This window comes from Pteropus medius, unplaced genomic scaffold (genome assembly GCF_902729225.1).
Source record: "Pteropus medius unplaced genomic scaffold, Ma_sr-lr_union100, whole genome shotgun sequence".
Taxonomy (NCBI): Eukaryota; Metazoa; Chordata; class Mammalia; order Chiroptera; family Pteropodidae; genus Pteropus; species Pteropus medius.
In genome coordinates, this window is record NW_024351730.1 from 16,582,638 (window position 1) to 16,726,816 (window position 144,179).

At 30.6% G+C, this 144,179-nt stretch overlaps 1 protein-coding gene and 2 pseudogenes across 1 annotated transcript; 1 reads left to right on the plus strand and 2 right to left on the minus strand.

Annotated features, from left to right (window-relative positions):
* Positions 1-13,341: 13,341 nt before the first annotated feature.
* On the minus strand, positions 13,342-105,593 carry TECRL (trans-2,3-enoyl-CoA reductase like). The gene is made up of 12 exons (XM_039844955.1): positions 105,264-105,593; positions 74,899-74,950; positions 48,302-48,346; positions 45,104-45,207; positions 37,665-37,780; positions 33,263-33,368; positions 31,971-32,043; positions 31,187-31,230; positions 23,731-23,788; positions 14,922-15,007; positions 14,348-14,393; positions 13,342-13,504 (listed from the first exon to the last, which is right to left on the minus strand). Exons 1-12 carry the CDS (start codon positions 105,495-105,497, stop codon positions 13,377-13,379), a joined length of 1,092 nt encoding a protein of 363 aa, XP_039700889.1. The 5' UTR covers positions 105,498-105,593; the 3' UTR covers positions 13,342-13,376.
* LOC120588502 (uncharacterized) lies at positions 104,696-104,814 on the plus strand (annotated as a pseudogene).
* A 22,291-nt stretch (positions 105,594-127,884) lies between the features above and the next one.
* On the minus strand, positions 127,885-128,003 carry LOC120588527 (uncharacterized; annotated as a pseudogene).
* Between the last annotated feature and the right edge of the window lie 16,176 nt (positions 128,004-144,179).

Consider the following 144,179-nt stretch of genomic DNA (forward strand, 5'->3'; position numbering starts at 1 on the left):
AGTTAAAGGGAAAGATTAAAGTTTACTGGGCTAAAGCCCTGGGATTTTGTCAATTGTCCAACTCAAGTGGGGATGAAAGGAAAAATAACTAGGATTATTGAATGCTTATTATGTGACAGGTGCATTATATATATCTGGAAACTGGGTGCCAATCTGTAGTTGGCTGCAAATTCTTCTTCCTTTATAGGAGAAAAATGATCCCCTGTTTTGAGTGCACAGTGAACCTCCTTGTATTGCTTAAGAGCATGTATTATATGGCATTTGGCTAGCCTTACCAGTATATCTGTCCCCTGCAGTGAGAGAACAGGATCTTCATCTGTATCCAGAGAGGTGTGTTCAGTCCATCACCCTGAGTTGGCTATCAGTAGGTGCGTGCTGGTATGGGAGACTTGTACACACTACAGACACCGATATCATTGTATCTCTTCTCCTTTCTGTGAGTAAGCAATGTTTTACCAGTTATTTATGGGTTGGCTCTTCCTTGGCTACTTCCAACCCATAGAAAATGATGTGAATCCATGTCTGTGAGCTCCTCCTTCTAGTGGTTGGCATTGTTATGATTTTTGCTACCCCTCCATACAATAGGAATTCTAACCCAGGACTGGTAGCTAGATCTTTCTGCTCTGTTTTATGTCTGTTAGATCTAGTTGGTTTATTGTGTTGTTCAAGTCCTCTGTTCCTTTACTTATCTCATGTCTGGTTGTTCTATTCATTATTAAAAATAGGATATTGTGGTATCCAACTATTATTGTAGAAATGCATATTTCTCCTTCCAAATATGTAAATGTTTACCTTATATATTTTGATGATTTCTTATTGGTGACACAAATGTTCATAATTTTTATATCTTCTTGACATATTTAACGTTTCCTTAATAAATAATGTCTTTTTTGGTCTCGTTAAATTTTTGATCTAAAGTTTATTTTGTCTTAATAAAGCCATACCTATTCTCTTTTGGTTACTATTTGCATAGAATATCATTTTTTAACCTTTTACTTTCAACCTCTTTGTGTCTTAAGATCTAAAGTATATAGTTGAATCATGTTTTGTTTTTTGTTTTTTTTAATGTGTGTTCTACCAACTATAACTATAATCTAGTTATAGTTAAATTAATTACTGATGAATAGAGGCTTCTGCTGTTATTTTGCTATTTGTTATTTTCTGTATGCCTTGTAGCATTTTTGTTTGTTTGTTTTGTCTCTCATTTCCTGTATTACTGTCTCTTTTGTGTTTAGCTGATTTTTTTTCTAGTGAAAGTTTGAAATCTTTTCCCATATAATTCTTTTGCATATATTTTATAACTATTTCTTTTCTCATTATAATGAAGATTACATTTAATGTTGTAACAACATACACTCTGATTTGAATTTATACCAGTTTAATTTCAATAACGAACTACTGATTTACGGCTCCATCCCGACTGTTTTTGTTAATGATGTCAAAAAATTACATATTTGCATATTGTCTGCCCCGAATCATAAAGGAATAATTTTAATGCATTAGTCTCTTAAATTATTTAGAAAAGAAAATGAGGAATTACAAGCCAAAGTTACAAAATACTAGCTTTTAGACTAATAGTTTTTTAATGTGTTAGTTTCTTAACTCATGTAGAAAACAAAAATTAGTTATAACCCATTGTTATAATAATGCTAGCTCTTATAATTTCCCATGTATTTACCTTTACTGAGATTTTTATTTTTTTATATGGCTTTTGAGTTACTGTTTAGTATTCTTTCACTACAACCTGCAGAAATACCTTTAGAACTCTTTTTAGGACAGGCCTTGTGATAATAAACTCCCTCAGGTTTTATTTATCTAGGAATGTCCAAATTTCTCCTCTATTTGTAAAGGGCAGTTTTGGTAGACATAAGATTCTTTTTTGGCAGTTTTTTGTTTTGTTTGTTTGTTTTTCTTGTAGCATTTGAATATATTGCCTCACAGCCTTCTGGCTTCCAAAGTTTCTGATAGGATATCATTATTGAGGATCCTTTGTCTGTGATAATTCACCTGTCTTTTGCTGTTTTAAAGATTCTCTCTTTGCCTTTGTTTTTCCACAGTTGAGTATAATATGTCTTGATGAGAGTTTCTTTGAAGTCATCCCGGAGAGGGAGAGGAATGGTGACTGCGCAGAAGTGTAGTTAGCATTTTCCCTTGGCTCTTCCTCAAATGACGCAATGAAGAATCACAAGTCATTGAGATATAATAGTTTTATTAAAAATTTATTTTAGAAAGACAAAGAATGCCCCAAGGAGACACATGGAGAAAGACAAAGTATGCCCCAAGGAGGCATATCTTCCCAGTGCTGTAACCCACATGAAAAGGCCACAAAAAAGAGCCCAGAAGGGCAAAAAGAACTCAGAAGTGGGAATGTCTATATTATATATGGGCCATGATGGGTGGTTCCAAAGGCTTTCCTAGGTGATTTGCAAGTCATTTTGATTGACACCTAGCTGCTATATAACTCTTTGCCTAGTGTGCATGTGCATATGCAGAATACAATGTTATAATTAGATTAATGAATTTCCAGACATAAACATAGTATTATAATGAAGCTTAAATTGTAGGCAAATTAGGGTACCTTCTGCGCAGGTGTCTGTAGCCAGATTAAACAAGCTATAGATTATGGCCTTCCTGTCCTTTGTCTCTGGAGATGCAGGAGGGATTCTCTAATACCCAATAGGGTGTTCTTTGAGCGGTCTCTAGATTGGGCCCCTATTCTTTTGTTCCCCCTGTCACTCACGTCTGACTAGCTACCTAGCAATCCTACATGGATTTTATTGAACTTCTTGGTGTTTATATTCAGGTCTTTCATCATATTTAAATTTATATTAAATGGTACTGCTTTTTCAATTGCATTTTTTGATAATCCATAAGACATTATATTTTCATTTATCTCATAAATGTTCTCTTGATTTTTAAAATAGTTTTCTTGTACTTCACAGAAACCATGTGATTCAGTGAACTGAAATGAGAACTAATCAGTCTGGGACTATATAGCTTCTAATATACACTTATTTTGCCAGTAAAGCTATATGTGAACTCTACATTTCCACCGTCATCCTTTGGGGAAATCATAATTAACACTTCTATGAAATAGAAATGTCAAAAGGACTCAGAAAAATACACCATGCAACTAAAGCTCCAAAAATGAAGTATGTTATTTTAATCCGGATAGGCCAGAAACATTCATAGATTCATTTAATTTTGCAATTTCATATCCTTGGTTTCTGAAGGTAAATGTCAAAATGGCAATTTTATTGAAGTTTAATTTTTATTTAATACCGGCTAGACTTTTATTCAACATCATAAACATTTATTAGTATTTTGGCAATTTTAGCAACCTGCCTAGTATTTCACCAGCCTGTTAGTTTGTTTAATTCATAAAGAACCCCATAAATGACTCTTCTCTTTTGTATATTTTCTTTCTCTTGATGCTATATTTTTTTCTGTGTTATAAATTGTCTGTAGACTATGTATGACAACAAAACATTTTAATGCTTTGAGAAATAAAATTGTATTTCCATTTTTGAAACATTTCTGAAAAATAATGTTCTCAGTTCTTCTCAAGGGCAAAATTCTTATTATCATGTTTTATAATACACCATTAATAAATAATAGTGTAGAAACAATATGATCATCTACTATATTCTCTTTAGCAATGCCAAAATTTAAGATTTTTTCTCACATGATATAATGTTTTTATGGTCCTCACAACATAAAACTGCTTATTTTGCTAGCATTTCCCAACAGCCAGTCGCACATGTTCAGATTTAGTGTTCTTTCATGAATTGAGTTCAAGTAAATGGAAATGATTATTTTTTCTAAATACTTGCTGATTAATAGTCTAGTTGTCAGTCTTTTAAAACCAGACTTTTCCCCATGTGGTTGCCAGAAAAAAAAAATTATCTTAATTATACTATTGTAGATCAGAAAGCAATTTTAAATTAGCAACTCTGGATTCAACATTCCTAATTGACAGAGAAAAAGAGAAAATAAAAGCCCTAACTGTGAACTCTTACAGGTATGTCATCTGTAGATTGAACTCCTGGAGTGTCTTTAAATCATTGCTCATTACTGCAGATACAAGAATGATTAAGGCTTTATTGTTGCCTTCAAAAATGCATAAAATATACTGTCTACTAAGTCAGGAAGATTATATGTACATGTAATATGATAAAATGTATGTAAACTACTATACAAGAGTATATTTGAGTATAATAGAGTATAATAATTATATTTGGGAGCCCAAAAGAAATGACAGCCAGAACCTGCCAGAAGAGAGGAGAAAAAGAAAAAGTCAGGTTATAGAAAGTTTTATAGAGAAGTCATCAGTTCAGTTTATCTTTAAAGATGACTTCATAGCTTTATGGTTTTGCTTGTTTTCATATAAACATGTATGTGCATGCACACACACACACACACACACACACACACACTATAATGAAGATGAAGGCTGGTAAAAGAAACATGATGAAAAAAAGATGAAGGCTGGATTAAATACCTATCCTGAAGAGACATTTTGAGTATTAAAATTTGGCCCCTAATTGTTCTGTTCAGTTGGCTCAGAGCTACGTACTGCCAGAAGGCAGAACATTATTTTCACTTACATTTAATTTAACTTTAAATTCACCTGTTAACTGAGTTGTAAGTGCTTAATATATAGTGTCAAGTAATTATAATCAGGGACTTAACATTTAAAAGTATATGTACCTATATATCTCTAATTAATCACAGGTGTGGTGAATCAGTTGGCAGCAAGAAACGGCTATTTAAAACAAAATATGTAAAATAGTAAAATAACTAAAAGAATAACTTGCTTTCGACACAAATAAACTAAAAAGTCCTCCTGTTATATCTGTTCTCACTTGTTATTGGAGAGGATAACCAAGCATATGATGGCTGGGAGATGATCCTTCCAGTAGAATTTCAGTGTATTAGTTCAGGCTGCCATAACAAAATAACATATACTGGCTGCCTTAGAAAAAAAAACACAAATTTCTTTCTCATAGTTCTGGAGGGTGGAAGTCAGAGATCAGAGTGCCAGCATAGTCAGGTTATAAAGAGGGCCTTCTTGCAGACTGCCAACTTGTCCATGTATCCTCATATGGTAGAAAACGATAAGAGAGCTCTCTGGAGTGTCCTTAATAAGAGCACTAATTTCATTCATGAGGGCTCCACCCCATGATCTAATCACCTCCCAAAGGTCACACTTCCTGATACTATCACATTGGGAGTTAGGATTTCAACATATGGATTTTGGAGGGACACAAATAGTCTATAACATTCACCTGGATTAAAATTATTAGAATTAGGTATGTTTTGAAAATTTCCTATTTGTATAAAAATTTATTATATACCTGATATTAGAGTCTAAATTTTATAAGAACTTTACTTGTAACATGTTTTTTATTAATAAAATTTATTTGTGATTACGTCTTATTTTGTATTATTTATATGAATTCTAAATTTTATATGTATATATACATATATATATGGTAAATATTTTTCAAAGATGCTAATTCCAAATTTAAAAAAATAAAAAGTATTTCTATCTAGAAATTAGAGATAAAGAAAAAATCCATAGGTTTTCATGGTAAAATAATAATACTTCTCGAGTATAGAGCTCTAAATCAGTTATAAATGCTAAAAGAATATGTTCCCATTACACACACACACAAGCACACACAAGCACACATGCAGAAACTTTTATTTTTATACATTGAAATCGTAGTTAATTTTTGGTTTTAATCTGTGAGCCTCCACATGAAAGACAGATTACTTTTTACATCATACGGGGAATGTTTTAAGAAGTTCCCGGCTCAGGAAAGATAATATTGCTGTAATGGCCATTGTGTATATGCTGCTTGGCCTCAAGATCACTGAATTCCTGACAGCCCAGTAGGGCCCCAAAATGACAAAAACAAACAAACAAACAAACAAACAAAAACCCCTAATATTTAATTTTCAGTTATAAATCGTGTTGTAGAATTTAGCACAGTAAGTGACTTATGTCCTAGACTCATTGTAATAAATGAATAAGACAAACTAAAATCATATGAATATATTTCTTTAAATTTTGATAATCAAATTTTTACATATGAATTAATATCTAAATAGGTTTATGTTCTTTCATAGTTCTGTGCTGGCAAGTCTCTCTTAGACTTTAGGGAGGATTAGGATTTTTAATCCCCTTGCCTGTAAGAATTGTAAATTTTTCAATTCTTCCATTAAAAGTAATAAACTCAAGATAAAGCACTTCACACATTTGAATGACAAACTCCAAACGTAAAGCCTACTATGTTGTCAATGAAGAGAAAAACAATCTCATCAATATTCTTTGTTTAAATTTTATTTCTTGACTCTTGTTCACTTTATTCTGTACTTTGAAGTTCATATTGTTATTTAGGGAAAGGTTTTCTATTCCACTGGTGATATTTTGAATAGCTAACACAAGTCTTTAATAAATTTCCCTGTCCAAATCATTTCTTATTTGGTGTTACTTCAAAAATTCTTCTATTTCATCTATTATATTGTGCTAACCAAATTGTCCTGCCCTACTGTGTAACTTTTCTTCATATCCAAAACAAAGGTCATATTTCAAATGATCTTTGTGTCCCCTTTCATTTCTATTGATAAAACCATCGAAGATTAGCATTATAATTTTAACTATACAACAAAAAATTAAAATGTTATCTTATTTGATCTCCATGATTGTTTAAAGCATAAATTACTGTGCTCTTGTATAGGTAAAGAAAATGAGCCTTATAGATATTACCCAAATAAAGCCATGTGTTGAAAAGCTAAATGTAGACTTCATAAGAGATAGTTTTGGAGATATTTGGGTGCATGATAAGAACAATAGCATTTCCTACTAAAATTTGAACTTTTTTCAGTAACATATACAAATGTCCACTAATATGCGCAAATAAGACAATGTTAATTTTGTAATGATACATATTAATAATGTATTATACACTTTAAAATACACATAGAACTAAAATTCATGAAAATATAGTAAGTTTGCATAAAATGTCCATACATTATAAAATTCACATTTTTTAAAAGCACATAGAGAATTTACCAAATTAGATCACATGCTATTTCATAAGTCTCAACAAATTGCAAACATAAAATACAAAGAATAAAAAGAAAAAAGAAAAAGGAATTTAAATTTAGAATATGTTTTCTGAACACGTGGAATTAAGCTAGATTAAACAAAATATATCTATAAAACAAACCCAAATTCTTAGGAATTATAAACTTACTTTTAAATAATCCATGAGTCAAACAAGAAATATAAATAAATTGTAATATATTTTTTATTAAATGTAAAATAATGAATGCTTGACATATCAAATCTTTTGAGATACATCAAAAGCTTGGTATGGTGGAACATTTCTTATAAAATTAAACACGTTGAAAATCAATTATTTGAACTCTGTTCAGAGGAAGCTAGAAATAAGAACAGCAAGTAAAATCTAAAGAAAAAAGAAGAGAAAAAAATATGACCATTACAGAAATGGAGAATTCATTTGAGAAAATTCAATACTCCTTTTCATAATAATCTAGGAAACTAGGAATAGAAGAATTATTCCATAATCTGACAAGGATATTTATAAAAACCTAAGAGAAACATTATAATTGATGAAAACTTTTCTCTTAAATAAGATGAGAAAGAATGTTCTCTCATTATTTTATAAATATTGTAGTAATAATGTATATCTATATCCACATATATATACATATGTACATACATATAATCACTGAAAATGAAAAAATATGAATAATTTGCACATTACACAATAATATGCCTAGAAAATCCAAAATAACCTTCAGAAAACTATATGAAAAATAAATATAGAAAGTTATTTAAGTTAATAAAATTTTTTAAAAAATTTCTGACAAGCAGAAGACTGAAAAGAAACTAAATGGTATAATTTAAAATATGATAAAAATATGTTAAAATAAGTCTAATAAAATATGTGAAGACCTTCAACATGGAAATCTAAACAACTATATTGATAAAAGAAAAAGTCTAAATAAATGGAAAGATTGTTCATTATAAGACCCAATATTGCAAAGATCAAAGATTAAAGATCTTCTTTAATTAATCTATAGATTCACTATAATTCTCATTTAAACTCCAAGACATTTGTTTTTTAACTTACAAAATCTAAAATTTCAATAAAAATACAATGGCCCAAATGTAACTAAAGCAATCTTGAAGGTAAACGAAAATAAAGTAGAAGTATGAGTTCTACCAAGAAACATTACTAAATTAAGGCAAAGGAAAATCAATGCAAGGTTAAATCCAAACCAAAACAAACAAACAAAAAATACCAACAAAAGTCTGACCAATAGAATGGAATTGTAAATCCCTAAAATAGAATCCCACATATACAGTCATCTGATTTATGATGCTATCTAGTGCAATGGACAATATTTTTCTCTATAAATAGTCTAGGACATTGGCTATCTATACAATAACAAATATATCTTGGCTTTTATATTCCTCTGTACTTATAAACATAAATTTCAGATAGATTGCAGATCTAAATATATAAGATAAATATTAAAATTCTTAGTAGAAAACATAGGTGAACGTGTTTGTGACAGAGTAGGTAAAGACGATTTTGACACAAAAAACAGTAATTATAAAAGAGAAACTATTAAGTAGACAATATTAATATTAATAATTACTATTAATCAAAATATGCCTTAAGGGACATGGAGACCAACTCATAGAACAGAATAATTTTCTATTTTGATAGATCCTTAGAGAAATAGATGAAGTAGATGATAGAGTTAGAGAGTAGATAGATGGATATAAAACAAGGAATTCACAACTTGAATACATAAATATTTCTTACATATCAATAAGGAAGAAAACTCAACATCTTTTTGGATAAAAGACAAACAACAATTCACAAAAAGAGAATACCCACATAACTATTAAACCACTTCATTAGCCATCAGGAAAATGTAAATTAAATACTCAGTGATATATCAGTATATATACAAACAATACAAAATGGAAAATACATGTTGGAAGAACTGACAATTTTCTTGTCTCAGAGTCTTATATACATCAATTACATATGTCTACAATGTTCTAACTGCAACCTTTCACCTGGCTAAATACTCTACACATGTCAACTGAAAGTTCATCCCCTTAGGGATGAAATCCATGATTATACCATGTACCTTATTTTGCCCCTCACATTGCTATTTACTCTGTCATAGCACACAGTTCATTTCCTTATTGAATTGGTCACACTCTAATATTACTCTGCCACTCACTTATTTAATTGTTGCATTCTCATTTTCAACCTCAAATAAAAAGTTCCAAGAAAGAAGAAACCTTGTTTACATTGTTCAGGAGAGCTAGACCCAAACACTAAATTTCAGATGCCAAACACTGATAAATATTTTAATAAATTAGTGGAAATTATGTTATATAAAACTAAATACTAGTTATATAATTCAAACATAAATTTTAAAATATGTTATTTTAGGAGCAATGAGAACTGACAATTATTTTGATTTACAGCAATTTTTTCTAAGAATATATAGGCAAAGAATATTAAAGATTACCTCAAACACCTTATTTTACAGATAAGAAAATTCATATCTAAACAGATAAATTTAGCCAGTGTCAGATATTTTAAAATAATAATTTCTAAGTGACTTATTTTTAAATTCTATAAACTTTCTAAAGTAAAAGTACTTAGATTAAAAAAATTCTTATTGGGATTATATACTCTATTATATTCTCTGTTGAACAATTCCCTCTACTTTGGAGATTCTGCCAGAAATTATGAAAGAGCTTTTGGAAAATAAACTATTTGTTAAATGGATAAGAGATAGGATATTATTAACAGAAAAAAAATGAATTGTAAATAAAAATTTATCAAAGAAATAACATTGATTTCCAGGCCAGTAAAACAATGGGATAGATAGGAAATTGTTTTGTGATTAGTGTGAACATTTCTTATATTTGATATAAATAATAAAATTTTCCAGGTACAAATATTATAGGATTTCATTTCTCCAAGAGTCAAATAATATGAAAATATGTCTTTTGTATTCTCAAGAAAATAAATCTGGAATGATTATAAATTTTTTTAAAAAATTTTTATTCAAGTATAATTAACATACAATATTATATTAGTTTTAGGTGTATAACATAGTGATTTGACATTTATATACTTTATGATATGATCAACATAATAAGTCTAGTAAGAATTTGTCTTTGTAAAAAGTTATTACAGTATTAATGACTATATTCCCTGTGCTCTACATTACATTCCACAGCTTATTTATTTTATAACTGGAACTTTGTTTTTCTTATTCCCCTTCACCTTTTTCACAAATTTTCCCCACCCACCTCGCTTCTGGCAACGAGCAAATTGTTCTCTGTATCTATGAGTCTGTTTCTGTTTTGTTTGTTAATTTGTTTTACTTTTTAGATTCCACATATAAATGAAATTATACACTATTTTTTGTATTTCTCTGTCTAACGTATTTCATTAGACATAATACCCTGGGTTTCATTTTTTAAAATATTTGTGAGCATTTTTTCCTTTCATGTTTTAATCAGCATTATCAAACTACAGTTAAAAAACAAAGTCCCTTTCTAGCAGGGAATTTCTGCCTCTGGAAATGCTTTTGTACATTTCCACAACTAAACCTTCTCTGAAGGAAGGCTAATTATAGGCTTCAATATGCACCTGGGTGAAAATTAACTTTTAAGCAGCCTTTAAAATAAATGGTTTTTAATTATTATCATTATGCAAAAACTACATAAATGCCTTTAATTGTACTTATAAAGTAACATTTGCTATAATCACCTCTAATATCCAGGAGCAACCACAGGGTTTTCTTTTTTTTCTTATTAAAATAAAAATAGAAGGAACTCTCATTATTGATTCACTGGTCATTTTATTTTATTTTACAAGCACAGATATTATAATTGAAATATATCAATGGCTAAAATTTAACATGTATTGAATACTAGTTACTTAAAATTGAACTTAAAATAGCTTGAAAATATGTTTCATTACTGGAAGAAGATTAAATGTCAAGATACAAGCTATTCAAACTATAATGTTGAATTTTATAATTTCATTAGGCTTAGACATTGGGCATAATGCTTTTATAGAAAAGTAAGATTGGACATACACATTTTAAAAGTGAGAATGTTTTATTTATTTAAAAATTATTTGATGCTACTATATTTTTATTCTCTTTTAAGAAATAATATTACTTGAAATTGCTATGTGTGTGTCTGCATATGAGTCAGAGAACAAATTTTGTTTTCACAAAAATTTACTAAAAGATAAAATGCACTACAGGTCTATTTTTCACTTGAACTTAGCCAAACAATTTTTAGAAAACACTTGCAAACAAACCAAAAACACCTTTAAAAGTAGTAGCTTGAGGTAGAAATGACGAAAGGGTTGGAAAAGAAAGAGGCAGTATCCTGTGATAATATAAGGTGGCATGGCAGCTGATTCGACTTTTGTTTTTCTTTTGATATTTTTTCTCCTTCTCCAGCTACTTTTAATAAGAAATGTGTGAAAGATAATGATATATTTTACAAATATTGTTTGCAAATTTTTATTTTGGGATAGAAAATATATTATTCCAGACAATTATTAAAAAAAAAAAATAGCTATTAGGATAATGATTAGATTCAATTAAACTCTAAGGTTTCTTTTTAATATTAAATGTAATCACAAATCTAGTAACAAAAATTCTGATGTTAATTTATTGACTCAAATATGCTTAATTATGTTTATAAAATTTAAATATCTAAATTATTGACTATCTTTCTTAGCAAACTTAATGGAAAGTGCAAAGCTATGGCTTGGTAGGTATCATAATAATCATTACATTAAAGGATTTGGAGGTAAAAGCTGAGATGTGCGATTATATCTTTGCACTCTGCTTCAGATTATTTCTAGCCTTTGTTTGGAATAGAATTTGTATCCCATTTGTCCTTGATACATCAAACAACTAGTCCTGCATAGAAGTGTAAACTTCCTGGGTTGGCATCAGTCAGAATCTAGTTAAGAAAACAGAAACTACTCTTTGTCTTTCAACAAAGGGATATTAATCACAGATTGATAAAATTAGGTATATGTGGTTTAATGTATTAGTACTTCCTTTAGACTTTTGCATGATTCCATGCTATTTTGCTGAATGGATATTAAGGAGTTAAAGTTAGTTGTTTTCTTCCCCTGAGATATTTTAAAACTATTTTGGGGGGAATGATAACAATGCTTTTAAAGGGCTGTTTTTGTTATTTCTTGAATAATTAACTACATACATTAATAATAAACACCCACAGAATGCATATAGACCTACCTTCACCAAGGATATTTTGTCAAGTATGTATATAATCTAAGAGCTTTAATGAAGATATTTTCTTATGCATATATCTATATCTATCTACATCTACATCTACATATTTGAGAATTGGAAAGTGTTTAGAAATTAACCAGTCTAAAGAATCCTAATTTAACAATGATGAAAGTGAGAGTTTCTTTTATATATTTAACTGTGTACTTGAAATTTGTAATTTTAGTCATTTCTTTATCAAAATATACATACGTATTCACATACGCACTCTCACACACAGGCTTTGAGAGGACGTAGGAATTTAATGTAAAACTAAAGCAAAAAATCTTTTCACTCTAAATCTCAAAAATCCCCAATGCACTCTCTCTTCATCATCACATATAATCCATTTAAAATGTATATATTCCAATATATATTACGTATAAATAGGATATATAAAAATATAAATACGCATTATATATATTTTCAAGTGATTTAATAAATAATGCCTGGAAAATATTTTAATTGTTATACTTTCAGATTGATATCATACAATATCTGTATTAAAAAGGAATAAGTTACATGACTAATTACAAATATTTCATTTTTAATATAGGTAGAATTTTCACAAGAAATTGAATTCTATATTTACTTTAGAATTCATACATTTTAATTGTCTTAAGTGAATAGTGTATAAGATTTAATAAAGTAAGAAAGTCTTATTTAAGGATTAATCTGTTGCAAATATACTGATGCTATTTTCCATTAAGTATATCTACTTTTTCTACTTTTCATTTGCCTCCAGTTTATTATTCCAAATTTAGCTAGATTCTACTATTTTTTATTTTTACTCAGTAAAAATATTCTTTATGAATTTAAATGTGAATTTATAATAGTCAACCATCTTTGACCAAGTCCGAATTATTGAGTTTATGTGTGTATATATATATATATATATGTATATATGTGTATATATATATATATATATATATACATATATATATAGAGAGAGAGATGAGATCATTTATTTTTTCTTACAATATGAATGGAATCATTGCTGATTTCCTACGCATATAAGAATTAAATTTCTTCAGATAAATCTTATGTTTCTTTTGTGCCCACAAAGACATCTGGATACTCATCAGAAGTGTAAAAATTCCAACTAGAAGAAAAAAGAAATAATTATCTTTTTTTTTCTTGTTTCTGTGATGGATATAGCAAGTTATATTAGAAAAAAAATTATCATACACAACTTAAAATATTTCTCAAGTGTTACATAGCTTTCTATAAATTTTCACTCATATTCACTGCCTAGAATAACATATGTTTAATCAATATTTGTTGGTTGAATAAACATAGAAAGTATATAGCAGAGATCAAAATAAATCACATATTTTATATGCTGTTGCCACAAAATACTCCCAAGGATTTTTTTTTTATCTCTTTGCATTTTCAGGAATAGTTTTCATATGCATTTAACATACCTGTATACACATGCACACAAATACATATGACAAACCACATTAATTATGATTCAAATTTTTTGTACAGTGGAAGAAAGAATGGATGTAATGGACATAATATCCTTTTTAACACATGGAGTTCATTGTAATTTAATTTCCTTGCATGTGTTAAAATGCCCAGCATTCAAAATGATACTCTCATACTCCCAACCTTCCCTTCACAGACATTCATGGACACTCGAAGACACAGTACATTCATATGTCTGTGCACATGCACAAGAGAGAGTTTTAAGTGAAATTCATTATCACCACTACTACTTTTTAACTACATTTCCTAGCTTGGATTAGGCCACGATTACATAGAGGTACGTGATAAATAATGTTCCATTATATTTTAAAATTGCTTAAAAATCCAAAAAATAAAAAAAATAAAAGTGTAAAAACCTTTTGCACTTGCCATGCTTTAGTACTATAGCAACTTGTTCTCAGGAATCACTTCTAATGATACGCTTACTTCAATTATCCATAAACCTGGGTCTTACCTGGCAGTGTTTGTGTCATGACTGTAAAACTAATCCATGATCCAATCTGTTAGATTAAAACATAAATTAACAAATATCTATGGGTAATCTTGTAATTTGTTAATCTGTGCCATTAAAAGGATAAATGGAAGCTTAAAACACAGTAGACAAATTATAGCTGGAAACAAATTTCCCTAAAATAATAATTTCATTGTTAAATATGATAAAGTTATAAACAATCCTATAAAACAGTATCATGAGAACATGGAAGACATTGTTTCAAAAATGATGGTAAACTATAAAATCCTAAAACATCTCAAGACATTTTATATGAAAATTGTAAATTTTTATTTAAATATAAATATATACATAAGTATTCTTTTTTCTAAGAAAAAATGTGTTTGAAATGTTCCAATTTCCTATGCCTATAACTTGAATTGAAGTCTATATCATAATTTATATCTCTCTTTATGCTTTATCTATGGCTAAAACTTATATATAATCTATTAAGCTATGATACATATAAATACATAAATGCATGCATTTAGTATATTATCAAATAGAGCTATTTTATTTACCTATATAGATAGCATACCTCATAGGTGTAGTTAGGACATGAAACTAGGAAAAACATCCATGTGAAGGGATTATAATTTGGACTTGGAAAACAGGCATTTGTTCCTTTTAGAAAAGAGTAAAATGTCAGTGATGCTACATATTGCAAATTTAACCATATATTTATTATATAATTTTAAACTTCCTAGATCAACTATATACCACATGAAATGTCATCATATATTTATAGAAACCTATTTCACAAGTTATTTAGAAGAGAATCATTTTTAAATATTTGACCTTTTGACTCAAATAGAATGCCTGTCATTTTCTGACCATGGCTATAGCTAAGTTGTTGTAAAATTACAGAATACACCATGATAATCAATTCTTTAAGAATTTAAATGAAAAAAATGTATAAATATTACTTTGCATATCATAATAGTTGCAGCAGTATTTCATGCTGAGATTAATATATGTATTTTAACAATTGCACGCCTCTTTCTATGCTCCTTTAGTGTCAAAAAAGATAATTTAGGTTGAGATTACTGAATACCTCAAAACTCCCTTTCTATTAAATTAGTGAAAATTTGAAGGGAATTTTATAAGGATATAACTTACTGGAGAAAAGTATGAAAATCTCTCATGAGGGGATATCAGTAAATATCAGTATAGTTAATATTTAGAAATACCACATAAATTATTTCTATTCAGCAATCAGGATTGCTATTTACAGCTCTCATTATACTTAGCATATTGTCACTTGATTTTTGTTAGTTACTTTTTGCCTTTCAAACTTTTTCAAGAAACATTTTAGATAACAAATTTATAATGATTTCAAGTTGAACTTTGAGCTGTGACATTTGTAAAAGTAAATGTAAAATATAAAATTACTGTTTATTCTCCATAGCAAGATTTAATTAGATAATATATAAACTAATCTCTTCTAGTTATAATTCTAAAGTCATAAGGAAATGTCACTGTTTTCAAAATTGTGACTATTGTTGAAATATCAAAGTAAAATATATATTAGGTTCTGGGCAGATTTCATGTACTGCTTATTTCAAGATAAGGAAAAATATGTTTGCCATTTAATATTATAGATTTTCTTGGTAATATTTATGTAAACACCTTTATGTAATGCCTATACAGCCTATAAAAGAAAGAAAATTGAGGAAACTATCAATGTTATAGTAACTGAATTTCAAGGGTGGAAGATGCATACAGATAATCTAGATTAAACCCTCTACTTTATGACTGTTCCAGCCCTGAACATAGTGGATGATCAGGGATCCACAAATACATATTTCTTCCAGATGTAATGTGTAGATTAAAAAACCAATGTGTCTTGTGACACAGACAAAAACATATTTATATAGATATTGTCTCAAGTGTACATAGGTGCTGTTAATTGTAGTAACAGGTAAATTTAAGTATTACCAATTTATATTTACATTCCCATGATATGTTTTTTCAATCTATACTTACTATTTATAATAGAGCTTCTATTAAATAAAAGTCTGAAGACTTTTTACATTGCAATGTCGCATAACTTAAATTCTTCAGGCATAACGAGTTTATTCCATGACTGCAGAGAATATTGCTGACAGAGAATCTTCAACTCTTGGCACCACCTATGACTCTTGCCTGGCTGAAAGGAGCATACTCACCCAAGGTCACGCTCACTTTTTGGTATAGTCTTAATCCAGTATTTGATCAATTTGGCAAATTGATGTCTCAATTCAGAAAATATTGATATTTCGTACCAGCTTTATAATGTTCCATACATTCATCTGAGACTCTCTATATTGGTACTATATTGCTTTCAATTTCCTGCCCGAACATTTATTTCTTCCCACTTATAAAATAAAATCACTTCCTTACAAACCTCTAGAATGATAATCTCCATCTCATCATCTTCATCCCAGAATATTAAACCTACAGTAATCGGCACCAGGAGTGGCCCCCAAAGCAGACATTGGAATAACATTTTAGAAATGAATGACCTACGGAAGAGCTTGCAATGAGTACCCCATTATTGATGATAGGTGCAGAACAGATAGCTGCCGGTACAAGGTAGCTGTGCAAGTGTAAAACTGTTTACCAGTGGTGAACTGGTATGGTATAGTGGTGGGGGGAATGCTTTATTTGGTCCAATGGAATTAAGTGATGATTACTATCAACATTCTTGACAAAGGTATCTAAAACTGAAACTGATAATTGACATTTAAGGCAACTGTGAAAACTAGAGAATCTCTTCGGTAGCAATCAAAGAGGTTGTAATCTTTTGTAATGAGAGAAATAGACAGAAAAAGCTGACAACCAGGCCCAGGAAATATTTGCAAGAGTAGTCAAGCTCCAAAGAATATATAAGGCTAATCCAAAGTAGACCCTCTAAGCCAAGGTCATTGTCCACAAAATCTTGGAATATATAGATTTTTGTTAACTCTTTGAGCCTATAGAAGGGGCTTACTCCTCCCTATTAAAAGTTTGCATACCCCCTTGCTTAAAGGTAATACAGAGGCCACTATATTGCAAGAAAATTCCCCCTAGGTCTTCCTCATTTCCCCTTTTAACTTCTATGCTATAGCAAGGATTGTGTCATACTATAACCTACCTGAGGTTATTCTGGGCCTCATAAGAAAAAAAAAAAGAATTGTGTCCCAATGGAGTTTTAGGACCCAGGCAGCATGAACCAGCGAATTATTAGAATACACATGTGACTGGATTCTGAGGGTGTTTGATAAGAGGGGCAAAAAAAATAAAATTGGATAAGGGTAGGTTTGTGCTGTCGGAGCATTATCCTGGGGTATAGGATTTAATGCCCTGCTAAGATGGTACAAACACACTAACATGCACCTGGAAGCATGAACAAAGCAATAGCCCACAGTAAGTGAGGAAGAAATGTTATAATTCCCATGGCAGGCAGAGAAAGAAGGTGTTTGACTTAGAATAGTGGAGATTCTAGAGTAGATAGTCTAAATAAGGCTGAAAAGGAAAGTTCCCTTTTCATGGGAGGAAAATTTTTTCCCATGTTCCATATCCCCATAATCTTTCTCATGTTCTGTGGAAGGACCTTGATGATACACTATTTTCCAAAGCTATAAGGAATGTGTTAATGAAAAGGCACCACCATCACTAAGATTAGCATTGGCTTGCTATAGTTCCAGGCTGACTGAAAATGATGTCATCGTAGAACTGAGACGACTAGTTTAAAGGATTTAAAGGATCCCATCATTCCCAAGTCAAAGCAGTTCTAGTTCCAGAATGAGTGATAAGTTCAGAAGAGGCTTGATCCACAAAAAGTTATGGCTAGTTAAAAGAGCACAATGTTCCTGGAGGCTAGATAGATGGATACTAGACAAAGCTATTTCTGTATTTAGACAAACAAAATAATTTAGAATAGTCCAAAAGACTTGAGACAGCTAGTTCAATATAAAAATCAATATTCTTTTCCCAGTTCTTGGACTTGAACCAGTTGTAAGACACTAAACTCTAATAGACAAACAGTCTAGGACCTCAGGAAGAAAGACCCTGCAACATCAGAACGAGTATACATAATAATGATTCTCACATTACATCACTGAAATAACTTCACTAAATGATCTATGTTCATTTGTTTGGGTAACTGTACACTAGTGAAAATGGAATATCCCTCCATTTCCAGGGCTGTTAGCACAATGGGTCCACAGGATCAAAGTGATCATTTCCCCAGACACTGAATGAATATTTGGAGCACACATACTTTGTAATTTGCACGGCCCTCACACTGATTTCTTGGCCTTTGGGGCATGAGCTATTGCAGTGAGTAAAACCAAGTGGAAGCCTCTGAAATTGCTCCCATTTTTATGTAAATATAAAAAAAAATGTTTTATGCCAGCAGGAGATTAGTGCCATATTTAAGATATAAAGTATACTTGGGTGATATTCTCCATTATATAACCATTTAATTACTTTTTCTAGGCCTGTAAAAGCAATATGTATTTTAGAGGATGACAGTGGAGTGCTGTGAAATTAATCAAACATTATCCACCTTTGCAATTGAATACCAGATAAGGTGTATTTGCTAAAGCAGATTAACCTTGTCTTGTGTTTATAGATATGCCACTGAGTTGACAAATATTTTTGTTGTTGTTGTTGTTTTGTTTGGTTGGTTAGTTGTTGTTTTTTTTTTCCCCATCTCTAGTAGAAAAGGGGATCAGAATAGTTTACTTTTAAAAAAATGGACAATAGTATACATTTTCAATCTTTTTCTAAGATGATATTAATATTCCCACCTTCTGTCATAAAATAGCTTAAGGTGACCCATACGAGTTAGACATCTCACTGAAAATCCACTCTTGCTGGATGAGTAAGAAGTGACTAGAATGTTGGAGACCTTATTAAGACATGTGTGGTTCCCAGGAGGTATGCAGGGGGAGACAAATTAACACCAAAAAGTTTTAGAAGCCTATCATCAGTAAGATGTTTAGAGGTCAAATAATTGTGAGTCATCCCCTTCAAAAGCAGAGAAAATATATTACAATTTGTACCTCCCACCATTAAGAAGGAAACAAAATGCCTGTAGGCCTCTTCTATTAGAAAGGTACTATATTATTCACCAGGGAAATCTGCTTTGAACTATACACCATGTTGCACAAAAAGCAACAGTAGTTTAGTAGAGCTCAAGGCAGAAAATTGCAGCAGGCTCAAGTAAGTGTTAGTGCAAGCAATCCTGCACTTGGGCTTTATAATCAGGTAGACTCTCTATATGAAATCTATTAATGGTGGGGAAAAATAATGTGTGGGACTTATAGCAATGAGATAATCACAATGCTGAACCCTGGTATTCTGGAGCAAGGTCATGCCATTCGTAGTGGAGAATTATAGTTATTTGAAAAAATAGTCCTGGAATGCTATTGAATCCTAGTAAAGATTAAGATCCCACACCAGGGACACCGTTGGTCCATATGGTCCTAAGAATACATCATAAGCTGAGTCATAGGTTGAGTGAGACCAGCAATAATTCATTGCAAGATGAATGTGGTATATTCAGAGTGAAACATTAGGACAATAGAGTACAAGCAAGCTGCATTGGCAGGTATTCTGGACACAATATTATCCACCATTGTCAAACTAATGTGTTCCTTTCAACTCACACATATGGCCACTTTAGGTATACTGTAAGACAAGCTGAAAAAATGAGGATGAGACTGAGCTTGTTTGGTTCAGGGATGAGTTGTCCGGTACATGAGTGTAAGCTGAAAATGCATAGCAGCTGCATTATAGTCACATTCAGGGGTCATCTTAAAAAGTGAAGAGTTGAGATTCTCCCAATGGACAGAATTTCTAGAGTTGAAAGAATATTCAAGGCTACAATATACACTGAATTGCATGCATTGTCATATGAAAAAAACAAGACAAGAATGTCTGTCAATATAAGTGTGGACATGAAGTGTGAAGATCTTTATATCACATGTTAATAGCCAACAGGGAGCACGTATGATGAAAGAAACAATAAACAACAGGTAGAAAAGATAACTCAGCCAGTTAATGTCAGCCGACATCTGTAATGGACTACTCTGTTGCTGGTAAATGGATGCATGAGTGGAGCATGGCGGCAGGGGGGAAAGCTATGCTTGGGCTCCATACCTTGGGCTCCCACTTACCAGAGTAGATCTAGCAACTACTGCTGCCAAGTATCCAACAGTGAAACCATAATAAGACACCATTCTTCACAGTGATGGACTAGGTAATTTATTGGACCCCATCTATTCTGAAAGCGGGTAGCAATTCATATGTGCAAGAAATGACACACACTCTGGGAATGGTTTTTCCTATCTTTCCTTTAGGTCCTGAGTCATTCCTATTATATGAAGGTGAATACAATATTTGATGAATTAACACGTATCCTTCATAACATCCTATTAGTTCAAGGGATCCACTTTCAAAGAGAAAGTACAAGAATGGGTTCATAACCATAGGAACTTCTCATATGAAATCCAATATCATCAAGAAATTGCCAATCTGATGGATTGAGAGACTGGTCTGATGAAGGCACAGCTAAGATGCTGACTTAGAGACAAGATATACCTTTAAATCAAATATAAACCTTATCTTATAGTTGAATGGGGATCTTCCTGTGACCCATGACAAGAACATCCCTCATCTGTAAAGAAGGATCTTAAAGCGTGAAGACCTTAGTATTGCGAGTACAGAAGCACTATTGTTGGCAATGTAATCAACCTTAATCATAAAGAGGAGGTACATCTGCTGTTATACAGTAGGATCAGGAGAGTATATTTTGCCTGTCATACTTGCACACCTCTTGGTATTCTGATGACCCATGGAAATCTATGTCCTGATAAGAACGTAGAGACATAATCTCAGATCTTCAAGATGAGGGTCTACATTATGCTAACAGCTAATCCCTGAGATGTTAAATGTGCCAGTTGAAGGTAAAAGGAATCTAGGAGTTTCTGGAGGAGGAAAATGGTGCAAATTAGTTATACCAAGACCATATGCAGTGGTGAAGACTGTGTAATTTCCCACTAACATGTCTCTTTTAAATTTCCCCTGGAAAGAAAAGCCCACTAATATCCTGGTCGGGTTGCTCTTAAGAAGTATACAAAGAAGTAGATCTGTGAAGTAAAAGAGGGGACTGTGATGGATGCTGTGATACGTTGCCAAAATCCCCATCAGGAATGCTGAATTTCTTCCATAACTGCTGGAGGTGCTGGTAACTGAAAGCTTTCAATGGTTAGATCCTCTGAAAGGATGGCCTTGATTAAAGATAGCTGCCTTATTCTAGGTCATTCGCCCTTCCCAGTGAGATCCAAATACAGTTTACCTTTTCTATAACTACTCCAGCTTTGGAAAACTCTACAGGGTTATCCTAGCCTCAGGTCTGTCTATAGAATTGACTGAGACCATCATTAAGACAGCATCAAAGCTCATTCTCCTATTGAGCACAATTCTCTTTCCTTCCCTTTTTATTCATACTTTGTAATAAGGCCCTTTTAAACTTATTCTATATCAAACCATGTCTTCTGGGGAACGCATTTTGTGACATCCTGTTTAACAATCAATATTAAATGGTCCACCTATACATAATTCATGCCTAAAGCAAACCTAAGAGATAGATATTAATAAAAGCTTCAGTTAATATGTAAGTGGGGAAATAAAAATCCAAGGTCAGCAGAGACCCATTTGGAGCTGACACAGGAACTCATAGTTAGATAATGATTTTATGTAAAGAAAAAGAATGTTTTGAGTGTGTAGATATCTAGAGTTCATGATCAAAACATGAAAATCTACCCTGCGAAAATGTCTGAGAGTCAATACATTAGGGCATTGAATATGGAGAACTGAAATGAAATAATTTGAAAGTAATGAAGCCAGAGGTTTTTATATCAGAAGGCATTGCTTCCAAAAGAGGGGATACTAATATAGGAAGGATGAGAGATAATGAAGGTGCAGACGTGTAGTTAGCGTTTTCCTTCTGTTCTTCCTCAAGTGAAACAGTGAAGAATCGCAGGTCATTGAGATTTTGAAAGATTTATTAAAAGTATATTTTAGAATGACAATGCCCCAAGGAGACACATAGAGAAAGACCAAGCATGCCCCAAGGAGGTACATGGTCCCAGTGCAGTAACCAACACAAAGGAGACACAAAAAGGGCCCAGAAGGGCAAAAAAATGACCCAGAAGTGATAATGTCTGCCTTATATTTGGGCCATGATGGGTGATTCCAAAGGCATTTCTAGGTGATTGGTAAGTGAGGGCATTTTGATTGATATCTGGCTGCTATATAACTCTTTGCCTAGTGCGCATGTGCATACCCAGAATTCTGCTATCATTGGGGTGTTCTTTGGGTGGTATCTAAGCTGGGCCCCTATTCCTTTGTTTCCCTGTCGCTCATGTCTGACAGGCTATCTAGCATTATATAGTTTTAAATACCCATATATATAATTATATAACTTATGGTCATTGATACTCAAAAAGTTAAGTAGTTATCAGAATATTATTTAATGTTATAGTAAGAAACATTATTATATTAAGCATTTTTCATGTTTGAAAACATTCTACTGTAATAAATTTCATTTGTAATTCTATATATTTTATTATATAGAAAAATATTTCTGAAAAGTGGTTCATATACCTCACCAGCCTGCCAGAAATTTGCAAAGCAAAAATATAATGTTAAGAAATTCAGGTAGACATTAAAACACACTTGAAAAGACACATATGCCTTTATATTTTCAGCTGAGTTAATAACATGAAGTCCAAGTGTTGACTATTACTTTTTTTGAAATGTACAATTAAATTATGTATTGTGTACAATAAACAGTTCTAAATTTTTGCCTATAATTGAACCTGAATGGAAAGAATTACCAAAATACCTTTAAGTGATATAAACTCTAAATGTTTTCAACTATTTTTAGCTAACTATCAAATTTCAAGTGTTCTCCCAGCATTGCTTATATCAACCATCATGCAAATTAGATCAAGTTTGAGCCCTAACCTAAGTAAAATCTAAGTAATCTGAATATTCAGTGGATCTCATACTGCTTTATGCCTCAATCATGTGTTTGATTTTTTACATTTTTAAGTAAGATTGTTGTTTGGGGAGAGTGCGTGGGAGGAGTGTGGATGTGCACACGCACACTTCATTTTAGAAAAACCACTATTAGGAAATATGATTTTGTTCAAATATTTGGAAAATTTAGGTATTAAAAGATAGATTGGTGCATACTATCTTAAATGTTTCCAATTATTGCTATTTCCCTTTTTAAAAATTGTTGATTTTAAGACTTTTACAAATAATAACATAATCTACTCTAAAGAAGATCAAAAATAAAAGGGACTTACCTGTGTGATTGGGATGAGCCAACACTACATTGATGAAATGATTTCCAGCTTCACAGATCTGAAAAACATTTTATATATTTTTAGTATGATGTACCTGTATCTCTTTAAAAATGTATTCTGTAGATATATAAATATCCCTGTAATATATTAATCCTTAAGATTCAATAGAAATATTATTACTATAATTGTAAGGAGAGGAAATTTGATATTATCACAATAAAATAAGTTGTTTGTGGGCATATATAGAATCAGAATAATGAGTCACATTGAGTTAGAAATTCTGAAGATATTCTTGACCCCATTTAATAACTGGGTTCAAAGTGACTGATTAGACAGGTTGTGCTCATTATCTGCTTTGTACTTGTTATAGTGGGTAAATTTTTATGTCATAAAGAGGTAAGTCACGATGCTAAAAATAAACTTGGCATAAGTTTACATAGATTTACATATTCTAAATGTATTGACGCAGAAGCACCCCCTCTACTGTAAGGTTGGTAGTTTGATTCCTAGCCAGTTTCAGCTCAATTTAGAAAATCAATTTTAAATATTACTATCCCACAAAGACATTTGCTGCTTGTCTGTCACCTGACCCCTTGTTAATGTATACGCTACTAGTTGTCCCTGTTAATAGGCTGCTATGACCCGCTAAGAAGCTCCAGCCTTACCAACACCTCCTGAGGCTAATGCTCCCAATTTGCAACATATAATTTTGGAAGATAAGACCCTTTTCTTTGTCTGCCACATATACATTATTCTAATTAACACAAAGTATGCATTCGACATATAAAGACAGTGTTATTAATAACAAGTTATGTTATCCAAAATCTTTGTTTAGAGTTGTTCAATTTTTAACCATAATATATCCCATAAATTCAGTGCCCTTTTAACTCAGTGCCTTTAATGCTATCGATCTCTTAAAATACATCTGATTTTGTTCTTTTTATTTCAGCAATTTTTGAATGCACTTCTTCACATATAACAATATTTCTATAATTGTAGAAGAAATTATTTATATACAGATATGGTTAAAGTTCCCTCTTTTGGTTGGATGGACTCGTGTTCTAATCCTGAATCTTTCACTTTCTCTTTGTTAGAAATTAAGTAATTTAGATATTTGAAATTCCATTTTTTCACCTAAATGTAAATATTAATTCCTGTCTCATAAGTATTTTATAATGATAAATAAAATCAAGTACTGTCATTAATTTCTCAATTAAATTATTATAATTTTTGTTAACAGTGTAATCAATAAAATCTCCAGAAAACTACTCTACACAAATCTCACTTCTCTAAATTTCTATCTCACACATTGTGAACACTACAAACCACTTAATTACAAAACTGCTTTATTTATCAAGAACAAGATGGTTTAGATTTAAAAAGCCACTAGGCTTTGAATGTCCTTGATACTACAAACTGTAGAATAAAAATTGTAAGATGGTAAATTTTATGTTATTTGTTTTCTATCACAATTAAAAATTTTTTAATTGCTAGGTATGTTTTTAAATGAGAATAAACTTTAGAATGATAAATGATGAAAATTCAAATAGACTTTACATTTTGATACATAGATGTGGCTTAAAGTAAATTAAAATGTTCACGTGCTTTTTCAAATAATCCGTTGAGTAATTTGACTACTTGTTGCTTCACATTAGCATTTATTTGAATAATAATAACAGGGTGTTTATGATTCAGTAATCCATTCTGTATTCTTCAGAGTAATCATTATATGGATAAACATGAAATATGAAATTGTCAGATAATATAATTGAATCACAAAGTTTACATGTGAATAGCACTGTTTTCTTGAATGTTTTGATTTAGAAAGTTAATAAAAATATTTTTACTTTTTTCAGCATTCTCTATGCCGTCTCTGACATTTACATTTATTTTTTCAGTACTACTAAATATTTAACAATATAGAGTGTGGAGATGTCAAATTAATAGTTCACAAAAGACTTTAGTTAATATATTAGAGGTGATGTGTCATATATCACATTGTGTTCTACAACTTTTTTTCTGAAAATATCTTCCATTAAATCCCAGTATACACAGATTAAAAGATATGATTGGATAAGAATACATAAAATTTTTGCATTAAAGATGTTTATTGTTTATTACTAGGTACTATGCCTATAGTATGTTGCTATTGTGACAAAGATGCCAATGACCAATAACCAAAATAAAGAGTTAGAGGGAGGGTTATTGCAGATATCCACTTTTATATAATTTATATAATTTTCTTTCTTCCAAGCTTCATCAAATTAAGCTTACTCTACTTTAAATAAATGAAAATGAAGTTTTCATAGAACAAAATCCAAACACCCTAATATAGAATTTGTAGCTATCAACTAGTCAGGCTCTGCCATTCTGTCTTAGTGAAGTCTTTTTTGATTTTCACAGGTAAAACAAGTAATCTTTATTCTATAATCTCATAACATATTGATAAGAATGAGAAATATCTATTATATTCCTCTATATATCTGGTCCTCTCACAGTTTTATATGTATTATTATTAATTATTGGCAGAGCTAATATTTTATAATTTTATTATTTGAGCAATATGATAATCATTTTATTAATTTATTTTAAATACTATATAATCAGCTAAAATATTTCTAAAACTTGTCATCTGGTTTGTTTTGAGTTTCAGTTATTTTTATTTTTTTTCTATTTATAATGATAATAATAGTTATTATAACTTTTGTTTCATTTATTTTACCCGAATCAATATTTCAAGAATAAGGAAAATCCTGGCCAAAGACATGAATACAGAAGGTTTTACTTGTATCAGCTATTCTGGGTATTAGGAAGTTATGTTCTATCTTAAGGGATAAGACATATTCACAAAGAATGGTACACTAGTTGATCATTTAAGCCAATATTATACTATCTCAACATTCAGAAATCTTATAACTTATGATTCATGACTATGCTCCTAAAATTATAGAACTTTATTCTAATTCTTAATGTCTACTCATTTATTATAAAACTCATTTATATGCATTTCTATTAAAATAATGATAACATGCATTGTGTTTCAGAAGAAACATGTTCAGTATGTTAACTAAAGGTTTAAAAATACATTTTTTCATTAAGACTTAATTTTTTAGATCAGTTTAAAGTTTACAGCAAAATTGATGGAAAGGTAGAGAGATTTCCAACATACTCCCTACCACCATACCTGCACAGCCTCTCCCATTATCAGTATGCCCTACCAGAGTGCTTCCTGTTCATCTTTCTCCCTCCAACTCTTGGCAATCACTGATATTTTTTACTGTCTCCACAGTTCTGCCTTTTCCAGAATGTGATATATTTGGAATTATACAAGATGTAGCCTTTTTCACGTTGATCCATTTTACTTATTAATATACATTTAAGGTTCTTCTATGTGTTTTCATGGACTGATAGCTCATTTCTCTTTATCATTTAATGTTATTTAACTGTCAAGTTGTAATGTAGATTATTTACTCATTCACCTACAAGGGCATCTTGGTTGTTTCCAAGATTTAACAGTTATGAATAAGGTTGCTATAAATATCCATGTGCAAGGTTTTGTGTAGACATGTTTTTAACTCCTTTGGGTAAAAATCAAGGAGTGTGATTACTGCATCATATAATAAGAATGTATTTAGTTTTGCAAGAAATTGGCAAACTTCTTTTAAACTGGCTATTCCATTGTGCATTTCCACTAGCAATAAACCAGAGTTCCTACTGCTCCACATTCTCTCCAGCATTTGATGTTGTCAGTGTTCTGGATTTGGCATTCTGATAGATATACATTGGTATCTCATCATTATTTTAATTTCATTTACCTGTTCTATGCCCAAGGTCCTTCTCAGCTAAATGTTACAAGAAAAGTTGTGACTACTTGATGAGCGTTTAATTTATTACTTCTCTAAGAATATTTGCATTTTAATAAAAAACTTGATCTAAATGAGTGGATAACTAATGTTGAGACTGAAAACACAGAGTTAAAACCAGGGAGAAGAGTTATTTTCAGTCCTTTGCAAATATATATTATTGTCTTTTCCTCCCATTTCCTACATTATTGAGAAGACAGTAAGAAAGACAAGAAAAAAAATCATTTTTCTCGTGAAATTTTCAATATACATAGTTTAGCAAAAACCATAATTGCTTCTAGAGAATAAATATAAAGTTGAGAAGAAAAGTGGATAAGGGAAACCAAATTATCTTTTCAAAATAATAAAATATTAAAAATTACAAAATATATTTTGTTTTGCAATTATGATTTTGGTATTTTTATGTGTTGCTTTGTTGGAAGAGTAGGGGTCAGAGGATGAAGAGGGGTCATAGAAATATGAAGAGGCTGGATTATAGTGTGTCTTCACAATATTTATAGCAGAAAGGCAAAGTTATATCTAAAAGTTGTAAGGAAAGACATTCTGATGTCTTTATCAATATTTGGTTATACTTCTTTGTTTTTTTTTCCTTATAAACTTTGTGATACTAGAACATATTTGAAAAAACCAAGTTGTGTTGAAAATCAGAAAGACTTTACACGAAAGGAGAGGTAATAAAATACTTGTCAGAATAAATATAGCATAAACATGGCAAAACTCAAAGATTTTCCACAACACACTATTACCTAACTTGTAATACATTAGGTATGCATTGTAAAGTGTGTGTTTTTGCTTACAATATATATTGTTTAGTATATTAGGAAACTCAGAATATCAATAGAAAGAAAACAGAGGAAGCAGAAGAATTTTAATTGCTAATGATTAGTCAATTGGATGATTCACACATTAGTAATGAAAAATTAACTATAATCATATTTAACACGGTTCTAATATATCATCTTCCTACCAGGTGATAATCTGGCTCTACATAACAACAGAAGTTAACCAACTTTTTTTTTTTTTTTGAGATTAGTCAAAAATTGTGAAAATGGGAATGATACTCCTTCCAACTTTATGTTCCTTAATGGAAGGCAGAGATGCTTCATGAAGTGGTGGTTTTTGTGTAGCTTTCTTTTTTTTAGTTTAAAACCTAACAAAGTACTAATCATAAATTAAGGGGGGGCGGAAACCAGAATGCTTTGGTTAGAGTCTCAGCTGAGTGCATTTTATGTGTTTCACCAAAACACTCAAATCTAAGTTTGAAATATTTAGTTACCACTTCATTCAAGTTAGAGAAACTCGGACCCATTGAGTCTGGTGGTTAGATTAAATGCCCTTTGTACAACAAAATTGTGCCAAATTACTCCAAACATATTTGCCTCCTCAAAGTGTTTTTAATGCACCTATCACTTAGAAGTGATAAGAAAACATAAGGGCAATTGTGTTATTTAATACTCTATATTTTATCATTTAACAAGGTTTTCTAAAGTTGGTTTTATTTTATGGTCCACATTTATATGAAATTATACACACACACACACACACACACACAATTATAATTCTCTCTTCTGTTTCCTCTGTTTTCTTTCTATTGCTATTCTGAGTTTCCTAATACACTAAACAAAATATATTGTAAGCAGAAAAAAGACACTTTATGATGCATACCTAATGTATTAGAAAGTTAGGTGATAATACCTTGTAAAAAATCTTTTGAGTTTTGCTGTGTTTACACTGCATTCTGAGAAGTATTTTATCACCTCTTCTTTTGTGTAAAATCTTTCTGACTTTCAACACAATTTGGTTTCCACACTATATATACGTAGATAGATATATATGTATATGAAAGATGCTGACTGAATTGTTAACTATGATTTCCTCTAGGAATGGAATTTTGCATTATTTAATATTTCTTGGCATTTCTATATATTATTTTTCTAATGGAAAAATTAAATAAAGGTATTTTCATTATGGGAGAACAAACCAGTGCATTCTTTGAGGCCTACTGTATATGCACATTCTCTGGGAAGCTCTTTGACTCATTCTTCATCCCACACCCTGATTAGAATGAAAACCTCACGCCTTTATAGCTCTTGGCATAGCGCTGTCTTTACCATTCTCTTAAGCCTCTGTTTTATTTATTTATTTTTCCTTCAGTAATTGCTGAGTAAAATCAATTTTAAATGAAAGAAACCATTTTTTTTCTTATGTTAAGAGTACATAAATCAATAAATGAAGAACAGGAAATTTTGTGAACATAACATTTTGTTAGCAGAAAACTAGCATTTGCAATTAGACATTTCTAGTTGAATTTTACATTATACAATTACATTCACAATGATATGATAATCTTGTATTAGAATTAAAATCAATTCCTAAAACATACCTTAATATCATATTTTGTTTATGAAAATTGTGTCTTATCTACATTGATCATTATTAAGAAATTACAGGGTTAACAGATGTTTTTAATTGATCACAATTTCCAATTTTAAGAGTCACACTGGTCCATCTGTCTCATTTTCAAATTTCTACTTGTGATGGAAATCAATTACATTCAAAATTTTTACTATTAAATAAGGTTTTCCCGTATACTCAATACAATCTATAATTAAAAGTACAGGTTTTTTTTTGGTCTTAATTTAAGTTTATGATTGTAACAGACAATATTATATACTCAGAAATGTGGAATTAAAGTTGTCGCATTTACTTAATACATCTGTACTGGACATAGTCTATGCTGCTATTTATCAGTATTTGTGTAATTTGGCTTCTCAGCCTTTGCAAAACAGCAGCTGTAATAAAATTTTACTATTTACCTAATTTTTTAATTATTGTTATTATGAATTTCACCATGGGAGATGTATAAAATAGCATCGATTGATAAAGACATGTGTCATAAAGAAGCATTAGTATCTTAAGGAGGCAGAATTTTTAAAAGTCTTTAGAAGAAAATGTGTATTGAAAACTAGTAGAATATCGTTTGTAGCCTTTTTTCATTTTTTAAGAAAAATATTATGATATAATGTTTAAAAAGCTACAACTTAAAAAAAAAAAAAAAAAACCTTTATTCTAGAGCCATGAGTTCATAGCCATACAACATTTGACAAAAGGGAAGAAATCAAGAGTATTATATAAAATAGAAGCTGTGTAAATACTTACACAAGAATAAATAATAATAAACAAATTGCAAAAAAAGTAATAGCAGATGAAATCATAAGGAGGAGAAGAATGAAACAATCAGATATCAATATGAAAACATCTAAATAAAGACCAAATAGAAAAGACCACATGATATTGAAAATAAATTTAAAATTGGAAAAAAATTTATTTTTTTAATTTTACTATATTTAAAATAATTCTGATCATTCTTCATAGTTGAGTAGAAAATTTTAGTTAAAAGATTTAGAGAGTTATGACTCGATTATGGGAAGTTATTTGATTTACTTCAATTAATATCGTTATGTATATTATCAATGTAAAAACAGATATTATGGCAAACAGATAGATGGCAAATCCTCAAATAAAATCTGTTTTGCATTTTTAACAATACCACAATTAGAGCATGAATAGCAAACATTACAAATAATACATACCAGAAAATTTATAGCAGATATTGTGACTTGCCTGTTTCCAAATGCTAGAAAGGGGGAAAAGATGTTATGTGAATACTCATATTTTGGATTGTCACACTATACACAGAATTCAGGCAAGGTTTATCGGATATCACTATCTTCTAATCAAAAGTAATATGTCATATGTAATTGGCCTTTTTGGATGATACTTTTGCAATCTAAAAATATGTAAATATTTTTGCTTTCCACATATACTTTACTTTTAAAAACCTATGATATTTAGAATACAAATGGAATCTATTTTTAATTTGTATTATTAAACTCTTTGAAGTCAGATTTAATCTTGTTTGCACTTTCAAAGCACCTAAGTAGTATGGCTTAACATATAATGGCATCCAATAATATCTCTGATTTTTTAATGTTTAACATTAAAAAGAAAAATACTAATGATATTTTTTATTTTTGTGCTGGTTTGTAATAGGCAATATTTTAAGTATTTTATATTTATATTTATATAAAAACAAACATATGAAGCAAGTATTATTCTTCTCACCTCAAAATAAACAAAAATATAGGTTACATAAATTCTCAAATCGTATAAAGAGTAATGGATAAAATGGAATTTAATACAGCGTCCTAAGGTCACCTTGCTCATAGTAGAAAAGTTGGAATATACAAAAATACTAAAATATAGAATTATTTGATAAGTTCATCATCTGTATTAACCATTTCTTTTTTTCTAGTTAATGTTAGTAGGTATACATGCAACTTAATATGAGATTAGTTAAGAAGAAATTCTACATACATGGTGGTGTATAGCTTGGGTGATTAATGTAGTAGGCAATCCAAGAAGTGAATCCCCAATAAAAGGCACAGCCCTACAAATAACACAAAATAAAAGTTAGGTAATATATATCACATAATTGTAAACCACACACACATAGTTCGACATGCAAAATGTAGCATAAATTTTCTAAGCTAGATAAATTCAATGCTTCTTCACCCAATATATTAGCATTTTAAAACTACTTGTTTAATATCATTCAAGAAATGCATTCCTTTGCTCAACCCTTATTAATATAAATAAATATTTAAAATATATGGCATGTATAACAGTATATTTTAGAAATACTTTTTAAGAATGGTTTGTCTATCAAGTAAGAAATAAGAATGAAGTAATAAAATAATAAACTATTTATTAGATAAGATATATTAATAATCATTTCCCAAAAATAAATGGATAAAAGAATAAATTATTTAATCATTAGTAATTCATGTTGATTGATTAGAAAGGGCAATGGCCTGGTTTTAGAAGTCCTAGGCTATAATACTGATCTTGTACTATACGATAAATTTTAACACCTTCTGTCAAAAGAGAAGGTAGTCTAAATGATTTCTGAGGTTTCTAACAGTTCTAGTGTTCACTATTTCATTATAATGACAACAACAGAATGGCTTTCTTGTTCAGATTTTTAAAAAATAGATATTTACAAAAAATAGAAAAATTTTAATAAGGACATGATATTGAAAATAAATTTTAAATGGGAAAACAATTTAAATAAATTTTGCTTTGAATTGGAAAATTGAATTGTGACATGTTATTTAAATTCAGAAAATTTTCTATTTTCTTGATGGTTGATAACTGTTGCATTTGCCATTTCAAAGAGCAAAGATACTGTCACACACTGACAACTATCATTAATATGGGTGTGTGGTATCATTATTTTAATCACACAGATGTATATTTATAGGAGGGCTCATGGATGAGATTTTTTTTTTTTCAAAAGGCATTTAAAGAATCTGAATTCAATGCTAAGTATTTCCTAAATAAAAGGTGCCTGAGTATATATACCTTGTAACATTAGATCTTGGTAAATCTGTCTATGTAGAGTTATTGGTTGAAGGCAACTCCAAAGAAATATGTCACCCAAGAAATGGTATGTCACAACAGAATGTTTAATATATGCTGATAGTTGAACAACAATAACAAAAAAACTAGACTTGAGGGAAATAAACATGATGGAATTATTTTGCAGATGATCCCAAATGCAAAATTTCTCAATAATAATTAAAATTACTAAACGTATCAAACCCCACCTTTATCAAATTTTTCAAAGGTGTATGTCCTGCAGAAACTTTGTGAACAAATAAGGTTTCCAGAAGATATCGGATATAGTGTATACAGTGACAGAAGCAAGCCAAGCTAGGAAGAAAATAAAACATAAACATTAAGTTTCCTTCAAAAAATCTGTCTTACCTTATGCATAAGATATTTTCATTTCTTTTTTAGTTTATTATGATACCCTATATTAGGAAATATTATTTCCAGTAACCAAAACACAAGTGTTACTTTTAATATTTTTATCCTATAAATTGTCTAAATTTATTTAATAATAAAAGATTGTCACAATAGCCTCTCTATAAATTTACTTCTGATGACATCAGAAATATATTATAATGTCAGTCATAAACTGTATGCTCACACCTGCTCCAGGAATATATATGAATATAATAATTGCAAATGTGCTCATATCAAAATGTCTCTAAATTAAAGTAGATAATTTACAAGTTTTAAAAATTTTCAAAACCTACTTAGAATACATTTGACATTTTATAATATTCAGAGTAACTTTTTCATTGTCTGGTTGTCCTTTAGCAAGTACTATAAATTAAAAGTTTGAATTTCATTTTCTGTGAAGCCAGTGCAACTTGTGTTTTGTTTCATTAGTTTTATTTTTTTTTTGCCAATTTAACATATTCTAATATTTTCGTTGATGCTTTGTGTTTGTTTTTGTTGCTATTGTTTTAAGTTGCCGCCTCTCCTTGTCATTTAGTTAACTACTATTATAAAAATAAATGTCAAATGTGATTTACAAAAGTATATTTTTATACTTAAAAATATTTTCCATCAACATGTGTGCCTATTTTGTTATAAATAAAAATGTAAAATTTCAAAAACATTAGCTGCTATTCAAGAAAATCAATGTGGATCAAAGACTGCATACTCCAATCAATAAACATTGATAAAATAAAACATTGAGTCTCCATTGGGAGTTTATTTTAATTCTTTCTGCTATAAATAATAATGACTTTAAGAAAAACAAACTGATAGATAAATACAAACCAATCTGGCTAAGTCATCAGAGAATTTATCGTTATTTGTTAATTCATAAATATATAATTGTGCACCTATTATAGAAGAGACATGTTCTATGTGATGTGTGTATCTACGAATAATAGACAACCTTCCCCCAAACAATAGAAATATGCAAGAGAACAAACAATGTGGATATCTGTGGGTAATTTCCTAGAGAGTAAGAAAAAAAAAAAGCAAAGTTCTTGATATAGGATGCCTTATGGGTTCAAAAGACTCATGAGGGATTTGGTATTTTTTTAAACTTGTTGGTTCTTTTGTAGAAGTATTTCTAAAAATACCTGAGTAATAAAATTATCCATTTTGTATGAAAATAGAAAAATTAGGTTATGCCCAGCAATGTAGAAGAGCCTTAAATGAGAAATTTGGTTTAAGCTATGATAACTCTGAATTAGTTCACTTATTTACTTTATACTATACTATGAGAACATAGAGACCAAAATAGCATATACAGCTATGGCTTTGTATTTGTCTATATGACACTTTGAATATTATTAGTAACTTGCTAAGTTTGATTTCATTTAAAAATATTTTTAATTTTATTTAATTTTGATTGACTTCCCTCCAGACAATTCTTTCTCTCTTCTATACTTAACTAACTGGACATCCATAAATAGGCTTGGGTTCAATTGTTTTTCCAATCTTAATATTTGAAAATTTATTATCCTTATTAAGCAAGTTTCAAGATATGAGGGCGGTGAAAGAAGACACAGTCTCAACTTCACAGAACCGCTAGGAAGGCAGTGTGTCAAGTTTCTGTTGAAGAAGTATATGAAGGCAATATTGATAAAAGGTTGAAGGTATAAGAGATTTTACTAATGATGAACTTTGAATTGCAGAGGGCATGGTGTAAGGATTCCAGGAGTTGGGAGAGATTCAGGGAAGGCAACAAATAGAGGACAATAGAGTTTATTGAGATAGAATGTAAGAGATGAAAGATAAACTGAAAGTGAACTAAAGAGGGATAAAATATCTAACCATCTAAAGTAGCCTCTTTTAATTAAGGCAGATAATCAAACTGTGAATGCCAAGTGCAAGAAAGGTTTCTTTATCTTAGCCCAGGTGTTGCTAGTTCACTCAATCTCTCTGGGTGGGAGGGACCATGATAATTTTGATTATGTATCCTCTATCTTAAATACTGTTGGTTGAATAAAGAACATATCTGTATTACACCAGGCTATGGACCACCTTTCACTGCACTTGAGGATAAAGATACTGCAGATTTGACTCTAGCCCTAGTGTATAGAGGGGTCTAAGAAATCCAAATAGTTTTGTGACAATTGAGTCACATATATATCTGAACCTAGCAGAAAAAAATACTTTTGATTGATTTGACTCAAAGCTCTTTTGGAGAATTACCTTTGGAGTATGTGGCAAGTGCATATAGCATTTGAAATTCGATCTTTTTAACCTTGAGAAATGACATCACTCGTTCTGAAAATGGATTGCGGTAGAAGCCTTGTGATTATTTTATAAATCTGTACTAGACAATTTCAGAAGTAGTTTTTGTGTTTGTGTGCATCTGCTCTGAAATGATTTCATATAAACTTAACATAGTTCCTATTTTGAAACTATGTTGCACAAATACATCTATCACTGAGATGTTACAAAACATGCTGTATTTGTGTTTCAGAATAGTAACTGTCAGTCAATTCCTTTGAGAATACCACAGAGAGGAAAAAAGTGTTATTTTTTCATGCTGTGCTATATATCTGGTATATGTTATATATGTGGTCTAAAGACTGAATACGATTACATTCTCCTTATGAACTTTCCACCCCATATTCTTTCTAAATGAATTGAGCATTCTCTTCACTTAAGAAAAAGACAAATGTGAATATCCAAAAGGCCCTGAACACCCTGCACTAACTATACTGACCTAACTGTCATCCCTGAGAGCCCGTCTCCCCTTGCCTCTCTGCCTCTGCATTATTTCTTTGTGGTACTACAAAGCACCAATTGCTTTGTACTACTAATGACTTCCATATGAATATTCTTCAAATTTATTAGTTAAAATATGACTCATCTCTCAAAAAAAAAAAAACAATAAAAAACGTTCAAATGCAACTTTCTTAGAAAAACCATCTCAGAACTTCAATCAAGGTCAGATTCTTCTCTTTTATACTCTAAAAGTACCCAATGTAAAATAAATATGTATGTGATTCATTCATCTATCTCATCATACAAAACATTTTTGAACGTTCCTTTAAATCAAGTAATGTGTTAAGCAGAAGATAGACTGAACTTCAAAGTATATTCATTATACAATTTTAACTCTATAAAGGAAAAGACATAAACAAATGATTATATAAATATATAATTTAAAGTAAAAAATTGTATAAAGGAAAGACATTTTAGTAGCGTATTTGTTGTAGAAGGAATAGCTACCGTCAGTAGGAAATTTTAGCTTTTATTTAACATATGAATAAGAGAGAAGGGAGAGGTAATGAGGATAGGGAAGAAGAATGACCTGTAGAAATGCCCTTGTGTGAAAGGAGGCGTGGTAGGTACAAGGGTGAGAAAGGACGTTAATGTCGCTGGAGTACAGATATTAAGGGTAAGGGACAGCTTGATCTGAGATGACAAAGTCAGGATACAAATTATTCTGTCTTTTAGTATCCTTAAGACTTAAATTTTGCTTCTTGATTTTGTCATTTAATAAGGTGTTTTTTTTTTCACATTGCTAATTCTACATCTCAGTGTAACATCTTAAATAATTATTCTTTCTTTTTAATTTGATATGGAGAGAAAAAGATGGGGGATAGAGAGAAAGATAGAGAGACAGGGAGAGAGACAGAGAGAAAGAGAGAGATGGGGGATTGATTATTTTGACAATATGCTAACTACCATATGTATATATTCTGCTTTTATAACTGTCCTAATCTTTTTTCTGTCTTATTTCAAAATAAAATTTTATTTTTGATTTTGACCTACAAAAGGAAATTTGTAAAAACTTTTTTTTTTTTTTCTTGTTTGTTATTTAGGTCATTATTTCTTTCTTAAGCAATGTTGCCTGAGGTTTTAGAGAAGTGTTTATGTTTGAGCTCTATACAGGGACTCTCAATCTTATCATTTTAAGCTTCTTTTGCTATTTCTAAATTTCCAGATTTCTTTTGCTAATTGTAATTATTAGCTTAAATTACCTCAACTTTAAGGTATATTTAATAGTCCCTTGTTTATAAATTTGCAAGTTAGTGTGTAAATATTATTTATGGCTATCTAAAATATATTTCCATAAAATTGAATCCACTTTAATTGACTTTACAAACAATCTTTATTAACATAATATCTGCATATACTAGTTCATCTCCTCCTTAATTTATAAGTACTGTATGTATTACTTACTGTACCACTGGGTGGCATAATCTTTTAGAGCTCTCTTTTATGTCATATATATATGGGATTCTCAAGTAAAAGAGTAGATATATCAACAGAGGTCCTGTGTATTCAGCCAAAAACACCTGAAAATAAGAAAGTGATTTAGATTACACAATAAATTTTTATACATGTTGTTAAGGTTGACTTATGATCTACAGACTTAGCTTATTACATGAACTGGTTAAATAGGCAAGTGAGTACTTCCCTAAAAAAAAACAAATTAGCTAGGTACCAATGTAAATAACAAGAAGCCATCCTTGGAAGAACTAGCCAAGAGATAAAGAGGATAATTATAAATAGTTAATTTAAAATAAAAATAAATATTAAACCTAATTAATGATTTATTTATAAATGGTACATGGAGTTTTTACTTAACTAACCAAAGTATTATAAACATATTTATATATTTCTTTGGGTCTCCTCAGCCACATACATACTCCATCTTCTGTGGGACCTGTCCCTGTCCCTGAATGGCATGGGCTATAGTGCCTGTCTTTAGTTTTTTTAAAAATCTTTTTATAGCAATGCCATCTTGAACTCAATTGATTTGACCCTGATTCGAATTAAAATAATTTAATTCTCTCTTTTGGAAATTTTAGACTTTACTTGTAATAAGTCTGAATGAGTAATTAAAAGAATTGCCCTCCAAATTTTGGAGCTGAGGGGCAACCATATTTGTAGAGAGAAATATCTGATCTATAGAGAGACAATCATGAAATCTGGAAACATCATTGGAAACAATATCATGTGATTGAAAAGAGATTATTTAGCTATCAGGTTTCTGACAGTTTTTGAATCCAGTAACTGTCCATCATTTGATTTTGTTTTTATGCTAAAATCAAGTTAAAGTTAATCTCTGGAATTTTCAGACAGAGAAGGGAAAGTAATTTACCTCTGAGCATTCAAGAAGAGAAGGGATACAGACATGACAATGATAAATTCAACTGCCATTTCTACTTTGCTTTGTCTGCTAATTTTCATTATTTTCTAAGGAAGTAACTTTGAGCTGCACGTTTTCTCAAATATGCAGATGTGCATGTTGATTAGAAATTATGTTATCTATGGTGAAAATTTTGTATAGTTATATGGTCAGAATATGTGATATATATGTATGATTTCATACATATACATATATATGTAATCATATGTATATGTATACATACACACATAAATAGATATTTACATGTAGGTATGTTTAGTTATAAGTCTTCCTTTTAACAATATTCATCATTCATGAACCAAGAAAGACTTGTGTGTGAGGGTAAAAACAATGCAACATATGATAAATTCAGTATAAAAGCTTCCTTGTTACTGAAAAACTATATTAATTTATAGCTTACAACATGCCTGATTATTCAGATATAAAGAAAAATGTTTACCACTTTTAAGTGTCAGCTAATAGAGTCTAGTTAATAATCTAGAATAATGAGGAGAGTGTTTTATTATAACAAAAAGTTTAAAATATTTATTTCAATGCCATCTGATCTAGCTAAGTCAAATTCAAGTAAATTCTACAGTAATATATCAGAAATGATGCTGTGAACATAGTTAACATGGACCAAATGTCACTCTTTATTATATTAATAATAGTGCTATCACAAGTAGAAAGTTTCTCTGTATAGCAGGAAATTAAACTATAATCTTATCTCCATCATCTCCTAAAAATAAATGGAGAAACCTGGCTAGTTTATAGTAATATGTTCTAGGAGGCCCAATATTTTATCAAAGATATCATTCATGCTGAAATATGGAGGTTAGAACTGTATCCAAGTATGAAGACTAGATCCTGACACGAAAGCACTAGAAAATGATAAGAAACAACTTAGACAATGCATCTTTCAAAAAAAAAAAAAGTCTATTTGAGTACAAATAGAAAAAAGGAAGAGAGATGTTTTAAAAACTTAAAACATAATAATAAAATAGTTTTGGATAAATAAAAAGATAAATATTAATAAGATAGCCTTCTGAAAAGGAATAGCTCTTTTTCTACTAAAAAAGAAAGAGTAAAACTGAAACTAAAACCAAAATAACAAGCAATTATACCAGGTAAAAGCTCAAGCAAATCAAACACATTTTCAAAGACTAGCAACTTTTTATTCCAAAAATTTAGTAGCAATTCTATACTAAAAATAAACAGATATACTTTATTTTTACTTTGAAGATATATACTACTTTTAAATTCCAATTTATTTCCAATATCGAATTATTTACCTCTTTATAGAAAGTTATCTGTATTAAATTAATGTGTTGCTTTAAATGTAAAAAAAAAAAAAAATCACTACTTCTACTAGGCAAGCTAGGTAATGGGGATTTTTTGGAACTTCTTTGGAATCTTCAACTTGATAATATGTCTAAACTGAAAAAATAAGGCAATAAGCTGTTTTAGAAAATAAAAATTAAAACGTGTGACTACAATTGTTGCAAATTGATTAGGACCCCTATATATATAGAATGTGCTTAATGAATTTCACCCTCTCTTGAAAAAAAAAAAAACTTTTTAATTCTATTATTAGAGTGGTATTGTCTTTACTTATTTTCTAACATTACAACTGACAGTTGAGAATAAAATTAATTGCACTTTTCACAGTTGTTGAAAATTATTGACAAAAATGAAGTAGTGTCAACTTTAATCTTCTAAATAAAATTATAAGAGCATTTCCCAATAGTAATATCACTTTGTACTCAATGAGGACTGTTGAAGCTAATATGATAGTAGAGGAAAAATTTTTGTCTTTGTGTAATTTAATCATTATAGTAATAACATATAATGGGGAATTCTATTCCAGATTATTCAAACAAACCATTTTAATGAAATCAGTGAGAAAACATAAAGCCTGTTTTCCAGGCTTTAAAAAGTTACTGAGTCATTGAAGAATTACAAAGTTAAGATTTTTTAAATGGAACTTTACAATAGTGATTTAACCTAGGATATGAAGCCTGATAAGAGCCTGATAAGAACACCAAATTTTCTGAGGGTGCCTGAGACAGCAAGGGCAAAAATTGTTGCTTAGTATCTTTCAAAGATGATATAACCTATATAACCCATGGAATTTGGGTTAAGACACAAAAGAGTTATACCCTAGGAGTGAAGATGAAGCCAAAACAGATTGATCTTCACAGATAATGAAACTCAGCTGAAATAATTTCAATCATTGATTAAATTAAGATGGCCTGGACCCATCTGCAGGGTGCTAAATTATCTTTGAAAGAATATAACATTATTCTAAGCCTCATGTTATCTTTAAAATTTTTCATATGTTATCTTTTAAATTTTTGTGCACTAAGGCAGAAATATATAGGTATACAAGTAGTAAAGATATTGTGACCAAAACCAAAGAAACAGAAGACATTCAAAATAGACTAACTGAAGGTTCACTTTACAGAATTACTAGAAAACATACTTTTAAAAAGTAGATTTTATGCTCAAAAGAATAAAAGAAAAGATTAAGAATTTCAGCAGATATTTGAAAACTCTGAAATAAAAAAAGTATGGAAATACATTAAGAACCCCAAAAGAGAATACAAAGAGAATAATGGTGAATCAAAAGGTGAAGAGATTATCCTATTTTTTTTCAAATTGAATATGTATATCAAACTATAGACTCAGTTTACAGTATAAACTCAAAGTAGGATTAATATAAACATGATCATAACTGTGTGCACCTTAGTCAAACTGCTGATAATCAAGCAAAAGAAAGTTGTGAAGTAAGTCAGAGAAAAGACATATTAATTTTAAAGGAGTATAATGAACTATTCAATAGAAACAGTGGGAGTCAACAATCAAAATAATAAAGTTTTGTGAAATGAAGGCAAAAACTACTGCCAACATGGGATTGTTTTTTTTTTTTTTCCCTGCAAAAATATTCTCCAAGAATAAAAATTAAATAAATACATTTCAACATAAACAAGAATTGAGAGAATTCATCAATGGCAGAGCTATAATAAAGCATTAAAGGCATTTTCAGGAAGAAGGATAATGTTACCAGATGTAAGCTAAGTATTAAAAAGAAGAACTAAATTGCCATTAAAATGATAAATCTAAATAAATATCAGCCATATAAAATTATACTGGTGGATTCACATTAAAAATTTATAAAATTAAAATATACTGCAGCAATAGAAGATGAGTCAGAAGGAGCTCAAATATGTTAAAGTCATTCAACTATCTATGAAGTATCTTCACATTAGTAAACAAATTAAGCAATTTATATTAGTTTAATATTTTAAGACCCACATTGTAATCTCTTGAGTAACCACTAGAGTTACTAAAAAAAAAAAGATAATGACCATAATAATACAAGGACTAATAGAAAAGAAAGTATGACAATATAAAATAAGGAAAGAAAAAATAAATAAATAAATAAAATAAGATTAGAAAACACACGGGGCAAATTGAAAGAAAATATTAAGTTGGGAAATTAAAAAATAGATAATTCTTTACAATAAAAATAGGTTATGATTAAAATGTAAAATATCAAACTATTAATCTTTTGGATGAAAACATGGAGAAAAACTCCCAGATCCAGCGCTAGGCAAAAGTTCTTATATATGACAACAAAGGCAAGATTCTTGTTTTAAAAAACAGTAACTAGTTAGAAAACGTTAAAGGTGAAAACTTTTTGCACAGCAACAACAAAATATCCTGTTAAGAGGACGAAAAGATAAATTAATATCTGAGAGAAAATAATAATAAGCCATGTATCAAATAATGTTCTTTTATCTAGAATATAAAAGATACTCTTAAAACTACAGTGTGTACCAGATGAATAAAATTTTATGTTCAAACAAATACCTATACACTGATAGATAACAGCTTTATTTGTAATAGCAAAGTACTGAAAAAACACCTAATGTCTGAAAATGTGTGATAGGTTAAACAAACTCTGTTGCATTCATACAACAGAATACTATTTACAAATAAAAAGGAACTGAATATTGATACATGAAATAACCAGGATGGATTCCAAAGGCACTGTGCTTAGAGAAAAATAAGTATCAATCTCAAAAAAAAAAAAAACAAAAAACAAAAAAACTGTTTAATTCTGTTTATAGAGCATTTGCCACATGACAAAAATATATGAACAGACTGGCGATTGCCCCAGGATAGGGAAGAAAGTGTATGAATATAGAGGAGTAATATCAAGGGAGTTCCTTTGTGGAGATGGAACAATTCTGTATCTGATTTTGGTGATAGATTATGCAAGAGATAAATTGCACAGAACTATATATACTCTCATGCACATGAATGAATGTAAAAATGGTGAGAAATGAATATGATCTTTAGTCTCTAGTTAATAGGATTTATATGATGAGGATTATTATATTATTTTATTAACCCTTTCTCCTAAGTCTTTCAATAAGTTCAAAGAGAGAAGAATTTTCTTAACATTCAGTGACAACATATTCATACTTGATGCATAATATTAGTAAAATCTTAATTTTGACCTTGCTAAATTAAATAAATTGTTTCTAAAGGAAAAAAAAAAGCAATCTAATAATGCTTTCATTTTAGGAGAACATTTTAACATTTCGTAAATGTACAAGAATGTTATGTGTGGTAAAATATTGCTTTTATTGTATAATTCAGTTGATATAATGTGGGTGTGATTGCAATGTAATGCATTTTTAGCATTTAATAGGACTGACTCATATAGAGCAAAAGGATGTGTGAACCATAGGGTTGATTTTAAAATAGCCAGCCTATTTTCAGAGTTCTCTTTGTCACTTAAATGACTTTCCTCTCAGATAAGTTATAATTTTCTAGTACAATTGTCATAGAATTCTACCTTAGCACTTTTTCTCCTCAGTGCTTATCCAAATGATGCAGCTGGAATTTCTAATGAACTCGCAGTTAATGCCACTCACCCTGACACAATTTCTGTAGACAGAATCCCCTTTTTATCATAAATGTGGACAAAGACTGAATATTTTAACCTTTAAAGATCAAAATTTTCTCGTCTAAAATCTCGTTTAGCAAAAATCTGTAGATATTACATTTAAGTATCAAATCCTTTGCTTACACAATGTCTGCAGCTTGAATTAATAGGTTCTTTTATAAACATTATAATATACTTCGAAAGGATTCAGAATATTCTAAATTCAGTTTTTAGTACAACAAATTAGTACTCTAAAGCTCAACAAGCTGGAAAATAAAGCAACTCTTTCACCAACAAAACTAAAATATACATAATTATCTAAGTGTAGGAAGATAATATATATTAAAGGATATATAGTTAGAAAAGTAAAGGATGTGATGATATTTTAACTAATGAATGTAAAACTTGATTTTCTCTTTGAGAATTAAATAATAAAGCATGATTTACCTTGTGTATATAATAATTTTAAAAAGTTGATTGACTGTAAAGGGAAAGCTCAAAGAAGTAAGGATGATAATGTTGATTGTTAATGCTGGGAAAAAGGAAAGCGATTTTAAATAGAAAATATTAAATGTGTAATCACATAACAAATATGGAATAGAATATAATCAAAAAAATCTTAACTTCTAAACAATATGAATACGTTTAATTTAATTAAAAAATAGAATGATTGCATTATTCTTTGTATATCAGTGTCAAAATTATTTATCAGATTAACAATTTCATTACTTCTATCACTAAATATCACAGCATTTCTTCTTGCTACTAAAGTTATTCCACCTATCTTTTTCCTTACTCATGAACAGTTCAATACTTGTGAACTATTGTCAAGTATTTTCTCTGTTTCTTAGTCCTCCATGTCTTTTAATGTAGTCTTCTTTCTTCTAAAGTCATTGGACTCACTTGCCACCACTTTGAAAACTTCTCCTCCAAAGAGAAACAAACACCACCACCACTCCCCACCCACACACACATCGAAGAAGTCTTACTACTTCACTCACAGTTTGCAAACTGTCCTCCCACTGACTTAGAACATTTTTTATTGAATATTTTATCTCCCCCCCATTGCAATGTCAAAAGGGTCTTCATTATTCAAAGATCCTAGAAGGAAAAGCTGAGAAAATGTCATTTAACTGACAAGGCATTTGGGAAGCAGAAATGGGGCCATCAGTTATGGAATAGACTGACATTTAAAAAGGACTTTATCTTCCTTCTTTCGACTGTGTGTTTCTAATTGTTTTAATTTTTGAATGAAATTTTCGCCACTGATCATAGTAAGAATGGAAAATGTACTTATTTTTTAAAATTAAATTAAGTTGAATTTTTGTTAAAATTATCGGAGTGTCATTGGTTGATAAAATCATATGTTTCATGTGTACAATTCAATAATACATCATTGTGTGTAAAATAACATTCAATACAATATTTTGTTCCACTATGAGTTTATTTGACAGAATTTGTCCTCTCTGTCAGCAAATTATTCACATCAAAATGTGAGACATGTATATTGCATTTCAAATTGATACTTACTGTAGTCCAACTGACCTGTTGACCTAGGTCTGTAAAATAGAGTGTGACAATGGAGGAAGCTGCAATACTTTGAATAGTTACATAGTCCTTCAAAAAAGTCCCACCTTAAATAATAAGAAAATATTATTTTAATAACATTTCAAGGCATAATGATAAATATTTTTAATATGAAACCAGTGAAAGCTAAGGATAAATTTTACATAGAAATTGCATGCACAATATATCTTTAAAGTAAAATAAATTGTGAATATATCCATTTTATAAAATATATCTAGCAAATTTTCAAATGCACAGTAGTTTCCCAATATATATAAAATGCATACTATAACTGCTAATATCCTATTGTGTTTTGAGGAAATGTAAAAGTTGATAATCATAATCAAATATGATGCAAAGTATTTTTAAAGTATAGTTTTGGGTATCAGTAGACTTACATTTCAACTGTTCTCTAAATAATTTTATTATAGTATAAATTAACTGGGGTAAAATGATTTTAATAGTCATTGCAAGCATGAAAGGAGAGGCATGATTTACCTTTTTAAAAAATTGTTATGGATATTTTATGGAAAATGGAAAGAAAAGAAGTAAGGAAATTATTTAGGAGGAGCTCTAAATTCATCAAGTCGGAGATGATGTTTGTTTGGATTAAGTGGCACTGGTGGAAATGTTAAAATTGATCACTTCCAGATATATTTTAACATAGAGTAGATTCAACTTGAGAGGAGAGGATTCAATGAGATATAGATTGATCTTAGACTTTTGGCCTGAATACTTAGGTACATTGCAACCTCATTAACTGTCATGAAGAATATTGAGGAAAGCAGGATTTGTAAGTGAAAATTAAGATTCTGTATATTATGTTAAGTATGTGATATCTACCAGACATTCAGGTGGGAGCTGTCAAGTAGGCAGTTGGGTAGATGTATGTGTAGATATTCAAAAGTCATTAACATTTAAAATCATGGGGCTTAATGAGATTATTTATGTATTTAGTATAAAAAGAAAACAAAGAAATCTAAAACAGCTTTCTAGCAGTAAGAGAAATATACATTAAATATTACTGAGCAGAGGATCTAGCCATATTGTGTATTCAAGCTAATAAATTAGTATGCTTTTAAGGAGTTAAATATATGGTAATTTGTTACCCAGCAATAGGAAACTAAAGCAATGTGGATCAAGGTAAAGAATTTGAAATCTAAATGGTCAATAATGTCATTGTGACAATCATGTTTAACAACATCAAATGTTAATAAAGATAAAAAATTCTGATAGCTTTGACCACTTGAAAGTGTGACGAAAACATCTTTCCAATATACAACTATTGACACCTTTTGGGAGGAGATTATTTTCTACTCTTCTATCACACTTTCTCACTTCAGGAAACAGAGTATTTTTAAATGGAGTCTCATCAATAGAATATTTGAATAAAACAACTCTACAGAGTCCAGATATATCATTAATCATGCCACTTTTAGATTCAGGTATCAGGGACCCCTGTCCTTGGCCTTCCATGCTTATGTCCTTTTTCCTAATGGAGAGGAATATGTAGGACCAAGAGAACATGCCTAAAGAGAGCCATACCAACTCTTCCTAGATCATACTTTAGCAAATATATGTAAACATTCAGGCCTTGCTTTGTTTTGGTGTTGTCTTTATTTTAAAAATAGTATAACTATGTTTATAGTTGTAATTATGATTGATAAAACATCTACCATATGTAAATCATTATAGTGTTTTATAAACACAATCTTATTTAATACTTACAAAAAATAAATTAGGATCTTTATAAGCTCTACTTTACAAAAGAAGATCCTATAGATAATAAGTCGAAGAGTCAGGTTTAAAATTATGAGTTATTCCAAATTACCTCTTCTTTGTACCATATCCTGCTTGTCTCAGGCAGTTAATTGACTCCCCAAAAACCGTTATCACATTTCTACGCAAGGACACTTGACTATACTTATTCAAACCACACCCTGGTACACTCAACCAGGTAAATAAATGTGAGGGGAAAGTAAAAATTCACATTTCATAGAAAGATTGAATTAACAGTAATTCCTCAGTCCATTATAGTGTCCTTAAAATTGAACTTACATTTGACATTGATGCCTGTGGCATTCTCAGTCTTCTTTATATTAGTCAAGTTGAGAAAACAATGCCATTATTTAATTTGTTATTTCAGCATCCATGAGTTGAAAGGCATATGTACCTGATACATACTAGGCCATGTAGAGAAAAAAATAAACAAGACGACAACTTTTCTATTTTAAACTCTAGCAAGATGGGAATTTGTCTTGAACATTTGAAGTTGGAAGAATTTGAGACCATCAAGAAAGTGCTACTTCTAAGAATGCCATGGATTCCTATATTATTTACATAGAGATCTCAGAGAAATATGGAATGTTTGACAACAATGAAAACAAGCACAATATCTTAGAGAGATACACAGAAATCATCATTTCCTTATATAAATATGATATCTGAAAAACGAAAGCCTTAATATTAGAAAAAGCAACAGAAAAAATTCGATTTACCATTTTATGGAAACATTAAGAGATTAAAATTCCTTAATAGACGCCTCTTACAGATTTACCATTATGGACTTCGACTAAATATTCCTCCAAAATTTACATTCTACCCACAGTTGATTTTAACAAGTGCAAATTCAAGATCAAGTTGATTTGATATCAGTAATAATGACCTTTAGCAGGACTCATCTTTAAGTGTATCTATTTATAAATTTTCTAAATAAAGAATAGGATGTGATATTTTGAAAAACTTGAGACTTAATGGATATAATACTTCTTCCTCTAATGCATCTGTTTCTGTTCCTCCTTAACTCATTTATTATGTTTTAGAATAGAAAAAAAAAAAAAAAAAAGAGGTAAGCTGTATCCCTGAGGATATATTAGAAGATGGAAGAAGGAGAGAATAGAGCAGTAAAAGCTTTAGAGACAGAAAGAAGTTAGTTCAGATCCTGCCTCCAATACATGCTGACAATGAATAGCAAAAATTATTTCTTTAAAACTAAAATTCTTTATCCATAAAAGTGGCGCATAAGCTTGTTGGGAGGATCACATGAGATAATAGAGTTAATTTATTGCAGTACCTGTCATTTAGTAAGTGATAAATACATATTAGCTATTAATGGCAGAAAAGGGATTCTAATTTAAGTAGATAGTGAAAGTTGATTCTCACCACTTTCTAGCTGCAGGCCAACTCGGGAAGGGTACCACTTAGGACCTATTAAATAAAAAAAAAAATTAATAATATTTAGTTGTCAGCACAAGTATAAACACATTTTTAAATGTATTTTTAATTCAAAGACAAATTAGATGTTAAGAAGTGAATAAAATGGTTGTCCAGGGTCAGAAATGGAGATAGTGGTTACCCTTGGCAGGGCAATGAGAAGCAGTAGTGGATAGTTCTGAAAGTAACATGATGGGAGCTTTAGGGTTGACAATTTTCTGCTCTTTGTTCTGCGTGCAACTGGTTATGTAAAATGTATTCAATTTGTAGATATGTACCAAGGTATGTGAACTATGACTTGTGCACTTTTTGCAAGTTATTTTTCAGTAAAAAGATTAAGTAACTTCATTTAAAACTGGAGAACTTTGATCTCATGTAAAATATATTTAATCTGCTCAGGTAAAAGTGAGTTATTTTTTCTATCAGGAGTAAGGCACTTTATCAGAATGATATGTATTATTGACTTTTAATATATGGGCATATTTATTATAGTAAAAACATCACTTTAGTATCTTCTACTTATACTCTCATTAGGAATAACGATTATTAAAAGTTCTATCCGAATAGGAAAATCAAAACATCTTTATTATGCATTGCTATAATAAAAAGTTTGTTTACAACAACCAGAATGTCTTTTCTCTTAAAATAAATTATATGTTATTATTTTAAACTCCCTATTGAAAATTTAATTCTTAACTTTGAAGTCCAATTTTAAGCAAATTAATTTGATAAATAATGAATTGAAAGAAAAGTATTTAACAAGTAAATACTTGGTAAAGGAATATTCCACAATTATTTTGTTTTCAAAACATTACTTTTCAAAGTGTCAGTAATGAGTGGTGATAATGTGACATAACTAGACTATTGCAATCAATTCTCTAAATTTACTGCTAAAGACCACTTATCCATGCAAATTCTAATAGACAAAAAATTTGCAAGTCAAAAACTGTAGTCACAAATTAAAACCTACTTAGCCTATTCAAAAAAACAATAATAATATTTTAAAAAACCTACTTAGGATTACATACAAACAAAATTTAGTAACATGGCAAATAAGGAAGGCACAAACATTTAACTTTGGCATTTGCTTTTTAAATTAGAAAATATGCAGAAAAAGACACTTTATTTTTGTTTTGTTTTTGTATTTACTAAAATAATTTTTATTATTTATATAGTCATTTGCTATTCTGAAATAAATGCTAACATTATTTGTTGAAAAGTATTTAGAGGTATATCTACCTTTATTACTCATACTGGAAATCTGCTGCCAAAGAAGATATGATGTAAATAAATGTAACAGAGACATATACAGTTTTAATTAAATTTCCAACTGTGGTTATTTGGAAAAATACAAACCTTACGAGAATCCATTTATATTTGACAGATAGTCATTGAGCACCTGTGGTTAGTGTACATACACTGTTATATTCTGACTATTCTAATAACATTCATATAAGACAACTCTTTCAATAATGCTTTATGATGCCTTTCATGGTGAAAATGTCAATGCAAAAATAACTCTATTATTATAAGCAAATAGATATGTCTAAGAACTACATGAGTGAATACTAGCAGAATCTACAATGGCAAATCAGAGAAGTTAAAAGCTCTAAACACCTTCAAGAAAATCCATGTCCTTCCACCTCTCTTAACATGGATAAACTATAAATTTACTGATGAAATAACTTGGCATTTACAAGTTGTGATCTTTGAACACTGTGTCTTAGACAAAGAGAGTTATTAACTGCCTATGTAAGCCTTTAGATTAGTTTCAGGCATTTTTTAAATGAACAAAGCAAACTTTTTCTGAAACATTCTGTACTTGCTGGAGGGAGATAGAGTAGGCTAGAAAAATGGCAGAATAAAAAACAGTTTATATATCATAAAAGACATGCATTGCATAAGGATTTTTAGCATGAATTATCTAAAAGATCATTTATAATGATGAGCACATTGAACTTAAACAACTGGTTCACAGCTGAATTATGTATAATGTATTAGGTATAATGTATCTGTCAGTATCTGAAATTATTTAAGATGTGTAATTTGATTTCTGTAACTCTCTTCATATTCAAACTATGCCTTTGAGTTCTTTCCTCAGTAATTGGAAGTGTTCATGTCACTATGTAATAACATTCTAAATAAGTAATGCCTTCATGTAATTCAAATATATTTATTTTAATAAGGTAATATTTTCCAAACTGCTGGTTGTGACCCATTAGTAAATTAAAAAATAGAATTAGTGTGTTATTCTCAGTATCCTCATATAAAGATTTAAGATAGGATAGGACAGGACAGGACAGGACAGGACAGCACAGCACAGCACAGCATAGTATAGAAAAAAGAATAAAATAAAATAGAAAAAAAGAGAAATGGTTGTCATGGTGCTGGATGCAACATATTAACATAAATCATAGATAGGTTAAGTATTGTTTTTTGAACTATCCTTTCAATAGTTTCAATCATATAAACATATTTATGTTTTTATAAAACTAATATGCATTTCTTACTCTAATTCTTAGTCAAAAAAGTTTGAAATTCACAGGTGTAAAAATATATGTGTATATTAAATATTCTAAAACTATGTATTATAGAACTTTTACCTAAAAATCAACACTAGTGATTGAATTAAATCCTGTAATATAAAACAGATTTGAAGAGTTTGAATATTTGACTTCTTTAAAAGGATTTTTTAAAAATTCTGAATGATTAAGGAAGAGGGTAATATAAATTATATTAAATATAAATAATCTAAAATATAAGCCATTTTCATTCAAGTTCATATGCCAGATGCCTGCCCTTGTTTTCTTTTAGCCTAATAATGATTGCCATAATTTTTATTATGATTAGATATTGGTAAACAATATAAATTTTAACTTAAATGCACCACTCATGTTTTCAGAGATCTAATTTTAGAAATGATAAACGTTAGACAAGTAAAATATTTTATTTCTGACTTACTGATAGTATATATTCTATCTTTGCATATATGAAAATATAGAGCCAATTAGTCAAGACATAAAGAATAAAGCACACATAGATTAAGTTATTTAGTGTCATGTCTCATTTATAAAATATTAATTATGTTATTGATAGTTCTTGATTACAGATGATATTAAATATTTAACTGAAGCCTATGAGCCTATGTGTCATATTATTACTGAAAGAAGAGAAATAGATACAAAAATAGTGGAGAAATTTTTCAGAAATAATTAGTGTCCTTTCTAACCTAGAACCCTGAATTCCTCACCTAAGACTCTAGGTAAAACTTGTGACCTAACCTCTACCCTTTTCTTGATATCAGCAATTCCAATAAGAAGGAGAAGTTCTGAGAGCAGTTAAGAATTAAACTAAAAACACTACTTAATTTATGTGATGGAATATTTATAGTGGACCATGGAGACTTTTGGGGGAGAAAAAAATGGTGATCAATTTTTATTCTGTACTGTCTGTGGCTGGTATTATGAGATTGGATGAAGTGTAAATAAAAACAGAATATAGTTTTGAGAAGTATGCTATGCAGAGCTGGCTCTGAACACTTAAATAGAATTAGTGTGTTATTCTCAGTATCCTCATATAAAGATTTAAGATAGGATAGGACAGGACAGGACAGGACAGGACAGCACAGCACAGCACAGCACAGCATAGTATAGAAAAAAGAATAAAATAAAATAGAAAAAAAGAGAAATGGTTGTCATGGTGCTGGATGCAACATATTAACATAAATCATAGATAGGTATAACACACTAATTCTGTTTAAGAGTTTAGTGGAAGAAAGGTAAAACAATGTTCTATAAGTTTCTATTTGGCTCAGTTGAGTTCCTCAAGATTCTAGAACTTTATGTAGGAGAAAATAAGTGAAGTAAAATGTCTTTACATGAAAATGTAAAATAAAGACATTACTAGTTAGACTAACAAATCTTACACTCAATAGACATTTTCTGTCTCTGAGTAGATGAACATCTAAAGGATCAACTTTGAGAAAAAGAAATTAATTCCAGGACTAATAGATGAGATAAACTAAATGATATTGAGCAAAGAAACTAACATATATGTAGATGATTCTATGTGAAATCACATAATTTCTCTATATTTGATTATATAAAACAATAATGATAATTTATATTTATATACAAAAATAAAATACTGGAGAACAAAAAATACAAAATGGAAGGTGTTTGGACTTAAAGCATTATGAATACCTTGTGTATTAAGGAAGAATGTAAAAATAGTGATAAACCTTAGATTTTGATAAAATACTTTTTAAAAATAGTTTTATTAGTAAAATTTCATACTTATATGAAGCCAAACTTTTCTTAATAACTTCCACCTATTTTCCTTATACTGTCATCCAAAGATGTATACAGCTTTCTCCTTTTCTGTCAGGTAAAAGCCTGCTCCAATGGGAAGTTCTCGGTGTACAAAACAAAATTACGAGACAGTCAGTGTCGACCAGGAAATTGAATGCTAAATAGGAAACATGAAGGCATGACCGAATGTCCTGTGCACATTGCATTTATCATTTTAGTTATATTTCTTTATTAGTTAGTACAGTACTGTTATGCTCTTTCTAAACAGTAAAAGCTTGAAAATCTGAACAAAAGGGCAGGCACATGAATTCTGTTTCTTTTTTCATAAGAAATTAACATCAAGTATTATTAGACAAAAGTCTGCCTTGTATTGAAACACTGGCTGCTAATTTAGTACTGTTGAATCAGTTTTATTTGTTAGAAATGATTCATTCATTATATTACTTCGCTGAAACTAAATGAACCATTTTATTTCCTATAAACCATTTCTTTGCAGTTACATAAATGCCACCTAGATAATTAAGTGATCAAGAGAAAATGGAATCAAGGATGCCAGTAAGATATAATATGTGTGATTGTGTTTCATATATGTGAAAAATAAGAGAACCATTTCTTATCTCATATCCAACAACAAAAATTTTTAACACTCAAAACAGCACCAACCAATATATATAATTTTGCTGACCTTGAAAAGAAAATGCATCTGCTAGAAAGTTTGCTATTACAAAGTACTCAAATAAGAAAGACAGAGTGCTATAACACTGTATAATGAGCAACTGCAAAGCAAGTCTTCTTAGGAAAACAGACATGGTTCTAAAAATGGAAAATTCAAAAGCTGCATTAACAGATATTCGAAATTACAAAATAAAAAGTATGAAAGCAAGAGGCATAAAGCAGCAAGCCAATTTCACTAATAAATTCACTAAAATACAAGACACAAAGCAAGAATAATATAGGACAGAAAGAAGAGCATAAAGAATACAACCAAACTATTTATCTTCACTAGTTTAAGTTTATAACCAGTTTCTTCATCTAATTACCCACCATACCAGGGTTGGTCATCATGCCTACATTTCCATTTACATTAGACACCATTATCTGTCCAAGTACCTCGGAGCATCCATCATCATAACACTTCTCCATTTTGCTTTGCACAGCTACTAACCATACCTGACTGTCCATCTCTCCATGCCTTCTCAGACTCCCCCAATCTACATTAGGGCACTCCTACTCTGTCATCAGCAAATCCTTCTAAATTAGCAACTTCTATTCAAAAATCCCTCTATCTTCTTACTTTGATATAAAACTTATCTGTATCTTCTTTAACTGGTATTCATTTTTCACACTAAACCCATCCAATTGCAGAACTTATGTGTATAAGATACCCTTCTTGCTATTAAATCTAAAACACTTGTTCTCCTCATGGAATGCAAATCACGAGACCTTACTATCTAATATTATTTCTTCTTGTTGCCATCTATGATGGACACCTAAATCACTGATAACTTTAACTTGGAATATTCTCTCCTTGACTACTCATTTATCTTTGTAGATGTTTTTAATGTAACTAATTACCTGTCCTTTAGTTCCTCTATCAACTCATCCAATATTCTCTACAGTAATATGCTGAGTAATAATGTTTCCATTAATAATTGACTCTGTATACAAAAGTCATCTCATAAAATTATAAGGGAGCTGAGAAATTCCTATCACTTGATGATATTGTAGCCATCATAAAATCATAGTCCAATGTATTAATATAATTTTACTTTATAAAGTTATAAAGTTTATAATGTAAAATACAATAAGCTGAGGTTAATTTATTATTGAAGAAAATTATTTCTATATAAATTTAGTATAGCTTAAGTATTTATAAAGTCTACAATAGTGTACAGTAATACCTTATGCCTTCACATTCATTCACCATGCACACACTGACTCACCCAGAGCAACTCTCAGTCCTGCAAGCTCCATTCAGGGTAACTGCTCTATACCGGTGTCCATATTTTATCTTTTATACCATTTTTTTTACTGTACCTTTTCTATATTTAAATACACAGATACAATTGTGTTACAGTTGCAGTTTTCAGTATAATACCATGCTGTATAGGTTTGTAGCTTAGGAGCAATAGGCTATACCATCTAGGTTTGTGTAAGTGTACTTTATGATGTTCACACAATGACAAAATTGCCTAAAGATTCATTTCTCAGAAAATATCCCATTAAATAAACAATGCATGACTGTATCTACCATTTCATTTTTTCCCAGAGTTTATGCTCAGCAATAAATGTACCATGTCAAAAATACAAAATTGAAACATCCTACTTTCTCATCACCACTTCTTTTCCTTCCTACTTAATTAAGCTAGTATTTCTAGTTCAAATATTCTTTGGTTCTTTAAGGATTTTCCAATAATTATTTTATGATTTTCACTATGAAAAATTTCTTATTTTTCCTGCATTGTCGTTCTTCTCTAGGCTCAATTCTAGGATCCTTAACTATAATCATACCCTAATTAAGGATCTTAACTACTTTGGCCAACTTTCCCTCTATCTCACTACTTGGAAAACACCAAAACTTATTATCTTCAACTATTCCATTTTCTGTTTCTGAATTGGGTTTTCGAACGACTCTTTTACAGAGAAACTTTCCCTGACCTCAGTATTAACTTTGCAGTTACCTTCTCCCATAACTTTGTTCTTGATCTTTCTATCTGAAATTATTTTATGTACCTAATAAGATGTTTAATATACATTTCTTCTTACTGTTGTGCAATATCCATGAGAACAGGTAGCCATGATCATTTTTATGACAACTATATATGCAGTGATTAGAAGATTGCTTGGCATAGAGGTATGTGTGATTGTACATGATTTGAATATATACATGGCCTCTTATAGAAGGAGAATTGGTAGATATGGTAGGAATGTATACACAATAGTTTTAATCAAGTGTGAGGTTAGTTATTTATAATAAATATTTTCACAATATAAAGAGTCAGTGTTTTATTGCTAGTTAACTGCAGTCAGTGGGTATTGACAGAGTTTAAATCCTGAGACTATAATCTACTAGTTGTTTTATTTATCTTGGGCATGTTATCTCTCAAAATTGTATTTTTCTCATCTGTTAAGCAAAAAAATTTTTTAAAACCAGAGAGGCAACAGAGGTATCTAACTATCAGGAATATTATGAGCTTTAAATGAAATAAATTACCAAAAACTGTTAAGAACTAATTTAAAAAGTATTATTAACTATTGTTTTAAAACCATACATCACTTGTGTAGATAGAATTTCTGCTAACACATGATATAAACATTCTCAAAACACCTCTTCTGCAAAATCACACTAAAAACAACAGGAGTTATGAGAAAATAGAGTTGGGACAAATTTTAATATCTGTACAATTCTGTACTGTGAGCACTAAGAGAAATCAATAATAATTATAATAGAAATACTAGTACAGTTAAAAAGATTGTTTTAACAAATAAATAATACTAAAAATATAGGACTTTACCTTCTCTTTAAAAAGTAAAAAAAAAAAAAAAAAAAAGATTGATGGAAATGTGTGTGTAAGAAAGATTCTGCAACTGCTGAAATTAACAAGGATTGGGGAGAAATAGAAAATAATTATTTCCAAGGCAGAGCTCATGGGCAAATTGATCCAGGTAAGAAATAGTTGTTGTGATATAGTGTCTGTTCATCTGCAGCTTCAGGTGTTCGCATTATGTACTTTGCATTTAGCTACTATTTCTTGGTGAAAAATGATCGTGTTCAGAAAAAAATGTGTATGAACAATTATAAATTCCACATTATGCTAAATCATTCCCCTACTCATCAATCATATGTGAACTAATTAGTGTTACAGAAACAAATAGTGCAATAAATAATCAAGTATGAATAATCTCACAATCCACATACAATTGCTGTTTAACAGGAACGAAAACAAGGAAACATTCCCCACCCCACCCCTCAAATTATCTATTTAATAGTGTTAATTATTGCTGTTTTTGTTTATTTGTTTGTTTCTACCAAGATAATAACACAGATACATAAACATAGAGTATGAGGGCAGTGTAAGGTCCTTATATGCCATAAGGAGCTTGAACTTGATGCTGGAAATAGTAGGGTAGTAGGAATAAGATACTAGAGCAAGTCTGTATATGAGAAAATGAATCCAACAGGAGAGGGCTATAAGTATCTACATTAAAAATTCCAAATATTTAAACCGTAGTTGTAAGATTTCAAATCTACCCATGTAATAGCATATAATTGTTAATTATTTTTAGTAGTAGTCATTTACTTAATAGTCAGTGACTCCTTTCAAAAAACCATATTTCAACACAAAGTCTATGAATTTTAATAACTATAGTATGGCTATACACATAACTACATAGCCATGTGTATACACAAATAGTTGTTCTTAAAATTGAGATATTTCAGTTGTTTTGCAATTAGGCAAGTTACATTAATTTGCCATTCCCTAAACTCAATAGCTTCAAATATAAACAAAATGCCTACAGTGAATATGGTTTCTTATTATTATACTACTTTAAATACTGAGAAATCCAAAAAACAGTTTTCAGGGAAAGCAGATAAACAATTCTGAAGCTGAAAATATTTCACATCAATAAACTCTAGTATATTTTAATGGCATTTTTCTACTGTGAGATAATTCAGTATAAAGTACATTTTACTATTTAGTGTCCCAAGAGTTATTTCATTTCAGTAACTTTATTCCAATTCTTGGAATTTAGAAAAAAATTTGAATGTTTTCAGAATGAATCTATTCCCCTAGCTTTGTGTATCAAATTCTAATGAATGCTTGCAGAAGTGTCTGCAAGACATACAAGATATCGTGATGCCACATTGGCTGTTTAATATACAGTCATATACAGTCAAAAGTTCTGGGAAAGAGACAGTTTTGATTTCATTCATTCGTTAGTGATATTTTTTCAAAATCATGGGAATTATTGAGAGCACATAGAGAAAAAAAATGTAGAATCAAAAGAGAAAAATGTTTAAGATAGAACCTGAGAAGTAATAATACTTAAGAAGCAAAGAATCATGAGCAGTCCTCCAAAGAGTATGAGAATGAGGGATCAGAGAAGTTGAAAGTATAATATCGTAGTATCAAGTAGGCAGAGAGTTACAATCAAACAAAAGGAGTCAAAAAGAAATGTAGCATACATGTCAAATGCAATTCACAGTTCAAGTTACAAATGACCAAAAATAATCCACTGCTTTAGCAAAAAGAAAAACAAATAAAGAAAGAAAGAAACAAATAAACAAAAACTGCCGGTAACCTTAGATAGATCTTGCTGATGAAGAAATCTGTTTTGAAGTGAGTAGTAAGTGATGGATAGGTGAAGAAATGATGACATTGCTAAAAGTTGTTTGTAAATTGAGAAATTTTTGATAAAAGAATAAAGAAGCATTTGGAGATACAGAAAAAAGAGACTTCAAGAAATAAATATTCTAAGAGTATATAGAGAGGATAGTACAATGGAGCTAAGAGTTTGATATGGATCAACCAGTAAAGGAGCAGTTTAAATAAAGTATAAAATACAGTTTTCAGCTAGATGACACCTCAAAAGAAAGATGGTATTCTAGGGACTATAAATAATCTCAGTAAGTTCCAGAACTGGGGATTCTGAAGCAAGAGTGAGACATTTAGAATGGTAGATGGTCATGTGGTTTGTTCAGAATTTCAAATACTAAAAGTAAATTATAACTAATGGCAAATCTCATGGTGTGAAAAAGTGGATAAGGAGCTAAAGAGGAGAAGAAGAAAAAGTTCCAGAGAAGCATATTTGGATGGTTATCATTTTTGATATAATTTTCAAAATAATTCCAGGAATTAGAATGAAGGAAATAATATCTGTAAGCCTGATACAAGAGCTCTCAAAGAAAATAGAGAAAAGTTGGATAGGTAAGTAGGAAAAAAAAAAAAAAGAAAATTTAAAGCTAATATACTAGAATGACATGAAACTTACAATAGGTGGAGTTTTTATGTGTGAAAAATGACTTAAATTTTAAAAGTAAGAAAGAGGAATAATGTACTGTGGATTGTTACAAAACATACATATTTCACTTGATAAACATTCAGTCAACCTCAAAATGATACTATAGAATGTCTATCTAAAATTTTCTGTCTAGATTAAATCTTCTACTTTTGACTTTTTTACATTATTTAGGTACAGTTTGGAAATAACCAACATAGGCTTTTAAACTCAAAAGTTACTGTAATAGGGAATTAAATATTGTAAGAACATTATTAATCATTATTAGGAGTTTCTAATTTTGTCTATACTAAAAAAAGTTAGCCAGAAACGATTGCTTAATTCAAATAGAATCATTTGATAATTTTCTGAAAACAGACTTTAGATCATCTCTATACTTTTTCAGCTCTATAGTAGAAAATGTATAGTAGAAAATTATCAAATATTTCACTATATATTTATTTTATGACAATGCCTTACCATATAATCCCACAGACACACACATGTGCATACACACATGCACAGATCTCTAAAGTCTGCATATTAAAATGCACATAGTACATATATAATACAACATAATACTACTATATTATCTTTTAGATGATATTTTAACTAAAAACTTTGTCAATGTGGATTTCTTTTATGAATATTTTAACTCATTTCAGGAGAGAACTAGTGCTCACTAAAACAAATGGTAGAAATATAAGAGCACTATACAGTGTCACATTTGGTAACTATTTAAAAATGATATATAAAGATATAGAAATATTTGGATTATGATATTCATGAAATGTCATGTCCTTAAAAATGTTTGGAATTCAAAATTATGGAACCCTAAAAAATAAAGAGATGTCAAGAAATTACATGATCAAAATGATCAAAGAAAGAGTGGGGAAACCGTAATACAAAATAAATGATCAAGGAAATATTTTTAAAGTAGAAATAATTCTCTAAGATTTAAATATTGTTTTTAAAAGATAAATAATGTAAATATATCTAAAAAAGAGAAAGTAGCTATATAAGTTCATTAATAATAATGTATGATTTGAATTTAAATTTATAAAAATTAAAATGAAAAGCTAAAATGGTGAGAATTCTGTACTCCATTCCTTATATTAGCATAAATTCCAGATACTAAAAAATGTTTATATAAAAATAAACCTATAACTTAAAAATGTGAGAATAAAACATAAATCGACATTTTTTAAAGATTAGAAGAGAAAAATACTTCTAAATAGACCACACAAAACAAAACATAAAATAAATAATTGATTAATTTAGATCTATGAAATTTAATTTTCCAGCAAAAATGGGAAAATGTGTGTGACTTGTACACTAATTTATAAAGCCTTTATTTGTTATTACAACAATGAAAACATCTAGATGGACAAAGATGTGTGTAAAGACCATAAAAAGGCAATTTCCAGAAAAAAATATATAAATCGAAAATAAGAGTATGAAAAAATTCATTAATGATCCAATAAATGGAATCTAATACTAAATGAAAATTTTTTGCCACTCATCAATTATCAAAAGTTAATAAGTTGTTAATATTCACTGTTATCGAGGAAAGGGAAAAAAAGACATTCTGAAGTATTGCTTTGAGGTCTATAAATTAAAAGAGAAAACTTAGCAATACACGTTAGGATTTCAAATGAGCTTCTTTATAACAGCTTTTTTTTATTATTCTCATAAATACAACTGAAGAAGTTCACAAACATGAATTATTCTGGTGAATACTGCAATGCATGGTACATGATAAATGTTCAATAAGTAGTTTTCAACATTCAACAAATACTGTTGAATAAAAATGCATATGTTGCTTTTATAGAAGCAATTACAATGCGTATCCAGAGAATGCACCTCACACACCCAAGCATATCATCACTAATACTGATCATGTAGATCAATATATATTTACACAAAATATATCAAGAAAATATGTTTATAGGGAAAGGTACTAGAGAACGATGTTAAAAATATGTGACTTGTGTATATAGGCACAAAGATATGCTTATACATTTTTGAAAATGTTAATAGATGGATAATGCTTTATTCTTTGTAAGTTTTTGCATTTTTAAAATTTATCTTGTATATTCATCATTTTATTATAGTAAAAAGTGAAGCTATTATTATCTTGCAAAAACAATTTTATTTATTGAATTCAATGCTGTGCCTTGAATATGCAAAGTATATACAAATTAAACAAAAAAATCATATTTTGAAAATGAGACATTGGCATACTATTATCTTTTGGGATTATAAAAACATAATACGATACAATTTAGCACATCTGGATTTAAAAATGAGATTATTTATATTTCGAAGAAATTTATAATAGAACTTGAGTAAATTTTTGAGTACGAACTGTTTTATAAAATGTGAAAAATATATTTTTCACTAACTAGCTAGATAAGAAAATGTATACAACAAATAACTCACTTTAAATTTTCTTACTAAAATGAAATATCATTAATATAGCATTTAAAAAGCTCATGTGCTTGTTTTTAGATTGTTTACATAGAATTACACTGTAATACATTCCGTGTCTTTTTGAAAATTTCCTTAGGGAAAAAACTCTCAAGGAAGAGAGAGGGCTAATGCTGCTTCGAATGTTCATTAAAATTCGAGAAGTAATCTTTGACATTGTACCAGTGGTTTTAGTGCTCCGTGTGCTTCCTGGATTCATATAATTGAGAGTATATATATATATATATATATAAAGAGAGAGAGAGTATATATATACTCTCAATATATTATATTATATATTATATATTTTATATATATATATATTAGAGTATAATAACCAGTCTTTCTCACTCTCTAAATATCTATCTTGAAATTTAAATATTCTCACACAGTCACATGTCCAAATATAAATTGGAAATCAATCATTTGCTATAGATAGACTGTTCTAATATTTGATACATCTATAATGTAGGTATTTGTTCATGTTTAAATATTGCTAATCCAATGATTTTGATGCTTGAGGATTATAGGAGTTTTATTACATTAACCTTGACTGGCAAACAGCCAAATCTTTCTAACAGTCTGATCTCCTAAAATACTGCAAACGATCATATATCATATAAATAAACAGAACTCTTAACACTTCTGTATCAGATGGCATTAAGTCTACAACAATGTAAATTTGAACAGTATTCTAACATAGTCACAATAAAGTTTATTTTCAATACTGGGACACTAATATGTGCCAGCGTTTTGCATTGTGGTTTATTCATTTTTTCCCTTTAATATTATTATTTTAATTAAACTTATCAGGTTGACATTGGTTAATAAAATTATAGGTTTCAAATATACCATTTAATAATATATCATTTGTATATTGTGTTGTGTGTTCACCACCCGAAGTCAAATTTCCAGCACCATGTCTTTGACCCTCTTCACCTTTATTTACCCTGCCTTTCCCTCTGGTAGCCACTAATTGTTGTCCGTGTCTATAAATTTTATTTGTTTATTTGGCTGATTCATTTGTTGCTTTTAGTTTTATCCCCACATATAAGTCAAATCATATGATTCTCAACTTTTTCTATCTGACTTATTTCACCCTATACTGTGGTTTAGATTGAAGCCACCAAAAAAAAAAAAAAAAAAAAAAAAAAAAAAAAGAAAAGAAAAAAGAAAAAAAGAAAGAAAAGAACACTGGTTTAAGAAATTTAAGAAATGTATTTAGGACAAAGGCCTCTTAATTAAGAAGAGTTAGAGACAACAAAATTGTAATATTCTATATATCTTTAGCTAAATTTTAAAATAGAAAACATTAATGAGATATAGTAAGAAACTATGTTTTGGACAATGTATTATTATACTTTTTGATTTATAGTAAATATTATATAGCATAATGAGATAGATTTGAAATTAAGTTTTGTCTCAAAGTATTACTTTAGTATGTTTGCAGCTCTTAAACCATGGTGGATGATACATTAGATTATTTAAATTTTTTTATATCAATGACATTTTAAAAGAAAATGAATCAATTTTTTTTTTTTTTTTAATTTAAGATTTGGGAAGCCATCTTTCTCTAGAATTACTTTTTTTTAAGATTTAATATTTTTCTCCATTAGCATGTAAAGTTGTTGCACTATTTTGAAATATGCTTCATAAAAAGAGAGTTGGAAATATCGTGTCAACTACTTTTACTATCAAGACAGTATATATGGTCACACAGTAACATTGATTAACTTTATTAAAAATAAAATTTTCATAATTTTTACTAATGAATTCAACATTAATCAGTTCTAGAATGTCATTTAATCTCTGTATGTGTATGTATACATGTGTGTATTTCTGCATACTAGAAATTCTTGATGGCTACATTACGAATACTCATCTTTTAGTAGTATAGCATAGTACTTGGTCATTTAACTTGATTAATGAATATTTGTTGAACTAAGTTAAATTAAATAATTAAATTTTGCTACTCAAAAAGCAAAGAAAAAAACATTTTTTAAAGATGAAATTGTTAATACAATTTAAACTATTATGTTGTAAAACAATCATGTGGAAACAAAATATTTTCTGTGAAATAAAATTTTGTAAATTACAAAATATTATTGGGCTTCACAATTATAATGATCCTTTCTCTAAAACTGAAGAAAAGTTAGCAATATGTGGCATAAAATGGTTAAATTATATAAACTATGCTAAATGAAGAAGAGAGATTTTGAAAATCTTGTTAAATGGGTGAAATATAATTCATGAAATATCATTCTTTTCATCAAATATGTTCTCTGAAGGTTATTGAGGATGCAGCTACCTGATGGAACTCATTTGTTATTTTCGGCTGGGGGAGGGAGGGTGTTTATAATCCAGTTTCTTTGTGTCTAGTGGGCACATTTTTGAGAATTTTTTCAATATCCAGAACATCAACACTAACAGGTTTTTAATCTTATCTCATTCTTGAAATCTACATGTAATATAAAGAAATGGTAATATTGCTGCCCACTATTAAAATGGCCTTATTGGACTTCAGCGATTAAATTCATAGAATGTGAATAGCCACTTAATTCCCATAGTTTTTACAAAATGTAACTTTGACCTTTACCAAAGAATAAATAGTTGTCAAATTATTCCAGTTTTTCATTAATTATTGACAAAGCTCATAATTCTCTTTGCTGAAGTAACTATTACAGATATCTATTTCTTGAGTTATCAATAGAGGGCATTTAAAAAAAAAAAATCTGCCACTTCTTTCCTTGGTTTCATTTGTCATTTTTTAGATTCCTTTGTGGAAAGATCAGAGAACTCCACAGCTTTGTCCAGGAGCCTCCTTTTATTTGTTTGTTTGTTTGTTTGTTTGTTTTAAATTTTCATTCATAATTTAATTAACTAATTAAAGTTAAAATTATTGGGGTGACATTGATTTATATAATCAAATAAGTTTCAAGTATACAATTTAACAGTATGTCATGTATATATATTGCATTGTCTGTTCACCATCCAAAATTAAATTTCTTTCCATCACCAAATATTTGACCCCTTTTCTCCCATCTACCATCCGTCTGCCCCCATTTCCTCTGGTAATTACTAATCCAGTGTCTGTGTCCATGAATCTGTTTGTTTGTCATGTTCACTTGTTATTTTCAGCTTTATATCCTACATACTAGTGAAGTTATACGGTTTTCAACTTTTTCTGTCTGACTAATTTTTCTTAGCATAATTATCTCAAGATCTATCCATTTCGTTGCAAAGAGCGGTATTTGATCTTTTCCTATGGCTGAGTAATATTCCATTGTATATATGTACCACATCTTCTTTATCCAATAATTTATCATAGGACACTTTGGTTCTTTCCATGTCTTGGCCACCATAAATAATGCTGCTATAAACATTGGAGTGCATATATCTTTGTGGATAAATGTTTTTCAAGTTTTGCGAATAAATATCCAGAAGAGAGATTGCTGGGTCATATGGTAATCCAATTCTTAGGGTTTTTTTTTTTTTTTTTTTGAGGAAACTCCATGCTGTTTTCCACAGTGGTTGTACTATTTTATATTCCTACCAGCAATGTATGAGGGTTCCTTTTTTTCCCACAGCCTCTCCAACACTTGTTATTACTTATCCTGTTGATGATAGCCATTCTAATGGGTGAGAGATAGTATCTCCTTGTGGTTTTGATTTGCATTTCCCTAATATCTAGTGAAGTTCAGTATCTTTTCATATCTGTTGGCCATTTGTATGTTTTGGGAGAAGTGTCTGTTCAGGTCCTCTGCCCATTTTTTAAATGCATTGTTTGCTTTTTTATTATTGAGTTGGATTAGTTCTTTATTTATTTTAAATAATTAGACCTTTGTGAGAGGCGTTGCAAATATATATTCCCATTCAGATGGTTGCCTCTTTGCCTTGTTGATGATTTCTTTTCCTGCACAGCTTTTTAGTTTGATATAGTCCCATATGCTTTTACTTCCCTTGCCTTTGAGGTCAAATTCATAAAAACCTCTCTAAATACAAGGTCAATGATGTTAGTATCTATGTTTTCCTCTAAACAATTTATCACTTTGGGTCTTATATTTAGGTCCTTGATCCATTTGAAGTTAATTTTAGTGTATGGCAACGGACAGAAGTCTAGTTTCATTCTTTTGCAGGTGGCTTTCCAGTTTTCCCAGCACCATTTATTGAAGAGGCTTTCTTTTCTTCACTGTATGTTTTTGGCTTCTTCATCAAAAATTATTTGCCTATATATGCAGGGTTTAATTCTGCACTTCCAATTCTGTTCCATTGGTCTATGTGTCTGTTTTTTGCCAATACCATGCTGTTTTGATTATTGTTGCTTTGTAGTACAAATTGAAATCAAGCAGAGTGATACCTCCAGCCTTGTTTGTTTGTTTGTTTGTTTTTCCCTTCAGGATCGTTTTGGCTATTTGGGGTCTTTTGTGCTTCCATACAAATCTATTTTTTTTGTTGTTCGATTTCCTTAAAAAGTCAGATTTTAATGGGGATTGCATTAAATCTGCATAATGCTTTAGGTAATAAAGACATTTTAACAATGTTGATTCTTCCAGTTCATGAATATGGAATATCTTTCCATTTCTTTGTGTCTTGTCCAATTTCTTTTAATACAGTCTTATAGCTTTTAGTGTATAGGCCCTGCACATACTTTGTTAGGTTTATTATTAGGTATTTTATTCTTTTTGCTGCAATTGCAAAAGGAATTTATTTTAATTTCTTTTTCTCAAAATTTATTGTTAGTATATAGAAATGCTGTGGATTTTTGTACTTTGATTTTGTATCCTGAGACTTTACCGTGATTGTTTAGAGTTTCTAATCATTTTTCAGTAGAGTCTTTAAAGTTTTCTATATAGATGATCATGTTATCAGCAAAAAGTGATAGTTGGACTTTTTCATTCCCAATTTGGATGCTGTTATTTCTTTCTCTAGCCTGATTGCTCTAGCTAGGACTTCCAACACTATATTGATTTATAGTGGCGGTAGGGGACAGCCTTGTCTTGTTTCTGATCTTGGAAAGTTTTTAGTTTTTCACCATTAAGTATCATGTTAGTTAAGGGTTTGTTTTATGTGGACTTTATAATGCTGAGATACTTTCCTCCCATACTCATTTTATTAAGTGTTTTAATCTTAAATGAATGCTGCATCTTGCCAAATGCTTTTTCTGCACTTACTGATATGGTCAAATAATTTTTATCCTTTGTTTTATTTATGTGATGTATCACATTAATTGATTTGCATATGTTAAACCCTCCCTGTGCCCCTGGAATAAGTCTACTTGATCATGATATATAATCTTTTTAATGTATTGTTTTATTCAATTTGCTAGAATGTTGTTTAGAATTTTTGCAACTACGTTCATCAGAGATATTGGTCTATACTTTTGTTTGTTTGATCTCTGTGTGTGTTATCTTTACCAGGTTTTGATATCAGGGTAATGTTAAAATGAGTTAGGAAGTATAGACAATTTTTCAGGGTTTTTTTTTTTTTTTTGCAAAAGTCTGAGAAGAGCAGGTATTTTAAATTTTCTTTGAATGTCTGGTGGAATTTACTAGAGAAGCCATCTGGTCCTGGACTTTTACTTTGGGGAGGTTTTTGATGAGTGTTTCAATTTTCTTACTGTTGATTGGTCTATTTAGATTTTGTAGTTCTTCATGATTCATTCTAGGAATTTTGTCTATTTCTAGGAACCTGTCTATTTCTTCTAGGTTATCGAATTTGGGGGCAGATAATCTTTCATAATATTCTTTTATGATACTTTGTATTTTAGTGATATCTGTTCTAAGTTCTCCTCTTTCATTTCTTATTTTATTTGTGTCCTTTGTCTTTTTTTCTTAGTGAGTCTAGCTACGTAGTTGTAATTTTATAAATCTTAAAGAACCAGATGTTTATTGTATTAATGTTTTTATTGTCTTTTTGTTCTCAATTTCATTTAATTCTGCTCTAATTTTTATTATTTTCTTCCTTCTGCTGACTTTGGTCTTCATTTGTTCTTTTTCTAGTTTTTGAAGATATAATGTTAGCTTCTTTATTTGGAATTTTTCTTGTTTCTTGAGATAGGCCTGTAATGGTATATACTTTCCTCTTATTGCTTTTGCTGTGTCCCAAAAGTTTTGATATGTGGTTCTTTCATTCTCATTTGTTTCTTTGTATCTCTTGATCTCTTTTTTTATTTCTCCTATGACCCAGTCATTCTTCAGTAGCATGTTGTTTAATCTCCAAATATGTCTGATTCTTCTCGCTTTTTTTTTTTTTTTTTGCAGTTGATTTTTAATTTCAAAGCAATATGGTCAGAGAATATGCTTAGCATTATTTAAATTTTCTTATTTGTTGAGTCTAGTTTTGTTTCCCAATATGTGGTCTATCCTTAAGAATGTTCCATGTACACTAGAAAAGGTATTTTGGAATGAAAGTCTCTGTAAATGTCAAATACGTCTAATAGGTTTAATGTGTCATTAAAGTTGATATTTCCTTATGGATTTGCTGTTTGGATGATATATATGTATCATTTTAAGTTCTATTAATAATTGTTTTATATATTTTGGTGCTTCCTGAATGGGAGTATAAATGTTGATAAGTGTTATGTCTTCTTGATGTATGGTTCTCATTATCATTTTGAAGTGTCTCTCATTACCATTTTTATCTTGAAGTCTATTTTGTCAGATATAATTATGTTACACCTGCTTATCTGGATGCCATTTGCTTGGAGTATCATTTTCCACCCTTTCATTTTGAGTCTACATTTGTTCTTGCAGCTCAGAGGGATTCTTGAAGGCAGTATATGGTTGGGTTTTGTATTTTGATCCGATTTGGTTCTCTCTGCCTTTTTACTAATGAGTTCAGGTCATTTACAGTTAGGGTGATTATTGATGTATGAGAATTTCCTATAGACATTTTATCTTTTGTTTTCTGTAGTTTGGTGTCTCCATTGTTTCTTTGTCTTTGTGTTTCTGTCTGTTATTTTAATTTGGTGGTGTTTTATGGTTTTTCCCTCTGTTCTCTCCTGTTTTACATTATGTCTCAGTTCTGGACTTGTTCTGGATTTTTGATGCGTGGTTATCATTAAGTTTATGTAAAGGATAGTTATTTATATATAGTTATCTATTTTCTTCTGTATCTCTATTCCCTTTAGTTATATTTGGAATTTTGCTCCTTTCCCTTTTCTGCTTTTGTTGTCTCGCATTATCCCTATATATACTAAACATTCATTTCTAGTTGCAGTAGCTATTGTCTTCTTATCTTTTTAAAGGTTTTTTTTTTGAGGGGGAGTGGTCTTTAACTATTATGTAATATTTAAGCTTCTAATACCCTGTTCTTAATAAAGATTTCACTGTCTTGCTTCTGCCTGCCTGTTAGTCATCTTACTCATAATTATGCATTGTGTTTGTCCTTTTGTTTCAGGTAGAATGACCCCCTTCAGTATTTCCTGTAATATAGGTGGAAAATTCCTCAGCTTTTGTATGTCTGGTAGGTTTTTATTTCTTCTTCATATCTAAAGTAGAGCTTTGCTGGATATTATTCTTGGCTGGTGATTTTTTCAATAGTTCAAATATTTAGTTCCACTCCCTCCTTGCTGTTAAAGTTTGTGCTGTGAAGTCCAATGATAGCCTAATGGTCTTTCATTTATAAATCACTGTCTTCTTTTCCCTGGCTGCCTTGAAAATTTTTTCTTTGTCATTCATTTTTGACAGTTTTAATATAATGTCTCTTGGAAATGGCCTTTTTGGATTGAGGTAATTGGGTGTCCTGTTTGCTTCCTGGATTCAAAGATGTAGTTCTTTCCATAGGTTTGGGAAATTCTCATCGACTATTTGTTTGAGTATGCTCTCTGTTCCTTTCTCCCTCTCTTCTCCTTCCATATTCCCATTATTTTTATGTTGCTTTTTCTGATGGTGTCAAATAGTTCTTGTAGAGTTCTTTTAAATTTTTAATTCTCAGGTTTCACTTTTCCTTCTGCATTTCTAGATTTCTATCTTCGATATCACTAGTTCTTTCCTCCATCTGGTCAGCTCTATTTCCTAATATTGCTATTTCATTCTTCATCTCTTTTTTTGAATTCTTCATCTCCAGAAGTCTATTTGGTTCTTTTTCAGAGTTTCAATCTCCTTCATAAAGTATTCCTATTGTTCGCTGCTTTTGGTTATAATTTCCTTGAAGTGCCAGTCTGAATTTTCTTGCATTTCAATGAGGTTTTTCCTAAGGGCAGTCTTGAATTCTGTCATTTAAACTGCATATTTCTGTGTCTTTCAGCTTATTTTCTGGATATTTTTCACTTTTTTTCTGAGCTGCCTTGTCACCTTGGTTGTTCATGGTGTCTGATGGACTGTTTCTCTGCCTGGGCATTAATGGGAGTGTACTCTGCTTTTAAAAATATATATATTATTATACAGAGATATTTCTTTAGGAGGTAATAAGAATGAGCTTTTTTTTTCTTTTTTCTTTTTTCCTCGTAGGTGGCATCCAAGCCTCTTAGATCTTTGCTTTGAAGCTAAAAATGCCCCTCCCTCTCTGGTGGTTTGTGTGTATCCTCTGCAATCAGGTCCCTTTGTCCCAGGGCTCTACTCTTGTAGAAGGATGTGATGGGTGATGTGCGTCCGAGCTTCTGAAAATGTCATTACTGCTCAATAGTCAGATGCAATGTTTTGCTGCTTCCTTCCAAATTTGCCTAACTGGATGGGGTTGGGGTTAATTGGGAGAGGCTAGCAGTGTGTTTTGTCTCCAAATTTGCCTAACTGGGTGGGGTTGGGGTTACTTGGGAGAGGCTAGCAGTGTGTTTGTGTCTCAAGTAGTGCTGTCCTCCAGATTTCAGCTCTCTTGCTTTGATATCAACATGGCTGTAGTGTCTGTTTCAGTAGTGATTGCTCAAATTCCCATAGGGCTTGGTGGTGCTAGTTCTGAGAGGATATGGTTGGTGGAGGGTGCACTCCAAGTTGGTGCTAGGGATATGGCCGGGCTCTGTGACTCAGCCTCTCGCTTGGCAATGGTGGCAGCTAAGACACAGCTATTGCTCCTCTACATTCAGTCTCTGCCCTGCTCTCTGCCCTGCTCTCTGGGCTCCACTGCGCAGAATATGCTGATCACACAGGCAACCCTGTTAGAAGATTCAAAGAACTAAGAACTGGCCATGAAATCTTCTCTCCTCTTCTTCCTGCAGGGCGCCCTGGCTGCATATCACAGCTCCTTTATTTCTCTCTCCTAATCTGTCTCTGAGACTCATGCAATTTGCCCATCTTCCGATGCTCTGATACGCATATCTCTCAGACTTGCTTGTGTGCATGTTGGGTGTTGTTTGTTGAATTGTAAATGTTCAGCTCGTTGTTATTTCAAGGGGAGAGATCTAGAAAGATCTTGTAAGCCATGTTTCTAACGTAAGGAGGCTCCTTTTAAATTATGTAGAGAATATGTTAAGGGTGCGGTTCTGGGCAAAGATATGCTAACGGCCAACTTCACTTCGGATTCTGTAATCTGCTTGCTTGTTTGATGATTAACTAGGGTGTGGTTAATCTACTTGCTTGTTTGATGTTAACTAGAGTGTGGCTAGGCTTTATAAACTGCCTCTTTTGGGAGCTCTAGGCTGATCTCCTCGAATCCTGCATAGTAGAGAGTCAGTCACCGGCCGGCTAATAAAGGCTCATAATTCATCTCAATTGGCTCTGTGGGTCTTAGAATTGATCGTGCCACAACACACTAAATAATGATAGAACACACTTCTATCAAGTTTCTTTTTAGAGAGTAAGAATGATATCAGAATGCCCTTCAAAATGACCTTATCTCTTTGTGATAGGTAACCAACAATCTTTAACTACAAAACCAGTAGAAATTTTAAAAAACTGGGGAAAAAGTTGTTCTTTTTAAACTATTTAAATTAAATACTATCTTTATACAACTTTATACGACAATGATATTTTCTAATTTCTGTTAGAGATTCCTTGGTTTATGAGGAATGACACAGTTCCTGAAGTGTATATTCACTACACCTTTGCTTTGAGAATTCTTCATCTTTATTGATATACCTTTTACATTATCGGTGAAACTATCACATTCATTCCTCTCTTTAAAGGTCTAGACCATAAAAATTTAAATAATTTTGAGTATGGTAAATATAGCAAAATAACATTTAGGCAAGATTTTTTTTTTCACTGAAATTTAAACCCACAAAATGGAATATATCATTACAAATGTAAATTAGTGTGTGTGTGTGTGTGTGTGTGTGTATATATATATATATCTGTATATACAAACAAAATATATATATATATTATCATATATATATATATATATATATATATATATACACACACACACACACACTAATTTACATCTGTAAATGATATATTCCATTTGTGGGTTTATACACACACACAAACACAAATATATATATATAGACACACTAATTTACATCTGTAATGATTCCATTTTGTGGGTTTATACACACACACACACACACACACACACAAACACAAATATATATATACACATTTACACATTTGCCTGTGGCTCTTTGTAAATTCTATTATTTTCCAAAGGTATTAGCAATTATTCTAATAAAGTCATATTGTATCCCAAAAGAGAACAAATTGCATTTAAAATCAAGAACACATGGAATAACTTTTTGAATAACATAAAATAGGGTTATGCTATTCAGCTAGAATATGTAATATTATACATATCTAGAGTTTAAAAATTAAAACAAAACTCACCTGAATTATTCTTAGAAAATATTCACATAGTTTTAGGCAGAGTGTCACCTGGATTTATATAATTCTCAATTTTTCAGCTCAGTTTTGACAAGGTTTAATTTCTCTCTGAAACCTTGTGAGAAGATGGGAGTGAATAGAGGATGATATATAGAGACAGGAGTGTGAAGATCATCGAAGGAGAGACATCAAGATACAAGCAAGAATAATAACTATAAGTGGTAATGAATAAATGGATGGAGATAAAGAAAGATTAGTGGAGAAATTGTAGCTGAGGGCATTTCACTATTTATGGTATATCAAATGAGAAGAAGAGAATAAATGAATGTTATATGTTTCTGTGTGTGTTTGTGTATATGCATATATATATATGATTTATAGTTTAATAGATATCTCTTTTTCATGAAAACCTTGTTCTTTCTTTTTTACAACTAATGTTGTAATTGTAGTTTCCTCCCCTTTCTATTTCCTCACCAATCTGATGGATGGTGACCAGGGAGAGTAATCTAAAATATGACATAACAAAGCAGAACTGAAAAATTATGAACCTAGAAGAACATAAGGTAGTCATTTTGCAGGAAAAGAAGAGTCGCAATATAAAAGTTCCAAAATAAAATAAAAAATGTAAAGCTGATGGAAATCAGAAAGAGTAGGCAGACAAGAAATCAAGATCAGTCAGAACACCTAAGAGAACAAAGGCTAGAGATAAAAGTCATGTAGGGAGCATTCTCCCCTCAGGAAACCAGTCTTTGATAAGTTATGTATTTTTTTTCTCATAAGATTAAAAATTCCTATTATAACTCCAGGGCCTGAGAATAAACAGCATCAAAATTTCATAATAAAAAAATAATTTGGTGTCAGAAAGTAAAGAATCTGTAAAAAACTAACAATTGTAGTTATATAGATATAACCATATGTATAATATATATATGATTATTATTATGTGGATATATGTATAAATTTGAATAAAGTATTCAATCCTACATGGCTTTGTTTGTTTGTTTGTTTATTTATTTTAAGGCAAGGCAGCCCGTGGTTGACCTCACAGATTGCAAGGATCTTGTCAGTTTACAATCCCTTTTTTAAATTTTTTAAAAAATTTTTTTATTCGTACAGCACCTGGTCCTACCTGGTTTTAGAATATGTTAAATAGATAAAATATGAAGACAGTCAACATATAACTTTCTTTTTAGCATTATATGTATAGTCACATATTGTTAGTGTTAGCAGCATTTTTTGATTTTCTTTTACTATTTGGTAAATATATTAAACATAATGTCCAATTTACTTCTTCTGCAAGAATTTGAAGCACATTTCAAATAATTCTGTTCCAAACTGAATATGTTTTCTGTTTCTATTAAAATTTCTAAATAGAGTTTCCTCCAAATATTTATAAATTTTAGATATATTGGCTATTTGGTTTTGTTTTTATATTATATATAAATATATAATATATATTTATGAGAAATTTATATTATATATAAATATATAATATGATGTTGGGAGCTGAGCTAACTTGGCGAGCTCTGAGATAAGTGGCACTAAACTATTTTAAGCACTCAGTATTTTCCAAGAAGGGAGTTTGATTGCGGAGCAGAGAGTTCTGAGTTGTAAGAACTTCATTGTTTTGCAGGATAAGTAATTTGGCTGACCTTGGGTCTTGACTGCTGTTTTCTCATTGCAATGCTATAAGTAGTGTGTTCTAAATAAACTCGGGGCTGCAGTATTTACTGTACGCCCTCCCGACTCTATCTCTTGTCTCTGTCTTTTCTTTAATCCTCACTCCCCCTCTCAGGTGCTGTTCATCTCAGCGGCTCAATATGGCATAATATATATATATATATATATATATATATATATATTTTTTATGATGAAACTATCTTTTGAAGGCTAATGGGAATGACTTTTACCTTTATTTAATTAGCCATTACGTATAGCATAGTCATATGTACATAAAGTATTCAATAAATATCCTATATTCTTTCCTGTAAGAAAATAATGAAAATAATAAAACAACTCTACCTGTATTATTCTAAAGTGTTATTAAATGGTTTAACGTTTTAGTTTGTGAGCTTTGAGAATATTTTTCACAGCACAGTCAACTTAATTTGTGAAACAAGGAAATAAAATCTTACTTCTTAAAAAAAATCTTTTCAGAAAAGAAACATTGTTCAACTAAATCCAAAGGATTGAAAATTCTCCCTAGCAAAATCCATAAACTGTACAACACCAAGAATGAACTCTAATATAAATGATGGACCTTTGGGTAATAATGATGTGTCAGTGTAGATTCATGGGTTGTAACAAATGTACCACTTTGATGTAGAATGTTAATGGTGGGGGAGACTGTGCATGTGTGCGGATAGGGGGTAAATGGGGACTTTGTATTTTCTGCCCAACTTTGTTATGAATCTAAAATTGCTCTAAAAGAAAAAGCTATTTAAAAAACACTCCCTAGTAATTACAAACATTTTTAGTATGTTTAAGTTACAAGTAAAATTTATTTAAGAAGTTGTAAAATAAAAATCTAATTTGAACGAACTTTATATAAATATCCCCAAGTAAATAATAATAGATCTCTTAATAATATATAATTATATATAATAACATGTGATGTAATAATACAACAATATATTCATCTATTAATAAAATTTAAAAAAACATAATTTTAATGTATTATGTAAAGAATTCTTATGTGGAAACAATTTGACAAATATAAATATGAGGAGTAAAAACTTTGCTTAGTATTTCCTTAAAGAAATACATTGTGTTAATTAATGCATTTTATATACAGGAAGTGTCCTATTAGAATCAAGAATGTTCACATATGAACGAGGAAACAGTTTTGTGATAAAACAAAAGAATTTTGAGGATTAAAGCATCAATTAGAGAGTAAGACAGAAGGTTCGTAGTCAAGAAGTATTTAACAAAATATTATTTGACTTTCAGATTGAAATATAATTTTTACACACTCATCATAATATTGAACTTATTCTTACAGATAAATCTGAAATCTGAATAAATTTGATAAAAATAAGACTAATATAAATTTTAAAATATAAATGTGACTTACATGCTTTGTGAAATTTTTGCTTAACATCATGAATAGTAGATGTTTGCATCACCTGAAAAGGAAAATAAAATAGAATTATAAAGAAAGTGTTCATCTGTTTCCTAAATATTTATTTAAGAAAACATAATTTTATGTAGTCAAAGTGTAAAATTATTACAAAATAGCCTCTTTGTTTTATTCGGCTTTTTAGTTACTACTGCTTTGATAACTTGGAACATTGCATCAATATACCTTTTCTGAACATTTGTATATAGTAATAATGGTGTTATTATATGAGTTCATCCTAGTATAATAATATATAACTTTAAAATATATTTTTGAATTTTTTCTGCTCATAATATTCAATTTCTATTTTAAAATGAGTAAGATTGTCAATTAAAAGTGTGAGTAAATGCACAAGATATATAGATAGGTAAAGACTACATAACAGATGAGCCTGAGGATATGCAATTGATTTATATAGACAAAGAGGGACATGATTACTTCAGAATATAATGAGAGAAAACAATCCTACCTAAGCCACCTAATTAGTTATGTTACTAAAACTCCCATCCGAAATTACTATTGGTCCATCAAAATTCATGTTAAATATATTATTTGGATTCATTAAGTGCATAGTAGTTTGACCAATCATTTGGTCCTAATCTACTAAAATGAACTCTTTATAATAGAAAAATGAAAAAATAATATTTCTTCATCTAAATTGGAAAATTCATGAGGATAAGAGTTCTGTCCAAACCCCTCAAGCCATCATAATATTTTTTTACTTTCTGACTTTGTTCATATCAAAAGAACTTTCTCTGATCATAGAAGAAAAATATATTTTTTTTTTCTTTCTCTAAACATGTAAGGAATACTTTGTACATGACTTTATTTATTTATTATTTTATTTTGTTACACTAAGTTATGCTCATGGCTCTTTTAGAAGGTGAATGAAAAATATATGCATAAAGGGATAATACTAATACCCAGACAGTTCTTATTAACTATATTATATATATATTTTATTATGTACTAAAAGTATAACAATGAATACATTTATTTTACAATTTTACACTTTCTGTTTAATAGAACTATAACCAAGGATGTGCTATACCAGTCAGAAAGAAATTTTTTTTGATGTCTTCTATACATATGGCTTAATAAATAAGAAAGTTATAAGATTTAATCATTGAAGAATGATATTAATTTTCATTTCTGTTATGCTGTAAATAAAAAAAACCATAAAGAATTTTGAGTATAACATTTTTAAATATTTTATAGCATCATACTTCTCTCAAATATGTAAGGAAATATTTGTAAAACAGTTTTTAGAAAGGACGAAATACATATATATTCATATTTAAACATATATTTTATCTTAATTTTGATTATTCTACTTCAATATTTAAAATTATTTGTGAAAACTGGAGTGTTCATTGTTTTATTTCCCTGTTAATCACAAAACACTCTTCTAATATGTTGCTTCCTTTAACAGGGATACGTAAAATCCACGTGCAGTTCTCTAGAATAACACATATTTGTCCATCAGTCATTTCAAGGACCATCTAATTTCAAAAACCAAATAATTTTCAAAATCAATAATTTCTCTATTAAGGTTTGCTGTGTGTCAGCTGTCACTTTATGAGGGTATATTATTGTCTGTTTACTCGCTAGTTGTTCAATCTACGAGGTCCTTGAGGACAATGACCTAGCGTTAATGTAGTCTGTCTTTCAATATGTTGGATGCCATACAACACATATAAAGTTTAAAGTAACTTATTAAAGTGAAAAATAAAGCTGTGAATGTAAAGTCATATGAAAACAGATAGAAGTTTCTTGATTTGATATGAAAAGTCTTTTGCGAGTAATATGAAAAGTCTTTTACAAATTTGATTTTGAACCAAATCTTTTATTTTAATTTTTATTTTATTTTTTAATTTTTTAAAATTACATTTGACTTTCACATGTTAGAAAAGTGCTAGTTACATTTGACTTTCACATGTTAGAAAAGTGCTAATTTTGAATAAATCATCGCGGACTGCTTTTTCAGGAGCAATTTTAGTCAAATATAGCAAAAAAATAAATAAATAAGTAACCACTAAATGATTTAGACAATATTGCTCAATTAGCCGCAGCCTATGCTTGATCAACTCTTTTGGGCCTTTAGTTGTATTCAGAGCACAAAGAGAGGAAAAGATGATAATTAACAGCATGTAAAACTTTCTGATTACTAAATTGATGTCTCAGTAGCTTCATCAAGAAGTTTATTCATAATAGTTTTTACTTTTTATCCAGTTTTATAACCACTTAAACAGGACAAACTATTATCACAAAAATTAATCCTTTTTCTATATCACAATTAATTGTGCAGATGAGAGAAATAAATATCTTCTACATCTGAAATCCTGAAATTTTCATTAATATTTCTTTCTCCTCAGAGAAAATAAATCTTAAAATATTAAGAGGACAAGGTAAATGATTGTTAGTTGAACCAAAAATTTACTTCTAAATCCTAAATGATCATAGTTGAGGTTTGGGTCAGTATTATTTTATTGAACATTTATGTTGATGGACTTAGAAAAACTTTTTACATTCAAGTGATTAATCTAGAATCTGCTTGAATTTGACCCATACAAAGGTACTGTAATATTTCACACATGCAACAAAATATTTTTTTGTATTATTACTACTTTTAAAACTATATTTTAGCCACTTTCTCAAGAACTCTCTAAAATGAACAGATGTCTCCAGAACACAGTTTATCCTGCTTAGAGAAATGAAAATTAAATGGTAAGGACAAACAACAATCACTAGAAATTCATTTGACAGAGAAAATGAAAGGTGCAATCCAAAAATTGTCAGTAAACATTGTGAAGAAAAGAAATGTTCTACTGGAGAGAAACAGAATAGAAACTAAATAGGATAGAAATAATTAACTATACATATGTGAAAACACACACACACAGACACACACACGAACAAAATATTCAGTGCACAATTTCTAAGTGGAAAGAGCTTTTTTTTCTGTTTTTAGGGACACAAGAAAGAGAACTAAACCAGCCTAGAGAATCATATCTTAGGTTGATTAATTCAAGAAAGTGGGAAAAATACATCTGAGAATTTTCATTAGAATGTGTTGCATTAGAAAATAGAATATAAAGTTGCAGATATTTTACTCAGAATAGGAGAAAGTTTCTTGAGTAAGGAAATGATACTTTACTAGTAAGTAATCTTTAAATTGTACATAAAATATAAATAAGCCATTTATATACATTATTTTTATAAATTCTGAATATTTATACTATTTTATAGAATATCAAGAATTTTCACTGTGAATAAAATTGACACTACACTATGAATGTGAAAAAAAATCAGTATTAATAAAGTTTAAATATCTTAAATTTAACTGGATTTTGTTCATTATTTAAGAAATAGAAAAATTGTATCATATCGATTTTATTTCTTCATATACCATAATGAATTATTTTAAATTAATTCTTTGTTATGTTCAAAATTATATATATAAAAACACATATTTCAGACATTTTGTATCATAACAAATGTTTACTTGTAGCAATGGCACATTTGGTTATTATTTTTTCAATTCAAAGATAAAATAAGCATTAATATATAAATTAATTACTTTAAAATATTCACCATAGAAAATTTTAAAAATATATTCATTATTTTTTAATTAAATTTATTATGAAAAGATGCTCAACTTTACTAGCTATTAGGGAATTGCAAATCAAAATCACAATAAGATACCATCTCACACCAGTTAGAATGGTTATTACCAACAGGACAAGTAATAACAAGTGTTAGAAAGGTTATTGAAACAAAAGGAACCCTTATACACTGCTGATAGGAATGCAAATTTATACAGCCAGTATATGGAAAGCAAGATGGAGTGTCCTTAAAAAATTAAGAATAAAATTACCATATGACCCAGCAATTACTCTTTTGGATATTTACCCCCAAAACTTGAAAATATTTATCTGTAAAGATATATGCATCCTGATGTTTACTGCAGCATTATTCACAATGGCCAAGACATGGAAACAAACAAAGTGCCTTTTGATAGATGATTGAATAACATGTAGTACAATAATGGGCTTTTATATAAATACTTTTGTTTCCAGTGAATTATGTGTGTTTTATTTAGGAGTAGAGAAAGGACATGATTGATTTTGTAATAAATATACATACATATGAAATTATAACATATTGAAAATATTTTTAAAATTATTGGAAATTAAAGTTTGATTTCTAACAAAATACAAAAAAAAGAAATGTTTTATAAATTAGAAAATACGGATTTTGAGAAAGCAAAATTTTTAATGGTAAATACTCTTTCTGAAATATTTTTACAATTCAGATTAAAACTGGATAAGATCATAAAGACCACAGAATTTAAAGTATATTTTTTTAAGAATAAAATAAAGCCAAGTGGAATTAACATTTGTGATTACTTTTTGCATGACTTTGATTATAATTTCCTATTGCAAATCTGTGACACAAAGAAAAGAATCCATGCAGTCAGGAAAGTTTACATGTAATGTGGTATTACTGAAATAAGTTATGAAGCCTAAGCCATATTTAAATGAAATAGTCTGTTTTTACACCATTTCAAATAAAAGAGTATTACCTCTGAGGAAAACATAATAATCAAATGGTAGTCATTTTCTTTTCCAAATAGTCACAGGTATTATTATGAAAATTATTATATTATTATATGCTTCTAGATGAAGAAAGTAAGTGGATAAGACTATTACCCATTGATTAATCATTTAGCTTCATGATCATAGGGGAAAAAAGATTAAAATATGTGTGCATACTCTAAGTTAATTTATAATTATTTTGTTGAAAAAAAAGTGATATTTTCTTAAATATAATAATTCTACATTAATGAAGTTCATTAAAATTTAAAAGCAGATGAAACTGGAGGGAGAAAATATCTATGTGATAAATTTTAAACCTATTTGAATTTCCTTAATTATAATCAGTAAATTTTTCAGGGTTCATATTAAGAGATATAATTGCATAGTGATGACCAGGACAAAAAGGCTTTTTTAGAATAAGTAAAGATTTATAAGTTTGTTGAAAAGTTGATTAAAATATAATTTGTTTCTATTTATTGATTTACAGTGACAATGACAGGGACATTTGCCACATCACTTTGTCTTCAATTGTAAAAAGAAAAGACAATATTTATACATACCTTCAATTAGTATTGCTATGAAATATATTTTGAATAAAAACTCAAATATAGTGAAAATAATAGGTGATAAATAATAATAATAATAGTAGGATTTGAGAGGAATAGTAAAGTAATTGTGGTGTGACAGTATTGTCTATAAATCTGTTTTGTGTATATGTATGTATATAGACTATTATGAGTAATTAATGTACCTTATTTTATCCTATCCTATACTACTGTGGCAATTGCAAACTAGTCACAGTATTTTGCAGATTCTCTCATCAAGAGGTAATATTTTTTTTCCCTAGACCTTAAATTTAGGCTAGCCTTTTGATTTGCTTTAATCAAAAACGTGTTGAAAGTGCAGCTGTGCAAGTTACAAATCTGAGTCGATAGGCTATGTATTTCTACTCTTCTGATAACACCCTTGATCAATAAGTGTAAGGGAGCCTGAGATAGCGTCCCAAGTGATAACAGGCCCATGGATCTTATCCATGGATCTGTTGGCTCTGTTCCTCCAACTAATTCCCCAATCAGAATCACCCAGCAACTTGTCAGCTGGCTGCAAGTACTTGAGTGAGCCCAGAATAAAGAGATAAATAAATGTTTTTTGTTTTAACCTAGTAAGTTTTTGAGTAGTTTGCTATCAAACAGAAAAGTACTATTAAAAATATTAATCATTTGTAGGAGAAAAGGGAAAGAAATACATAGTCATGTGCCCTATAGTGTTGTTTCGATCAATGACAAACCATATATAGATGGTAGTCCCATAACATAATAGAGTTAAAAAAATTCCTATCATCTAGTAACATAGTATCTTCCTAACATCATGGTGTAACAAATTCATGTGTTCGTGGTGATGCTAGCATAAACAAACCTATTATGCTGCCAATGGTATAAAATATGGCATATATAATTATGTATAATATGTAATACTTGATAATAAACAACTATGTTACTGGTATATGTATCTACTATACTGTACTATACTTTTATCATTATTTTAGAGTGTACTCTTTCTACTTATAAAAAAAAAATTGCCATAAAACAATGTGTCTTGTTATGCCAGCAGCAGTGTCATACATCTCATGTTTACCTAGTCTCTTGATCAAACCATTTCTTCTTGTGCTTGATTTAATCTCATGTTGTTTGGTTCAGTGTTGTACTATACAGTCTTTTACCCTAAGAACAATAAGTTATATACGAGTTAACCTCTCAAGTGGTCAGGTGTGTGGTAGGCTATATCATCAAGTTTTTTAAGTATGCTCTATGATGTTCACACAACGATGAAATCGCCTAATGACACATTTCTCAGAAGATGTCCCTCTCGTTAAGTAGCACTTGACTGTAACTCAATCATTTCATTGTATAAATTAAACACAAGTTTAGGAGGGTGATTATTAATTTTTTAAAATTTACAACAAGTTTTTAGACCACTTGAGAGGTTAACTCGTATATAATTAATTTGCTTACCCTTTCTTCTACTGATACGTTTTAAGAAATATGTTGATTAACTTTAAAAAATTCAACTCATTTCATATTTTATATATAATAATGAAACTAACATGGTACCACTATGAAATATGTCATGTTTTTAGTTTTATAATAACTCTGAAATTATTTGTGATTCACAAATATTAGCTATTTAACATTAGTATTCAAGATATTTAATATTTGCTTTTTGTAAAATGTATAGTGCAATTAAATTGAATTTCAGCAAACATACACACATACAAAAAAAATTATTATGCATAAAATTTTTAAGTGTGTGGTTTATTCCTCTGGTGATTCAAGGAAATTAAAGATCTGTAGCCAAACAGATTATTTGGCTAGAAATAATCTAGGAAGTAATGATGGCTGATATTGGACTTAGTTCTTTGGCTTACTTTGGACGATAGAATGTGGACAGAAGAAGCAGTATGTCCATTTCAAGCCTTAGGCTTCTAAAGGCTTTATGAGTTTTCACGTATTCGTCTGGGACCTACTGACTTCTACCATAAGTATGTGTTCTGGAAGCTACTGGTTCTTATTTCTTGAACTCGTCTCTGCTCTCGCTTGCTACAAGTCTGACTTATCTTTCTGGCTTAGAGCTAGGCAGCTAAGAGTGTTCCAACTAAACAAGTTAAGTTAATAGAATTAGAATAAAAAATTGAGGCTCCGTATATGATTAAAGTGAATGACTTTAGCACATAAATTTTGAAGTAAATATCTTTGATGCAGAGTCTTTGTTTACTCTGGTACATTTATAGTGTTCAAAACATGTGTTATTCCTCCTTGGGTGGATCTCCCAGAGGGAATATATTCTATCTCCACCATGTTAAACTTGGGCTTGGTCATGTGTCTTGATTGACCAGTGAAATGTGAGAGGAAGCAACATGTTTAACATCCTAGCAGAAGCATTTAGAGGTCAACCATCTGTTATGGAATGAATGTTCGTATCTTTGGAAATTCATATTTTGAAATCCTACCTCACAATGTGATAGTATTAGGAGGTAGGGGTCTTGGGAAAGTAATTAATTCAAGAAGGTAGAGCTCTTATGATAGAATTCATGTCATTATAAAAAAGACTCTAGAAAACTATTTAGCCAGGTAGATACAAGGAGAAAATGGCCATCTTCAACCCGGTAGAAGGTTCTCTCCAGGATCTCACCATGCTCGCACCCTGAATTTGTACTTCCAGCCTCAAGAACTTTGAGAAATAAATTCCTGCTGTGTATAAGCCACCCAGTCTATGACGGTTTATTACAGTAGCCCAGACTGATGAAGTTACCACCTCTCTGTTCACTCTACTTGGAAATCTACAATAACAATGACAAGAACTGCTTCATCTACCTGATTTCATAATAAAGACAGCTCAGAGCAGAACCATTGCTTATCTACTGGATATATTGCATGAGTGATAATTAAGCCTTCGTTATTGTATATAATCAATTAAAGTCATTATTTAGTCTAACCTGAAGAGTACTGTTATTTACTAAATATTGTCTATATTAAAAAAATGAAAAGATTTATTTTTAGATAACTGGATTAAATTTATTGATGTGAAGGTTCTCATATTCTACACCCTTGATAGATGTAGATTTAAAATGACTTCCGAAATGTCAGAGATTGCTTCAAATTTTGAAATGATGCCCATACATTTTTTTACCTACTTCAAGATTTATGTTATATATATTTATATAATTTAATGTGAAGAATATAAAATGAGTTTCAAAAAAATGGGGGAAAAGTCAACTTCAGAGAGTGTATATTATTAATGAATTGTTTAATATCAAATGACAGATAGAGATGCTACAATTATTTCTGCACCATTAGCTCATGGGTTACATAAATGCTACTACATAGTGCTAGCCACTGAAAATGATTGCATTACTTTTCAAATTATACCGTGTCTATTACATGTTCATGGGAGAATTCATCCTCAACAATTGAACAAATTCAGAGTATTTTTTTTTATTTTAGAGAACAATGAAATTTTATTATTTAATGTGTCTGAAATTCTGAAAAATGTTTGATGGTTAAATGAGCCATGAAGCTTCAACAACTACATTACATTACTTTTATGATCCTGTGTGAAAAGTAAGTCATTATTTATCTAGAAAGCTGATCTCATTCCTTCCCATGATTTTGAATGCTATATATTTTCATACTCTCTGACGTCTATCTCCAGCATCAACTGGTTTTCATAGCTATAAATATACTTATAAAACCTGATCTTGAACATATCTGCATGGATGTCTCACAATGATTACAAATTGAAACTACCAGAACTAAATACTATATGTTAAGCTAAGAACTGCTTCTACTCTTAATGACACCAACATTCAAACAGTTTTTTAAACCAGAATCTTGATGACCCAACTTAATTGTCCGAGAAATCTGAGAGTTCTTTTGATTCAACCTTGCATATTTAGAATTAGCCCACTTCTGCTGTCTATTTTATTCATTATTACCTGCCAGAAATCCTAGTATATGCTAGACAATCATTAAACATTTGTTGAAGAGATAAATATCCAGTGGATAGATTGAGTACCTAATATAGTCAATTAACTTAATTATCTTAAATAAATAAAAGATTTTATAAATCTGCCTTACAGGATTTTTTTGTGTGTTTGTTAAATAATTTGATTTTTTTTAAAATTTTTAGCTTTATGGAAGTATAATTAACAAAATGATAAGATATTTAAAGTATAAAACATGATAATTTGATATTCATATACATTATGAAAGAATTCCTCCCATCCACACTCAACATTTCTCACATATGCCTTTTTTATTTGTTTTTGGGGAGAACATTTAAATTCCAATTAGCAAATTTCAGTTATACAATATGTTATCAATACAGTGTTATCACCTATAGTCAGCATGTTATATAGTACATTTTCTGAACTTATACATACACTAGAAATGTGTACCCTTTGCCAAACTCTTCTTATTTTCCCTACCCCTCAGGCCCTGGCAACCACTTTTCTACTTTCTGTTTCTTTGATTTGACTTTTTTGTTTTTTTAATTCCATGTATAAGTATTCCATAGTATTTCCATAAGAAATACTATGCAGTATTTCTCTTTCTCTGTCTAGCTTATTTCACTTAGCATAATGTCCTCCATTTTGTTGCAAATGACAAATTTTCCTTCTTTTTTATGAATGAATAATGTTCCATCGTATATGTACATCACATTTTCTTTATCTATTCATCTGTTGATGGATACTTAGGTTGTTTCCATATCTTGTATATTATGAATAATGCTACTATGAATGCAGGAGTATAGATATCTCTTTGAAATAATGATTTTGCTTTCTTTGTATATATGTTCACAAGTGGGATAGCTGGATTATATGGACTTCTATATTTAATTTCTTGAGGAACCACCATACTGTTTTCCGTTCTCAGCAACAGAGTAAGTACAAGAGTTTCCTTTGCTTTATATCCCTGTCGGCATTGTTATCCCTTGTCTTTTTGATAATAGCCATCCTAACAAGTGTAAGGTGACAGCTCATTACAGTTTGGAGTTGCATTTTCCTGATGATTAATGGTGCTGAGCACTTTTTTATATACCTGAAGTTAATTTATATGTCTTTGGAAAAAAAATATCTATTTAGGTTCTTTGCGCATTTTTAAATTGGGTTATTTGGTTGTTTTTGTTTGTTTGTTTATTTGTTTGTTTGTTTTTTTGCTATTGAGTTAGTTGTATTTTTTTTTGCTATTGAGTTAGTTACTATCCTTATATATATTTGGATAGTAATCTCTTTTCAGATATTTAATTTGCCAATATTTTCATCTGTTTCATAGATTACCTTTTCATTTTGTTGATGCTTTACTTTGCAGTGAAGAAGCATTTTAGTTAGATGTAGCCCTGCCTTACAGTTTTAAATTAATAACATTGATATGTATATAAAAGTTTAATAGGAAAAATTTGACAATAATATAGGAAACTGCTATTTATTCTCTCTCTTTGTTATCTTTTTCTAATGCTAGAACTATCTTTAATAATGAACCAACAAAATCATGAATGATACCTAATTCAAGTTTCATGGAATGTACCTGTCAGAATAATCTAGTTTGGGCCACAAATCTCAGAGATTTAAACGACATATGCTAATTTTTTTATGCACTATATGTATCTCAGATTGGCTGGTAGATCTACTCTGCATTTTCCTCACTTAAGGTTCTATAACAAAAAGACTGTCATCATATGGAATATAGCTTGTTTTCAAGGCAGAAGGCTTTTTTTTTTTTTTTAACAAAGGTGGTAAGATTAGATTAGGTTCTTAAAGCTTCCCTCAAGAAATAAATATGTGCCTTTTACCCATATTTCAAAGCACAAAACAAGTTACATCAGACAGTAGGAACTGCATTGTTTCTGTGCGAGAACCAGCAAAAACAATCTGGATAAATAACACTAATATTTACCAGAATCTACCCTTCTGATCATCAAATATTTGGTTGTCTATCCTTTACATTTTCAGAATACACATACCATATCTTCATGGAAGCAGTACAAATTTTCTTTTAGTCACTATATTAATCTCAAAGTGCAAGGTGTCTAAATGATATGAGGTATTATATACCTATCTAACCTAGAGACCTATGAACTAAAAGACAAGGTCTGCTCTCCTAGAGCCCACTTCCTACCCACAAGTGTTTGGGGAACCAATAATGATTTTAAGGATCATAAAGTCAGAGTCTCCAAAAATGTTCAAATTTTTTTATTATCAATAATATTCTAGAAAACTGTAAAACCAGGTATTATCTCATCTATTTTCTGCATCTTAAGAATATGTTGTGCATGTTATTTTACTCTCTTGATAGATATAAATATATAGATAAAATTTTACATATAATGTATATTTCAAACATTACATATGTATATATATATGTGTGTACGTTACACATATATAACACATGTGTATGTATATATGTTACATATATGTATCCTATATATATTACATATATAGAATGTGTGTGTGTATACTGTAGTCAGAAAATTCAGTTTCCTTCAGTATGGTAGGATAGAATACAAAATTTAATTCATTTTCTGTCCTTTACACAAGGTGTATGCTTTGCATCCTTGACCAAAACATTAGTTTCCTGGGTACATGACAGAAATAAAAATAGCTCATCAAATGTTAAGTAAAAATAAGATAAACTGTTTTGTTGCATAAATTATAAAGTCACCTCCATCACCAACATGACCTACTACATATAGTGTACATAAAATCATAATCACAACCAATAATAAAAATTCCTTCCCTATTGGATAATGCAGGCAGCTTAGCCTCTGCTCCTCATGGTCCTGAAGTGGTAAACAATCAGGCATTGTATCAGCATCATTGTACTCGTTGTGCAGCTAGCATTTTTAAAAATAACTTTTATCTGTCTTTTTCAAAAGTAGAAATATTGATCTTCAATACTTGTATAGGACACAGGCTTCTAGAGTGCATTCATCTCACAGACTTAAATGTAAAAAGGTAGTTTCAATTAAGACAATTTTAAGTGTAAAAGAATATTATTAATAAATATAGCAAGAAACAGCAATAAAAAGTATGATACATATAAGGAGTTCTACCTCTGCTCTCTGAACATAAAGTGTACTAATATAACTACAAAGACTTATAAAGAAACTGAATGTTATTGAACCCTATCAGTTAGGTCAATTTCAATGCTATATATTATTTTCTATTACTTTGATATAGATTATTTTTTATCACTGAAGTAAATTTGCTAGGTAGTTTTGTTTTAAAATTAAATGATTTGTCTCAGTTTTGTTTTAAGTTGTTTATGTGATAGATAAATACTATTCAAGATAATTAAGAATAATGCTAGTAGTCATAACTGTGCCTTGCTGCTCATAAAATATATTTTAGTATATCATAAATCTTAACATGAACTTGATCATTGTTAATAAAATACAAATCAATCATTACCTAAAGTATCTGAGCTAAATTAATATGATATGATAAATATGTATGAGAATTTGTCATTTTGTTAAAAAATACTATGGAGCAGTAACTTCACTATGTGTCAGGCTCACAAGAGTGAGGAAACACACACACACACACACACATACACACACATACACAGAGTCTTACTCTGTTTTAACATAATAACCAGCACATGTATAGTGTTTTCTATGTACCAGTACCAGGTATTCTTTTAAGCAGTTAACTCATTTAAAACTTCTAACAACCCAAAGAGTTAGGTACTATTATTATCCCAGTCAGCAGTGCAGAAACTGATGTGCTTAAATGTTATGAAGCCTTGGCCCTGTCACACAGCCAATAAGCAGCAAAGCTGGATTAAACACAGGCAATCTTGTACCTAAATCCACTTTCTAAAACACTCTGGCACAATGATACACAATGAACTAACATTCTAGAAGAATGAGATAGACAACTAAGTAATATATATGTAATATATCTGACAGGGATAAGTTCTAAAAAGAACATTATGCAGATATCCTGAAGAAGATTCTTTTAGACAGAGGAATCATCAAGTGCAGAGACCACGAAGGATCACATTAAGAGTGAGGAATGGCAAACAGGCTGGTGTGTTTGGTGCAGAGGAGACAGGGAAAGTGTGATTAAAGATATTATCAGTGAGATGAAAGTGCAAAGATAATGCATAACCTTTAAAAGTATAGGAGAATAGACTGGATTTTCTTCTGAGTGAAATACGTAGCTACTGGAGGTTTTCATCAGAGTGACATAACAGATTTTAAAAGAATTAATCTGAGAATTAAACTGATTCTAGGTGACAATAAAATGATAATGCAATAACAAAACCATTTCAGCTGTAATAACAAATTCCAAATTCTGTTTTACCTGGTGATATTGTGGAACCTACATGGTCTGTAACTGCACCTGCTAGAAATGATAGTATATGTATTGTGTTTTGCTGTATACACTGTGGGTGATCAGTGAAGACACATGTAGATCAGTCCATATGTTAGAGGTGATGTTTATTTAAAGTAGGATGCTAACAGTTCAGTGAGGAGATATATTGTGTATAAAATAAAATGATTTATTGATTGATTGGATGTGGTATAAACAGGGAGAGATTCTAAAGAGTCAGCAGTTTGATAAACTAAGATGAGACTTCTTTTATAAGCTCGTTGAAGAAATAGCTCCTTGGGTGAATTCTCAACTGAAGAGGACACTTTGATCATTTTGCAATCACTTGCTGAATGCTGCCCTCTTCAACTTCTGAAATGAATAACCATGAGGCAACAGCATGGGCAGCTCTGAAAAAAAATTGTCCGTTCCATTACATATGCATTATGTATTCTGGAATTACACACATTGGCCTCTCCTTTTAGAATTGATTAGATGATGAGTGGTGTGAGTAATTAAAAGTGACATAATCAGGTACAGAGGAAATGATGTCTGTGTGCAGAAGCAAAGCTAAACGCTGAGTCTAGATTTTTTTTTTTTTAATTATAGCACAGTATAACCTCCAAAAAAGTTAGCTTGAAAATTAGGTACATTATCCAAATTGTATTTACATACTTAAATTATGATATACATGTACCTTTAAGTTATAGAGATTCTATTAGCAATAAAGGCCTAAGAAGACAGTATGTCTATACAATGCCAGAGTGCTGATGAAAAAGTAAGAGCAAATTAGTAAATTTATAAATCTATTTTTTATAATTATAAAAAAACTGATTTTTTTCTTCCCATTTTGAAATGAACTAGATATTATTTTAAAAATCAACAGCTATTCTTGCTGTTTATGTTCTTACCATGTCAAGAGTTTAAAAATCTACATAAAAATAGCTCTACGATAAAAGTGGTTTCTCAGGAATTTTAGTGATAGCTTTTTGATATTTTCCTATCTATAAAAAAAAAAGAAATGTATCATCTGAAAGACTGCCTCTGGATTCTGTTTTAAAGTCCCGATTAAATTAAGTTTGGATTATAACAGTATTATAAATGAAGTTTATGAGAGGCAGATAATAAATCTATATTCAATGACACACAGACCAGTATAGATAAATAAAGGACTCCATTAGACAGCCAGTAATTAATCAAATGTTGTGCTAAAAGAAATTACTAATTATATTACAGTTTGATTTTAAAAAATCAAATAACCAATAATTGCAAAGTTAGAAATATCTAAACATGAAGTAATATGAAATGTTTATTTTGGAGGCAGTTAAAAGTGTGGACTGAGAAAACAAACTACAATAATGAAAAAGCACAGGTAATAATTAATGCACTCTTTACAAAATGATGTTAGAATGATGAGTTTATAAGAAAGCAGAGGTACAGCATTCCTTGAATGAAGAGAAAGATCAATTCTCAAATAAAATATTTTTTTATCTAGATGTACTAGGAAGTTCAGAATAAACCTGTCTAAAAGAGGATGAACTTCTCATAAGAAAAGAAATGACTGTGGCATTCATAGGCTTTATGTGGTGACAGACTGGTGGGCTCAGGTTACTCAGTTTAATCTCAGTAGATCAACAGGGATTGAAAATTATTTGATGACTGTCAGTTTAAAGATCCACTAGTTAAATATAATATGCTAATGATATGGAGCCTGACAAATTTTCACACTGGAACTCTTAAGTGGTTAAAGAATTCATCTTCACCTTCCTTCTTAAATTCTGCAGAACTGTCTCTATAGCAGTATGCCTTCAGTTAAAGCCTGGAAGACCAAGGATGCAAGGCAGTTAGAGGAGATTATTTCCCCTTTAAGAGATTACCCTTTATTGTTAGAGCTATTCCCATGATGATCCTGCGTTCTGGGACTGTTTATAACTGGAAGAGATTTCTAAAGCCACTCTCAATTTCTTCAGTAGAAAAGAAAATGATTCATCTGGAGTATCAGCACTTTCTTCATACTTCTATTTTAGCTTGTGTTATATCTTGTGTTGGACTATTTACATGTCATTCTCTATCACAAAACTATGAATATCTAAAGAGAAAGGAATGCATTTGATTTGGTTTGGTTTGGTTTGGTTTGGTTTGGTTTGGTTTGGTTTGGTTTGATTGCCTTGTTGCTGTTCCCAGGGTCTATTACAGTGCCTACCAACTAGATGATTGGTAATCTTTAATGAATAAACAAACAAATAAACAAACAAACAAAAACAGAAAAGAAGAAAAGGAGAAGAGAGGGATAAAGGAGGTTGTTCTAGAATTCTGTCCCTACAAGATATTCTTGTAGGTAGTACTTAATCTTGATCAATTGAAAGCTTTTTAAGTGTAATAGCTTCAAGCAATGGTTTCCAATAAACCTTTAAGCTCTTATTATGTAGCCATGCAAACAGCATAATTTTCACAGCAAAAAGTAAGATGCAATTTAATATACATAAATCTAAGATCAGTAATATTTATGCTTAATTTAGGGCTGTGTTGAGCTTAGATGCTGCCGTTAAACAAATTCTAGCAAAAATATAAATGTCATTATTCTTATGCTTGTAATAATGCAAACTTAAGGTCTCAGGGACCACAGATTTGTGACCAGAAACAAGGTCTGAGGATATTAACAATTTTAATGTAATACAAATATTAGTATCCACTTGCTACAATATTGCCCCTTCAGGCCTCTCACTCCGAAGTCTTTAGATAATTAAAAATATAGAGTAATAAAATTTTTATTTCTTAATGTTGCCTTATATTATTACTCATTTGTTAAATTCTAATTTTATGAGGAATAGTTCCAAGAAGGTCGTCACTAGAAAACTTTGAGCACTAAGATGAAAGAAACATTTAAAAAGTGTGTTATATTTAAGTATACCTAAGATCACAGCAACAAGTTAGGTAATTATTTTGATGGTTATTTGTTAGGCCACCAGTAATATGTACCAAAAAAACACCAGTACAATGTTAATCTGAACAAGATACATGCCTAATATATAATTTTCCTTTATTTTTTTAAAAGAAACATAATAAGGTCAGAACAAAATTATTTCCCAGAAATACATTATGTAAATACAGTTTTTGGTTTTTTGTTTGAATTGTTAGATCACGAAAGAACTGAAAACTCCTTCATTGTGAACTTTTTGATCATTAGTACTTCATGCACATCTTTAGATTTTGTTAAGAGTTTATCTAAGCTACTCCATTGTATTGCTCCCTTGGCATTCATTTTGTTTGACCAAGAGGCCTACAGTGACCTTAAACTGACAGTAGCCCCTCAAGCAAGTTCATGCCCCAGGTAATGGCCCTTAGAGTCACAAGTAACTATATATTCCTGATATGAGTTCCTCCACAGCCATTGTGATCAGCAGTCTCCCCAGCCTCCCAGTGCCTTTTCTTGTGCATAGCTTAGATAAGACTCCTTGGGGGGTTTACTCAAATCCTGCTTTTTTTGGTTTGAATTGACCAAACCAGTCTTATCCTGGGAATCCCAAAGCATTCCATGGGCCCTAAAAAAAGCATGTGCCTCAGGTCCTCCCTCTTTGTCTGCACTCTACCTTGACCTCCCAATGTGGCCCATTAATAGTGCTATGTATTTCCTCCAGGATGTGTGAGAAACTTCTCCGTTTTCATGTCTCTTGTGGTCTGTTGTGAACCACAGCTCACCATCTGGCACTCTGTGTTCCAACAAATTCATAACAGGTTTATATACAGACAGATTCATTAATTACAACTCATTAATTCATTACAAATCCAAACAGAAAAAAATCTCAGTTAAACTTATTTAACTAAAATAAAATGTCAATAGAATGTCATATTCCTTTCACCACAAAGTTATCTTCCTTCGTTTACCACCCAAAATTATCTTTTTTTCTTCTCATCATGTAGATATCTTTGGACCTAAAATTACATCTACCTTATCTTCTGCAAGAGAGAATAAAATCTATAAAGATAGGTACTGCATCTGTATAAGTTAATGCATTATCTCAAACATCTAATAGAACACTAGACAAATATCTCAACAAATATTTATTGAATTAATAAAACTTGATTGTGACACTTTAAAATGTCAAAATACAAAGTTAGAGGACCAGTGAATCTGGTAAATTTCACTTCTTCTCTTTCTAGATGCATCCTCTCAAACTTATTTATGTAGTCTTTCTAAATGGAATATCACCGCATCACATATATTAAGGGATAGAAATGACATCTTCGTTATAGCTTAACCATAAATAAAAACAGTCTTCTTACATGGTGACATATTTAGATGAGAAAATTTAGGGGTGATGCACTGGGACTGAGGCAACCTGGTAACAGAGGAAACACACACGTTCTCAGAAAATGGCATTTTTAGCCCCAAGGGATTGCACACTGCAGGAGGCTTGGACACCACCTCCTGGAAAACAAAAGCAAAACCTCTTCTTATCAAATTGCTAAAGAGAATTCACTCAAAGTAATAATAATAATAATAATAATAATAATAATAATAATAAATATATATAAAGCAGAGTACATGTCCCTCAATGCCTAGGCAAAGAAATAATCCACCAAATACCATGAACAGCCAAGGTGATAAGGCAACTCAGAAAGAAAATGAAAAATCTCCAGAAAATAAACTTAAAGGTATAGAAATATGTGATTTAAATGACAGAGAACTCAAGATTGCACTTCTGAAAAAAAAAAAAATACTCAACAAGATGCAAGAAAATTCTGATCAATGAACTTAGACACAAAAATCTGTTCAATGAACTCAGGCACAAAATTAATGCACAACAGAAATACTTTACCAAAGATATTAAAACTCTAAAAAAAGAAGCAAATAAAACTTTTGGAGATGAACTCAATAAAAGAAGTGAAGAATGAAATAGCAAGTTTAGGAAATAAAGCTCACCAGAAGGAGAAAAGAATTAGTGATATCAAAGACAAAAATCTGGAAATGACACAGAAAAGACTTGAGAGTGAAAAAAAAAAATGAAAGAACTCTACAAGAACTATCTGAAACCATCAGAAAAAGCAACATAAGAAAAATAGATATACCAGAAGGGAACAGAGAGCATATTCAAACGATTGGTTTTTAAGAATTTCCCAAATCTATGAAAAGAACTGGATCTTCAAAATCAAGAAGCAACAGAACACCTAATTATCTTAACCTAAAGAAGCCTTCTCCAAGAAACATTAAAACTCTCAAAATAGATGACAAAGAGAATTCTTAAGGCAGTCAGAAAAAAGATGATAATGTATAAAAGAAAACTCTTTAGATTATCATTGGACTTTTCAACACAAACTTTACAAGCTAGGAGGTAGTAGAACCAAATATTCAAACTATTTAGAGAGAAATTACAAGCCAAGAATAATATATCCAGCAAAATTCTCTTATAAATATGAAGGAGAAATAAAGACCTTTTCAGACATGGAAAAGCTAAGGGAATTTTCCACCACAAGGCCTGCATTATAAGAAATACTGAAGGAGGTCATTCTACCTGAAACAAAAGGACAACACACACACACACACACACACACACACACACACACACACACAAACTATGAGTAAGATGACTAACAGGCAGACAAAACAGAAAAGTGCAACCCTCTTCTTTATTATATTATATAATAGTTAAAGTCCAAAAAACATTTTGAAAAGAAAAGACAATAGCTACTATAATCTAGAAATGAACTCACAGCATAAATAAGGATAATTTAGGACAACAAAAACAGAAAAGAGGAGGAAGTAAAGATCAAAATCTGTAAAGGGGAATGAAGATAAGACACAAGCAGAAGAAATGAAGATAAGATACAAGCAGAAGAATAAGGTCTACTGTATATACAAAATTTTCCTTTACATAAACATAACCACACATACACACACACACACACAAAATCCAGAATTGAGACACATAACATAAAATAAGAGGAAACAGAGGACAAAACCATAACACAACCAAATTAAAATAATAGAAGCAATAGGACAAAGAAACAATGGAGACACCGAGCTATGAGAGAACAAATGATAAAATGGCTATAGGAAATGCTCACATATCAATAATCACCCTAAATGTAAATGGCCTGAACTCACCAATAAAAAGGCACAGAGTAACAGACTGGGTCAAAATACAAAACCCAACCATATACTGCACTCAGGAGACACATTGCAGTTCAAAAGACAAATATAGACTCAAAGTGAAATGGTGAAAAATGATACTCCAAGCAAAAGACATCCAGAGACAAGTTAGTGTGGTGTACTAATATCCGATTTAATATATTTCAAGATAAAAAAAGGTAACAAGAGAAAAAGATGGACATTTCACAATGATAAAATGGACAATACATCAAGAAGACCTAACACTTATTAATTATATATGCTTCCAATCAGGGAGCACCAAAAAATATAAAGCAACTACTAACAAAAACTAAAGGGAGAAACTGACAAAAATATAATTATATTAGGAGACCTAAATACCCAACTGTCAGCTATGTATAGATCATCCAAATAGAAAATCGATATGGAAATATCAACCTTAAATGACACATTAGACCAATTGGACATAATTGACATTTACAGAGATTTTCATCCCAAAACACCAGATTACACATTCTTTTCTAGTGTACATGGAACATTCTCAAGGATAGACCACATATTGGGAAACAAAATTAACCTCAAAAAATAAGAAAATTTAAATAATACTAAGCATATTCTCTGAACATAATGCTTTGAAATAAAAAATCAACTGCAAAAAAAAAGCAAGAAGAATCAGAAATATGTGGAGATTAAACAAGATGTTACTGAAGAATGACTGGATCATAGGAGAAATAAAAGGAGAGATCAAGAGATACATAAAAACAAATGAGAATGAAAGAACCATATATCAAAACTTTTGGGATGCAGCAAAAGTGACAATAAGAGGAAAGTTCATACCATTACAGGCCTATCTCAAGAAACAAGAAAATTTGTAAATAAAGAACGTAACATTACATCTTCAAAAACTAGAAAAAGGACAAATTAAGACTAAGTCAGCAGAAGGAAGGAAATAATAAAAAAAATAGAGCAGAATTAAATGAAATTGAAAACAAAGAGACAATAGAAAACATTAATGCAGGAAGCACCTGGTTCTTTAAGATTAATAAAATTGGTAAAAATTAATAAAATCGACTAAGAAAAAAAGAGATAGGACGTAAATAAACAAAATCAGAAGTGAAAGAGGAGAACTTAAAACAGATACTGCTGAAATACAAAGTATCATACAAGAATACTATGAAAGGTTACATGCCACCAAATTCAATAACCTAGAAGAAATGGACAGGTTCCTAGAAATATACAATCTTCCTAGACTGAATCATGAAGAACTGGAAAATCTAAATAGACTGATCAACAGTAAGGAAATTGAATCAATCAACAAAAACTTCCCAAAAGTAAAAGTCCAGGACCAGATGGCTTCACTAGTGAATCCTACCAAACATTCAAAGATTTAATACTTGTTCTTCTCAAACATTTCCAAAAATATTGAAGAAGAGTCGATACTTCCTAACTCATTTATGCAATCAGCATTACCCTGATACCAAAACCTGGTGAAGATAGCACACACACACAGAAAAAAAAAAAAAAAAAATCTATAGACCAATATCTCTGATGAATATAGATGCAAAAATCCTAAACAGAATACTAGCAAATCGAATAAAAGAATACATTAAAAAGACTATACATCACGATCAAGTGGGCTTCATTCTAGGGTCACAGGGATGGTTTAACATATGCAAATCAATTATTGTGATGCACCACATAAACAAAATAAGGGGAAAAATTATATGATCATATCAATAGATGAAGAAAAAGCATCTGACAAGATACTGCATCCATTTATGATTAAAACATTTAACAAAATTAGTATAGAAGAAAAGTATCTCAATATAATAAAGGCCATATACGACAAACCCTCAGCTAACATCCTACTTAATGGTGAAAAACTAAAAATCTTCCCTCTAAGATCAGGAACAAGATAAGGCTATTCTCTATCACCACGTGTTATTCAATGTAGCGCTGGAAGTCCTAGCTAGAGCAATCAGGCATGAGTAAGAAATTAAAGGCACCCAACTGGAAATGAAGAAGTCAAATTGTCACTTTTTGCAGATGTTAGCATTCTCTATATAGAAAACCCTATAGAATCCACCAAAAACTGTTAGTAACAATAAACAATCACAGTAAAGTCTCAGGATATAAAATCAGCGTATAAAAATCCATAGCTATCCTACATACTAACAATAAATTTTTAGAAAAAGAAGTGAAAGAAACAATTGCTTTTGTAATTGCAACAAAAAGAATAAAATATCTAGGAATAAACTTAACCAAGCATGTGAAGGATCTATACACTGAAAACTGTAGGACATTATTAACAGAAATTGAAGACACAAAGAAATGAAAAGATATTTCTTGTTCATAGATTAAAAGAGTCAACATACTTAAAATTACCTTATTACCCAAAGTATTATACAGATTTAATGCAATCCCCATCAAAATCTCAATGGCATTCTTTAAAGAAATAGAACAAAAATCATCAGATTTGTATGGAAGCACAAAAGATCCCAAATAGCCAAGAATTCCTAAAAGAACAAGTTTGGAGGTATCAGTCTGCTTGACTTCAAATTATACCACAAAACGACAATAATCAAACAGCATGATATCGTTAGAAAAACACACACATAGACGAATAGAAATGAGAATCCAGAATTAAACCCCTGCATATGTGAGCAAATAATTTTCGACAAAGAAGCCAAAAACATACAGTGGAGAAAAGAAAACCTCTTCAATAAATGGTTCTGGGAAAATTGGAGAGCCACATGCAAAAGAATGAAACTAGATTTCTCTCAGTCACTATACACCAAAATTAACTCAAAATGTATCAGAGACCTATATATAAAACCTGAAACAATAAATTACATAGAAGAAAAGGTAGGTGCTAAACTCATGGACTTTGGATTTAGAGAGGATTTTATGAATTTGACCTAAAAGACAAGGGAAGTAAAAGCAAAAGTAAATGAATGGGACTATATTAAATTAAAAAGCTTCTGTACAGCAAAAGAAACCACTAACAAGACAGAGGCAACTGTCAGAATGGGAAAAGCTATTTGCAAACAACACCTCTAATAAGGGCCTAATATCCAAAATATGTGAAGAACTCTTACAACTCAACAATAATAAAACAAACAATCCAATTAAAATTGAGCAAAAGACCTGGACAGACACTTCTCTCAAGAAGACATACAAATGACCAACAGACTGTATGAAAAGATGTTCAACCTCACTAGCTATTAGAGAAATGCAAATCAAAACCACAAATCGAAACCACCATCTCACACCTGTTAGAATGGCTATCATCAACAGAATAAGTGCTAGAGAGGTTGTGAAAAAAAGGAACACTTGTTCAGTACTGGTAGGAATTTAAAATTTATACAGCCACAATGGAAACTAGTATGGAATTTACTCAAAAAACTAAGAATATAATTACCATACACCCAGCAATCCCTCTTCTAAAGATTTACCCAAAAAACTTGAAAACATTTATCCATAAAAATATATGTACCCTAATGTTCATTGCAGCATTATTCGTGGTGGCCGAAACATAGAAACAACGAGTAGTTTTTGATAGATGATTGGATAAAGAAGTGGCATATATGCACAACAGAATATTACTCAGCCATAAGAAAAGATGAAATACTGCCATTTGTGAAAACATGGGTGGATTTTGAGATTATTATGCTGAGCAAAATAAGTCAGAAAAAGTTGAGAATCATATGATTTTACTTATATGTGGGCTATAAAGCTGAAAACAACAAACAAACATGGCAGACAAACAGAGACTCATGGACACGGACAGAGGATTAGTGGTTACCAGAGGAAATGGGGAAAAGGGAGGAAGACAGGGGTTTACCTGGCCACCAAATATATGGTGACAGAAGGAAATTTAACCTTAGATGGCGAACACACAACGCAATATATATATATATAGAAGAAAAGTATCTCATATAAAAGTATATATATATATATATATATATATATATATATATATATATATACACACACGACATATAGAACTGTACATTTGGGACCTATGTAATTTTATTAACCAATGTCACCCCAATAATTTTAATAAAAAAAAGAAAGAAAAGAAAATGTTTTAATTCTTATAGTCATAATAGAGAAGTATTAATTCAATTACTTCCTCACTTCAGTGGAATAATTATATTTCCAATATATTAGCACTACATAAAATATTACATTCATTTACAGATAACTATGTGTAGACATTGTGCTACACTTTACATACAAATATAGAATCCTTAGCTATTCTTGGAAGACAGATATTTACCCTACTTTAATAAAAGAAAACCAAGACGAGAGTATTTAAGTAACATGTTAAGATTATAAAAAAAAAAATAATTTGCAAATGTGCATATTAATTTGCAAAAAAGAATTTGAGTCACATACAGACATAAATATATCTGACCTCAGAGCATAAACGACTTTACCATATTGACTCTTATGACATTATATATTGGTTAAATATAATACGACTACTTTTTCTGAGAGAAATCTAAGTCAGGGCAAATAATATTGAAGTATACTGATTCTTTTTAAATTAGAAGTGCATGCAGTATTATGGAATTTCCAAGTACATCCAAAAAGAGGGGTGGGTGTTGGGATTCCACTGCATTTTCAGAAAATGATTATGTTCACTACCTCTTTTGCAAGAAACTATTCATCTCAATTTTGTAATTTTTAAAAATATGTTTCTTAGCACAGTATATCCTTGATTTATTATTAAAAGACTTTAAATATATTTTTTTAATTTCTAGATTTGAATGTTAACTAATGCTATTTTATGTCTATATATAAAAAATAGACTACTTAAGAGCTGTCTTTGTCTCGTTCAAGTGGAAGGGCAAGTAGATTTCTTTTGAAAACAGCACCTCTGTCTTGAAACACATTGCCTGTGTCAGAAGTCAGATGCCCCAATCATGAAATTAAACAGAACACTCAAATTGTGGCTATTTACAACTCATTAAAATTTGTCAAGTGGGTGTATCATAGTTCAGAGCAAGGCACAGAATGTACATCACTGGAATCAAAGCTTTGTTCTAACACACCCTAAGTCTTCATTTCAACTTTCTGTACTATAGCTCCTCTGTAAAGGGTGAGAATAATAATACTTAAATTCCTTTATAAAAAAAGAATAATAAGACAGAGAAATTAGATCATGTCCAAAGGAAAAAGAAAAAGTAATCAGCTTTATATTAAAATTCTGGTTTGCCTGAATCCTAAACTTACAAGCTTTCAAATATATTATACCATATAATAAGAAGTAGGAGAAAGGGGACTAACGAGGAGAGAAGGAAGAGAGGATCAGGGATAGGAGGAAGAGGAGGAAAAAAAGGAATTAAAAAGAAGAGAAGTAGGAGGAAGAAAAAGAGTAATTGAAGAAAAAGAAAATAATGTCATTTACTTATACATGAAGTTCTGAAAACTGCCAAGAGGCCATTTTAAAGCAGGTGCCATTCTTATTTTACAGATGAACAAATTGAAGCTTAAATATGCTAAGTAGCTTGCCTAAGATAAAATATGAAAAGTAGCAATGTCAATGTCAAAAAAACTGAGAATTCTCCAAATTTCTAACTAAAGTATTAAAAATGCAATTTTATACAGTCTTACTACCTCATAATTCTTTCATTAATTCTGTTTTCTGGTAAAACTAGTATTTTTACCATTAGAAAGATTGGAGAAATATTTAATACTTTATTTTATTTGTAAGAAATCTTTAAAAAGCTTTCGAGAGTTTTGACATAGAGCAAATTAAACCATAAGAGAAAGAGAGTTCTTGAGGTCAAGTTCCTTAGAGAAAAAATTAAAGGAAAAAGAATGGGATGATATTGGAAATGTTTATCACCTCTAGCTTTCAGAGTTCTTGCTGTGGTCTTGAATCATAGACTTATTACAAGATAAGTTTCTGACATTTTACAAAATAGAAATGAAACAGGGATAGTTAGCAACTACAAATAATTCATTGTTAAAGTTTTAAAATTTATATTTCCAATATATATTTTGATGTTCCAAAAAATACTTAAGAATATTAAACAATACATTTTAAATCTGCTCTTTATAACATTCTTCCTTTTTTTTTTTTTTTTAAAAACAATAGAAAATAAAAGTTTTATTAGAAGAGAAAGTACACTTCCAGATGTGGAAGCAGGCCTGAGCAAGAGAAATGTAGCTCAAAAGGTCCATATAATTCTTGATTAGTGATATTAGTTTAATCGTTTATAGAGAATAACTAAATTAGTTAAATATCTCCATCTGTATTGTCTTTTTTATGAAAAGCTTGTTAGATTTTGTAATCAGAACACGATTGTTAGTAAATTATACACTAATACAAAGTTAAATTCTATAAATCATTTTTGGGAGCAAGCCCAGAAGAAATTGGGCATTCAGTAGAATGGATTAATTAAATGTACTTTTCTATTGATTATATTTACATTTATTTCAGTGATAATTTGATTTAGAAAATAGCAAAAAGCATTTTCAAATAACATACTCCTCTACCCCAAAGCTACCAGTGCTAAACATGAGTGCATTGTAAAATCTACATGTATCTTAAATAGGCATCAAGTTATTAAATACATATTGGTTAAATGTTTTCTTGTGCAAAGTACTGTTCCAAATGTTAGAGATACAGGAGTGAAAAAAAAAAAAGATCAAATCTCTGGTTTTGTGAAACTGGCATACCAAGGGTAGACCAAATAATAAAACAAAAAAGGAAATAAATATTAGTAAAGAAACAGAACAATGGAGAGTAATAGAAAATATTGCCAGATTTTGTCATTTTAACTAGTTAGTAAGGAAAGGCCTAAAGAAAGAAGTGACAATTAAGACCTACAAAAGGACATTGACTAGTTTTGAGTAGTGAAAGATATTATCTGATACAATTTAACAGGCTAGATCTGTTGCTATGTTGGGAATATGTTGAAGGCGCTAAGCACAGAAACAGGAAGATTCAGGAGTTCTGGCAGTAGAGGTGGTTAAAGTTTGTCAGGGTCTGTATCTATGTGTAGGTATCATCATGAAGATGGATTGTACATGGGTTCTGAGATTAGAAGGTGAGTTGTGATGCTTCTAAGTGTTTGTCTTGAGCTATTTGAAGAATGTAGTTCCGCTTATTGACCTGGAAAACCCTATGAAAAATTTTTATAGGAAGACCAAGTTTTCAGTTTTAAATATACTAAGTTTAAGGTACATAGTAAACATCCAAATAGGCAAATAGGTACATAGATACATAGATCGATACATACATAGGTACTTAGATAAATGGAATTGCCCCTTCAGGGGAAGAAGATAAACTGCAGTTACATGTTGATGAGTCATCAGTAAGCAGACTACGTTTAAAGCTATGGGACTCAGTAAGGTAAATGACTAAAGATGGGGAGAAGTTCTGACGACTGAGATGGTGACATTCCACACCCAGTAAGTCAGATAATGAAGAAGCAACAGGAGGAAAAGGAGAAGCTACTAAAGTAGTTTTGAAAAAAAAAAATGTGTTTAGTATTATTCTACAACTCAAATAGCAAAGGTGTTTTAAGGAGAATGTGCTTAATAGTGGTGAGTGTCGCTAATATACAGAATAAGATAAAATATGAGAATTGACCTTTAGATTTAGCAAGATATTTACTACTGCCTCACTGGTGACCTCGGCAAGTTCATTTTCTGAGAAGTGATGGAGGCAAATGTCTGAATTGAGTAAGTTTATGATGAAATGTAAAAAGAAAAATGTGGACAGATAAAATAAATATGATAAAAGTAATGAGAGCAATAGGACAGAACCTGGAGAAGATAACTGAAGGCCATAGTGTTTTATTTGGTGTGTGTGTGTGTGTGTGTGTGTGTGTGTGTGTGTGTGTGTGTGTAAAAGAACATGCTTCAATATATTTTCTTTAATCTCAGGAATTCTCTCAATATTTTTGTCTCACGAATATCTTGAGTACATGTTTTATCCATTCTAAAGTTAAAGTTGTATATCTAGATGCAAATACAATTTGTACTAGAGCTCAGCATACATTACAAAGGTACATCCCACTCAAGATAACTGAAAATTTATATCCAACCTAAGCATTATAACAAATTATGTCAATGAATAATTCTCAAGAAATCAAATTGAAATTCTCTTCTACTATCAGAAGGTTCATCAATTATATTTTCTTGGATTTTTACGCACCTCAAATTTATCTCTCGAAGTGATTATTAAACCTAAAAAAAAAATATTTGTCCCTATTATGTTCAAGGCACTATTCTCAGCATGTTACATATCTTATTCTTACTCTTTACCATAAACTTACAAAATCAATTTTATTAACCTATATTCTAAATAAAAGTCCTAGTGATCAGCAATTCGGTGACTTTACTGAGCTTTGATAGATATAATTGATGTAGCATGGATTCAGTCCAGATATGCTTAGTTCCAAAGTACATGACCTTTAATTTTTACGACTATATAAGACACACTTACTGAAAGACAGGTACTAAGTCATTAGCAACACTTCTTTGTATAATAGATAGAGTCAAGTACAATAAAAGGCACTTAACATAACCTTACTATTAATATAACTGTTAATTTGTCTAAGAAAAGAACAATATCTTGAACAAACGAAGTCAGACTTTCTCTTATTTACAAACTGAAATTACTAGGAATCACAAAGCCAAAAAAAAAAAAGAAAAAAAGGATACATTAATCCAGATTTTTTTTCTTTTGAATGTCTTGCCATCATTATGAGATGATTTATCAAATTGCAAAACAAACACATGACAAAACAAAATCCAGTTCTACTGACAAGACACGGATTTGTATATAGTAAGTTGCATATCATATTGTGTTGATTGTGTAATAAAGCCTACTGAGGAATCCAAAATTAATCTCTATCTAGCCTACTCAGTTTCCCTGAACATTTGCCACTGGAGATAAAAAAAAAAAGAAAAAAAAAAAAACAGGCCTCTTAGAGTTCAAATGTGAGATTCCGTAGTAAAATCTTTATCTCTATAGAGTAGTGGCTTTATGCATGCTTTTGTTCTTTTTTGTAATTTGGTTAATATAGAAATGTATAACTCCATATCTTAGCTACAAATAAAATCTCAATAACACAAATTTAAATACTTAAAGAAAATAATTAGAAGCCCATTAGTTTCTCATTACTTTAAGGTATATTTTGTGTCCATGCTTACACACACACATTAGAAAGGACACAAAACCAGTCTCATTTAAGAATCTTGGTCTTTATAAATCCTTGACCAATGTAATGTTCATTCCATTCATTGCCTTGTTTCCCTTGGTTTAACTGTGTTTTTTTTTAATCTTTTGAATTTTTGATAGTGAGATATTATAAATATTAGCAACTTCTGGATGAGAATTTTATTTTTTTGTCTTCGTATGACACAAAAAAAATCTAAAAATTTTATGGAGATAACTAAACTAGAAATAAATTATACCATGCATGTAATTTGTATGTTAAAATTTCTTATACATAATACATATTTATCATTTTATATGACTCCAGTGGTATTATAGAAAAATAATATGATTTAGAGTTGCATAGAAAGGTTTTGAATCTTGCACATTCCACTTATGTCCTATATAAACTTGTAAAAGTTCTTTCACTTTAATTTAATTTGTAAATAAAAGTTAGTATTACCCAAATAATAAGCTGGTCATAGTGTTATGATTACTAATTATAAAAGTACATATGATCTTCTTGGCAACTAAAAACCATAAATACTTCCTCTATTATCCAGAAACACAGCCAGAGCATAGTTAAATAGTATCAGTCAGTGGTTGAATTTTATTTTTAGAATAGCAAAAATCGTATTTAACTTGTCAGTAAAGAAAAATAAATGAAGATATATTTTATTAAAAATATCAATCTTTCTCATAATAAATTAAACTACTAGTATCTTTTTAAACTATTGAAAGACTAAAATTGTTTGAAATATTGTACATGTGTATGTATACCTACAATGTACACATATGTTTGTATGAGCCAGGAAGTATATATTTTATCTTTCCTTGGTGAAACATCTGTCATATGAATATAAATGGGTAATATTAAGCAAGACATTCTCTTTACAAACGTGGACATTGTTGTTTTGAAATAAGTAAACCATCAAATGTAAGATTTGATGTTTCTGAAGACAAATAATTAAATCAATTCTAAGTAATTTTTTGTCTATAGCTATGCCACCCTGAACATGCCCGATCTCATCTGATCTCGGAAGCTAAGCAGGGTCGAGCCTGGTTAGTTCTTGGACGGGTGATCACTTCAGAATACCAGGTGCTGTAAGCATTTAAAAAGAAAAAATTCTAAGTACTTTTTAAATAACTAGATTTTATCATTATGCACAATGTAATATCTGGTACCTTCAGTGTCTTTTGCTTGCTATTTTCTACAAATATTATTAGAATGCTATGATAATATGAATATGCAATAAAGTAAATGTAAAGGAAAACCTAGAAAGTATTTTTTCTTGTAGGATGAGAATGTGAGCACTGGAAATTTTGCCTCTGGACAATGGTCAGTGTTAGCAGAACAAACAGAACCTCATAATTATTAGCTACTACTTAAATTGATTATGCAGGATGTAGCAAATATCTTCTGAAACAATGTATAAAGTATGCTGCTCATCAGAACATTAACACTAAACGCCAGGAATATATTAGAACAGTTGTTGTCATTTAATCGAGTGATTAATAATCTTTGAGATAGAGAAATTTAAAAAAATAAATAAAACTCACCTTATCCACAATACATATCTGCTTTCTTGTTTGAGCATCAAGTATTTCAATCTCAAAGTGAGAAGCTTTTGAACGTTTAGCCACTGGAGTTGATTTTAAAGGGCCTGCTGCAAGCACAATTTGTGACAAAAAGTGAAAATTTCTCATATCATTCCTCAGTATGGACTGGGTACCTCCTTGGGAAAAGAATTCTCTCTTGTATTCCGAAGCAAGGGACTTGGGTCTATTGAACATTGTGTGAACTACCAGGGGAATCTGGCACGTCAACAGGAGACACTTTGCAAATGTGTTTCCTTTGCACCAGTTAAATACTGTTGATGAAACCCGAAAGGTCAAGTGGCATGCCATTCCAAGACTTCAGATTTATTTAGCAGGGTTGAAAACAATGACAGATCTTATTTCTATATATAACACACCATTGTGAATTGCTGCAATGTAGAGGATTACTTTACCAGCATTTGAATTATTTCTTGCTTTCTTCTTTTATCTCTGCTTCTTAATATGACCACTAGAATCTGAAATTCCAAAACAAGAAAGGAATAGACAGTTTTTATTATCTCTGAATTCTAAACTCACTGATATTCAAGCACACATATTATTATAAATGTCATATTTAAATGCATTCAAAATTAGCTTAGTGCTATCTCATAGGTAAATTTAAAAATACCATATATTACTACATAACAGAATTTTGTTGCCTAAGATAAAGACTCATGGCGTGTTTTAATATATATCTGATGCAAAATGGATGAATTCTTAACTCCACATCGAGAACAGAAAGATGAAAAGTTGTATATGAAGTTAGAATATGTAGAGAATAATTTTATAACTTAAGGAAAATGAAATAAACCTATTTTACCATTTCTACACATTATATATCATTGGAAAATCATTAAACTTATATACAAAATCAGTATGACACTTACCACAATACTGTTATGGAAAATTCAAATAATCTCAGAATAAACAATAAAAATAATAAACAACCTGAAAAAGACTCCAAGTACTATGAGACTTGTTAAATCTGGTGAAAAAACAACTAAAAAAAAAAAAAATCCAAAATATATCGTCACTAATTCAAAGGGATATTACATAAAAATATCATGGATGCTATTTTCAAAAAAAAAATATTAAAAAGAAAATGGCTAAAATTACAGGGGGAAATCTATGTATCTCTATATGAGGCTAATCTTTACTCTTACAATTAAATAAAATGATATATTATTTATTTTTAGTTTTACTACACATTAAGAATTGGAGATTTACTTGCACATTGTTTAGTTCTCATTTTCATGCTCATACCACCGTTACACTCAATAGTTAATATTTTAAAAAACATAGGAAACAGATATACGTATATGTGTGTGTGCATATATTTATACACACATTGTGTATAAATTTTTCAGGACTCAGACGTGAAATCATCCTTACCGTTTCCCTTTCTCTCACACTTCAGATCTAATCCATCAGAAATCCAGGACACAATTTTCTCATCATCCCCACAGCTACATTCAAAGCATCAATCTCACTTGTATTGCTTTTGAAAACTGATCTCCCTGCATCAACACTGGCCCATCTATAAACTCTTTTCAACACAGCATCTAAAGCGATCGGCATCTATATTAAAGTAGTTAATGCAATAATCTGCTCAACACACTGCAGGGGCTTCTTTTTTCATATAACAAAAAGGCAAAGTTCTCTGCAAATGTCTACAAGGCTCTGTTTCATCACCATTTTGTTGTGTATCTACTTTCATCCCCTAAACTATCTGCACTGCCTAGAATAGTGTCTGAAACATAGTAGATGCCCAATAAACATATTAAATTGATAAATATGTAATCAATAAATGTATCTTGAAGGTGTAAGCAGGTTGATGTGATGCTAATAGCATGGCTCAAGTAAACTACTATTACATTATATTAAAAAGATGTAACTGCAATTCATATAATGTATCATCACAGATAGTTTCTATTTTTTTAAGAAAAGGACACAGGAGCCAAACTGAAAGATCTCTCATTGCCAAAGTTAAAATTAAAGTAAGAAAATAAATACTAATCACAATAGACAGTAACTCAAAGAACAATGGTCCATACTGTTATAAATAAATGTTTGAATAAATAATAAATAAATGGGGATAAAAATTAAAATTTTCTACACAAGAATTTCAAATAATATATGCAGATACTCTTCCCCTTGAGTGTGGGTTTCACTTAATGACACACATACAAGAAATAATGAGTGGAAAGAGACAATAGAAACTTTACAGTTAGAAAAAACTGGCAAACAGCATTTTAACCAAGATCAAGTCTAATATCACCATGAAATGTCATGTTATCATTCATGTACTCACTGATATCATGAGATGAGGACAATTCGCCTCTGTAGTATTCCAAGAGTTCATTACTTCAGTCTAACTATAGGAAAATATCAGACAAACACAAATTGAGAGGCGTTCTGTAATATACCTAATACTCTTCAAAACTGCAAAGAATATAAAATATAAGGAAAAATTGAGAGACTGTGACAAAAAAAAAAAAAGACAAATGGAAACATGACTAGAAAATGCAATCTGATACCCTGATAGTTTCCTGAAACAGAAAAATTAATTAATGGAAAAATGGGTAAAACAAGAATATCCATAGTTTAATTAACAGTATTGTACCAATGTTCATTTATTAGTTTGATAACTATGACCATGATTATGCAAGATATTAAAACTAGAGAAACTGGATTAAAAATACACAAAAACCTCTGCACTTCCTTTACAACGTTATTGTAACATTATTTCAAAAAAAAAAAAACTCCATAAAATAAACACTCTTCCCACACACATACACAAAGAAGGTAGAAAGAAAAAATGAGAGTAAAAAGCATTATTTAAAAGGGGAAAATTGCAGAGTTTTGTCTGTACCAATCACCTAAGGTAAACATTTTGTAGGAGAATAAAAATTATTTTGGATATTATGCTATTTATTATTTTATTTTTGAAGTTGTTTTAAAAATAAAATATTTTATATTGCTGTTTCTATAAGATTATTACTAAATAGATCATAATGAAAATAATACCCTGAATATATTTTTTAACACTAAACTGGGATACTACTTCGCAAAATAGATTGCAAAATACAAGTATATTTAAAATAGAAAACTATTAAAAAAAGATGAAGTGTCAAGTAGGAATCTTTATTCTAATTGTATTTACTAATAGTAAAATATGAAGGGAGTGGTTAAGATATCATTGCTCTTGGCCTTCATATGTTTCATATCTTTTTGACCAAAAGCATTCCATTTCAACTTATTTTCAATTTGAACATTTTTACTTTACTACATCTTATTTTTTATTTTTATTTTTATTTTTTTATTTTATTAAATGTATTGGGGTGACATTGGTTAAGAAAATTACTTGTTTCAATTGTGCAATTTAAAAATACATTACCCAAAGTTAAATTTCCTTCCATCACCATATATTTGACCCCCTTTACCTTGTTCTACCTCCTCTCATCTCCCTTCCCTCTGGTTATCACTAAACTGTTGTCTGTGCCTATGAGTCTCTGTCTTGTTCATTTGTTGCTTTCAGATTTATGTCTCACATATAAGTGAAATCACACGGTTCTCAACTTTTTTTATCTGACGTATTTCTCTTAGCATGATAAACTCGAAATCCATTCACATTGTCACAAACAACAGTATTTCATCTCTTATGACTGAGTAATATACCATTGTTTACGTGTACCACATCTTCTTTATCCAATCATCTATCAACAACTTCAGTTGTTTCCATGTCTTGGCCACTGTGAATAATGCTACATTTGAAGAGCTACTTTTTCTTAGATCATTTTAAATAATTAATAGACTTATTTTTAGAGAAACTTTTGTTTAGAAAAGTTTACAAAAAAAATGAGTAATTGAGAATACAGAATTCCCAAATATTCCCTTTCTCTGCCACCCACAACACACAATTTCTCCTATTGTTAGTATCTTGCATTATTGTGGGATATTTGTTATTATAGATGAACCAAAACTGATAGATATTTGTTAAGAAAAGTCTATATTTAGAGTTTAGTCTTTGTGTTTTAAAATTCTGTGAGTTTTGACAAATGCATAAAGTCATGTATCCACCATGATATATCACACAAAACAGTTTCGTTGACCTGAAAATTGTACTATGATCCACCTATCTACCCCTCCCCACCCTTTCCTCCTGAACCCTTGGAAATTAGTGATCTGTTTATTGGCTTCATAGTTTTGCCTTTTCCAGAATATCATTAGTTAGAATCATACAGTATTTTGTGTTTTTAGACTGGCTTCTTTCATTTAGCAATATGAATTTAAGTTTCTTCCAGGCTTTTTTAACTTGAGAGCTCTTTTTTTTTTTTTTTAAATCACTGAATGGTACTTCCTTATGTGATGTTCCACATTTTATTTATTCATTAATGTATTGAAGGATATCTTGGTTGCTGCTATAAACATTTGTGTTCAGATATTTGTGTGAATATAATTTTCATTTTATTTGAGTAGATAATGAGGAGTGTTATTGCTGGATTGCATGGTAGACAGATGTTTGGCTTCATAACAAACTGTCGGACTGCCTTTTAAATGGCTACACCATTTTGCATTCCCACCAGCAATGAATGAGAGTTTTGTTGCTCCACATCCTTCCTAGTATTTGGTGTTGCCACTGTTCTGGATTTGGGCCATTCTAATAGGTGCGATGTGGTATCTCAATATTTTACTATGCAATTCTTTGATAACGAATGATGTGGGACAGCTTCTTTTTAGCATCCTTTATTATGCTTACTTGATATCTGTATATCTTCTTTGGTGAGGTGTCTGTTCAATATTTTGTCCATTTTATATATATATATATATATATATATATATATATATATATATATTTTTATTGCTGAGTTTCAAGTTTCATATATTTTTGATATAAGTCCTTTATCAGATATGTGTTTTCAAAGACCTTCTTCCAGTTTGTGGCTTGTCTTTTCATGCTTTAAGAGTTTCTTTTGCAGAGCAAAAATTTTTAATTTTAACAAACTCTAATTTATTATTTTTTTAATTTATGGCTCTCAGTAAGGTATCTAAAAAGTCATTGCCAAACCCTGGATCACCTAGATATTCACCTATGTTATCTTCTAAAAATTGTTATAGTTTTACATTTTATATTTAGATCTATGATCTATTTCAAGTTAATTTATGTGAAAGATGTAAGGTCTGAGAATAGATTTGTTTTCTTTTTGCATGTGAGTGTCTAGTTGTTCCAGTACCGTTTGTTGAAAAGACTAGCCATTCTCCATTGGATTGCCTATAATTGGTTGATTATAATGTTTGAGTCTATTCTGGACTTTATTCTGTTCCATTGATCTGCCTATTCCTTTGCCAACCCCACTTTGCCTTTATTATTCTAGATTTGTAATATGTGTTGCCTCTGGAGGGCACTGAGAGAGCTTGGTTCTTTCTGCTGACACAGTAAAGAATTACAGATCAATGAAATTTAGGAAAAGTAAGATTTGTTAAAGTATATTTCAAGAGAGAAATAGGCTAAGCCAGAGACGTCGTAGCTCCACAGAATTCAGAAAGTATGCCTTATATTGGCTCTTGATGGGTAGTTACAGAGGTAGGGCTAGATGATTGGCTTGTGAGGTCAATTGATTGACATTTAGCTGTTATAAAACCCTATGCCTACTGCACATGCGGTTACCCAGAATTCAGTCTGTTATAATTACATTCATGAACTTCTGGGCGTATGTACGATATTAGAATGATGGTATAATGATGCTAAGGTTAAGAAAGGTGAGTACTTTCTGCGCAAGCGCTTGTGGTCAGACTAAACCAGCAGTTATATTTGTGGCTTTTACTTCTTTATATTCCAGGATATAAAGGTAGTTTTTAACTGTAAAGTGGGTATTTCGGGAGGTCTCAAGGGAGGGCTCTAGGTTAGGCTTTCATTCTCCTGTTGCTCATGTCTCTCTTCTATCTGACTAACATAAGTATTGATGTGGTGTAGTGTTAGTCACCCAAGTTTGTTCTTCTTTAATAACATGAGCATTATTCTGGATCTTTTGCTTCTAGTTCAGTTTTATCATTGACACTCCATTTGTTTCTGAAATTTCATGATGGCTTTTCTAAATCATAATCTTTCAAATTCAAGTAGCTGCATGTTCACAGAAGATGTTATCATAATATTATAATATTGGAAATTTCCAGAACTGATACATCTTCCTTTGAAATATTGGCAAAAATATATAAATGTAAAGAATTTTATGGGCTATCATTCTCATTCTATAAATGGTTCTTGGCCTTTCCTCTACATAGTAGCTCAATTATATTTTTTAGCAATATTCTAGTCAGGAAATGACAATTGTAATCATCTATACATGTTTGTAACATTTAACCACTGACTTTGTCACTCATCATACTATAAGGTTTATGAGGCAGAGATTGGATCTAATTTTGTCCATCACTCTACTTTCAAGAATAATATAAATCCTGGTATATAGCAAGTGCACAATGTCGTTTTCTGAATGAATAAATCATCACATGGTTGAATTTTCCTCTCAAAGCTTAGATATTAATCAATGACATCAAAATAAGGTGATCGCTGGAGTTTAAGAACTTCTTTAATTGTAGAAAAGACCTCACGATAAAAACTCTGCTGTTAATCTGTGCTAAATGTCATTGGAGGAAATCCTAAAAGACACTAAACCTGGGGTTAGGTGAGTTAAAGAGAGAACAAAATAGGAAGCCAAAGACAAAGCAATTGTCGAGTAATTTTTTCTCAATGCTCATAAGAAATTCTTATATATTAGGTACAAAGAGTTAGATTAGGAAGTTAAAGTATGAGCAGCATATAAAAATATATATCAAGATACATTATATTTGGACCTAGGCAAATACATAAGCAAGTAATATATGTCTAGGAAATAACATTGTTTAGTAGAAATAGTATGGGTTCAAGAAGTTTCTTGTTGTAATTAAATAGATATGTGATCTCAAGCTCCCCATTATCTCTTACATTTTGATACGACTATGAATTTCATAAAACTTTTATGAAATCTAATATAATAACACATACAAAGTAAATAAAGTTTCTCAAAAATAGAGTTCAATATATACATACCATGTATTTCCTGAGAGTTAGCCTCCAAAATCCAATTTATGCTTCCCAAAATTAAATTTATGCCTTTCTTCACCCCATCACCCTGCTCAAGTATTCAGGTTATGTCCCTTCTCTCTACCTTTCTAAACCTACATGGTTATAATACTAGTTCACAGAAAGTGAAATTAACCCATAATAACAAACTGACAAGCAGATACAGTTCTAATCTAGTTCAATTGACTCCCCCAAATATCTACAAGTATATTATATCCTCTTCCCCTATAAAGTTTATATTGTCTTATTTTTCTCCAATTTTCCAAATTTTAGTGATGCCAATGAACTATGAAATGAGCTCTGAATCAGCAGGCTAAAAGCAGATAGAAAGGATCTTAGTAATACAAAAATAAATTATTTTCCAAGTCTAGAGTATATGAGCTTTCCTCAAAGACTATTTTAATCCTGATCTGTTACACAAGCTTCTGAAAGTCCTGAAACTATAAAGTGGCTTAAACCACCAATGTTAACATTTCAACTAATACATAATGATTAAAAAATTATACACAAGAATTGAAAAATTATTTTGATTACATGAAATAAATCACAGGAAAAGGATAGGAGAGAAAAACAAGTGTTCTTACCAGGATAAATTTTCACTTTTCTGTTTTTTGGCCAATAGATTAGTATTGATCTAAAACAATCATCAATAAAAAAAAAAAATGATGAATAAATTATTTCACATTATAGATAAGTGATAGTTGTTCTGTTAAAAGGCAACGTAGCTAAAATATAGTGGAAAGAGCTCTGGAATTTAAGTCACAGATGTAGATTCTTGTTATAACTTTGCCAATGTGAGCTGTGTGATAGTGTGTAAACTGGGAGCCCCTCTTAATTAATACTAATTAAATCATTTATGAAATAACCTCATTCTCAACATGATATCTAATGATCCTTCTATTTATGATTTCTAAGTAATATTTAAAAGATTTTTTCTGTTTAAAATCAGTCATAATAAAAAATAAGTAGAAATGAAACCTGAATAACAGTCCTTCCCTCAAAAAGTTATTGTACAATTAAAGTAATATATGTGAAAATGTACTGTGAAACCTTATGACATTATTATTAATTAGTAAAACAGACTGGAGTGAAAGTCTCTGTACTTCATCAAGACTGGTGAAATTAAATGGTTTCCTGAAAAGCACATCAATTGGATTGAGATTTAATCTTTTTAAAAAAAATATTGAGCAAAACAGTCTCATCTTGTGTGTGTATAATGTTCAAATTTTTTTGTAAAATTAAAATACCCTTGGAAGAGAAAAAATAAAAAGGAGACAAAACTTACTTTATATTCAGTTTCAAACAGACTACAAATTTCTGTTTATCTTGATCATCTATTTTTTTTAAATTTATTTGAATATTTACAAAATGTTTTCTTTGAATCACTTGTAAAAATTATAAAGTCATCACAGACCATTCAATCTCAATCTTTAACTCAGTTTTGCCAGCTTCATTTTTCTTAATTGCATGCTATGGTTTTTATTAGGGAAGTTATCTGTATCCTGTCTTGTGTGCTCTAAATCATCCTTGGAGAGGTTCCAAATTATTCAAGCCTGCCTTTCCCCAGGGACTGTCTTGTGATTACAGTTGTTCTCTGATGTGTGTTGGCACATACTGCCCTTTATTTTGGGAGCTGAGACCATGCCTATTTCTCTCCTTTCAGGGATTACTTGGCTTGAATAGTGTGGACTATAGAGTTCCTTTATATTTGTCAAAAGAATCTGAAAAAAAAAAATCCCAATACTTGTGACCTATTTATTTAGAAACAGAATTAACACTTTCTATGCAGTTTTCTATTTTGGTAAGTTGTGGAAAAATCATGGTCAAGGAGAAAGTTAAGATTCAATTTGAGAAGAACTTTGTTGGGTTGTATTATATGTAGTTGCTTTTTGTAATGGATGAGGGATTGAAGCCAATAACATTTCTTTGGTTTCATAGGTCTTCAAGAAAATTTAAACTACATCAGAGATATAAAACTGAGACATTACAGAATGAGGGTGTTAACTCTTCATCCTCATAATTTAAAAATCAGTAATTTAATTTTTATTCAGGTTTTTAATGCACATTTAAAAAAAAAATAAGTAATATGACCTGAGAAGTTTGAGGTACATTTTCACCTAGAGGCAGAGAAATTAACTATTTCAGTATTTGAAATATCATCTTGTTTTATGATTCTCTGGGATCGTTGTATTGTTTTCATTTTGATACATTTATGCCACAGTTCACATCATTTAATTTATTTAGAAAAAATTTAAGATTATGTTTAAATTAAAGTACTTGGTATTCACAGAATAGTAGCCAATGCACATGTGAGGCTTATTATAGTCTGATCAATGTACTCAGTGCTTATCCACACAGCAACTGTATAAGATGGTTTATACTGTAAATTTAGAAACAGTGGCACAGAGAATTTAAGAAACTTGACCAAAACGATATAGTTAAAAAGTGGCATAATTGGTTAAAAAACAGTCTACGCTCTTAATACTTCTCAGCATCACCTTTTATAGTCATACACATATAATACAGAGCTAAACATATATGAAGAAGTCTATTATATATTATTATTTGGTTAAAATTATTCGATACAGATATATGTAAATACAGATATATGTATATACAAAATATAATGGTGATTGAAAATGGTAGACACACATTTTCAATGACAAACTTTCAAAAACTAAGGATTCGTCATACTCCGTACTTTCTCTGCATGAATATATTTGTGCATACTTGTGTGTGTGGGTGTGTGTGTGTGATAACAGAGCAATTAATGTTGCTCTTTGAGAAACTTACTTTTAATGAAATAGCAAACACAATGTCCTTTGACTGATACATAAGCTCATGCTTCTCCGGCTTTCATTAATTCTAACTTTGTCCCATAACTTTGTGATTTTTCTTGACATTTCTACATCCCTGCCAGTCTGGAATTCACTTGGGCCATAGAGATACCTAGAGTTATACAATTCTCTTAAGGACTGAATTAGACCACCATGGGATCATTATGTTTACTGTATAAAGAAACTAAACTGTGCTGTTCTGAATAGTCATTTTATTTTTGTGTTGAATGGTATATTACACAGTTTTTATGAAGAAATTGTATTTTGTTTTTAAATCTCAGGATTTATCTAAGTTAATCTGTCTTTTGAAATAATACAGCTCAATACTTAGTGCACAGTATGGCAGGCACTCAGTAAAGTTTAATAAGTAAGTGAATGGCAATATAATAATTATTATTAAGATGGATAAAGTATAGTTTTATGTCAATAAGTACAGTGAATACCAATACTGGACTAAAAGATTTGTGGGGCAAGAATATTTCTTTAATTATATCAAGAAAGAAAGATCCAGTCAAGAATAATCATACTCAAACTCTGCCATGTCTGTGTCCTGGTAAAATGGACTGACAATAGATGAATTAAGAATCATATAGTGGGAAAATATAAAATTCAGGTACTTTTTGTATCTCCTGTCTTACTGGTCTATGCAATCATATAAATAGTGAAGAATGAAAATTGTTTGCAGAATACTAACTAATAAAGAATAATGGACTCACAAATATACCATTTTTCTATCATCATATTAATTTTTTTAGACAATAATTTTTAATGAAGCACAAAACAGGATATTCACATATTTCTCAGTGTCTGTCCATGAACCAATCACTTACTACAGAGGGCAAATGATAATGTTTCATTGAAGAAACATTGAAGTCATCACCATAAGTGATCTATGATAACCAACAAAACTGTGATAAACTGATATATTGTATCTTCTGATATGATGAGCTGAGGACATTTTTTAGTATCACTTTCCAGAATAATTGTTCACTCTAATCTTAAGGAAATATTAGATAAAAATAAACAAGACAACCAGACTAAATTCCTCAAAAGTTACAATGTTAAAAAATACCTAAATAATTGTCCCAGATGAAGAAAACTAAACATGAACAATGATAAATATTTAATTCTCAGTTGGATACGGAGTAGGCAGAAATTTGTGTAATGCTATAAAGGATGAATTTTAGTTAATTGTAGAAATAATGAAATGTATATCAAATAACATTTTTGTATCAATATTTAATGTGGTAAAGTGGATAATTTTACCGTAGTCATGTAAGAGAGTATACTTAGGATATAAGTGTTTAAATGTTGAATTATTTAGGGAGAAAAGACTATGATATCTGGAATTAACTCTGAAATAATTTAGGAAAATATATCCATTCAAGTCAAAACATGATAAATCTTGGTTAAGTGTTCTTTATATTATTATTATTATTATTTTATTGTTATTACTCTTTTTAAAAGGAAGCATTTTTGTTATAAATAAAGAAAGCATGAGATATAACCCTCAAACAACATGAAGGATAAGTATATAAGAATACAAACCTTTACTTTAAAATGTAGTACTCATCTGTAATGAGATTAGATGCAAGGAAAACTGGTAGGAATATAAAGTTTTCATCCGGAAATCCAATATGTCTTGCAATTTTTAAACTCTTGATAAATGTATCATTAGCTTTGCTTCCTGGCTAGTCTTCAGAGCAATGAGTTTCACTGTTATGACATTGCATCTTTTATATTTTAGTACAGTCTGCACATAAAGGGCATTCATTAAATTAGAGAAATTAATAATTACTATAAAGTTCCTATAAAACTCACATTGCACCAACTACCTTATACCAGGGACTATAAAAAAATACCATAAAAATAATCATTGTTTTCTCCTAATTTTATATTTATTTCTCATGACTTTTTCTTTTGTCTATAAATATTAGTAAATATGCAGAGTGATTTTATAAACTCCCTTAAATTTCATTCTAAATATCACATAGGTCATTTTCTAAGTAATGAATATCAATGTGCTTATTATTTAACTTTTGATTTATATAATACAATTTAACATATTTTATAAATATTTGTTTCATTAATATGATTTTAATTTTATTCATTTATCCACCAAATAAGTATGATGTTTATTAACTCTTTTGTTATTAAATTTTATTATACCTCTTGACCTTAGAAACTTTCAAGCTGAAATAAGTCACTGGAAATTAAATTAAAACTTTTTAAAGTTTAAATGTTAATGAAAAAGAAAAAGGTATATGTGTATATATACATATGTGAAAATATTCACATATGTCAAACTATAAAACTAGCTAGAAAAATGATTTCTTAAAATTAAAAGTTAACATAAATTGTTATATATTATAAAATTATTTCTTTTCTCTCCAATATGTATAGGAAAGAAGATTTGTTTGTTTGGAAAAGGCTAATTCTTAATTTTGCCATTGACTCCTTGCACATCTGTATTTAGCTGAACACATCTGAGTATCTGAGACTTTTTCACTTTCTTATTATTCCATCACTTTTACTCCAGTCCTCTCTCTTTCAACAGTGGAAATTTCTTCCCAAATCAATAAGAAAATATAAGCAATGAAGTTCCATATTGGTCAATAAACCTTCTTTGTGTCTCTATATTCCTACTTCTTTGCAGTCATATTACAAGACTTACTATTCTCCCACGTAAGGTCAAAACCTCCAACTGTACACTGAATCCTGTTTCTTTTTGCCTGAACGTCAGTCCAGCAATTAACCCCTTTCGTAGTGCATCATGATATAAATATTTTTTACTCAATCACTAATAGCAGCTTATGAATGTCAAATATCACTTATATTTTTTTAAAAAATCTCTTTACTCCCTAATTCTTTCAGCTAGCTATTCCTTATTTCTATGTTACTTTTATATAGAACTCTTGCAAATTTTATCTGGGATCCTTGTCCCATTTCCTTTACTCTTATTCCCTTTTGGCCTCATTTTAACATCTCTTGCTCATACCCACTTCTTAACAAGATCATCATTGATATTCATTTTTGCAAATCAAATTTTCAAGTGTCATTCCTCAGTTTTTAAGCCAGTCTGTAGTATTTAACTTAATTCTCAAAACATTTTCATCAGTTGGCCTCTGGGATTCCATCTGCTCCAGTTCTCTTTTATCACTTTCCTTGTCTCCAAAGAATTACTTCTAGAATTCTTCCTGAAACTATAAATCCTGCTGTTCTCTTCCCTTGGGTTAGTCCAAAAGTTCGTTTTTTTCTTTCTTTCTTTTTTTCTTTCTTTCTTTCTTTCTTTTTTTCTTTCTTTCTTTCTTTCTTTCTTTCTTTCTTTCTTTCTTTCTTTCTTTCTTTCTTTCTTTCTTTCTTTTCTTTCTTTCTTTCTTTCTTTCTTTCTTTCTTTCTCTTCCTTCCTTCCTTCCTTCCTTCCTTCCTTCCTTCCTTCCTTCCTTCCTTCCTTCCTTCCTTCCTTCCTTCCTTCCTTCCTTCCTTCCTTCCTTTCTTTCTTTCTTTCTTTCTTTCTTTCTTTCTTCTTTCTTTCTTTCTTTCTTTCTTTCTTTCTTTCTTTTCTTTCTTTTTTTTAAATAAAGCACAGTCACTGTCTAAATAATATTATCTTGTTTTATGGCTTTTTCTTTATTAAGTAAGTATTTATTTAGCACCTATTATATGATACGCACTATGTCGAGTGGTAGAAATATAATGATAAACAAACTAAACAAATATCTGGACTTCTTCAGTGTGCATTCTACTAGATAGAGAGTCCTATAATACGTAGTAATAAATTATATACTGTATTAGAAGGTGATAAATATTAAGGAGAAGAATAAATCAGAGACAAGAAAAATTTTGCAAATTAAAATAGAATTGACATAGAAGACCTTGAACATTGGGTGGTTTTTAACCAAAGACATGAAGAAAGTGAAATAGTGAGCAATGGGCTCTCAGGAAGTCATATATTTTAAATACGAACTATGCATGTAATGAAATCTTAAATTTTAACTTCAACTCTGACCTGTATCATGAACATCACATCCCCATTCCTAACTACCTATTAATATCTTTCTTGAATAACTAACCTAAGAGGTGTGTCAAATAAATGTCAAAAACAAAAAAAATTCTTTTAACATCTGATTTTCTCCAACAAACATTTTCTCTGTAGTCATTTATGTTTAGGTAAATGGCAAGTCTTGTTTGTTTTCCTGGCCAAAATTCAAATACCACCTTACCACTCTCTTTTCTCACTCCTCATTGCCAGTCCATACGCAAATGCTATTGATTTTACTCTTTAAAAATATCTGGAGTCTGAGCATTTTCATAACCATAGAAAACTCTGTGAAGACATCATCTCTCTCAAAACATCACCATCATTTATTTTGAATTGGCAATAGCTTCCAAACTGCTATCCTTTTCTAATTTTGTTTCCCAAAAGCCAATCCCCACATAAACCAAATTGATCTTATAATTTTTCTAAAAAGTAAACACAAAAATGACATCATATGCCACAGTCTTGTGTTGCTGGAGCCCCAAACTCCTGTCTTTCTTCATTGTTCTCTTTACTCCTTCTACTCCATCGCTCCGGCCTAGCTGTTTCTAGAAAACACCAAGTATCTCTCCCCTCAGGTTTGCAATTTGTCTTCACCTTTCTTGGAGTGTGTGATTACTCAGATAATTGCAAGAATACTTAAAAAAATTGTTTTTTCAGGCTTCTGCTAAATATCTCTATTTCGAAGAAGACATTTCATAACCACTCTGTCTCTATTGGCCATAAGTCTAGGTCCTTATCCTCTTTTATTTCTTCTGAACACTTATTACCATTTGACTCTTGAAATATACATTTTTTTCTGTTTTTATTCTCCTCCCACCTGCACTAGATTATAAGCTGCACAGAGTAGGAATTAGTCTGTTTTGTTTACCAGCGTATCTTTAACACTAAGAATAATTGCCAGGCATGTAGTAGGTATATGAGAAGTATTTATTGAATGTGTCTTGGATGTATTCAATATGAAGCAAAACGGATAGTTAAATGAGCTGTAAATCATTGGGGCTGGTTATAGTCTTAACATTTAGTTGTTTTGCTGCTATCAGATTCAAAAATGACAAACAAGACACAAATACATCTGTCTACATCAAGAAAACCTATTAGACCAAAAGCTATTTCTTTCATACCTAACTCTTTTAAAAGAAGTTTTTAGATTTTTTTTTTTGATTCCTCAGGCAGATTATATTATGCCAGACAGATAAAGAAGAACAAATGTTTCTTGGTTATGAATCTAAAGAGATATCTTGAATTTTCCATAAAAATATGTGAGAAAAGCATTTATATAGGCCATCCTGGTTCTGAGAACAGTTTAAATTTTTTAAAAATGCTTACGGATCACAATTCTTAAAAAAAATTTAGTAATTATGAAATAGTTATTTCAATTATATTATGTATATTTTTAATGCACCATCTCCCAGTCTCTTATTTTCCCCTAATCCTCTTAGTAATTATATAGCAGTACTTTCATCAAATTTCTAAACATTCATTTTTTGGGGTCATAAAAATCAACTTCTGCAATATTTTATATTTTCTATATTGATGCTTATTGGATTGGCAAAACTAAATGATCTACTAATCCAGTTACTCCGAATAAAGAATAATAATGAGTAGAAAATTGACATAACAATTTAGAATCCATATAGAATGAAAAATAAATATATTACCTGACACAATAAGGAACACGTGGAGGCACAAAACTATTCCCCTAGCTTTAAAAAAAATTGCTTACATTTTCAGAGTAGCTGTATATATTCAGAGTAAAAACTAGTAATAAAAGATGCTTCAAAAGACTGCGATTCAGTTTTCTCTTTGAAATTGTTTTCCCTTATGCGCTCACCTATATTAGTCCTATGGTATATACTGTTGTTATCTCGAAGTATTAAAGTTTTACATCAGTAAAACAACATCTTTATCACACATGCATGCTGCTCAAAATCATCCATTTATTCTACACTACTTTTCATTTTAACTTTATAAAGTCTCGTTAATTTTAAGATATGCTCTTTAGGTTATTAGAGCAATTAATATTTATTTATAGTGCTTTTCATAAATTTATAAATCATGTGTCTGAAGAGATTTCAGGAAACATCTATTAAAGTCATTGCTTGTTCTTCTGGTTCAAATTTAATTAAGAAAAAAACTAAGCTCATTCAAAAATACTGTTTAATTATCATACTTGATTGTACATTCTATTTCATTGATTATATTTTTGAAAAACTGAAATACACATATTTCTTATTTCCTACTTAACGACTACATGTGTTAATTAAAGATCCAGTGCCAACATGAAACAGATAAACTGACATTTTTAATAAGCTTTCCGGCACTATCATCAATCATAATCTTAAACTGTCTGTGGCAGCTCACGTTGCACTTTGAAAGCTCCATTGTGTGGAAAAGCTTCCAGACTTTGGATTGTTTTGATTGTGTCATTGTTAGTTTAGCAAATGACAAAGATGCTATGAGATAATGCTTGCTTTTAACATAGAAGAAAGGAGAATAGCTATGTTCTTGCTTCAAATTATGTTAATACAATTTCAAAATGTACATCAGAAAAGCATATAGGTTTGTACACATGCTGCTTAGTTATCCCTATTTTTGAAAACAAACAGCGAATTTCATATACATTTCAAAGAAGCAATCATATTTGTTACTCCTTAAAACAATCATATGTAAAAAGTTCTATCTTTATTAAATAGAATTAGATATTTCAAAACAGCATGGTTAAGCAATTTGATAAAGTTATAAAGAGAGCACACCTGGGCCTGATCCCAAGTTTTCTGAGGAAAAATTTGACTGCCTGATAAAAAGTATTTGCACTCAAAAGTTTGTTTAGTAAGAGATAAGCAGAGAAGTAAAAAATGTTTATAAGCAAAACAAAGAAGATTTTCCTTTATGATGAAAGATGTATGTTAAGGATTTAATCCTTACAAGCTCTAATCTTTGTGTTTGTGTATGTTTTTATAGGGATAGTGGGTATTGTGTAGATATAAAGGGAAAAATACATATTTAAACATGATTGTACATGTGGATTTAAATTATTTTTATTTTTGTGAATACAAAATACTGCAAATAACATAACTTTAAAGTGTATTAATAAAACAAAAACCCAGATATCATGACATGACACTAAAAAAATATCATTTAAAGTTTACTTTGTGGTCCTCTACAAAACTATCTTGCTTTCTCCTTCAGTTAAACTTTACTTAATTTTGTAGTATTTATCCTTAAACAATATATTGTGTGGAATTCTTGGGGCCTCTTTTTGATATTTATATGAACAGTTCTTATTCTTCTGTGGTTTGCATGTTCTCCCAAATTTTCTATTGTCAGCAGCAATTCCAGTCGGAGAAAATGTTCATTCATCATTAGACTTGATGTCTGATCATATCATTCTATCTTTTCGTATGTAGTAAAACTTATTTAACTCTGACTGAACATAATATTTTTATTATATGTTTGTCAGGATTTTGGTTTTTGTTTTCATTTTTTTTTCTTTTATAAACAATCCTGCAATAAAATGTATTTACATGATGCTTGGTACACACATGAAAGTTATTTTGTTATGTTGAACCCCCAGAAGTGCAACGATGGCTGTGTCATAAATGCAGACGTGTTTAAGTAAACTAGGAAATTAAAATTGTTTTCCAAAGTCGTTGCATAAATTTAAACATTCAGCAGATATGTCTAAAATTTCCATTGCTACACAACCTTTTCTGCACTTGATATTGTCATACATTTCATTCTTTTCCGACAGTTTATGTAAAATATTTTTTCACTGTTACTTGAATTTTAATTTCCTATATTATTCATGAAGTTGTGCATATTTTCATAGATTTTTTTGATCATACATTTTTTCTTTTTTGTTAAAACCAGCTCCAGATTTTTGTTTATATTTTTTACTGAATTGTTTGCTCCTTCAAATAATTTGTAGAGGCTCTTTACAGTGTCTGTATTTAAATCCTTTATTGATTGTATGTATTGTTAATATTTTCACAAGTCTTTTGACTTGTCATATCTTGCTCTTGATAGTGTGTTTAATTAACACAAATTCTTAATTTCAAAGTAATCTATCAGTTATTTTTCTTTGCCCAACTATTTTGCAAACTTTAAGAAATTTTTTTCATTTGCTGAACTGATAAACTTTCTTCTACAGTTTTCAAATTTTGCTTTCCAAATATATCTCCATAATTCATTAGAAATTGATATTTTATCTTATAATGAAGGGCTCGTATTTCTCCCATGTGGAAACAAATAGACCCAGCATCATTTATTTAGTAGTTCACTATTGCCCTGCTAATCTGCAGTATCAGCTCTGTATATGTGAAGTTTCCATATAAATAAACAGTGATCTGATTCTGTGAATTGGTGCATTGCCCATTTCTGCACCATTGTGATAGTATTTTTATTGCTATAATCTTATAAGTAGTCATTATATATACTAGAACAAACCCTCACATTTGGTTCTTCTGTAGACATATCTTGTGTTTGGCTTCTTTCTCTTTCATATTACTTTTTGGATTATGCTATCAAGTCCCTTGAAAAATCGTATAGATTTTTATTGTAATTAAAATTTGGAGAAAATAATGTTTTATTGCTTTTCATAATTTTCTTATGATTCATATTTTTCTCTGCATTATTTGTAAATAATATTTTGAGTCCTTACACTGCTTTTCTTTCCCTCTCCCCCTTATTTTTCTAATTAGGACTTATAATTCATTTTTAAAAAGAAATGTTGAGAGCAATGTCAGCAAGACAGTGGAATAGGAGGCTCCTAACTTTCCTTTAATGGACACATTGCATGAACAGCCACACATGACTCAGTTCCCTCTGAGAGAAATTACAAAACTAGTTGTGTGACTCCTACACCCTGGGAGATCGAGAAAATGCCCACGTCGAAACAGGTAGGAAAAGCTGAGACACACTAGTACCATAATCCCCACCTTCCATGAAGAGCCTTACAATAGGAGGGAACCCCCAACTCCCAAATTCTTCCTAAGGAGAAAAGGATTTAGACTGAACATTTAGCACCCCAACTCTTATGGCTGCCACTCAAGTGATTGGTTCCCAAATCAACTGATGACGTTCAGAATTTGCAAGTCACCTAGGTACCACATTAAACAAAGAGGCAATTTTAAACAAAATCCTCCATCGCTACCACCAGTGACATGGAGCAGGCAAAAATGCAAGCTCCCAGTTTCTTCCTGTGTAGGGTTTGATTGTATCCAGGGTCAAGCTTCCTAATCAATCTTTAGCTTCTCCCTGAGAGGAGAATGTCTGTTCATATACAGCTCCATCTTCTAAGGCCTCCACCCAAAGGACTGGCTACTAAAATGCCTAGCTCTGGGAGCTGATAGTGCTCTGCAGTTTTTAGTCATCCATGACACAGAGAACAAAGGGGCAGTTTTATACAGACATACAAGTACTCCTAGTGGTTATTTCCCCAGGCTTTTAGCACAGACCGAGTAGGTAAAAACCACATCTCTCAGTTCCTCCCTGAGGGAAGCTAGACTGTGTATCTAATGTCCCGACTTTCACAGCTGCTGTCTTATAATCAGGCTTCCAATTAGTCTGTATCTAGGAGCTGACAGGGCAAGCAATTAGTATTCTTCTGGGAACCTGAATGTGGGATTTTCCCCTCCTCTGGGTCACTGACTAAACTTGGTACTCCCTAATCTCCTAGAGGCCACTAAGGACAAAGGCAGGATTTGGAAAAGGACAAGGCACCAGAATCTTGGGCCAGCCTAAAGATTTTTTCATCTATATTCATCAGGCCTGTTTGGAAATGTTCTTTCCTATTCATTTTTTTTTTTTTTTAGGAGAGTTTGCAAAGAATAGGCATTAATTCTTTTATACAAGTTTGGTAGAATTTACCAGTGAAGCCACCTGGTCCTGAACATTTCTTCGTTGGGAGATAATTCTTAGGACTGCTTCAGTCTCTTTACTAGCTATTAGTCTGTTCAGATTTTCTAGTTCTTCATAAATCAGTCTTGGTAAGTTGTATGTGTCTAGGAATTTGTCCATTTGTTCTAGGTTATCTAATTTGGTGGTGTATAATTGTCCATAGTACTCTTTTATGATTCATTATATTTCTGTTCTAAAAGTTTTAATGTCTCCTCTTTTTTTATTTATTTTATTCTTATTTTAATTATTTTATTTATTTAAATCTCTCTTTTCTTTGTTTAGCTAAAAACTTGTCAATTTGTTTTTTTCTTTAAAAAACTCTTAGTTTTGTTGATCTTTTCTATTGTCTTTCTAGTCTCTGTTTCATTTATTTCTGTTCTGAATGACACCAAGTCTCACAGTCTGTTAACCCAATGACTCCCAAAATGATAAATAAAAAGGAATTCATAGCCAGATATATCTTAGTGGAACTTCAAAACCAAAGATAAAGACAGAATCTTTAGAGCATCCTGAAAGAAAAAAATAAGAGGGGGTGGGGAATAGATTACTCAAAAAAATCAAATAGGTTGTCAATTTATATGTTAAAAGTAACAATGATAGCATAAACAATAAAATACATTTTGCTGTAAATTTAAGCAAAATAAATTAATACACATATATTTTATATGTTTTATATAAGCTTGTACGATTTTACTAATAAAAGTGTGATTGCTTGCCCTTTCTCTACTTGACAAACAGGTTATCTTCTGGGGAAATTTACAAGATAAGCCATCTGGCTACATTCTCATAAAAACATAGGCTGTGAGAGGAATTAACTGCACTTAAAAAATAATCATGTTTATAATATATATTAGAGATTTTTTCCAACTGAGAATTTTTTTTCCATCAAAAGCTCAACACAGATATTTAGATAATATATTTAAGTGAACGTAGGTACCAAAAGTACCCTCTTACAAAGTCCTTTCAAATTTTATATGAAAACTTCTTAAAAAGGAAAATATATATTCTAAAACTCAAAAAATAAGTACACATTTCAAATTCCAACATAAATTCATTTTATATTTCTTATTAATGGTTATAATTCATTCTGTATGTAAATTTCTTTATACCCCAGTCCTAATTTCATTCTCTAAGTGTGAGTGGCCATAAAGTCACTCATCCAAATTCGTCCATAATTCAAGTAATCAGCATAAACTGCCAAGATCCTTACACAATTGTTAAATTATGTAATTTTATTATCATGCATTTATGTACTTTTGTTCTAAGTGGTTAATAGAACCGGAAGGAGTCATGAGGACTTTATGAGAGTTTCATAAAAAGTACATTCGTGATGGCAGCTCCTAGTTTGTTGGGACCAAAAAATGCTTAGGGATATCTCTCAGGAGTTATAAAAAGAGGGAAGGGTGCCGAAGGGCAGCTATTTTTAAATCTTTCTCAGTTGACTGCCTTGAGGAGGCATGGACCGTATCAGTAGAGTTAGGGGAGGAATTTTAAGTGGACTTCTGGTGGGAATACAGCTTCTCTTAAGAGAAATACAGGTAAACAATGCCCAGCGGAAGACAATCTCTGAAAGCCCACGAAGCTTTCCACTGGTATTAGAGTCCAATTACCTATTAAACTTAGAGAACATCAGTGACAGATCATGACAGCAACTAGTCAGCTAGGACTTGGCCTTGCCACTGATCCAACACTGGAAAGAGCATTAACCATGTTTAGCAAGTTGAAGAAGTTGTAAGGAAAAGAGTGAGGAAAATTAGAGAGAAAACCAATTACGCCCACTTTAGGTGTCCAGAATGGAGCAGGCTAGCGCAAAAAAGAGAATATAAGTTTCACTTGAAATGTAATTCAGAGTTTGCCCATTATATATTAGTAAGGTTTCTTCAGATAAACAGATCTTAGAATATGTGACCGAAGGTTGGGACAGATTTTAAGAAATTGCCTCATGTAATTGTGGAGTCTGGTAAATTCAAAATCTGCAGGCTAAGCTAGCAGGTTGGAGACCCAGGAAAGAGGTACAGTTTCTTTTCCTCCAGGAAACTGTCTATTTTGTGTGAAAGCCTTCAAGTGATTAAATGAGGCCCACCTACATAATTAATTGTAGTCTGCTTTACTAAAGTCTACTGACTTAAATGTTAATCTTATCTAAAAAATACCTTCACAGAAACATTTGGACTGGTATTTGACCAAATATCTGGGTATCATTGCCTAGCAAAGTTAACACATATAATTAATCATTGCATGCAGATAGCTGTTTTAATCACTAAAATGAATTTATTTTAAACTGAAAGTAAAGTGATTGGAGAATTTTACTCTATACAAATAAAAATAAAAATCATGGAATTGATTTTTAACTGCATCAATGAGATTAGGAAAATTAGCCATATAGGTAAAGTTAGACAGGGAAAAAGGATTTTGCTTTCTTAAAATAATATAACAAGAATGGTAACAAAGAGAAAAGAAATTTTCTCTCTCTCTCTCTCTCTCTCTCTCTCTCTCTCTCTCTCTCTCTCGGCTATAATGGATCCAAATTTAGTGAAAGGGAAATTCTATCTTCTCTGGGAAAAATAATCTCACTTTCATTTTGAATATAGAAAGTTTACCAAAGTGCATCCAGTTGAGCCTAAAAAGTGGTCGGTCACAAGTCATAAGTACCAATTCTTTTTTTTTTTTTACATTTTGTTTTAACACTTGCAGCATCTGGTATTCCTAGATGGTCTCCCATTCAAGTACTAACCAGGCCCAACCCTACTTAGCTTCTGAGATCAGAAGAGATCGGGCACGTTCAAGGAGGCATGGCTGTAAACTAACCATTCTTTTTTAACCTATCTTAATCCCTACCTTGGTTTACTCTAAAGTACTACCTACTTTGTACCTAATTTTAGATAGGTGTATGTGTTTGAAAAACTCATAAAGCCTCACCAATTGTACTCACTGTACATCCAGGACCACCAACATCTAATAAGCTCTAAGTGTTTCTCAACTTGCTTACTACATTTTTCTACTCTGCTCTCCTACTTTCCTAGATTTCTTTTCACAAGTTCTGTCTTCTCTTCAGGCCTCCAGAACTTCTTCTTCCAACCCCAAAACTCTATTGATAAGCATGCTACCAATTTCTCAGTGAAAATAGAAGCAATAAGAAAAGATATCCCACATGTTTTTTATACTCTTAGTAAATATATTTGCTTCTACATATATTTCTTTAAATACTTTTAGGTTAGGTAAACTTCTATACTTCTTTCTAAGATCAATCTTCTTTATACACTAGATCTCAGTTATTCTTGCATACCAGAGACACCCCAAGAATTATATTATTCCTCATATCCACCATTTTGTTTCTCTAATGTATCCCTTTGAATGAACAAACAAATGCTATAGATATAACAGCAAAAGATACTATAATATCTCCAACATACAAAAAAAATTTTTCTTGACCTTGCATTCACCTTTTCATATTTCCTCTCACCTTGAGGCCAAAACTACTAAATAAGCATCGTCGCACTCACTATCTCCATTTCTTCATTTCCAATTATTTTCTGAATTCACTCTAATCAGACTTTCTTATCTACTAGTTCACAGAAACTTCTTATCAAAGTCACAAGTAGCTTCTATATTACCAAATCCAATGCAAAACAATTACCACCCATCTTACTGGAACTATAAGAAGCATTTGACAGAGCTCATCACTTCTTCCTCAAAAACTTTCTTCATGTGATTTTGGGAACATCGGTCTTTTCTGGTTCTTTTCTTATCTAAAGGGTCACTTCTACTCAGTTTCTTCTGTAATTTCTTATTCAACCTGGATCTCTAAATGTTAGAGATGTCTAGGGCTAAGGAAGTGGCCATTCTCTTGTTTTATTTGCTCTCAACAATGAATTCCTTGAGCCTCATAGCTGCAAATCCAATAATATGCCAAAGATTTCAAACTTTGAATGTTCTACCTGAACTCTACCTTCAAACTTAGTTTTATGTGTCAAACCGCCAACATGATACCTCCATTTAGAAATTGCCTCAAACTTAATAAATTCCTAACAGAAGATATCATCTGTAAAACTATTCTCTTGCAATCTGTCATATCAGTTGATAACTGCATTAGCTAGTTACTGTGGCACACACATTCACACACATATAATCATGCATAAATATATTCACGAAGATTGGAGTTATTTTTTGACTATTTTCTGTTTTAACCCACATAAAAATCATTTTAACATCAAATAAATATTTTCTTTAAAAAATTTGTAAATACACATACACACACACTCCAATCACTCCCTCCATTCTGGTACAAACCAAGGTAATCTGTCTCCTGGATTATTTAGGTATACTCTTGACCGTTTCCTCTATTTACAACATGCAATCTCCACATAATGGTCAGAGAGCTTTTTAAAACAAAATGGAATCATATAAACTGTCTTCGCAAGACATTGAAATGGCTTCCCATCTTAGAGTGTTATGTTAAAGTCTTACAATGACCTACAAAGCTACTTGAGACCTTCTCCCTACTACATTTACAGTTCTATGACTTCATCTTTAAACTTTTTCCATGTTGCTTATTCTCTTCCAGTGGTATTTGTTTCCTTTCTGGGCAGAGAACACTCCAAGCAGGTTCCCATTTCAAGGCCTTTGCACTTGTCCTTTTCTCTCTGAAACCTTGGCCGTGCCACCACAGATGCTCACTCTCATGCTTCTTTCTGTTAATCTTCTCCAAAGTGACTTTGTCATAGAGACTCTGACTAATTACCCTCTATAAAATTGTCAGACACACCCAAGAATTTTTATATATGTTAGCAGGCATTGCATAACTATATACCACACATGATTTGTTTGTTTTCCTTTACCCCTCTTGAATGTGAGACCCATGATGACAAATACATTATGTTTTGCGTAATGATGTAGCCCATGTGCCAAGAACATTACCTAACATGGAGTAGATGTTTAATAAATATTGTTAAAATAATGGATAAATGGATGGTTGAATAGATAGGTGGATGGATGGGTAGATGAGAGTTACATTGTGATATCAGAAATAGAACCTTTTACACTGCTCCACAGGCCAAAAACCAAGGAATCAGTAAAACCTTTAGAAACACTTGTGCAATATGAAACAGAAGATATTATCCCAATTGTAGGATAAAGCTCTAAGTATAAAGCAAGATTCCAGGTAAAAGGTTGGTTTACTATGCATTTATGAAGACATATCTTAAGCTAACAGGTTTACCAGTACTGGTCCTTATACTCTTTAAACTTAAGAGTATAAGGAAAATAGCAAAGAGAGTTGTGGACACTAAGTAGTCAGGGGAGTTGCAATAAGATACTTCCACTAAGATTTGCACGGATGCATGATAGAGATGAAGGAGTAAGGGACATGAAAGGTGATGGATTTCCCACAGAATGTCTTCAGACACTGATAGTATAAGTAGAGCTGAGACACTTTGCCTTCAAGCCTTGGCACAATAAAAACAATTTTTCCAAGATATAAGATGGAATGATTGTTAATGGCTTTACCTATTTTTTTTTTTCTTTCTTACTGTTAAATTTCAAAACTCTGTTCAGAGGTCTGGCTTGTGGAAATGTTTCTATTAGCTTGACAAAAACTTCCCAAATCTGTTTATAGACTTACTAAATGTTAAGATATTTTATGAAATTCCATGAATACAAATTTGATATCACTATTTAAGTTTTACCTCATGACATCAGATGTTATCATTATCCTCTCATCTTGACTTTTGACATAATTTGCTTACCTTAATAATATTACCTTTAATACAATGGAAGGATGGTATTTTCTTATTTGTCTCTTTTCTAAATCACAACGATTTCTGTAATAAATTTAGAATGAGTCATAAATATGTCACTCAATTATTTTGATAGAATATTGAAATTATTGTTACAATTGGGCACAGAATCCTCTATAGATTTGAATGGGAAATATTTGTCAGTCTATCCAAAGCATAAAGAAAAAGAGAATCCAGGAGTTTAGAAGTTAATCAACCTGAAATAAGTATGTCCTTACAAATATTATATTTTTCCCCTAAAAGGAAATTGATAGGTAGTTTTATTTAGCAACACAGCTAGAGTACTTCCCCCACACACTCAAATTTATTAGGTAGGAAATATTATTATTATTTTCACCAGATATTTTTCAATAATTAAGCATATGAAGTAATGTTGCTCCCTCTACTTTATAAATAGTATTTTCCCAATTATATTGAAAACAAGAGAGTTATAACACACATTGGTTTTCAGCATTCTAGCCATTCTTTAGGAAAATTAAGTGTGCTGTCTTAAAAACTGAATATTTTATCCTGAATTGTTTGATTTCATAGCAACGGAGACAGATGAAAACAATTTAATGAATGAAATCTGACTAAACAAATGAACTTCTTCATCTTCAAATCTATATAGAAATCCCAGCCTTTATCAGACAAAACCTGAAATTATGTGTAGAGGCAGGGAAACTTATTATTCATTTTGCTTTCATTGATTAATAGATTTCTCATTTTTGCCAGCAGATAGCTGGCAAATTGCAATCTAATATAGAATTGCAATCTATATTAGTAATTAATTGAATAGTCTTGTCATTTTTTTATGTAACAAAAATGAACAAATGACACCTAAGTTTAGGTGAGATAAATCAGCTTTTTTTTATCATCTTACTAATATTTTCTCACAATATTTTTTTCAATAAACATGTAAATGAAAGAGGCCTCCTTAGTGCTTAATGCATCAATATGTGATTTTGTCACTGTGCAAACATCATAAGAGTGCACTTACGCAAACTTAGTAGCTTACTACTTACCTAGGTTATATGGTATAGCCTATTGCTCCAAGGCAACAAACCTTTACAGACTGTTTCTGTACTAAATATTGTAGGCAGCTGTAACACAATGGTATCTGTGTATCTAAACATACCTGAACATCGAAAAGGTATAATAAAAATATGGTATACAGTACTTTTTATAACTGATAGCACAGTAGGTTTGTTTATACTAGCATCACCACCAACAAACAAGTGACATGTAGCACTACATTACGATGGCTATGAAGTCACTGGGAGATATAAAATTTTCAGCTCAATTATAATCTTATGGGACTGCCATTGTATATATGGTCTGTTATTGACATAAATATGATTATGTGGTACCTGACTGTATATTTCATGTTATAATTATCAGTATTTTAGAGTTACTTGGCTAGATACAGTTGAAAATCACCTGTCAGATTAAGGTGAGTCTTTAAATGGAAATGTTAATTCGTTTCTCTTTTTGAATTATTAACAGTTAAAATACATTTATAATAAATGTTTCTATTAAATATGCTCAACAGACAAAACTAAAAACTGATTGTAATGGCATACTTGAGAATGAATCGGACATACTTTTCTACTTTCAATATTTTTCAAGTTGCATAATATTTATGTAGAATGTGTAGAAATTGTAAATATGCTCAGAGATTGTACAACAGCCTCAGGCCATAATTATAAGAATATAGGTGCCAAAGGATAAATATTTTTTTGTAACCAAAACTAATCACAAGAGAACCTTTAGACAAAAGATCAGAACCAATTATGGCTACAAATACAGTAGCAAATGTTCTGTGGTCAGAGCTCTAGATTAAAAAATAGAACACCGGGGCTAGAGTTTTATTTTATTCCTGATCCACATTAACAAATAATAAACCTTAAATAAATGTATTTTAAAAGCAGGCATAAGTGAATGGATGAAAATTGCAGACTTATTTTCTCATATTTATGTAAAATAAAATTCCATAAACATTGTATCTTATAGCTACTATTTTTTTCTCTTAATAGTTGTGAGTCTAAATGGAATATGTAGAGAATACATTCGTAAATGTGGGAAATTAGATTTTATCCAAAACAATTTCTTTTATATGTTAAAAAGAAAACAACAACAATAAAAACCATCATGTATCTTGAAGTTGATATATGCAGCAGATTTACTATAAAATTGTATTGTTTTCCAGGTGGCTATGTAAAAATATTTTTAAAACTAAAAACAAAATTGCATCACAAAATGGACAATCTCTGAGAGAATAATAGGACTGCAGTTAGAGGCTCTGGAATTAATATTCTCTAATATAAATATACCAACTTAAAGATAAAACCATTACTTGACTGAGAATAATCCTGGGACTTCTCATTTAGATAAGCAAAGAAGAGGAAAACATCTGAAATAAAAAGAATCGAGGTTTTAGTAACTAAGCAAACTCTTGGGCTAGCTTTTATGCTATAAAACTTTCTTTTCTTTTTTAAAAAATTATTTATTTAAATTAGTTTCAAGTATACAGTACATTGGTTAGACATCTATATAGTTCATAAAACAATCCCCCCAATTTTTCCCTCTCTCCCTTGGCCCTCCAGCTAGCCATCATATTAATGCTAACTGCATTCCCTCTGCCATGCTCCTCAACCCTGTGACCAACTATCAACTACTAATTTGTACTTCTTTTTTTTTTCTTAAATAATATTTTTATTTTTAATTACATTTGGCATACAGCATTATATTAGTTTCAGGTATACAACATAGTGATTAGACATTTATACAATTCATGAAGTGATCACCCTAATAAATCTAGTACCTATCTGATATCATACATCATTATTTGAATATCATTGACTATACTCCTTATGTTATATGATGACTATTTTGTAACTACTATTTTGTACTTTTTAATCCCTTCACCTTTTTTACCCATCCTCCTACTTCCTTCCCATATGGCAATCATCAAAATGTTCTCTGTATCTATGAGTTTGTTCCTGTTTTGCTTGTTTATTTTGTTCTTCAGATTCCTCATATGAGAGAAATCATATGGCATTTGTTTTCCTCTGTCTAACTTACTCCACTCAGCATAGTGCACACTAGGTTCATCCATGTTGTTGAAGATGGCAAGATTTCATTCTTTTTTATGAGTGAGTAGTGTTCCATTGTATATATATATATACCACTTCTGCTTTAAACATTTATCTATTGATGGACGCCCAGCTTGCCTCCATATTTTGGTTATTGTAAATAATGCTGCCATGAACATATAGATTCACATATTCCTTTGAAGTGTTTTGGGTTTGTTCAGATAATACCCAGAAGTGGAATTACTGAGTCCTTCTTTTTTTCTTATTATATGTAGCTTTTATTTTAAAGTCCATTTTGTCTGGTAAAAGTATTGGGTTTTTTGTTTGTTTGTTTGTTTGTTTCCATTGTCATTAAATATTTTTTCTATCCCTTAACTTTTATTCTGTGTGTCTTTCAATCTGAAGTCTCTAGTACACAGCATATGAAAGGGTATTGTTTTCTTATACATTTAGCTGCCCTATCTTTTAATTGGAGCATTTACATTTAAAGTAATTGTTAATAGATATGTAGTGAATGCCGTTTTATTATTCATATTTTTTTTTCTTATTCTTCTTAAAGAAGTCCCTCTAGCTTTTTTTTTTTTTTTTTTTTTTTGTAATGCTGGTTTGGTGTCAATGAAGTCTTTAGCTTTTTCTTCTCTGGGAAGCTCTTTATCTGTCCTTTGATTTTAAATGATAGCTTTACTGGGTAGAGTAATCTTGGTTGGATGTCCTTTCTTTTCATCACTTTAAATATTTCCTGCCAATTTTTTTTCCAGCCTGCAAAGTTTCTGTTGAGAAATCAGCGGACTGTCTTATGAGTGTTCCACTGGAATTAACTAATTGCTTTCTCCTGCTGAGTTTAAGATTCTTTTTTAAATTTAAACTTTAACATTTGAATTATGAAGTGTTATGGTGTGGGCCTCATTGGGTTCATATTATTTGGGACTCTCTGAAATCCCTGGGCTTGTATATCATTCACCAGGTTAGAGGAGTTTTCAGCTATTATTTCTTGAAATAGGTTTTCAATTCCTTGTTCCCTCTCTTCTCCTTCTGGTACCCTTATGATGAAAATGTTGATACACTTGATGTTGTTTTATAAGCCCCTTAAGCTATCTTCATTTCCCTGTATTCTTTTGTTCTTGTTGCTGTTCTGATTACTTGTTTTCTGCTACCTTATCATCTAAATTGCTAGTTTGATCCTCTGCTTCATCTAATCTACTGTTGATTCCCTCCAAGGGATTCTTCATTTCAGTTATCGTATTCTTCATTTCTGATGTTTTTATGTTTTCTATTTCCATTTTTACGTTCTCTATCTCTTTTTTTAAAGTTCTTACTGAGTTTATCTACTGTTCCCCTAAGTTCATTGAGCATACTTATAACCAGTGTTTTGAAATCTACATCTGGTAGATTGATTGTCTCCATTTTGTTTAGTTCTTTTTCTGGAGCTTTGTTCTGTTCTTTCATGTGGGGCATGTTTCTTTGTCTCCCCATTTTGGCTGCCTCCCTGTGTTTGATTCTATATATTATGTAGGGCTCATATGTCTCCCAGTTTTAAGAGAGTGGCTTTATGTAGTGTGTCCTATGGGGCCCAGTGGCACAGTCTTAACTAGTCACCTGAGCTTGGGTGCTCCAGGTGTGTCCTTCATATGGGTTGTATGTGTTCTCTTGTTGTAATTGAGCCTTGATTGCTGTTTATACATCAGTGAAAGGGACTGACCCTCAAATTGATTGATTGTGAAGACTGGCCAGTGAGTTTCTGACCCTATGGAGCAGAATTGGCTTTAGCAGAGCTCTGGTGTCTGCCTAGCCTGCTCTTTGGGTGTGTTATTTTTGGATGCAGCCCTTCGTTGTGCTCAGATTTGGTCAGAGTCCAGCTACTGGGCATGCCAGCCCCAAGGCCTCTTGGTAGGGGCCCCACTACATGTGAAGTTCAGCCACAGCCTGTGCCCTGCTCGAGGTCACCTGGCAAGAATCTCAATCAATCCGCAGATGTCTGCCATCCATTCTGGGCTTGGAGGTGTCTTGGGAGGCCAAGCCGCAAACTGAGGCCAGCTGCCACTAGTGCACAGTTTGGGGCTGCTCAGCAAGAGGTACAGGGAATGCTAAGGCCAGGTGCTATTTGCTTGGGTTTTGCAAAGCCGTGATAGGTTTTAGGAAAGTTCACAGCATGAGCCAAAACAGTCCATTTGTATGGAAAAGCCACTGGAAAGAGCTTGGCTAGCCTGCAAGTTGGATGAGGCAAGATTTCAGAGAACTACCAGGGCAGGGCGATCAGTGTTAGCTAGGTTAACGAAGATTTAGATATGGCAGTCGCCTGTGTCAGCATGCTGGGAATGGGGAGGCTAAACAAAGAAGCAATGGGTTCTTCTATCATTTCTATCTGAGAGAAAGCTCTTTCTCCATCCCTCACCCTGAAGCCAGACAATTTAGTTTCTCTCAGTATGTCCTTGGCACCTCTCAAGTTACTGTCCCAGTGCTGGAGCTCAAAGCAAGTAATTCCATAAGCAAGGAAGTCTGTGCGCAGACCCCTTAAGAAGAATGTGCGATCATAGTCACTCTTCGCCACACTCAGCCACACTCTCTATGGTTTTCACAGCCAGAAGTTGTGGAGATTTCTCTTCTCGGCACTGGAACCCCGGGCTGGGGAGCCCAGAATGGGGCCCGTTACCCCTAGTGCTCAAGTGGGACCTTTGCAGCTAAGAGATCCTTCCCTATTCTCAACTCTAACGTGGGTGTGAGACCAACCTGTTCTGCATCTCTGCCCCTACTATCAATCCTGAGGCATCTTCTCTTTGTGTCCCCAGTTGTAGCAATTCTATTCAGCTAGACTTCAGGTGACTCCTAATGATGGCTGTTCCATAGTTTAGTTGTAATTCTGATGTGGTTGTGAGAGGAGGTAAGCACAGAATTTATCTACTCCATCACCATCTTCATTGGAAGCCCAAAGTGTCTAAGGTGTAAAAATCTTCATTATATTTTGTCACCTTTTGATTTTGTACTTTTGATTGATTTTTTTGTGCTTGATGTATATTCAATAGGTTTAATATGGTAGAGAATAATGGACATTATGGCCAATAGGCAATATTAGAAGTAAAGTGGGTGGCAGTACAATTAATCGAGGTGATCAAGAAAATAACTGTCAAATAAGCCACAACCTAAAATTAAAGTGGTTTAGAATAATAGCACATGGTCGAGGGTGACAGCATGAGCCAAGCTGACTTCCAGGACCTAGTAAAGAAGGAGTTTAGTTTGCTGTTATTAAGAAAAACTAAAATGTAAATCAGAAAAGTGAGAGAAGCATCAGTGTCTTGTTAAATTTAAATACAAAATGGAGACCGAACTTGAAAATTCCCCAAGCAGACAAAACCATTTTAGCCACATAAGTAAAATAAATCTTGCTCATTTCATAAACATAAGTGAAACATAACTTAGGTCACTTTTTGTAAATGCTCTGAAAATCATAAACACATCTTAAGCTGTTCCCCCAAGTTGGCACGAGAAAACCACTTTTAACCAATACCCTATTCTTAAGAAAATTCTCTTGCAATAACCCATCATTGTAAAGAATAAACATCCTCTGAATTTTCACTGTATAACCTGTCCTATAACAATGTACCTCTGAGCCTCATTCCATGGTTGGTTTGAGAGCTCCTTGTACATGGCATGTTTGTATATGCATAATAAATTCTTACTAAATACTATTTTATTAATCTAGTGGTTTTAATTTTGCTATTTATGGATTTTTGACAGTATGGATTAGGACCATAAAAAGAGATTTCAGGCTTCTAACTTCCCTGTGGTCACCACAAGCACACTGGACACCAGGTCTGCTATAGAGAGGATAATGGCATAAACAAATCAAAATCACACAACAAAATCAGAAAGACAGAGATCCCAATATACTCCTTCCCTGATTAGAATGGTTTAAGGGGCTAGGAATGGTCAAATCAAGTGGAAAATTTTTGTTTTCCATATATCAAACTGATATTTCATAAAATACACAGTTTACATTGTTTAGAGTAAATCAACATCTGGCATTCATAACTATTCCCTGTGTGATTCGTTATAGTTTTGAATTTAGTTAATTTTTTCCTCTTTTCTGTCATTTAGAAATATAACTTTTTGAATTTGTGAATAATAAAGGATGGACCAACACTACCTGCATCAGTAATAATGTCACCAAAAATAGCATCAGCACAAGTCAGGTGAAAATCCATTCTAAAGGAGTAACTTTCCATCTAAAAAGAAATATGTATTAGGGTTTCTCTTAATTGCCACATAATTGCACATTATATATGTTTTATCTTACCATTTTCAAATTTATAAGGACACTAATGAAAAATGTTTCAAGAGCCTTGCTTCATACAGGTTACTCGGCAAGAAAATATAAATTTGTCTTCTTGGGGCTCTGTCACTTTTTCTTTTCATTGCCGACTGACATTGAAGAGGAGTGGTTGCATTCTTGCATTAATCTCTGTGTGATAGCACTGTGAGCAGGACTCTGGCACTAGGAAATATAAGTAGTAACAGGCAAAGTTGCCATAGAATGCTCAGAAAAGACCTGGACAAAACCAGTACATATGGAAGCACTGCCAAAAGGAAGCACTTGTCATTTGCCGTGCTAGAAGAACAGCGTGTCAGTCAGTATCCCTGTCCTGAGATTCTGAATATGAGACCTTCTAATCACACATTAGGTCTATTTCAATCAAATGCAGTATGGCAACAGAAACCCTTAACTCTAAGCTGGAAAGAAAGGAAAAGAATATTGGTGATGTTTATTTTTTTTCTCTTGTTGGAAAGTCTGGTCAAGATGACAATGTGAACACATGCATATCTTTTTCTTTCTCCTTTGACATTTTTGCAAAGAAAATAACATATTTTTAAATACTATGATTTAAAATCTTATAAATAATTGAGAAGACTGTGCCCTTTTGAAATAAACTTAGAAAATAAATACAAAACATTAAAAAATGTCTAATTTATCTTAGAAATATTCAAAGCAACTATAAGAGAAAAGAGTCCACAGGTGCATGCAAACATATACATGCATGCACACAAACACACATATCTTGATTCTATTTGTTGTAGCAATAATATTATAAATGCATAGGGGGAAAATAAACAATATATAGAAGATAGGAACAAAATTTGCAAAGCATTCTGAAAATTAAGAGAAAAATTAAATAATTCATTTCATTTCCTCTAAAGTATTTTTGTGAAAGGCATCATCATGCTATGCACTACTATCGTAGAGCCCAAAACCTAATGAAATTGTGATATCATCAATTTTAAATGCATCTTTTTATCAAAATGTCATTTACAAAAGTGTCTTAGAATTAGTTTAATACTGTAAATGAGGAAATGTGTCAGATTCTAGGATGAAGTGATATCACTATGATTAAATCAACTGCTTTTACATTTTATATACATGAATATATTTCTTGACATGTAAGTTCAATAAAAACTCCAGGTATATTTTCACATTAGATAAATTCTTCTGAAAGTATAAATCATGTAATAAAAATAAAATGAGTTTTTATATAGAATAGCAACTAAAGCAGTTTTGTCCTAATAGTTATAAATATATATAAAATATTTATATATAAATATGTAAAATTATATATAGAAATATAACTGTATCTATAATACAATATTATAAGCAAGCACTAGGGATGAAAATAACCAATGGAAGGTAAAATAAAATCAATTGTTGTGAAATAAAAACTAAGTTGGCATAAGAAATAGATACACAAGAAGCATACTATCAAAATTTGGTGAGAAGACAAATCATTTAAAATATATATACAGGAAGTCTTCATCAAGAATTTTAGAAGACAGTGTAAGATGTTGGAGTCAAATCTACTTTCTGAATATTCCTTCCCAGTTTATTTTCTGGGATTAGCCATAGTAACAAACACGTTTCATCCTGTATTTAATTACTCATGAAGTAGAAACGCCATGAGATAATCTGTACTCTTAATATTTTCCTCATACCTTCCTCCATATTAATGTTTTCCAAACTCTTTCTAACATGACTTTCTCTAAGATGTCTCTAAGTCATCTCTGAGTATAAGGCTGGAGTCAACTGAGCAGAACTCTATACAGCCCAGCCACCTGCTTTAACTTTAGTCAGAGAATCTCGGCATTTGTCTCCTCTATGTCCTCACTTGAGAGAGGTAGAGAAACTTACTTGCACATGAAGATTTACATATTATTATTTAACAAGGCAGAATATCTGAATTCAGACTATATTGGCAATACTAACAGGCAGTAGGGTTTTTTTTTTTTTATCTAACAGTGCTTAGAAATTTAACAAGACTGCATGAATTTTCATACAGAAACAGGAGAGGTATCTTGTTCAGTTAATAAATATGATGGGACAAGAAAAGAAAAAAATATCTTATTTAAAATTACAGCCAGTAAACATTGTCTGTATTCAATATGGCAAGAGTGTCTAATAAAAAGACTGTTGTACCAACAGATCATTATGGGAAAACTGTACAAAATTAATATGCATTATAATTGTTGGTACATTGTCATTTTAAATATAACTAGATGCATCCACATTCATCTTGACATTATTATAGTGATAATTTTCACCAGAAACTGCAAATATGATTGTTAAAATATTGGCTATTTATACCTCAAAAAGAATGTCATGTAATTAGAGCTGCAATTCACCTTAATTGCAATAAAAAGATAAAACTTGAAAATAAGTCTAATACTTTAACTGAAAAAGAGAAAACCGGACAGTTTGTCTTTGTAATTTTGAGGGAGGAGACACACAATTAAATTTGACACAAATACTAGTGTCATCTTCTATAAAAGAATCAAACATTTACTGACAATTTTTTAAAAATTATTTTAGAGCTTATCTATTTAAATCAGCCATTTTACAATTTTGAAAAATGTTGTAAGCAAGCATGTCTCTTAGACAAATAAGAGGAAGGGATTTAAATTAAAAATTCAAAGGTACTTTTTTTTTGATGACACATTTATAAGCATGATTGTGAGCTCTGGATATGTAAGTACTTGTAGAGAGTGATTTATATTTACTAAGGGTTTATTTTGTGTCAGCCATGATTCAAAATATATCATATATTTTGTCTAATACAGCTTTCATCCCAACCATATAATTTACTTGTGAGAAATTTGAGACTTTGAGAGGGATGAACACAAAATTAGTAACGAAGTTTGCTAATTCTCAGCTCCATATCCATTGTATAATATACTATATACCCTAAAATTATCAAGTTTATTAAGATTTGCTATTAGGCTCCACATAATCCTATGTAAAGAACTGTATTGCAATGTGGGATCTACTTTAAAGAGAAATTCATCAGCAAACTTGGAGGAAGTGTACATCATTGCTTACAGAATAAATGAAAACAAAAGCTTATCAAGTTATGAAACTCTCAGTGTAGAAAATGTGTTACCAAGTTATGAAAATAAACTTTAATACATATTTATGTTTTTATTAGTCAATTTTAAAAAATTCTAACAAAATTGGTTTCTCTAAATTCCCAGATTTGTTACTGGTATATATATGTTAACAATAAGAAATGTGTTTTACCCAGGCAGACAAAAATTTTATTTTATCCACCTGTGTAAGACTTGGCTCCAGAATGATAATATCAAATTTAAAGTTGACTTGGAATTTAGCACACCAAGCTTTAACTTGGAAATAGAGTATTTGCAGCAGCACATGCTATAAAATCTCCCTAATAGTCAATAAAACTGGCAAGAGTCATTGCTTACTACTTGTTAGTTAGTAAGTTTTCAAATTATAGAATTCATTTGTCATACTCCACTTAGTATATCTATAACTTTCCAATAAAAAATGCTATCTTCAAGCCGTTATTTTAATGAGTGAAGGATTAAATGCTAAAATAAGAGGTGATAGAAAGGAAATGTGAAAGGCAATTATATCCTGTTTCTTAAGATAGAGATAGGGATCACCTGGTGGTTCAGACTGCTGTTCTCAAAGACTTTGCTTAGGAAAACACATCAAAACCTAGAGAAATAAACAACATTGCATCAAATACTGACATGGTTTCATATGCATCTGTGGATAAGATTTGTTCAGTGGTAGTGAGGATGTATTATAATTACTTTCAAACAGCATACAGGGACTAAAGAGGTGATTGTTATGATTCACTGAAGCAAATTTACATCTGTATGGAAATGTACCTCTTGCTGTTACATGTCATACTTAAAGAAATATGCCAAAATTATTCAATCACATTAAATACTGTTAATATTTGCCTGTTTTTCAATATTTACTTAAATGTTTTAATAATTTTTGAAATTATATACATTTTTCCTCAAACCAATTTTGTCGCTCACTGGACAAAAAGTGAGATAGAAATAAATTACAGTCCAGAACATGACAAAGTTGAGAAAATAATAAAAGTGGTTAAGCACTGATAGTATAATTTGAACTTTCTGAGCTGCCCTATTATGACAAAGTTGTCATCCAGTAATGAAAAATAATATAAAAGGGAACTATTAGAAATTAGAGTAAGCATTGGCAATGTGTTAGGACTTCTCATCATTTTTAGGCAATGGAAATTGTCCAAAACTAAAACTAAGATGAACGTTATTTAAAATAGGTTGCTTCTCTATCAACTGAAACAATTAGTAGGCTCTTCTCATTGTGCATTGCATTTTGAAAAACATATTTCAGTTTACATTTTATGTCAAAATATTGTGTTAGCAGTAGTCACATTCCTGCCCTTCATCTTTTTATTTTTCAAAACTATTATTCATATGTATATTCTTTCCATCTAATTCCAATATGCAGTAATAGCTTTGTGCTTTTGATATGTCTTCCTAAGTTCCTCTATTAGTTAGGACTTCAGAGGCTCTAAGCAAGACACAGTCAATGTCTGAAAATCCTTCGATGAGATGAAAAGACTTTTACTACAGAAAATGATCTAAAGACAAGAGTTTGTTACCAAAAACATGGTTAGTAATGTGTTTTTGAAGAACTTTGATTTGTTTAATTCATCATAGAAAGTTTGACTTTGTGTACTCAATCCTAGAGAAGGAAGTAAAAGAGTTAAAATAATGATTAAATGAATATGACTAATAGAATATTCTTTATATTTTTTTCATAAGAGATGAATGATATAGCAAGTTGTCTGAGAGCCAGGTAAATGGGTAAAATTAGAAGTTGACTGCACTAAAAGAAAATTGGAGCTCGGTTTGCCCTTACGTACCAAAGAGAGACATTTGAGAAATAGATGGTGTGTTTTTATTGATATCACTGATCTTAGTCCCAATTCTTCTTTTGATTTTATCATACAATTACATTGCTAGTCCATGATTCTAATACAAATCCTGAATACAAGCAAAATTATCTTGCTTCTCTCAGAAATTACTGGTATTACAACCTAACAAGAACATTTTCCTCTCACATTTCCTAATTATAATTTAAAACCTGAAGTTTTCAACTAGAATAAAAAAAAAGTGATACTTTTTACTTCATGACAGTTGCTTTTCTAACTATGTGTTCTCTAAAATTTCTCTACTAGGTTGATGGATTTTCAAATCCACTCATCCACCCACTGATTATAGATAAGCTATATTCTTTAAAATGATGAAAAAGAGATATCTGATTCTCTTTAGTCTTCTCATATGTATATTTGAAAACAGCTTAAAATTTCTGTAGATGTAATATTTGATGAGGAAATCAAAATACAACATTATCAAAGTAATTTCTGTGAGTGACGGTATCTTTTTAGCCTAATTTATCTAATATATATTCCTTTAAAGCAAATATATGTATTTCTGTGATTTGATTCAGTCCACTAATTATGTACTCAAAGCTCTGAATGTAGAAAATGTGTACCCATAATTCAAAGGACTTTAAAGACCCTTTACAATCAAGAAAATATAATTCTAGAGCTTATCTCCAGGTAACGCAAGAGAAAATTACACACTTCATATGAAAATTGGATTTTTAGATAAACATATTGTGCATAGACTTGGAAACAAGGTGACTTTAAGGGAAATCAATTTCCATACAGTTTTATAAGTGTTATCAGACTTAAAGTGGGTTTTATCATTTATTCATCTATAATGTCTAACACGTTATCGAGTGAATATATTCAAATATATTTAATTG

What these genes read in the sequence shown, in the direction of transcription:
- TECRL (XM_039844955.1), bottom strand. Translation starts at nt 105,497, where the DNA reads ATGTTCAATAGACCCAAGTCCCTTGCTTCGGAATACAAGAGAGAATTC. An exon ending in GGCTCATCCCAATCACACAG is followed by an intron (nt 15,008 to 23,730) that starts GTAAGTCCCTTT and finishes CTTTTCTAAAAG; the next exon opens with GAACAAATGCCTGTTTTCCA. An exon ending in CATGACACAAACACTGCCAG is followed by an intron (nt 13,505 to 14,347) that starts GTAAGACCCAGG and finishes TTTTTCTTCTAG; the next exon opens with TTGGAATTTTTACACTTCTG.